Source organism: Cajanus cajan, chromosome 1 (assembly GCF_000230855.2).
Source record: "Cajanus cajan strain Asha chromosome 1, NIPB_CcT2T_4, whole genome shotgun sequence".
In the NCBI taxonomy this organism is placed as follows: Eukaryota; Viridiplantae; Streptophyta; class Magnoliopsida; order Fabales; family Fabaceae; genus Cajanus; species Cajanus cajan.
This window is the reverse complement of record NC_138517.1, coordinates 11,550,698-11,694,876: the sequence shown is the minus strand read 5'-3', so window position 1 is coordinate 11,694,876 and position 144,179 is coordinate 11,550,698. Positions and strand designations below refer to the sequence as shown.

General features: G+C 35.0%; 7 protein-coding genes and 2 long non-coding RNA genes across 12 annotated transcripts; 6 read left to right on the top strand and 3 right to left on the bottom strand.

The window, feature by feature from the left end:
• Positions 1-12,976: 12,976 nt before the first annotated feature.
• Positions 12,977-13,948, bottom strand: LOC109792284 (uncharacterized). Its single transcript, XM_020351679.2, has one exon. It carries the CDS (start codon positions 13,946-13,948, stop codon positions 12,977-12,979), a length of 972 nt encoding a protein of 323 aa, XP_020207268.2.
• A 39,237-nt stretch (positions 13,949-53,185) lies between these two features.
• On the bottom strand, positions 53,186-56,808 carry LOC109789249 (calcium-dependent protein kinase 26). Of its 2 annotated transcripts, none has more exons than XM_020348160.3 (5): positions 56,583-56,808; positions 55,195-56,125; positions 54,779-54,979; positions 53,880-54,287; positions 53,186-53,789 (listed from the first exon to the last, which is right to left on the bottom strand). In XM_020348160.3, the coding sequence occupies exons 2-5, from the start codon at positions 55,778-55,780 to the stop codon at positions 53,524-53,526; spliced, it is 1,461 nt and encodes a 486-aa protein (XP_020203749.1). In that variant the 5' UTR covers positions 55,781-56,125; positions 56,583-56,808; the 3' UTR covers positions 53,186-53,523. The 2 variants fall into 2 exon arrangements, with proteins under 2 accessions (XP_020203749.1, XP_020203748.1); XM_020348159.3 differs by having other exon boundaries at positions 54,779-55,075; positions 56,583-56,807.
• A 10,718-nt stretch (positions 56,809-67,526) lies between these two features.
• LOC145958253 (uncharacterized) lies at positions 67,527-69,335 on the top strand. Its single transcript, XR_014433944.1, has 2 exons — positions 67,527-68,073; positions 69,054-69,335. It is a non-coding gene; the product is annotated as an uncharacterized LOC145958253 (long non-coding RNA).
• A 210-nt stretch (positions 69,336-69,545) lies between these two features.
• LOC145958436 (uncharacterized) lies at positions 69,546-70,518 on the top strand. Its single transcript, XM_083075792.1, has 2 exons — positions 69,546-70,406; positions 70,489-70,518. Exons 1-2 carry the CDS (start codon positions 69,546-69,548, stop codon positions 70,516-70,518), a joined length of 891 nt encoding a protein of 296 aa, XP_082931918.1.
• A 3,603-nt stretch (positions 70,519-74,121) lies between these two features.
• Positions 74,122-75,767, top strand: LOC145958252 (uncharacterized). The gene is made up of 2 exons (XR_014433941.1): positions 74,122-74,505; positions 75,486-75,767. It is a non-coding gene; the product is annotated as an uncharacterized LOC145958252 (long non-coding RNA).
• Positions 75,768-92,077: 16,310 nt separating this feature from the next.
• On the bottom strand, positions 92,078-101,273 carry LOC145958434 (uncharacterized). Its single transcript, XM_083075764.1, has 3 exons — positions 101,021-101,273; positions 98,599-99,608; positions 92,078-92,171 (listed from the first exon to the last, which is right to left on the bottom strand). The coding sequence occupies exons 2-3, from the start codon at positions 99,555-99,557 to the stop codon at positions 92,078-92,080; spliced, it is 1,053 nt and encodes a 350-aa protein (XP_082931890.1). The 5' UTR covers positions 99,558-99,608; positions 101,021-101,273.
• A 6,583-nt stretch (positions 101,274-107,856) lies between these two features.
• LOC109789248 (zinc finger CCCH domain-containing protein 48) lies at positions 107,857-114,268 on the top strand. The gene is made up of 9 exons (XM_020348155.3): positions 107,857-108,606; positions 109,364-109,459; positions 110,304-110,393; positions 110,561-110,662; positions 111,752-111,898; positions 112,022-112,141; positions 112,242-112,301; positions 113,432-113,529; positions 113,788-114,268. Exons 1-9 carry the CDS (start codon positions 108,202-108,204, stop codon positions 113,930-113,932), a joined length of 1,263 nt encoding a protein of 420 aa, XP_020203744.2. The 5' UTR covers positions 107,857-108,201; the 3' UTR covers positions 113,933-114,268.
• Positions 114,269-132,088: 17,820 nt separating this feature from the next.
• On the top strand, positions 132,089-136,252 carry LOC145958245 (uncharacterized). 3 transcript variants are annotated; one of them, XR_014433922.1, is made up of 3 exons: positions 132,089-134,497; positions 134,974-135,034; positions 135,210-136,240. XR_014433922.1 is itself a non-coding variant. In XM_083074987.1 (3 exons), exon 2 carries the CDS (start codon positions 133,208-133,210, stop codon positions 134,483-134,485), a length of 1,278 nt encoding a protein of 425 aa, XP_082931113.1. In that variant the 5' UTR covers positions 132,988-133,106; positions 133,199-133,207; the 3' UTR covers positions 134,486-134,497; positions 134,974-136,252. The 3 variants fall into 3 exon arrangements, 2 of the variants coding, with proteins under 2 accessions (XP_082931109.1, XP_082931113.1); XM_083074987.1 differs by having other exon boundaries at positions 132,988-133,106; positions 133,199-134,497; positions 134,974-136,252; XM_083074983.1 differs by having other exon boundaries at positions 134,974-136,241.
• A 1,252-nt stretch (positions 136,253-137,504) lies between these two features.
• LOC114915147 (zinc finger CCCH domain-containing protein 48-like) lies at positions 137,505-139,803 on the top strand. The gene is made up of 4 exons (XM_083075703.1): positions 137,505-137,570; positions 138,660-138,806; positions 138,937-139,056; positions 139,157-139,803. The coding sequence occupies exons 1-4, from the start codon at positions 137,505-137,507 to the stop codon at positions 139,481-139,483; spliced, it is 660 nt and encodes a 219-aa protein (XP_082931829.1). The 3' UTR covers positions 139,484-139,803.
• Positions 139,804-144,179: the final 4,376 nt, after the last annotated feature.

Sequence of the window (144,179 nt, the reverse complement as noted above, 5' to 3'; positions counted from 1 at the left end):
TTCGGATTATTACTTCATAGCTCTTGTAGACCCCTAAAATTGTCCGGGTCGGAAATAAGACTCGAAGACTCTCGAAGACCAAAGGAAAGTCAGCCGGAAGGACTCCTGGAAGACCCTAGGATGACAATCTGTAGGTTTAGAGGTCTTAGAGTAGCAAAAAATAAGAAAGTGGAGGGAATGAAGCCCAATACGGCCTCCCAAAAGTTCAGTACGGCCGTATTGAACATTTTAAACTACAATACGGCCGCACTGAACTCAATACGGCCGTATTGAAGTTTCTGAACTTCAATACGGCTGCATTGAATTCAATACGGCTGCACTGAACTTCAATACGGCTGCACTGAACTTCGATACGGCCGTATTGAGGTTTTTTGAACTTCAATACGGCCGTATTGAATTCAATACGGCCGTATTGTAGTTCAAAACTTCAATACGGACCGTATTGACCCCCAGAGGCCGTATTGCGCCTCATCCCTATAAATATGACGTCAATTGGACGTCATTCTACACTTTTGGACTGAGTTTTAACCCTCTTCTTGAGTATTCTGGGTTTTTTTGAGCAGTGCTCTGCCTAGAAATCACTCGGAGAGTTGATCCGACGAAGTTTTTGAGTCACGAGCCATTTGCTTGAGTCTCGAACCTAGTCGAAGGGAAATCCTCCGGATTTCCATAGTTAAAATTTTATAGGAGGGAGCGAGCGGTCTTGTAGAGGGAGGGAACGCCAAAACGCTTCCCAATTTCTGTCAAGATATATAAGAAAGCACGCTTCAAAGGTTTATCTCTTTAAAGTCCCTTCTTTTACCGCTTTCTGTGTGTACATATTTAAACTGTCATCATGTAGATAGTTAATTTATAATAGCTTAGAATAAATAGGGGTAATTTAGTAATTTCGCACTATTATTTTTAAATAATCTGTCATAGGGAACCCGAAAGAGGCGCTGTGGGGTGCTAACACCTTCCCCACGCGTAACCGACTCCCTTACCCGACTCTGGTTGTAATGGCCGAAGTCGATTTTTGAATCGATTGCCTTAAACCTCTTTTTCCAATGTTTTGAGTAAAACATTGGTGGCGACTCCATGAACCCTTCCTTTTTATGAAAACCGCTAATCCATGGAGGGTCCCGCTTGGGATTAACATGGATTGGTGAGCCTTTTAATAAAATTGCTCGTTTGACGAGGTCTCAGTTTGAGAATAAGTCATTCTAGCAATCCATATTTTTAAACAAATAAAAGAGTCCAACCATCCTTCGCGAATGCCGAAAGCCCGTTTCGGGCCGGTGGCGACAGATGGCGACTCCACTGGGGAAGCCTCGAGAGTCAGTCCCATTTAGTGACAGATTATTTTTAACAAATAATAGTTAAAATTACTTCATTACCCCTTGCTTGTATGATAACACGTTTTACCTATTTGGCTTTAAATAACTGTTGTATGTTTAAATTTTTGCAATTGTTTGAAATAAAAACTGCACACAAACCTTTGCACACAACAGTTCCCTCTATACCCGGGGGCATGAGTGGTAAGCCATAGGGAGTGGATGTTAGTACGGCCGGTTGTCGAATGGGTCTATAGGTGCCCGTAGACCGTTGTCGGAAAGCATCACTCAAGGTGATAACCATGAACTCGAGTCCGACAGTGCGTTGGAGCTTTCCATCGACTTACGACGAGAGGAATTGGGTCCCTATAATGGGGGCACCTTGGGGGCCTCAGACCGGTGAGAACAGTTAGAACCACCTTGAATATGCACCTTTCTGCAGGAAACCCCTACCTCGTGATTCACTCGTGACTGTTCGTGGATGAGTGAATTGTTTGTGTAAATGCTTATGTGCAATTGTTTGTGCATTAATAAATATCCTCGTGATAAGGTCTAAAGAATAATCCCCATGCATGAAAATGTCATGACATGAGAGGAAAAACCAATGTGTGAAAATAATAAAAGTAAGGAGCATAGGCATCATTATCAATAATACCTCATGCATCCTCATCATCATTTATAGGCTCACTAATACCCTCTCGATGTGAGTGAAAGAGACCAGTGACTATTGAGATTCTCCGTTGTGGAGAGATCATAGGCTAGGGAGGGTGATAAACTTTTATCTTAAAAAGGCAGCGCCTTAAAGATGAAAGATTATCAAGCTCACATCAAGAGTGTATTCATATCATAAATAATCTAATTAGAATAAACATTCATTTTAGAAAGTGGCTGGTCATCTCTCTGTCCTCACACGCGCGCAGAAAATCAAGAAGATGGAAGCGCTGGAGGACCAAAATAAGAAGCTTACAGCCGAGCTCTCACAGCTTAAAGAACAAATGGCGCAAATGATGGAACTCATGCGTCATCATAATGTACATGGGGCTCACCACAGTGACCATGAGTCCCATCATCATGAGGAGGAAGAGCACGAGGAAGAGCCTCCACACGCTATACCTATAGGGGCTGGAATTGTAATTAAAGAGCCCGAAGTTTCAAAGGAACAATTCCACGCCCTAGAGGATCGGCTAAGGGCTATGGAGGGGCATGACTTCAATATTAAAGATGCCGCCGACATGTGTTTAGTGAGAGACATCCAATTCCCTCCTAAATTTAAAGTGCCGGATTTCCCAAAGTACGTGGGATCGACTTGCCCTAAGAGTCATCTCACCATGTACTGTCGCAAAATGGCTGCATATGCCACAAACGAAAAGCTCTTGATCCACTGCTTCCAAGAGAGCTTGGCTGATACCGCGCTCAACTGGTATATGCAGCTAGATGGAAATCTAGTACACACATGGAGGCAGTTGGCCGACGCCTTTCTCAAGCGCTACAAATACAACATCGACCTAACACCCGATAGGTCAGATCTTCAAGCCTTGAGTAAAAAGAACGATGAATCCTTCAAGGCGTACGCCCAACGTTGGAGGGAGTTGGCGGCACAGATAGAGCCCCCGCTGTCGGATAAGGAGACGGTGTCCTTGTTCATCAATTCGTTGACTGGTCCCTATTATGACAAGATGATAGGGAACATGACAACACTCTTCTCGGACATCATCACCATTGGAGAAAGGGTGGAACAAGGACTCAAAAGTGGGAAGCTGGCTAAGCCTTCCCAACCATATGAAGCTAAGAAGGCCTTCGGGAAGAAGAAAGAAGGAGGAGTCAACGCTATAACCATTTCTTCATCTTCTTCCACTTCGAAGTCAGGAAAGTCGCAGTATAACCCTGTGAGGAAGCTTGATAAACTTCCGACCACATATAGCGACCTCCTACCGAAGTTAGTGGAAGCTCATCTTCTAGCTTACATTCCACCAAGGAAGATGGATCCACCTTATCCCGAGTGGTACAAACCACAAGATAAATGCCTATACCACTCGGGGGCACCAGGACATTCAACGGAGAACTGTAGGGCTCTCAAACACAAGGTCCAAGACCTTATTGATGCCGAGTGGGTCACCTTCGATTCGACAGCACCCGACGTGAGCAAGAATCCTCTACCAAAGCAGGAGTAGAGAATGACAAGCCACAATAGGGCCCCTCCATATTTTTCTTTTCTTTTAGGGACTCGTGATCAGTACCCGAGATCATGAGAACCTTTTCATGTAAATAAGGGTCTTTGTACAAATTTTAATACATATCAATAAAGAGGCATTTTTCACACATTATTCTCTCATTTGTTCTTTCCTCTCTTTCTCTCATTAATATTAATAAATTCTAAACCTAAACAGAACCAATAAAACAATTATGTCTGTGATTGTTCGCTCCGACCGGGATCCGAAAGTTGAGGATGAATGGGTTGAGTTGGACAGTGATGAGGAGACCATTTCTCCGGACTTGCAAAGACTGCTAGATCAAGAGGCTCGTCTACTCCAACCGCATCAAGAAAAATTGGAGACCGTGAATTTGGGGCAAGGCCAAGAAATAAAAGAGGTCAATATTGGAACCCATATCAGTGATGAAATAAGGGAGCAATTGATCCAGTTGTTAAAGGAATACAAAGATGTATTTGCATGGTCGTACCATGATATGCCCGGTTTGGACTCTAATATCGTCGAGCACAAATTACCACTGAAAGAAGGGTTTCGACCCGTCAAACAAAAGCTCCGACGAGTCAAGCCCGAATGGTCTTTAAAGATCAAGGAGGAGGTAGAAAAACAATTAGACGCGGGGTTCCTGATTGTATCCCAGTATCCCGAATGGCTGGCTAACATAGTGCCGGTCATTAAAAAGAATGGAAAGGTTAGAGTTTGTGTTGACTACAGGGATCTTAATCGTGCTAGTCCAAAGGACGATTTTCCCTTACCACACATCGATACATTGGTGGATCATACAGCCACAAACACACTTTATTCCTTCATGGATGGGTACTCTGGGTACAACCAAATCAAGATGAATGTGGAAGACCGCGAGAAGACTTCCTTCATTAAACCCTGGGGTACTTTTTGCTACAGGGTAATGCCTTTTGGACTCAAGAATGCGGGTGCCACCTATCAACGAGCGATGGTGACGTTATTCCATGATATGATCCACAAAGAAATTGAAGTATATGTGGATGACATGATCGCAAAGTCAAAAGATGAGATGGACCATGTCCAATATTTGAGAAAATTATTCAATCGGCTTCGCAAGTATCAGCTTAAGCTAAATCCGGCTAAGTGTACTTTCGGAGTCCGGTCGGGTAAGCTTCTCGGGTTCATCGTCAGTGAAAAAGGCATAGAGGTGGACCCCGATAAAGTAAAGGCAATAATGGAAATGCCTACTCCTAAAACTGAGAAAGAAATTAGAGGATTCCTCGGCAGGGTGAACTACGTCGCAAGGTTCATCGCACAGTTGACTGACACGTGCAAGCCAATATTCAAGCTGTTGCGCAAGAATCATTCCGAAGTTTGGGATGAAAATTGTCAACAAGCTTTTGATAAGATCAAACAGTGCTTGGCCAATCCACCGGTATTGGTGCCACATGTCGAGGGAAGACCATTGATCCTCTATCTAACTGTGCTCGATGAGTCCATGGGAGTTGTGCTAGGACAACAAGACGAAACTGGAAAGAAAGAACGAGCCATCTACTACTTGAGCAAGAAATTTCTCGATTATGAAACCCGCTACACGCCATTAGAAAAGACATGCTGCGCGTTAGCGTGGGCAACACAACGGCTCAGGCAGTATATGATAAGGCATACTACTTGGTTGGTTTCCAAAATGGATCCAATCAAGTACGTGTTCGACAAACCAATAATCACTGGGAAGATTGCCCGATGGCAAGTACAGTTATCAGAATTTGACATAATACATGTCACACAAAAGGCCATCAAGGGCAGCACCCTAGCTGATTACCTAGCACATGGGCCGACCAACGACTACCAATCCCTTCAGGATGATTTCCCCAATGAGCATATAATGCATCTACAACATGAAGAGCTTAAAGATGATGCATGGACCATGTATTTTGATGGAGCCTCCAACATGCTTGGACGAGGGATTGGCACAGTGCTAATCTCTCCACAAGGAAAACACATTCCCATAACGGCAAGACTCAACTTCGATTGTACAAACAATATGGCAGAATACGAGGCTTGCGCGTTGGGAATCCAAGCAGCCATCAACAATGGTATCTTAAAGCTCAAAGTGTTTGGTGATTCGGCCCTAGTCATCTACCAATTACGAGGTGAATGGGAAGTCCGAAATCCCAAATTGATACCATATGTTGAGCACATCAAAGATTTGACACAACTCTTCCAAAGTGTCGTCTTTGAATACATTCCAAGGGAGGAAAATCAGTTTGCCGACGCTCTTGCTACACTATCATCAATGTTCGCCTTGGATAATGAGCATGAAATGCCCATCATCAATATCCGGAGACATGATAAGCAAGCGTTTTGCCTTCTGATAGATGAAGTAGTTGATGATCATCCATGGTTCCATGACATCAAGCAATATTTGACAAAAGGGGAATATCTTGATATGGCCAGTGATAATGACAAGAAGCATATCCAAAGAAGGGCCATGGGATTTTTGCTAGTCGGCGAAACCCTCTACAAGAAAAATTATGACTCGGTCTTGTTGAGATGTGTAGACCAAGTCGAAGCTCAAAACATGATCAAAGAAGTTCATGAGGGGGTTTTTGGTACCCACATTCCCGGGCCCGCAATGGCTAAAAAGATCCTCAGGGCGGGATATTATTGGTCGACCATGGAAAAGGATTGTTACCAATATGTGCGAAAATGCCATAAATGTCAAGCATACGCCGACAATATTCATATCCCACCAACCCCACTCAACGTATTGGCTTCGCCTTGGCCATTCTCAATGTGGGGCATGGATGTTATTGGACCCATTGAGCCGAAAGCATCCAATGGGCACAGATTCATTCTTGTGGCCATTGACTATTTCACCAAATGGGTAGAAGCGGCATCGTATGCTCATGTGACCCGAAAGGTGGTAACATCCTTCATCAAAAAGAATATGATATGCAGATACGGTATTCCTGATAAGATCATCACTGATAATGGATCCAATTTGAATAAAAAAATGGTGGGAGAACTGTGCCAAGAATTCAAGATCCAACACCACAACTCTTCCCCATATCGGCCAAAGATGAATGGGGCAGTCGAGGCAGCCAATAAAAACATCAAGAAAATAGTGCAAAAAATGGTTGTCTCATTTAAAGATTGGCACGAGATGTTACCCTTCGCTCTCCATGGTTATAGGACTTCCGTACGCACATCTACCGGAGCTACTCCATTCTCCCTTGTCTATGGGATGGAGGCAGTTCTACCCGTCGAAGTCGAAATACCCTCTCTGAGGGTAATCATGGAAGCAAAACTTTCCGAAGCAGAATGGGTTCAAAGCCGGTATGACCAGTTAAACCTTATTGAAGAAAAACGGCTGAACGCCATATGCCATGGTCAAGCCTATCAGAGAAAGATCAAAAAGGCTTTTGACAAGAAAGTCCACCCTCGAGTCTATCATGAGGGAGAACTGGTAATGAAAAAGTTGCTACCAGCTCAAAAGGACAAAATCGGAAAGTGGGCCCCAAATTACGAAGGACCATATGTGGTGAGGCGAGCCTTCTCAGGAGGAGCACTGATCCTCACGGACATGGATGGAGAAGAACTTCGATACCCAGTCAACGCTGACGTGGTAAAGAAGTATTACACTTGAAGACGTTGCTTGCACAGGCCCGCTAGGACGAAAACCCGAAAAGGGCGTCCTAGGCAAAAGTTAGGGCAAAATAAAAGCCCGCCAGTACAAGGGTACTAGGCAAAACAAAGGCAAAATCACCCCCGCTAGGATACGTCCTAGGCAAAAGTTAGGGGCAAAAGAATAAGACATAAAAATAAAGCAAGCAACGATCACTTGAATCGAAAACCGAAAGGCGATTCATGTGATTATCTTCTAGAAGCAAGCGTCTTGCAGTGTCTACACTCCTGACTCAGGCATATCACCCGAAACAACTAGGAGAACGTACGGAGCAACAATTACAGATATAATTGTTAAGCCCAATGTAAATAGCCTACCCAGGCCAGCCATTCTTCAGAAATTTCCTTCTGTATATCTTTCTGTAAAAACACTTGTGAATATTAATAAAATATCTATTCATTTCTTTTCTCTCTTGACCATGTGATTATGCCTCTAAATTGGTATTTCTAAAAAATTGTATGAAATTCCTTAATAATCGGTCAATAAAAGAAAATGGGAGGGGTTCCTATAAAATCCGTAATCTCCTGCGTAAAAAGGCTCACAAAAATATTCCCTCACGTCAATGACAGAAGTTCCTCCAAGAAAAGGAGGATAGGGAGAGCCATTCATTTTTCTAAAAACATTAAATAATAAAACTTGCATTTGTGCATCACACACATTAGTTGCACATTCAAAGACCTTATCATAAGGCAATTGCATAAAATAGAAAATAGGAAAAATTGCTTGTGTATGGCAGCGGTCAACAGAAAGGGCCGCAAATCAACAGAAAAGGCAAAAATACAGAAAAAGCCAAAAAAAAATGACAAAAAAGGCAAAAAAAAATACAGAAAAAGCCAAAAACGACAAAAAAGGCAAAATACAGAAAATCCAGCAAAATTGTACAGAATAACTAAGCCTGGAGAGGCTTGCAGAAACAATACTCTCTCATCATACAGAATAATTGAGCCTGGAGAGGCTTGCCGAAATAATACTCTCTCAGAATAATTGAGCCTGGAGAGGCTTGCCGAAATAATACTCCCACAGAATAACTGAGCCTGGAGAGGCTCGCCGAAATAATACTCCCCAGAGATATCTCAGCTTCCACCCTTGGACCAAATTTCCCAGTGAAAGCTATCAAGGCCAGATCATCGAAATTCCCCAACGGAAGCATGATCTAAACAGAATATCCAAGTCGAAAGGACTTAAACTTCTTCAGTGGAAGATAGCTTTCCAACTCAAAACAAAGAGTGAAGCTAAGCCTGAAGAGGCTTTCTAAATAATACTCTGGGATACATAAAATCCCCAAATCCCCAGTCGCCTACTCAAGAGGCACCCTTACAAAAGGAGAAAAATAAAAAAAAATAAATATTCCCCAAGCGGAATTCGGCATCTAGCCAAACCACTAAACATCAAGATGATTTGCCTAACAGAAGAGGTCAATCAAAAATCAACATCCAGAATCCCCAGCGGATAACAGCCTACACAGAGGCAGCAAAAATCAGAAAATCCAAAAGAGTCACCCGAATAAGGATAACCGGGATACTCCACCACCGTCAAAAGGACGTTAGCCAACCATAAGGCACCGCTCACATCAGAAAGAGCATCTTCGTGTCTACACCCCAAGGAAACAGAAATTCCTCAATGGGCACCAACTACGCAAAGGAAAGTTGGGACACAAGAACCTATGAGTAACTGCACATCCCCTAGACGGATCCCTGCGTTATCCAGCCCTCAGTGGCACAAAAATAAAAAACAATCGTCAAAGCAGCATCGTGGACTGTGGAGACAAAATCATCACAAATCCCTGGAGAGGGCAAACTCACGCTACCCGGTTGTCAGGAACACGGAGGTATGCAACTACCCCGAGGTTGTCAAGAACACGGAGGTAAAGCCTGGAGAGGCGGTACTCACAACTTCCAGCTCGGGCGTCGAGTGAAGTTGAGCCTGGAGAGGCGGTACTCACAGCTTCCAGCTTGGGCGGCAAGCGAAGCTAACCCTGGAGAGGGCAAACTCAACTGCCTAGGATGTCAGAAGCACCGAAGCAGAGCCTGGAGAGGCAGTACTCACAGCTTCCAGCTTGGGCGGCAAGCGAAGCTAACCCTGGAGAGGGCAAACTCAACTGCCTAGGATGTCAGAAGCACCGAAGCAGAGCCTGGAGAGGCGGTACTCACAGCTTCCAGCTTGGGCGGCAAGCGAAGCTAACCCTGGAGAGGGCAAACTCAGCTGCCTAGGATGTCAGAAGCACCGAAGCAGACCCTGGAGAGGCGGTACTCACAGCTTCCAGCTTGGGCGGCAAGCGAAGCTAACCCTGGAGAGGGCAAACTCAACTGCCTAGAATGTCAGAAGCACCGAAGCAGAGCCTGGAGAGGCGGTACTCACAGCTTCCAGCTTGGGCGGCAAGCGAAGCTAAGCCTGGAGAGGCGGTATTCACAACTTCCAGCTCGGGCGTCGAGTGAAGTTGAGCCTGGAGAGGCGGTACTCACGCTACCAGAGTGCTCAGAAGCACGGAGGTATGCAGCTTCCGGCTCGGGCGACGAGCGAAGCAAAACCTGGAGAGGCTACTCAGCAATTTTCCACCGGAAGACACTACAAGTCGGAAGGATGGCCTTATTCCCCGGACAATTGGGTCAACTCCTTTACTTATCAACCGGTACACTAAAAGGCCGTTTGACTAAGTAAAGGGGGGGGCAGCTGTAGACCCCTAAAATTGTCCGGGTCGGAAATAAGACTCGAAGACTCTCGAAGACCAAAGGAAAGTCAGCCGGAAGGACTCCTGGAAGACCCTAGGATGACAATCTGTAGGTTTAGAGGTCTTAGAGTAGCAAAAAATAAGAAAGTGGAGGGAATGAAGCCCAATACGGCCTCCCAAAAGTTCAGTACGGCCGTATTGAACATTTTAAACTACAATACGGCCGCACTGAACTCAATACGGCCGTATTGAAGTTTCTGAACTTCAATACGGCTGCATTGAATTCAATACGGCTGCACTGAACTTCAATACGGCTGCACTGAACTTCGATACGGCCGTATTGAGGTTTTTTGAATTCAAAACTTCAATACGGACCGTATTGACCCCCAGAGGCCGTATTGCGCCTCATCCCTATAAATATGACGTCAATTGGACGTCATTCTACACTTTTGGACTGAGTTTTAACCCTCTTCTTGAGTATTCTGGGTTTTTTTGAGCAGTGCTCTGCCTAGAAATCACTCGGAGAGTTGATCCGACGAAGTTTTTGAGTCACGAGCCATTTGCTTGAGTCTCGAACCTAGTCGAAGGGAAATCCTCCGGATTTCCATAGTTAAAATTTTATAGGAGGGAGCGAGCGGTCTTGTAGAGGGAGGGAACGCCAAAACGCTTCCCAATTTCTGTCAAGATATATAAGAAAGCACGCTTCAAAGGTTTATCTCTTTAAAGTCCCTTCTTTTACCGCTTTCTGTGTGTACATATTTAAACTGTCATCATGTAGATAGTTAATTTATAATAGCTTAGAATAAATAGGGGTAATTTAGTAATTTCGCACTATTATTTTTAAATAATCTGTCATAGGGAACCCGAAAGGGGCGCTGTGGGGTGCTAACACCTTCCCCACGCGTAACCGACTCCCTTACCCGACTCTGGTTGTAATGGCCGAAGTCGATTTTTGAATCGATTGCCTTAAACCTCTTTTTCCAATGTTTTGAGTAAAACATTGGTGGCGACTCCATGAACCCTTCCTTTTTATGAAAACCGCTAATCCATGGAGGGTCCCGCTTGGGATTAACATGGATTGGTGAGCCTTTTAATAAAATTGCTCGTTTGACGAGGTCTCAGTTTGAGAATAAGTCATTCTAGCAATCCATATTTTTAAACAAATAAAAGAGTCCAACCATCCTTCGCGAATGCCGAAAGCCCGTTTCGGGCCGGTGGCGACAGCTCTGAAAATAGAGCCTAAGCTTTCTCGTTGTTACCAATATGGTGAATGCTAACTTCTCGATCTTCTGGTAGCGAACCTTTGCTCCTTGCAACATCCTGTTGACAAAATAAACAGGCATTTGAGAGTTACCTTTCTCTTGAACCAAAACCGCGCTGACGGCACTATCCAACGTCGACAGGTACACCAACAAGGGGGAATTAGTTTGCGCTTGGTGAGGATCGGCGGTGAGGTGAGAGACTTCTTGAGTTCGCCAAATGCCCTTTCACACTCGTTTGTCCATGAAAAGCGATCATTCTTCCTTAAACATTGGAATAAGGGTAATGATTTATATGCCACTTTCGAAAGAAAATGAGAAAGGGAAGCCATCCTTCCCGCCAACTGTTGGACCTCCTTTACTGTCACCAGGCTTCTCATATTTATTATCGCGGACCACTTATCAAGGTTTGCTTCAATACCACGATGAGTCAATAAGAAATCGAAAAACTTACCTGCTTGGACGCTGAAAGAGCACTTTGCAGGATTTAACTTGAGCTGGTATCGTGCCAGAGTGTCGAATGATTCTTGCAGGTCAAAGAAATGCCAAACAACACTAGCCGATTTTACCACCATGTCATCCATGTATGCCTCCACATTTCTACCTAAATGATCTGCCAAAACCTTGTCCATAAGCCTCTGGTACGTCACTCGCGCGTTCTTCAACCCAAAAGGCATGACCTTGTAACAGTAGGTGGCCTGATCGGCTATGAACGTCATTTTGTCCTCATCACCGGGATGCATCCTGATCTGGTTGTAACCCGAGTATCCATCCATAAAGCTTAGCAACTCATATCCCGACGCATTGTCGACTAGGCAATCTATGTTGGGCAGCGGATACGAGTCTTTCGGACAAGCTTTATTTAGGTCAGTGAAGTCTGTGCACATTCTCGAATTTCCGTTGGTTTTTCATACCATTACCATGTTTGCTAGCCACGTCGGGTATTGGATTTCCCGAATGTGGCCAGCTGCCATCAACTTCCTCGTCTCCTCAGCTATAGCTCTCCTTTTGTCCTCTCTGAATTTTTGCCTTTTTTGAATCACAGGCTTCACCTTAGGATCAACCATGAGGTGGTGACATAGGAAATCCGGATCAATACCTGGCATGTCACGAGCACTCCACGCAAAGGCTGATATGTTGTTTTTCAACACGGTCACCAACCCCTCTTCATCTTCTTTAGCCAAAGACACACCGATCTTGACTATTTTTCCTTCAGCCAAGCTAACTTCCTTCACGTACTCTGCCGGGGCTGGTCGGGAATCGAAGTGAGTCATCCTCGGATCTAACTCAATGGATTGGACTCCCCGATCAACCTGTGTCACATATAGGTGTCTTCTCGCCCTCAGGCTGTCCTCGCAATATTTCCTCACGACTTCTTGGTCCATGCTGAGGACTCCGACCTTTCCACTGGGCAAGGGATACTTCAACTTCAAGTGGGGCGTTGAAACTACGGCACCCAATTTATTCAATGTGGGTCGTCCGACTAGACTGTTGTAGGATGATTGGGCGTTTACAACCAAGTATCAGATAGTGACAGTCTTCATATGGTTGCCTTGCCCAAAGGTGGTTTCTAGGTCGGCGTACCCCCTGGCCGTCACCTGGTCACCTACAAAACCTACCAAAGTTCCTGCATATGGCATAAGGCGATCAGTCAGAATTTTCATCCTGACGAAAGCCTCCCAGAACATGATGTCTGCCGAGCTTCCCTGATCTACCAACACGCGTTTCACATTATATCCCATGACGATCGCGAAAATGACTATAGGGTCGTCCTCAAGGGGAGACACCCCTTCGTAGTCAGCGTCCGAGAACGTGATGGCTGGCCGATTTGGTCACGCCCACTCCGAGACAGATAACACCGATCAGGAATATCTCTTCTAGACCACCGACATCAGGCCTCCTCCAGCGAAATCCCCCGCTATGGTGTTAAAATCTCCATGGACAGCCTGTTGGTGGGTCTCCGAGCTTTTCCCCGGACGGGCACTGGGGGGAGACACTCCTTTATGCCTACCTCCTTTTATGTCCTCTTCTTTACGTCTACGTCTTCTGTCGAATGAGCCTTCGTCTTGCTTTCCTGCCACGAACTTCTTCAAACGTCTCTCCTTGATAAGACGTTCAATTTGCCTCTTGAGAACAAAATAGTTATGGGTAGTTTGCCCATGTGTCCTATGAAACTCGCACCAATCGATCTTGAAAGGACCCAACTGGCGATCAGTCGCTGCCAGGAACTCAAAGAGTGATGGATTGTTGACGTCATGGAGTATTTGCCTCCTAGGGACATTGAGTGGGGTGAACTTTTCCTGCTCGTTGTTTCGTGTCCACTCGCCCCTTGTCCGACCACCATAGTCTGCCTGCTTGCGATTTCCTTCCTTTGAATTGTAGTGGTCACGTCGTTTACTCCAATCTGAGCATACCCGGAGATGCTTATTGTCCTCCTTGTTGTTGCCCCCTGCTTCTCGGCTTTCAGCCGCCCTCTTATTGATTTGTCCTTCCTCCGTCTTGATGTGACTCAGGGTGAAAGCTCTCACCTCTGACATTGTTTGACAATTCGCTTTCTCCAGCGCAATGTTGAAAGCTCTAGATCTTAGGCCATTCTGGAATGCGATGACCGTCATCCTTTCATCCAAAGATGCTATACTCAAGGTGACCTCATTGAACCTTTGTAGAAAGTCCTTCAACGACTCCTCGTGTTGCTGTTTGAGATCAAACAAGTCCGACGTGATCGGTAGTTTCTTCTTGTTAGCTGCAAACTGCGCCATGAAGAGCCGACTAAAGACATCAAAGTCAGTGATTGATCGGTCAGGGAGACCACTAAACCAATTAAGGGCTGCCTTTTTTAGCGTGCCCATGAATAGCTTGTAGCAGATTTCCATACTCCCTCCATAAATCAGCATTTGAGCTCAGAAATTCGTCAAATGCTGACTCAGATCCTGAGTTCCGTCAAAAGGTTCAAGTTGGGGGACCCGATGATCCCTCGGGATGGTCTCGGCCTCTATGGCTTCCGAGAAAGGTCAGTAATCCCTAGGGACTTCCATCATGACATCTTCCTCTGCCATCCTGGTGTTGGCCGTTATCATAGCCTACATCTCATCCGCTCGTCTCCTGATCTCCTCGTTTTCTCGTTGAATAGCCTCCTCTCTCTCCCTAGATTGCACATTCTCCTCACTCAGGCCATTGATCAATGCCATCATCTCCTCCATGGTAGGGTGTTGTGAGTTGTTGTTTGAAGTTCCGCCTCTCGCCATAGTAAAGTGTGGGCCCTTCTGTATTGCTTGGGGCGAAGGAAAAGTTTCACCATAGCCCCACGGTGGGCGCCAAAATGTTCCGCCCAAGGGGGCGTCTAGGAGTCTTCTCGTAGGTCAACCTTCCCAAGCCAGAGCATTCAAGTGTGTAATGTGTCCTCCCAAACCCTATGGTTTTCGGTTTTATAGTTTCTTGTTAATGGGCCTCATGGACCCTAAGAATGTGGGGATTTCCTTAACTGGAAAATATTAGGTAAATAAAGGTGGGATTTTTCCCTTGCCATCGGATAGCTTCTATATGGGGAGGCCGGATCGCCCCCTTACCGAATAGACCCCTATAGGGGGGCCAGTCGGGTCCTGGCCGAGTAGGATCTCTCTAGATGAGTAGGATCGTTTTATGATTGACCTGATTTATGCAGAGAAACCAGGTCAGATATTGACCGAGTGAAACCTTAGAGAGGGGTCGACTCGGGTTATAGCTGAGATAACACTCGTGGGAACTGCTACGTAGGATGTCGGCCGAACCTCCCCCTACAGGGGCCGAGATCGGCATCTAATCGAGTCAAAACCCTACCAGGGAAAGTGGGATCGGAATATTACCGAGTTTTCCCAACTAAGGTTCCAAATCGACTAACACTGAGTCCCTCCATGCCAGAGTCAGATCGGTCTATACCCGGGACGGTACAGGTAGCATGTAAGTTTTATTGTCTAAGTTGAAGTTTAGTGAAAAACACATAGAAGGGGGGATAAATATGTATGTGTGAACAAAGGAATTTTAAAAACATTTTCGCAATAAGGCTCTCTTTTGTCTAGTAAAATAATATTAGTGAATGCTAAATAGAAACTACCCAGGATTGGTTTAACAAAATCATTTTTCGTCTGGGAGTTTCATCGTCTGCTCAGAGAAACCGTTCTTTTAGGATAATTAGTTGAACAAGTATGGTTCTCGTCTGAAGATAGTTTTAATAGACGATAAGCGTTAGATGAAGTTCTCAATATATTAAATCAATCAAATAAAGTGCGTCTGAAACGTTAAAATAGTGCAAATATTTTATACTGATTCGCTCAAATTGAGTTACGTCCAGTCTCCTTCAAACGAAGGGTTCCACTAGATATTTAACGAAATACAAGTATTATTTGTTCAGCCTCTTTAGGCTCGCAGTGAGTTTTATAGACCACCCAAGTCACGACTGTAACAACCCGCCATGGTCTCTACACTTAGTGGAATCGCACTACTACTAGTGAACTAAGAGAAATATTAAGTTGGATAACTCATAGATACAGGTATAGATAAGAAAGAAAAAAAAATAACTAAGTTTCTTAAATACAAAATAGAACTCCATATATGTACAGTCATCCCAAAATTAATTTTCCCTAGTGCCGGTCAAGCACAGACAAAACCGTTACCCAAAATGGTAACTCTAACACGAGGATCAATCTCCCCGTCTCGCAACGGTCACCTCAACTCCAAGCTATCCCTGACCTACTCCCATACCAAGTATGATTATCGCAGTCCCACCACATGGAAACAGAAGGGTAAGCTAGAGTTCAAAACCAATCATACAAGTACAAAATAAAATCTATACCACACATCATACAACTATCAATCATGTTCATAGAGTCACACCATACACTCTATCCAATACTACTCATTCGTAAAATACAATCCACCAATCATGAAGTCAAACACCACACTTAATCATAGTAATAATCATGCAATAAATGCATCTCATGACAAATATCAATGCATATTAATCATCTAATGCGTCGTCACACATACACGTAAGAGATCTCCCTAACAATAGAGCTGTATAAGTGACATTCCGTCCTACCGAAACTACCCCAACCGTTTTCACGCCCAATGCGCCCGCTCGATCACAGCTAAACAGGATATAATCCTCACTCAGGTTTACTCGGATGATGTCACTTACACAATTGGAAGTCCAGATCCACCGTCAAGTATAGAACAGTTGGGTACGGGCTTACCACGACCTTGGCATGCATAACCAAGTCATTTGTGGAGTTCGCCCACCGACTATCCACAAGGATCCACGCACCTTCCTGAGCACTTGGTTAAGGCAATAACCCTCGACCTCATACCCCGCTCCAACACTAGCTAAGGACTTAGAGGAGACTCACCCAACCTAGTGGCCTACCTGAGCACCACTCTCCCAAATTCAGTGGCCTACCTGAGCACCACTCTCATATATCAGTGGCCTATCCAAGCACCACTCTCAAGAGACTTTATGTGAGCTCTTCCAATTCGAAAACATTTTTCCTCTCCTCAAGTCCTAGGCTAGACTCATGCCATAAGGCATCACATGCAATTATGCATCATACATCAACATGGTCTGCCCACCATCTTGATCAACAATCATACACATGTCATAAGACATCACATGCAATAATGCATCATACATCATACATCATACATGGTCTACCCACCATTATGATCAATAATCATACACATATGAACATATAATCATGCCATATCATATTTAAACATTCATATATATCATCAGTATGCATACATATGAATCACACCTCACCATACATCATATATCATACATACATGATCCAAAACTTCAACTTAACATGCATTAGCATTATTTCATTCATAAACATATTCATTCCTAGCCCAGCCTGAGCTCACCCAACCTAATCCCAACCTGAAAGTTCTAAAACTCATCCACGCCTGGTACATTTAACTCACGCCCGGTGTCGTTGAGACTGAGACTACTAAGACTCTCCACGCTTGACGCAACCAAATCATGCCTGGCCCAACATCCAACCCGAGAGCCCTAAGCTCTCATCCAAACTAACAAATCCAACCATATGCAAACACAAAAAAACACAATGCATAGGCTCCATACAACATAAAACAAACTCAAAATCAACATGCGCCCATTTGATGCATCAAATTCACCAAAAACCCCATTTTTCCCAAAACCCTGAAAAATGAGCGAATTCTCCGATCCAGCCATGGATCCTCAACTTTCATGTACCAATTGAGTTTCTAAACTCACATGCAACTTAAACAACAAACATTCTAGCTTTCCTCACCTGAAGATTGGCTCAAAATAGCCAATAACTGAGAAAAAGTAGAATTCTCTTCCGAAGCTTAACCCGAAACTTCAATCCTCCCAAAGCAAGCTTCTTAATCTGAATTTCAAGAAAAGACAGAAGGAATTAGTGATCTAAAGGAGAAAAGGAATCATACAGAGAAATTTGGGAAAGCAAGGAGCTCACAGACCTAGAGTCCTTCTCTCTAAAACTTCTCTCTAAAAACTTCACTTTCTCCTCAACCACACAACCCCTATTTATAGAAGTTTAGGAGTGACCAGAATGGCCTGTTCCGAATCCGGAATGGCCCGTTCTACACCCTTTCATCATGTGCAAGAATCACATGCAGAACGGCCAGTTCTGAAATCAGAACGGCCCATTCTGGGACTCATCTAGAACGGTCTGTTCTCCATCCAGAACGGCCCGTACTCCATCTAGAACAGCCCGTTCTTAACTATGATTTACAGGTCAATTTAGTAGTTTGGAACGGCCCGTTCCAGATTGGGAACGACCCGTTCTGGGCTACTAAATCACCCATATTGGGCTTTTGGGCCGTCTTAAATAACTTACTACGTTAAAATACCCCCAACAAATAGGAATTTTTGTCCCTGAAAATGGGCTTACATGAAAAGAGGAATGGATATTGTTCCTTGAACTGACTCTCCACCTCCCAGGTAGCCTCACTAGTAGCTGTATCCCAAAGAATCTTCACCAAGCTGATGGACTTGCCACGAAGCTCCTTCAACTTGTGATCAACCACAACTACCAGTCTCTTCTAATAGGTCAACTTCTCTCTAACTCGCACCTCATCCATCTCTACCACTTGACTCGAGTCTCTTATGTACTTCCTCAACTGTGAAACGTGAAACACATGCTCTCCCTCTTCAAATTCTAGAGGTCTTCTCCTCCTATCAGCATAGGACTTTTATCGACTCTAGGTAGCCCTCAACATTTCTTAAATCTATCTCACCATCTCAGTAGCCTGAAGAACTAACTCTGGACCAACCACTACTGACTCACCCTCCTGATACCAACATAATGGAGTCCTACACCCCGTGCCATACAAAGCCTCAAAGGGCACCATGCCAATACTCGAGTGATAATTGTTGTTGTAGGTAAACTCTACCAATGGTAACACCTCCTCCCAGCTACTCAGATGATCCAACACACAAGCTCTTAAGAGATCCTCCAGTGACTGAATTGTCCTCTCCGACTGACCATCTATCTATGGATGATAAGCAGAGCTCAACCTCAACCTCGTCCCCAAAGCCTGATGTAGAGTCTGTCAACCTGGAAGTAAACCTTGGATCTCTTTCAGAAATAATACTAGAAGGCACTCCATGTAATCGTACTATCTCTCTGATATAGAACTGTGCAAGCCTCTCCAAGGACCACCTCTTGACAGGAAGAAAGTGCGCACACTTAGTCAACCTATCAACAATCACCAGATAGAGTCACTGTTCCTAGCTGTCCTAGGCAACCCAACCACAAAGTCCTTAATGACACTATCACACTTCCACTTGAGAATCTCCATCAGCACTAAGCTCAAAACCAGCTGCCCTCTCGGTACCAAGCAATCCCAAAATCCTTAACAACTCTGGATCCTGTAATTGTTTAGTTCCCACCTGTCTCAGGAACTCATTAGTTATGGTGATCATACCACAACTAATGTGATCTCGAACAACTTCCACCTCTAGTCTCAAATCTCTGAACTGCTCAATCAGCTCCAACTCCTTAATCATCATAGCCGACATATGAATGAATTTCCTAATCAATACATCTACTACCACACTCGCCTTCCCAGGATGATACATCAACTGGAAATCAAAGTCCTGATAGACCATGGGCCAAGGGCCCAGTGACCAGAGCTATGTCTAGAAGAATACAGGAAGAGTTGGACCTTGTGAAGACTAGTGGGCTTGTCAAGCCCAAGGTAATCTTCACTTGGAATGCTCTATCATGAAGAGAAGGCCTAGTTCTACTTGTTTATATTGTACAGTTTATACATAGTCTTTTGTATAGGTTATTTTTGCCTTTGTATTTGTGAGGCACTTTACTTACTTTACCTAGTGTTTGAATATTGATTTTGAGGAAGGTTACTTGGAGAGTTTAACTCCATTTAATCTCCCTAGTTGATACATTCATTTTTTATTTATTCAGTAGGGAAAAGGGGGTAACAATTAGCAAAGCTAGGGTGTGTGTTTAGAAATTGGGCCTGAGTTGGGCCTAGGCAAAATTTTGCATATTGGACTCATTTTGCTCCTAATTTTTCATAGATTTGATTTAGCTAGGTCTCATCATCATAAGATGAACCTAACTAAACCAAATCAAGATTTTTCAAATTAAATCAAGGAGAGAAATGATCCGAAGGCCGCCTAGCTCTCTTTCTCCTCCTTGGCCGAATTTTTGAACTAGCACCTCTAGGTTTTGAAGCTTGCCTTGCAAGCTTCTAAACCTTAGTAGGTTAAGCTTACTTTACCATGGTTCTTAAGTGAACCATGGTCAAAGTTAGCTTCTCCTACAAGCTTGCTTAACCGTGGGAGTTAAGTTTACCTTACCATGGTTCCTAGTGAACCATGGTTAAGGTTAGCTTCTCCTACAAGCTACCTCTCCCTATATATTTGTAAATACTACTCTTGTACTCACTTTTGACAAATTTGAGAAATATAATCTGAATTTCTCTCCCACTCAAGAGTCATAAAATCGTAGAGAATTTCTCTCCTAGGTTTTCTATCCAAGGTTTTCAACCTTCACTTTGGTTCCTCAAGCTTCTACAACAAGCTAAGGAGAACCGAATCAACTTCAAGGCTTCTCCTCCATGGAAGCTTCTTTCATGGAGATTCAAGCTTCACTTAAGGATTAACCTCAAGAACATTCGGTCCAAGCATGGAGCTATTGAAGATTGTCAATCATCTTCAACCTAGTTCCATCATTTTTGGTATCTAGAGCCTAGTGCTCTTGAGGTTTTTGTTTCTAACTTTCCTACTTGAATCCGTGTTGTCTAATCTTCCTTTTCTATGTCTTAATGTGTGTTTGCTGTATGGATCTAATTTTGTTCATATCTTGATGGATCCTAATTGTCACATGAGAAATAATTGATTCATATTGTTGCTTGCTCCTAATTCTTGAATCAATTTGTTTTGGTGTGCCTAGGTTCATGTACTTGTGCTTTTGATTTTTGCTTGAGTCTCTCTATTCCTATAACATGAGTCTGTGATTGGACATTGATAATGCTTAGTGTATGTTTTTGTTTTTGAATCATATGTTTTGTCTAGAGTCATGTGTAGTCCTTTGAATGTCATTGAATCCTAAACTAGCTTGTTTGACCTAATTTTGTTTTGTGTTTTTGAATCCGAAAATTGTTGTGTCTTTTCTTATTAAATCTGTACCTTACTATATGTGCTTTTGTTTTACATGATTGAGTTCCTAATTTGTTATTAGTTCTAGCAAATTTCCTAGAGTTAGGTTTCTATTATGTCTTGTTAAAAGTTTTGTCAAATAAAATTGTTAAACACTTTCCTATTAGGTTTTTCCTTGAGTCTTGTGGTGGCTGAAACCTAATACACTTTTATAAGCATTAAAACAGAGACAAAACAGAGGTGTGAGTGTCCTAATTGCATGAGAAAAACAAAGGAAAAAGTGCTTAAAACCGAGACCTATAAGTGTTTAAAAGGCATTGAAACTCCTAAACATCAAAAGAAAAATAAGTGAAAAATATTTTGCCAAAAATAAAAGAAAGAAAAAGCAAAAGAAAAAGCCAAAAAGGAGTGAAATCTTGTTTGTGTTGCTCTCGGTTTTGGTACTAGTTTGACACCTAATTTTTGTGAACAGCCACATCATTTGAGTCTTAATTTCATTTCTAATCTTAGCTTTTAATTTTGTAATCCATTCTAGTTCCTTTCCTGGGTTATTCTTTGTGTGCTAGCTTTCTAAATTTGCCTTAATTTTTTGCTTGTCAATTTTGTGGAATTCTTTCTAGTCTTGTCTCATCTTCTTCTACCATTTGGTGTAGCCTTTCTAAATTGTTCTTTTTCAGTTTTAGCACTAATATTCAGTTTTGAAGGTGGTTGAGTGCTTCTTAAAAGGTGTAGGAGGCCAAGGTAAGGGACATCCACTTGAAGGCTTTGGTGGTTGCTTAGGGAATTGATTCTCTTGGTGGCTAGGCTCTTGAAAACACCTAGAAGTGACCAAAGCCAAGGTTACTTCTAAAAGGAGGAGTGAAACACCTTGTGAGGCTGCAGTTGGTGGCTGAATTGCAGCAAGAAGGAGTAAAGCTAATTGTGAAAATTTTTGTGAAAATTTAGAACTAAATTTAGTGACGGAATTTTTGGTTTCTAAAACTAGTTTTTCCTTACAAAATCCGTCTCTAAATTTGTTTCTAAATTAGTGGCTAATTTGTTTTCTTTGAAATTAAGTGCAGCCACTAAATTCATTTGAAAGTGAATTTACATTTCATTTGGAGTGTGAATTTACATTTCATTTGAAGAAAATTTTAATTTTAATTTTCTTGTAATTTTTGTTTTCCAAATTTTTGTACAAGACCTTTATTAAGGAGTGTCTTGGAGTGCCTTTGGTGTATCTCCATCTCTCCTTAAGAATTCTTTTAGTAAAACTGTGTAGCACTTGTGAGAGTGGTCCTTGAAGGTCTTTGGTGCCTCTCAAGCTCTCACTTAGGTTTAATTGCTTTCAACGCCTAGTTTATGTTTTCTTGTCTTTAAGTTTTCAAGCAATTTATGTTTTAAGCAATTTATGTTTTCAGTCATTTAAGTTTTCAAGCAATTTATGTTTTCATGCTCTTTATGTTTTCAAGCATCATATAAATTGTACACATAGGCACTTGTTTGTTATTTTTCTTTAAGAAAAGATCTTTGTGAAAATTGCTTTGTGCAAAGCAAAAGTACAAGGGGGTTTAGAGATTTTTACTTGAAGAGGCTTGGTTATTAAGTGGCTCTTTAGTAGCTCACCTCCCTCCAAAGTTCAATTTGTACTCTTAGACCTCCAAGTGCCAAGTCTAAAGCACTTCAAAAACATTATATTTCATAAAAACTATTTTTGAGTGAAAATATTTTCTTGAATTAAAATGTCTCAATATTCTTCACATAGTGAAAGTGATGGCTCTCCAAAAAGTCTTTCATATATCACCAAAGAGCTTAAATCACTTAAACTATGGAAAAAGCAAGAGTCCATTCAAAGAGAGAAGGAAAAGATTGAAAGAGAAGGACAACTTGCTTATTTAGAGGAAGAATTGAGAATTTTAAGGCAAGAAGAGGAAAAATTAAAAGGAGATATGAAGAAACATAGGAAAAAGAGTAGGAGCTCACATTCCCAATACACATCCCCTAATGAAAGCATGAATCAAGGGGATCACTATCATCATACTCCTAGAAGGTCCATAAGACCTAGGGAAATCAAAGTTGACCTTCCACATTTCTTTGGTAAAGATGATGTGGAAGTATACTTAGATTGGGAAACGAAGGTTGAGCAACTCTTTGCTTGCCACAAGGTAAGTGAAGAGAGAAAGGTCCCTCTGGCTACCCTTAGCTTCCAAGGGCATGCCATGTATTGGTGGACTGCTCTAGAGAGAGAGAGACGCCTCCACAATGATCCTCCAATTCAGTATTGGAATGATCTCAAAAGTGCTATGAGAAGGAGGCATATTCCCACCTACTATGGAAGGGAGCTTATGAATAAGCTCCAAAGGCTCCAACAAAGAGATATGTCTGTAGAACTCTATAGGCAACAAATGGAGCTTTTAATGATGAGGGAAAGCATAAGGGAAGACGAAGCTACAACTGTAGCTAGATTCTTAAGTGGTCTTAATTTAGAAATAAGAGACCAAGTGGAGCTACTACCCTACAGGGACCTAAATGACTTGGTCTAACTTTGTGTAAGGGTAGAACAACAAAGAATGAGAAAATCTTACAAAAAAGATAGCTCTCACTCTTTATTTCTAAAGAAATATTCCAAGAAGGAGGGGAAAACTTTTGAGAAAAAGAAAACTTATGAACCCTCCAAGAATCTAGCAACAGAAAAAGATAAGGGAAAGGGGAAGGACACTACACACACTAGTTCTAGGACTAGTGACATAAAGTGCTTTAAATGTTTAGGGAGAGGCCACATTGCCTCCCAATGCCCCACAAAGAAGGTCATGATCATGAGGGGGCAAGGCATTTATAGTAGCCAAGATGAGGCTACTACTTCCTCTAGTAATAGTGAGGAAGAAGCAAGTGAGCAAGAAGAAGGTGTAGAGTCTACTTTTCCTTATGAAGGCGAGCTCTTAATGCTTAGGAGACTCCTGAACAACCAACCTAGTGATACTCTATCACAAAGGAAGAACATATTTCATACTAGATGCAAAGTTTTAAACAGTACATGTTCTCTCATTGTTGATAGTGGCTCATGGTGCAACTGTTGTAGCACTAGGCTGGTTGAGAAGTTGAGTTTAACTACTAGTCCCCATCCTAAACCTTATCAACTCCATTGGATTGATGAGGATGGTGACTTGGCAGTTGACCAACAAGTAAAGGTCAAGCTTTCCATTGGGAACTATGAAGATGAGGTGTTATGTGATGTAGTACCAATGGAAGCTTGTCATATCTTATTAGGAAGGCCATGGCAATTTGATAAGAAAACTATGCATAATGGCCTTACTAAAGAGATTACCTTTACTCATAGGGAAAAGAAATTTGTGTTTCATCCTCTTTCTCCTGAACAGGTGGCTGAGGATCAAGCACAAATGAAACTCAAAAGAGATAGTGAGAAAAGATTTTTAAAAAAAAAGGAAAAAGGTGAAAAAAAAGTCTGTGAAAACTAAGGATAGAGAGGAATCTAAGGAGAAAGGAGTTCCCTCCTTAGAAGTTGTTGCTCAAGAGAATAACTCTTAAAAAAAAAAGCTCTCTTGATTCAACAACCCTCTTATATCCTTCTCTGTAAAGGAACTCTGTCTTGCACTGCCACATCTAGTGGACATGAGACTTTACCTAAGGGGGTAAAAGCAATTTTAAAGGAATATGATTATCTATTTCCTCCCGAGGGTCCAATGGGCCTTCCTCCTTCTAGAGGAATAGAACATCAAATTGATTTAGTGCCTGGGGCTAGCCTACCTAATAGGCCTGCCTATAGGACCAACCCCCAAGAAACAAAAGAAATTGAGTCTCAAGTCCAAGAGTTGTTGGAGAAGGGCTGGGTTCGAAAGAGCTGTTCCAGTGTTGTTGGTTCCAAAGAAAGATGGCAAATGGAGAATGTGTTGTGATAGTAGAGCCATCAACAACATCACTGTGAAATATAGGCATCCTATCCCTAGACTTGATGACATGTTAGATGAGCTTCATGGAGCCATCATATTTTCTAAAGTTGATCTTAAAAGTGGTTATAATCAAATAAGAATTAAAGAGGGTGATGAATGGAAAACCACTTTTAAGACCAAGTTTGGATTGTATGAATGGTTGGTGATGCCTTTTGGGCTCACCAATGCTCCCAGTACCTTTATGCGTCTCATGAATCATGTTCTAAGGGATTGTATAGGTAGATTTGTTGTAGTTTATTTTGATGATATTCTCATATATAGTAGGAGCCTAAGTGATCACATAGGACACTTAAGGCAAGTTTTTGTTATTCTTAGGAAAAATCAACTTTTTGGAAACTTAGAAAAATGTACCTTTTGTGTAGATAGTGTTGTTTTCTTAGGGTTTATCATTAGTAAAAAAAAGGGTTCATGTGGACCCCGAGAAAATCAAGGCCATCCAAGAATGGCCCACTGCTAAGAGTGTTGGAGATATTAGGAGCTTCCATGGGTTGGCAAGCTTCTATAGAAGGTTTGTTCCTAATTTCTCCACACTAGCCTCCCCATTAAATGACTTAGTCAAGAAAAATGTGGAATTTATATGGGGAGAGAAACAAGAAAATGCCTTCACAACCTTAAAGCATAAGCTTACTCATGCACCACTTCTAGCTCTACCTGATTTTTCAAAAACTTTTGAGTTAGAATGTGATGCCTTTGGAGTTGGCATAGGGGCAGTTTTGTTACAGGGTGGGCATCCCATTGCATATTTCAGTGAAAAACTCAAGGGTGCCTCTCTTAACTATCCTACCTATGACAAAGAGCTCTATGCTTTGGTTAGGGCCCTTCAAACTTGGGAACACTACCTTATTCCCAAAGAGTTTGTCATTCATAGTGACCATGAGTCACTTAAATATTTGAAGGGTCAAGGCAAACTAAATAAAAGGCATGCTAAGTGGGTAGAGTTCTTAGAACAATTCCCATATGTGATTAAATACAAGAAAGGGAAAAATAATGTTGTGGCTGATGCCCTTTCTAGGAGACACACTTTGTTAGTCTCCCTTGGATCTCAAATCTTGGGATTTAATCACATTAAGGAATTGTATACTAATGATCTCGAATTCAAGGAAAATTATAACCAATGCTTAGCAAAGCCTCAAGGAGGTTTCTATATTTCTGAGGGGTATTTGTATAAAGAAGGAAGAATTTGCATACCCCAAGGATCTATAAGGAAACTCCTTGTTAAAGAAAGTTATGAGGGTGGTCTCATGGGGCACTTTGGAGTTGAAAAGAGTCTAAGTTTTCTAAAAGAAAAATTCTTTTGGCCCCATATGAGAAGGGATGTTGAGAAGTTTTGCTCTAGATGTATAGCTTGTTTACAAGTAAAGTCTAAAGTAATGCCTCATGGCATCTATACACCCTTTCCTGTTGCTAACTCTCCATGGGTTGATATCAGTATGGACTTCATTTTGGGCTTACCCAAGACCCAGAGAGGCATGGATTCAATTTTTGTGGTAGTGGACAGATTTAGTAAAATGGCCCACTTTATACCCTGCCACAAAATAGATGATGCAAGCAACAAAGCAAGACTCTTCTTCAAGGAAGTAGTTAGACTTCATGGTCTACCCAAAACCATTGTTTCAGATAGGGATACTAAGTTCCTTAGCCATTTCTGGAAAACTCTTTGGAGTAGGCTAGGAACTAAATTGCTTTTCTCTACTACTTGTCACCCACAAACTGATGGGCAAACAGAAGTAGTCAATAGATCCCTATCTACAATGTTAAGGGCATTCCTTAAGGGTAACCATAAATCTTGGGATGAATACTTGCCCCACATTGAATTTGCTTACAACAGGGTAGTCCATAAGACTACCAAAATCTCACCTTTTGAGGTTGTGTATGGTTTTAACCCTCTTACTCCTTTGGACCTAATACCCCTACCAGATTCTTCTCATTACTTTCATAAAGAAGGGGTATCTAGGGCTGAATTTGTTAAAAAATTACATGAAAAGGTTAAAACTCATATACAACAATAAAATGAGAGAACTGTTTTAGATAGAAGCAAGGGAAAGAAAACCCTCATTTTTGAGGAAGGAGATTGGGTTTGGCTTCATTTGAGAAAGGAAAGGTTTCCTTCTCAAAGGAAGTCTAAACTCAACCCAAGAGGAGATGGTCCCTTCAAAAAAGTCCTCCAAAGAATCAATGATAATGCTTACAGGTTAGATCTTCCTAGTGATTATGGAGTAAGCAACACTTTTAATGTGAGTGATCTTATTCCTTTTGCAGGTTATGATGAAGAAGATGAACCTACAGATTTGAGGACAAATCCTTCTCAAGAAGGAGGGGATGATAGACTATGGGCCAAGGGCCTAGTGACCAGAGCTATGGCTAGAAGAATACAGGAAGAGTTGGACCTTGTGAAGACTAGTGGGCTTGTCAAGCCCAAGGTAATCTTCACTTGGAATGCTCTATCATGAAGAGAAGGCCTAGTTCTACTTGTTTATATTGTACAGTTTATACATAGTCTTTTGTATAGGTTATTTTTACCTTTGTATTTGTGAGGCACTTTACTTACTTTTCCTAGTGTTTGTATATTGATTTTGAGGAAGGTTACTTGGAGAGTTTAACTCCATTTAACCTCCCTAGTTGATACATTCATTTTGTATTTTTTCAGTAGGGAAAAGGGGGTGACAATTAGCAAAGCTAGGGTGTGTGTTTAGAAATTGGGCCTGAGTTGGGCCTAGGCAAAATTTTGCATATTGGACTCATTTTGCTCCTAATTTTTCATAGATTTGATTTAGCTAGGTCTCATCATCATAAGATGAAACTAACTAAACCAAATCAAGATTTTTCAAATTAAATCAAGGAGCAAAATGATCCAAAGGCCGCCTATTGAAGATTGTCAATCATCTTCAACCTAGTTCCATCAAGTCCTTTAGGAATTCCATCCACCTCCTCTGCCTCATATTCAACTCCTTTTGATTAAACAGGTACTTTAAACTCTTGTGATCACTAAATACACTAAATCTCGCACCATACAGATAGTGCCTCCACGACTTCAAGGCAAACACCACAGCTACAAGCTCCAAATCATGAGTAGGATAATTCCTTTCATAAGTCTTAAGTTTCCTTGAGACATATGTCACTACTCTCCCTCCTTGCATCAACACATTCCCCCAACCCCCTGGTGAGAAGCATCACAGAACACTTCAAAATACTCACTAGTATCAGGTAACACCAAAACCGAAGAAGCAGTCAATCACCCCTTCAATTCTTGAAAACTCTGCTCGCAAGCGTCCATCCAAACAAAAAGTTGATCCTTCCAAGTCAGTTAAGTCAAAGGCATTATTATTCGAGAGAAACCCTCTATGAATCTCTGATAGTAACTCTTTAACCCAACGAAACTCCTAATCTCCGTAGCAGTCCTCGGACGGTCCCACTGAATCACAACCTCCACCTTGGTTAGATCCACTGCAATCCCCTCTGCCAATATCACATGCCCCAAAACAAATCTCACATCGGACAACCAAAACTCACACTTGGACAGTTTGACATACAACTATCTCTCCCTCAGCACCTCCAAAACCAACCTCAGATGCTCACGATAATCCTCCAAGGATCTAAAATACACCAAAATATCATCAATAAAGACCACCACAAATCTGTCCAAGAATGACCTGAAAATCCTGTTCATGTAATCCATGAACACTGTTGGAGAATTATTGACACCAAAGCGCATCACTATGTACTCACAGTGACCATACCTAGTCCTAACAGCAGTCTTCGATATGTCACTCTCCTTTACCCTGATCTGATGGTATCCGGATCTCAAATTAATCTTCAAAAATATTGAAGCTCCCCTCAGCTGATCTATCAAATCATCAATCCTCGAAAGTGGATACTTATTCTTTATCATCAACTTATTCAATTGCCAATAATCAACACACAAACGGGCCCCACCATCCTTCTTCTTCACTAACAATACTGAAACACCCCAAGGAGAAACACTGGGCCTCACCATCTATTTCTCCAACAAATCCTCAATCTGTTTCTTCAGCTCTACCAACTCAGCTGGAGCCATCCTATAAGGAGCCACTAATACTGGCCTTGCACCTGGTACCATATCAACGCTAAACTCAACATCATGCATAGGTGGCAATCCCAGCACATCATCTGGGAAACCTCAGGAAACTCACTAATAATCTTAATCCCAATGATGACCCTCTCCGTCTGAACACTTAAGGCGGCAAACAACATGAAGCACTTAGCTCCATCTCTTATCAACTACTCAGCCTGATCTGCTAATAAAAACACCTCATCCTCCAACTGAGGAAATATCAACTCTCTTCGAGCATAATCTATAAGGATGTGATGGGCAGATAACCAATCCATCCCCAAGATTATGTCAATATCTACCATGAGCAACACAATCAGGTTCACTTGGAACCTCCTACCAAACACCTCTATCGGGCATCTCACACAACTCTCCGATGTCACCAAAGAAATTGAAGCCGGAGTAGATACATACAAATTAACGTGCAATGCAGACACCGACAACCCAATCTCCCCACACAATCAACATAAATAAATGAATGTGTGGCACCAAAATCAAACAGGAACAAAACATCCTCACCTGTTGCCTTCCCCTTCCTCTTCACCCAATCTAATAAAGTGGAAGTCTCTACACTTGATAAAGCAAACACTCTCCCCGCAATCGTAGGTCTGACTGGCCTCAAGGCACTCCAGATGGAGTCGGTGGCATATGATAATCTCTAGAAATGTGGCCTAGCTTGCCACATCAAAAAAAAATATTCCCCAAATGGGAACAATCTCTAACCATGTGGGCTTCTCCACATCTGTAACACTGCACTGAATGTGCTCCACCTTGAGGAGTAGCAGGACGAGGTCCCCTACTAATAGCTTCTCTTTGAGACTGAACAGGTCTGTCATAGGGTCCCCTCTGCTGGTCTCCTCTCCTAGATCCAGATGATCCCTCCTGAACTCTAACAGCCTTGCCACTGCTACCACCACCCTTCAATCTCTCAACAGACTTTGCCTTCTCAACCAAGGAAGGAAACTCCTCTATGGACATAGGGACTATGACCCTCTTCAACTCATGCCTCAACCCCTCTGCAAACTTCCTACATCTCCAAGCCTCAGATATAGCCTGAGAGTAGAAACGAGCCAGATGCTCAAACCTCATAGAATACTCAGAAACAGACAAGCTCCCCTGATGTAATATCATAAACTCAACCTCCTTAGCATATCTAACGCTGTCCGGGAAATACTTCTCCAAGAAAACCCTCTTGAAGCAATCCCAATCTACAACCACACCTCTACTCTCCATCATCTGCCTGGTGTCTCTCCACTAGTACTCAGCCTCATCTGCCAGCATGTAAACTGCATAGGCCAACTTTCTCTCCTCTGAAGACCCCAAAACACTAAAGATCTTCTCCATCTCGCTCAACCATTGATCTACTATATCAAGATCTGAATCCCCCTTAAACTGAGGAGGCTGACATCCCCTAAACTCTGCTAAATCTCTCCCATCTTGAGAGACCACCGGTCTAGCTGCCTCAACCGCAGCTCTACCTGCCTCCATCTGAGCAAAGTGAGCACATTACTGCTGCATCACCATGGCCATCATCTCCATAGCCCTAGCGATCTGATCAAACTGAGGCCTCACCATACTAAAAGAATTCAAACATTCTTTTACTAACACTTCACCACTACAACTCACCAAAATTAACACATATCAGAGATATGACACAACAGAAATCTAGAAGGATCACTCCCCACAGAGTATCCCGAAAGACTAAACCTGGCTCTAATACTATAAAAGTGTAATAACCCGCCATGGTCTCTACACTTAGTGGAATCGCACTACTAGTGAACTAAGAGAAATATTAAGTTGGATAACTCATACCTACAAGTATAGATAAGAAAGAAAAAAATAACTAGTTTCTTAAATACAAAATAGAACTCCATATATGTACAGTCATCCCAAAAATAATATTCCCTAGTGTCGATCAAGCACAGACAAAATCGTTACCTAAAATGGTAACTCTAACACGAGGATCAAACTCTCCGTCTCGCAGCGGTCACCTCAACTCCAAGCTATCCCTGACCTGCTCCCATACCGAGTATGATCATCGCAGTCCCACCACATGGAAACAGAAGGGTAAGCTAGAGTTCAAAACCAATCATACAAGTACAGAATAAAATCTATACCACACATCATCCAACTATCAATCATGTTCATAGAGTCACACCATACACTTTATCCAATACTACTCATGCATAAAATACAATCCACCAATCATGAAGTCAAACAGCACACTTCATCATATTAATTATCATGCAATAAATGCATCTCATGATAGATATCAATGCATATCAATCATCTAATGCGTCGTCACGCATACACCTAGGAGATTTCTCTAACAATAGAGCTGTATAAGTGACATTCCATCCTACCGAAACCACCCCAACCGTTTTCACGCCCAATATGCCCCCTCAGTCATAGCTAACCAGGATATAATCCTCACTCGGGTTTACTCGGATGATGTCACTTACACAATTGGAAGTCCAGATCCACCGTCAGGTATAGCACAGCTGGGTACGGGCTTACCACGACCTTGGCATGCATAACCAAGTCAATTATGGAGTTCGCCCACTGACTATCTGTAAGGATCCACGCACCTTCCCGAGTACTTGGTTAATGGAATAACCTTCGACCTCATACCCCGCTCCAACACTAGCTAAGGACTTAGAGCAGACTCACCCAACCCAGGGGCCTACCTGAGCACCACTCTCCCAAATCCAGTGGCCTACCTGAGCACCACTCTCATATATTAGTGGCCTATCTAAGCACCACTCTCAAGAGACTCTATGTGAGCTCTTCTAGTTCAAAAACATTTTTCCTCTCCTCAAGTCCTAGGCTAGACTCATGCCATAAGGCATCACATGCAATTATGCATCATACATCATACATGGTCTGCCCACCATCATGATCAACAATTATACACATGTCATAAGACATCACATGCAATAATGCATCATACATCATACATGGTCTACCCACTATTATGATCAATAATCATACACATATGAACATATACTCATGCCATATCATATTTAAACATTCATATATATCATCACTATGCATACATATGAATCACACCTCACCATACATCATGTATCATACATACATGATCAAAAACTTCAACTTAACCTGCATTACCATCATTTCATTCATAAACATATTCACGTTCGGCGCAGCCTGAGCTCGCCCAGCCTAATCCCAACCTGAGAGTTCTAAAACTCATCCACGCCTGGCACGTTCAACTCACGCTCGGTGTCCTTGAGACAAAGACTACTAAGAGTCTCCATGCCTGACGCAACCAAATCACGCCTGGTCCAACATCCAACCCGAGAGCCCTAAGCTCTTCCACGCCTAACGCGCTCAACCTGCGCCTAGCCTAATCCCAGTCAGAGAGTTCAAAACTCTCATCCAAACTAACAAATCCAACCATATGCAAACACAAAAAAACATAATGCATAGGCTCCATACAACACAAAACAAACTCAAAATCAACATCCAGCCATCTGATGCATCAAATTCACCAAAAACCCCATTTTTCCCAAAACCCCAAAAAATGAGTGAATTCTCCGATCCAGCCATGGATCCTCAACTTCCATGCACCAATTGAATTACTAAACTCACATGCAACTTAAACAAAAAACATTCTAGCTTCCCTCACCTGAAGATTGGCTCAAAATAGCCAACAACTGAGAAGAAGTACAATTTCCTTCCGAAGCTCAACCCGAAACTTCAATCCTCCCAAAGCAAGCTTCCTAATCTGAATTTCAAGAAAAGACAGAAGGCATTAGTTATCTAGAGGAGAAAATGAATAATACAAAGAAATTTGGGAGAGAAAGGAGCTCACAGACCTAGAGTCCTTCTCTCTAAAACTTCTCTCTAAAAACTTCACTTTCTCCTCAACCACACAACCCCTATTTATAGAAGTTCAGGAGTGGCCAGAACGACTTGTTTCGAATTCGGAATGGATCGTTCTGCACCCTTTCATCATGTGCAAAAATCACATGCAGAACAGCCCGTTCTATATTAGAACGGTTCGTACTCCATCTAGAAGGGCCCATACTCCATCCATAGCGACCCTTTCTCAATTATGATTTACTGGTCAATTTATTAGTTTGGAACGGCCCGTTCCAGATTGGGAACAGCCCGTTATGGGCTACTAAATCACCCATATTAGGCTTTTGAGCCTTCTGAAATAACTTACTACGTTACAACGACCACTCCTTGTCCCAAGTATTATCAACTACTTCTGGCTTGTCAGCTTCACTCGTTGACGCTATAGTATTCTTTACTCAGCCACTTCTAGCTCCTTGTGAGTATTATCGACAAACTCTTGGCCCACTAACTTCACCATTAGCACTAATATTTTTTATCAGCCACTTCTCGCTCTCAATGAGTATTCTCGCCCAACTCCTGGCCCATCAACTTCACTCACTAGCACTAGTATTCTTTAATCAGCCACTTCTGGCTCGTAGTGAGTATTCTTTGACAAGCCTCTCCAAGCTTTACAAGTATTCTTTCCGTAGCCTCTTCAGACTTTACAAATGATAATTGAATTGGTTTGGTTTGAGTGTTTGAGTTACTCTCATAGAGAGGATACATAAGATTATACACTCATTAAGGTATGCAACCTTAGTCATTACAATGATTGAGTATTGGGTTTACTCGCACAGAGAGGATACTTAAGTTGGTACATTCACTAAGACTTTTGTTCCTAAGATGCACACGCTTGGAACTCCTTAGTCTACAAAGATGAATACACTATGATACATTTGACTCTATATGCACTATCTCTGGTTTCATTGCTTTTGTGGGCTTGATATCACTCTTGTTAAAATTGCAAACGCCAAAAGACTACCTTTCAAGGTTTGAGATAGTGATATATATATATATATATATATATATATATATATTATCTTGTAGAATTTGCCCGTTGCAAGTGTTCGTTGAAGCAGTAATAATCGTTCATGACTAGTTTGATCTTTCATTTAGTGCTCAAGATCTTGCATTAAATGTTGCTTCCCGTTTATAGACCTTGCGTGAAGTCTTTTTTGCCTTGTTAGTAGTTGTGTCTGAATTTAGTAAAGACCTAGGAACCTTTTTGTCCTTTTCTAGTCACATAGCTATAGAGTGTTGTCCTTATCTAAAAAAGTGATGTACTTTTTCTGACACATGCATGCTTTTGCTTTTGCGTGCTTTTCTTCTTCTTCTTCTCTTCCTTTGATCACACGTTTACATTGAGATTTGAGTGATTATAGACGATACCTTGATTTATCTTTTGAGACTTGATTCTTTAATTGGTTGCATGGCAGTTTCTGTTTGTGTCTGTTATATCTGTGTATCAATCTTGATTTCCGTCTGAGCATCTGAGTTTAATGCTTTGAATTTTCTTCAGATCTAGTCAACAATGTGAATGGACAGACTTTATTTTTGTCTAAAATATCTTTCAGTCTGTGTTGTCCTTTGTCTTATATGTTGTTGACTTTCTTCCGATCTTTGACTCATGCTTCATCTATTTTCTTATGTTGCACTAGGGGTTGTTCTTGACATACCTTCATCTGATGTTGAACTTATAGTTGTCTGACACACGCATTATACTTTGTCTATTTAGTTAGCTTGATTTGACTGATTCTCATGATGTGCGTTGACTTAACTGTTCTTTTATTAAAGTTGGCCATCTGGCTTCATTTGATGTTTAACCCATCTTTCTTTTGTTCCAGATTTATCCATGTTTTGGCTTTTCATCTGACACTTCAATGTTTCATCTTGTAGTTGGCCTCGTCTTAGTGTTTGTTGAATGTTCTTATATTTTTTATCAGACCTAATCTTGATGTTTGATTAGCCATCATCTGATTCTCTTTTTTAGTTTGTCCAAGCTTCGTAGATCTTGCATTTAATGCATTTGATCTTGCATTAAATGTTTTCCTACCTAATCTATGTTGCGTGAAGTCTTTTGTACTGTTTGCTTACTTTTATGTCTGACTTCAATCATAACCTAGGCATGCTTGTACTTTCCTAGCATTGTAGTTGCAGAGGCGTTGTCTTTTACTGACTGGTAGGTGTATTTGTTCTGACACATGCAACCTTCACTTGTGGATAAATGCTAGTATTTTTCTCTTCTCTCTTCTTCTATTTTGATGACTTCATGTGTTTTTCTGAGAGTGTGGGTGCTAGGTAGTTCTTCTTGTTGTGACTTAGTAGACTTCAAATGTAATTCAACAATTGTCGTTTTCATCTGGAAATTTGAGTCTCCATCTAAGAGATAGACTTTGACTTTGATTGTCCATCGTTTTTGGTCTTGTATCATATGAGGCTTTATTATTTTCTTTCTTGTGTTGGACTTGATTTCGTCTGATCTCCTCATCTAATGTCTTGTTAGCTTTTACCCTTTATCTTGGTTGCTCGTGCTCTGTTCTTAAATTTATGTTATGTCTGTGTTGGGAAGGGGTCATTGTATTTGTGAGTAGCTTTGTCTGGTGTATTTCCTTCTTTGATCAACCTTCATCCGGTGCTTAACTCATTTTGTCTTGGTTCTGGTGTAGAAGGCGGTACATGCATATTCTATATTCTTCAACTTGCCTGTCCTTATGTTTTTATCTAAAACACTAACACATTTGTTAGAGATAACAATATGCATTATATTTGTCTCATTCAAAACCTTACTAGGAATTGCTTCGTCTGACTTAACATTCTCCCCCTTTTTGATGATGACAAATATAATTGATCAAATGGTTTCAGATAAACTAAATGAGAGCTATTTGTATGTTATAGCAAGTTTATTGTATTTCTCCCCCTTAGTATGTGCTATCCCCTTTACTAGATTGTCTCTTAGCCATGTCTGATTTGTTATTTGATTTAGGTAACATATTTGATTAATTCTTTTTTATTTTTCCCCCTTTGTAATCATCAAAAAGAAATTGATACCAGGGTAAATATCAAAGGAGAGCGATAGTCTTTAAGAAACCTTTATTCCAGGATAAGTAATATAACAATTGAGATTCCATGCAAGATTATTCATCATAGCATAGATATCAAAACACTGATCGGAGCATTCCATTTAATCCCAAATATCTCAGACAAGACACTGAAAAGGATTATTATGCACAAACTGCTCTACACCAATACTATCACACTCAAAATCGTATCAACAACATACTTGCATATGACAACTAGTTATCAACATTAATTATACAATGATTACATATGTTTGTAGTTCAAACACAACAATTATACAACATCATTCAATACATCTTAAGATAAAATGTTTATCAAATTTTCTAATCATAAGTTAAGACATTAACCATAATTACTAAGAGATCAACATCACTAAACATTTAAATCAATAACTTAATTAGTCTCGTAGCCTCGTCAATATCACACATTAAGTTTTTAGACATCGTTATCACCAAAATATCTCAAGTCGTTAACAATTAACTCATATCATAACTTATTTACACTTGTTTTCTCCCATGATTTGTATTTCCTAAAAATTGATATAGATACCAAAAACCATTTGTAAGATCAATCAAAGGTAAAGTCATTCCTCATTACCATTCACAAACTACATTTTCATTCACAATACATTTTCACAACTTAATTTTCTACGACCTCGTGTAACATCCTGTTTTTATAAAACATAATATATGTATTTTATTAATAATTTTGATACTTTATTTTTTATTAATAAGATTTGTTTGATATTTATTTTATTATTATTTACTATATTTATGATAATTAAATGCTTTGAATTTAGTAACTATTGGTAATTATTTTATATGAATATATATTGTGAGGTTTTATAATTAAAGATTATATTATTTAATTATTTATAATAAGGGAAGGGAAATTATTTTTGATAACCATGGTTCACATTTTTACTAAAGGGTTAAAGGGAGGTTAAGTTTTAAAAAGAAAAAAAAACAAAAAAATAAAAAGAGAAAGCTGGTCAGTTTTACATTTTACATTTTTTCTCACGTATGCGTTTACACTCTAGAGCTTGGAGAACCAGAAGGAGGGAAACCACCCCAGATTTAACCATTCATCTTTTTCTGCTCAAAAAGGTAGGGGGAGAGTGAGAAACCTCCCTCTGAGTGTGGGAATGTATGTTGGTTAGTGGGATTAACCTTCAATCCTATGTTTGTTGTATGTTCATGTATAAGGGGTTTTTCTCAATTGTGTCTGTTTCACTTGTTGTTCTTCTTGTGTGTAATTAATTGTATGAATTGATTGAATGAATGATTAATTTCAGTTATAGAATTGTAATAGTATGATTTGAGATCTCTATGGGTTCCTATGAGGAACCCTAAGGGAATGCATTGATAGTTGTAAGAGATGATGGTTGAAAGATGTAATTTTATGAGTAAATTGTATTGCTTTGAATGTTTATTGCATGATTTATAATGTTTTTACCGATCATATGAAGAGATTAATAATTTGGATACAGAATGCAAAAAATCGCAGATCTACAGAGTTCTGATCGCAGAAACTACGCTAAGCGTCGTTTTTGGTGCTAAGCGTCAAGGTGACAAAAAGATGATAATGTTGTTTGTGATCCTCAGGCTAAGCGTGAGCTTGAGGCTTAGTGTGGCCTACGCTGAGCGTGAGATTCCACACTTAGCATGGCTCAACCAGAGAGTTAAGATTACCCTCTAGAAGCCTTGCGCTAATGCCCAATCTGGCGTTAAGCATCAGTTATCATGTTATGTTTTTTTCCTTCTTTGTTTGATGAATTCTATTGGTGTAATATGAATCATGTGTTACTTCCCTTTTGTGATCTATGATATGCAATGATGTGAAACTCTTGTGTTATTCAATGTTATCATTTAATGAATATAATTGATGAGTATGTGATGTGAGAAAATTTGATACGGTGGAATGACATGATAATGTTATGTGATAATGAGACATGATAATGTGATATGAGAATGCATAGAGTCTTGATTTACATGCATCATTTGCATAAATGTTTTTAAGTGTACGATATGGAATACACTGTCAGGGAAGGCCCCCTTGTGAAAAAACTTGGGGATTAGTCCTTAGGGATAGCTCGATTTGTAAGTCTCAGTCTCGCCCATTGTGTGCATGGGATGTATCTTGCACGGCTTAGCTATCTCGACTATCCCCTAGTAGTATGTCCTTCTAGTGAGAGTGCGCAAAGAGTGTGATATTGTTGTTAATTTATCTATGCTATGTATATATATGTAGTCCATGTCCATTACATGTGCATTTTAATATTATGTTAGTTGATTTACATCATGGATGAGTGGGGTGTGATACTGTTGTTAATTTATCTATGTTATGTATATATAAACGTCTTGTTTGTGTTTGGCTATCCGGTGTGTATTCCTATACCGTGAGCTAGAGTGAGATGTTTCTCACTCCCTTTTCTTTTGTGTTATTCTCCTTCTCCTCCTGTTGCTATTGTTCCTCCTTGTCGTGTGCTCAATCTCAGGATTGCTCAACAATGGCTCAGAAGGATTGGTCAATCTAATTCAAATAGTACCTTGCATACAAGAGAAAGCAGAAGACTAGAGTACACAGGTTAGCTATAAGAATTCATTGCTAACATAAAAATAACAATAACAATAAAGGAACAAGTCACAAATAGCTATAAATACTAAATTGCCTTGCTAATCCCCAGCAACGGCGCCAAAAACTTGTTGAGATTTTCGTTGAACTACTTTTGTTATCACTTTAAATCACTTTTGTTCTATCAACGATCTCAAACACGGCAAGTATACCGGCCGTTCAAGTAGTAAAATTATCGTATCCACAGGGATTAGTAGGTAAAATAAACATTTATTGACTATTCGTGACTAAAGAATAATTCCAATTTTGTAGTTTGTCATGTAAATGTGAATTGAAGAATATGACTACTAGAATGTTTAAACTATAAAATATTGGTTTGTGTGTGGAAAAGGGATAGAAATGGTATTATGGTTTTGTGAGATTGTGGGGTCAGATATCACCGAGCGTTACACTAATGAATCCTTAATCCCTTGTTACATACATTGCTTAGTCAACCCATAATTTTACTTAAACCTAATCCCTTAGAGCAAGAGTTTAGGTGCGGATATTGAATATCAATTCCTTGAGTATCCAATACCTACACCCACATTACGGGCTAGGGTTTAAGACTACTAATGGGCCAAGCTCCATTCCTAGATACATTTCCCACTAGGCATTTGTTTCAGAGCTAGTTTTAATGGTTATTTTCCAACACCCAATGGAACCTATATCCTGCAAAGGAGGATCAATCCAAAGCAAGCATTAAGAATAGAAACATACACAATAATGAGTAAAACATGTATATATCATTAAAATGTAAGGATTACAATAGAGTTTGTTGGTTACATCTAACCCCACAAAACAATGGGTAGAACCACTCAAAACAAGGAGGGTAAAACAAAAATAGAGATGGAAGAGAGAATGAAGAACCGAAGGAAAGACCCGCACACGAACGGTCCCAAGCTCCGGGAATCCCTTCCTCAGCTCCTAAAACGCGTCCAATGTGCAAATGAGGAGAAAATTAAACCCTCAAAAGTTTCTTCAAATACGAGCTTAGGGAGTCAGATTAAGGTTACACGCTCGGCACATAAGTCTTTGCGTCCAACGCAGGGCCTTCCAGGAAGGTCAAGTACACTCTGCCTCAGGACACGCCCAGCGTAATTCCTTTTACCCGACGCAATGCCTTCTAGAGAGTTTGAGATACTCTGTCTCGATCACGCCCGGTGAGGGTAGTCTCGCGCCCGGCACAGCTATAACTTACAGAGGTGAGACACTCTGTTTTGCTCAAGCCCGGCGCGGGTAATCTTGCGCCCGGCGTAGTAACTCTTCCCTGCTCCTTAGCTCCTTAATTTTTCAATCCTATGGATCTTCTATACTCAATTCTCTAGCTTAATACTTGCACAAAAATGAGGTGTATTAGGGTATTGTTAGCTAAATTTTGGGTTAGCTATATCTGCACAAAAAATGAATCAAAAAGAGAACAATTATCTTGCAATGGTGCAAAGGATGAGTGGAATTGTTCAATAAGTCTTGTCCAAAAAGAAGTATAATTGAGACTTAACAACTCCCCCGAACTTAGAACCTTGCTTGCCCTCAAGCAATAGGTAATTAATCTATCTGATAACAAGCAATGCATGTGTGTCAAATTCCTACATCCTAGTTCACTTGTATTTTCTTTTCGCAAGCATGAACCTTAGATGAACTTTCAGTCACAATTATTGCAATGGAACATGACAAGGTGCAAACAAAGGTTTCAAAAGAGATCAAAGAGCTGAGAAAAGTTAATGATCATCTATGAATGCATCCTCACTAGGAAAGTGTTTCTCTTTATGCACACTAGTGTATCAGGGTGAGTATTTCTCTCAAATCTACTACTCACGCAACATAATTCAATTTTGCTCTTCGTTTCCAAAAAGAACAAATGGTAAAACGAATGCAGGCACTCATCACAAGGTCTTTATTAGGGAAAATCTGGGTTAAGTAGTAGCAATCTCATGATTTTTCAAGGATTGAAGGTGCTATGGCTTAAGAGAGCAATTGAGATTTCTACAATGATATCCCTCTTCATACCCCAATACAACATTTTGGCACATGCCCTTAATCGAATCCAAGCCATCAACCTTTATGTGATGCATATTTACATTTTTGCATCTTAATATTTTTTTATTTTTTTTTTGTTTTGTTTTTTTTATTTTTTTCATTTTGTAATGGCGGACCACATACTTTCCTCTTCCCAGAGTTCCTCACTCTTCAACTCCCCCAAACTTGTTTGGTGTCATCAATTACTCTCTTAACCACAGCAAAGGTTATGGTTAATTTTCACAATTTGGGTTAAGTGGAAGGTGTGGTGTTTAGGCTTAGGAAGCTATGGGTCAAGTGAAAAGTGGAGATGGCTTTCTGGCTTAGACGATTAGCAAAATATGGAAATATGAATGCCTTGATCATATAAATGCACAACATTAGCAAACTACCAGGGAAACTCAAGCAAAGTCTATCATGCAGCTTAAGCGTAGTTCACTCATCAGTATTTAGGCTCAAACCTCACCTGGCTATGCATCCACAGATTATCACACTTGGCTCAGTTCTATGATCAACATTGAAACCCGTATGCAACTAGTCATGAACTAAAACTCTAACATGACTTGAAAATGTCTAAGGTACACGCACCACAAACATCAAGCAAACCACAATCCAGAATCGACCACAAGCAAAGCAAGTATCAACAAGATTAAAAACCGTGCTAAAGCAGAATATTCACAAAAAGGAACCAATAGAGTAATCACCAAAAAGACACTGAATATAATAGAGTTCTGAAATAAGAACAGTTAAATAACTGAAAATAAAAGACAGGAAAATAAATGGCAAGAAACAATAAAAGTAGGCTAAGGTAGGCTCCATCTGCATCCATCTATGGAGCCTGGTCATCATCATCAGCATTTGTTCCATCATCATCAGCAGCATCAGCAGCAGCTCCACCCCCCCCCCCAAAGAAAGGAGCCTGGTCCCCAGGCCAACCAGTGTAAGCATGATAATCGGCAGTGGAAGGGAACTGGTAGCTGGGAGTGGAGTGTAAGGAGAAACTCCTGAAGGCATCCAAAATGAACATTTGGCCGCGGTGGAGGTACTCCTACTGCTGCATGAAAGCGTCCATCCAGCCCTCCTAACGCTGCATAAAGGTCTCTAGGTGGCCTTCTAGAGTGTCAAAATACTGATGGATAGTGAGTGGAGGGCCTGGGGCAGGAGCATCATCCATGGGCACGTCCTTCTGAGGCCTAGTAGCATGAATGGGCTCTAGTGCAGGAACGGCCGGTGGTGGGCAGTCCTAGCAATAGGCCGAGATGTACCTGCTATCAATCCACCAGCCAGGACCCTCAAACGGTGGCGAGTGGACATCCACACCAGGCAGCTGGCATAATTGCGTGATGAGAGAGGGATGTTCAAGGGCGACGGAGGGAGGAGAGTTGGCGCAGCCAGAGATCTCGACGCAGATGAGCCTGCCCAAGTCCACGGTCCTCCCTGTCATGATACAGTACATCAGCATGGCCCTGGTCTAGTGTAGGTCAGAAACATGTGAGCACGGGAGGATGTTGGCATGCACCAATGCAGGCCAAATCTTGACCATCGATAGAAGATCCCGGTGCTTCACGTGGAGAGGCTGTTGAGAGTGGTTCCTGTGGAAGCCAAATCCAGGCATGCATATGGCAGCCTCTACCACCGCAGGGTCCATCGTCGTAGTCGAGTAGTTGCCATACTCGCATTTCTCCTCAGGTGTCAGTTCAGTCCCCTAAACGTTATTAATCGTCTGGGCATCAAAGGGGACTCGCACACCCCTCACATAGCTGGAATATGGCACAATGCCCTCCTCTGGTCTCAGGGCATTGGCATAGAACTCCTTGACGATAGCTATGTTGGCCGGAAGGGGATAGGAGCCTAGCTTGTCCCACCGGCGCCTATGCAGCTTAGTTTGGAACTCTTGTGCCTCGTCGTCATCCAACTCAACCCGCCTCTCTAAAATGAATTTACTGCCACTGATGGACTCAAAATGTGTCTCGTTACGTTTCGTGAAGAACTGGCGGGAGTAAGGTCGGCTAGGCTTGCATGGAGGTTAGCCCGGTTGGTCAGAGCGGAGGCGTTTGCTTGAGGAGGCCATCTGTAGAAAATAACACAAGAAATCCCAGCCAGACAGATGAGCATCATAAGACATACAATGATGACCAAATCAAATAAGGCAGAATAAAGACTATCCTTAGACCAAAATTAAAACAGAATATGAAAGATCAAATTAACTATACAATCTAGCCATAGAAAGCACAAAAACATAAAAAGAAAATAAAACATAACAAAAACAAAGGAGCCAGAGGTGTTATGCGCCAGGCTTAAGACTCATGCGCCGGGCGCGGAGAGTGCAGTGAACTCTCTGGAATCAATAGCGTTGGGCGCAAAAGGAATTATGTCGAGCGCAATACGCATAAGAAGCTCTCTGGAGCTCGTCGCGCTGGGCGCAAAACAGAATTGCGCCGGGCGTGAGCAACTGAAGGGTTTTTACACATTAAGCACGTCGGGCGCAGTTCTTTGCGCCCGGCTTAGGTTTAACCTTTAGCTTCTTGAAATCACGTTTGGGTCGGGCACAGCTCGTAGCGCCCGGCGTGGGGTAGCCATATTTATACTTTTTGGTCCCAAAACCCCAATGTGGGTTAGCTGAACCCCCATGGCAACCCAAAAACAAGAAAAAATGAAGAACAGGGTAAAACAGAAAAGAAAAAAAAAAGTAAGAAAACCTACTTGAGTATGGAGCTGTTGGAGGGAAGGAAGACAAACGCGAGAGCTTGACCTTCAGAAGGAGAACGTGGGCAGAGAGTGAGAGGAGATGAAGGGTGTTTACAGTTTTGGGGAGAGGAGAGGAAAAAGAGAGTTGAAGGAGAGAAGGTTTGAGAGATGAAGGGAGTTGAGGTTGAGAGAATGATGGGTTTTGGAAGAGAAAGAGTGAGTGGGAAGACGGAGAGTGATGGGAGGTTGAGAGAATGGGAGAGAAACGTGAGAGTGAGAGAGGGAAGAGTGGGAAAGTGGGAGAGTGGGCGTGAGAGGTTAAGGGGGCATCTAAAGGGTCGCGCCGGGCGCGCAATTCGTGCGCCGAGCGCCATATCAGAAGAAGTCCAAAAGTTGCCCTAATCTGGTGTCACGTCGGGCCCTGCCGCATCGCACCGGGCGTGTTTAGGGTAAACTCGAGCAAGCATTCAATGCGTCAGGCTTGGCAGATACGAGCTCGGCGTATTTAAGGCACAGGCCTTCTAGTGATTAATATGTCGGGCACATTCATTAGCGCGCCGGGTTTGCTACCCCCTGGAGCCTCTAGCTTTTAATGCGCCCAGTGTGCCAGTAAACGCGCCGGGCGTGGTCAACTCTATGAAGATTTCACCTGAATTTTCCACTCCTCACACTCCTAACAGGATCTAATCTATATCAACCCACTCAAGCATGATTCACATAATTAACATATAACACAAAGCACATAAAGCACAATAAAACACATATAGCACAGAACAACATATAACACAAAACAACGGAGCATCATAAACAAAGTTCAGAAATACATAAAACAAGAATCTAAAATTGGTACTAGAATCTAAAACACGAATGAGATAAGAAACACATAAACAAAGTTCATATCTCTGGGTTGCCTCCCAAGAAGCGCTTGTTTACTGTCCCGAGCCTGACTGTCCCCAACTTGAATTGCTCTAATTCTCCTTCTCCTCCTGTTGCTATTGTTCCTCCTTGTCGTGTGCTCAATCTCAAGATTGCTCAACAATGGCTCAAAAGGATTGGTCGATCTAATTCAAATAGTACCTTGCATACAAGAGAAAGTGGAAGACTAGAGTACACAGGTTAGCTCTAAGAATTCATTGCTAACATAAAAATAACAATAACAATAAAGGAACAAGTCACAAATATCTATAAATACTAAATTTCCTTGCTAATCCCCGGCAACGGCGCCAAAAACTTGTTGAGATTTTCGTTGAACTACTTTTGTTATCACTTTAAACACTTTTGTTCTATTAACGGTCTCAAATACGGCAAGTATACCGGCCGTTCAAGTAGTAAAATTATCGTATCCACAGAGATTAGTGGGTAAAATAAGCATTTATTGACTATTCGTGACTAAAGAATAATTCCAATTTTGTAGTTTGTCATGTAAATGTGAATTGAAGAATATGACTACTGGAATGTTTAAACTATAAAATATTGGTTTGTGTGTGGAAAAGGGATAGAAATGGTATTATGGTTTTGTGAGATTGTGGGGTCAGATATCACCGAGCATCACACTAATGAATCCTTAATCCCTTGTTACATACATTGCTTAGTCAACCCATAAGTTTACTCAATCCTAATCCCTTAGAGCAAGAGCCTAGGTGCGGATATTGAATATCAATTCCTTGAGTATCCAATACCTACACCCGCATTACGGGCTAGGGTTCAAGACTACTAATGGGCCAAGCTCCATTCCTAGATACATTTCCCACTAGGCATTTGTTTCAAAGCTAGTTTCAATGGTTATTTTCCAACACCCAATGGAACCTATATCATGCAAAGGAGGATCAATCCAAAGCAAGCATTAAGAATAGAAACATACACAATAATGAGTAAAAGAACATGAATATATATCATTAAAACGTAAGGATTACAATAGAGTTCGTTGGTTAAATCTAACCCCACAAAACAATGGGTAGAACCACTCAAAACAATGAGGGTAAAACAAAAATAGAGATGGAAGAGAGAATGAAGAACCGAAGGAAAGACCCACAGACGAACGGTCCCAAGCTCCGGGAATCCCTTCCTCAGCTCCTAAAACGCGTCCAATGTGCGAATGAGGAGAAAATTAAACCCTCGAAAGTTTCTTCAAATATGAGCTTAGGGAGTCAGATTAGGGTTACAGGCTCGGCGCATAAGTCTTTGCGCCCGGCGTAGGGCCTTCCAGGAAGGTCAAGTACACTCTGCCTGAGGACACGCCCGGCGTAATTCCTTTTACGCCCGACGCAATGCCTTCCAGAGAGTTTGAGATACTCTCTGTCTCGATCACGCCCGGTGAGGGTAGTCTCGCGCCCGGCGCAACTATAACTTGCAGAGGTGAGACACTTTGTTTTGCTCAAGCCCGGCGCGGGTAATCTTACGCCCGGCGCAATAACTCTTCCCTGCTCCTTAGCTCCTTATTTTTCCAATCCTATGGATCTTCTATCCTCAATTCTCTAGCTCAATACTTGCACAAAAATGAGGTATATTAGGTTATTGTTAGCTAAATTCTGGGTTAGCTATATCTGCACAAAAAATGAATCAAAAAGAGAACAATTATCTTGCAATGGTGCAAAGGATGAGTGGAATTGTTCAATAAGTCTTGTCCAAAAAGAAGTATAATTGAGACTTAACAATCATCAGCATGAGACTAAGGATGTTGGTGATGAAACTTAGACTTCAATGTTGGGTTTTGCTCTGATAGGACATATGATATCGGGGTGTAGATAGAATTAGATTACGACATTATTTATATTAAATTATTTTGAAAACCTTAGCCTTATTTCTTTTGTAATTTTCGCTGATTATGTTATTTGTTTAAGTTATGGATGTGGTGTTCTCTATCTGAACACGTTTAGTATTTTAATAATGAAAGATTAAGTTACTCAGATTTTATTAATTATGTGTTTATGGTATGCGGGGTAGAGGGTGTCACACCTCATGTAGTCCAAACATCATATTTAGAGCTATATATATGTTTTAACAAGTTGATATTCATTTTCTTAGAAATTTGAGACAATTATCTATAATTTCTATATTGACCTCAAGAATTAACTATGTCATCTACTATTTTTAAAAAATACAAAACACCAACCTTCCAACCTAACTAAATCTGATAGTTTGACATTTGCTCACTAATTTGATTATAACATTAGTTCTAAGTATCCATTTTAGGTGACTTCAAGGACATTTGAAAGTTAACATTCAGGACTACAATTTTTATGAAGATCACAAAACCTGATTTTAACAATATCATGCCCAACATGAAGAGGGCTGCAACTTCTCTATCACAAATATGCCCGACATGACTGAGGTCACGCTCAACTTGTAGGAATATTGTCAAATGGTGTCCAACGTGACCCATTTGATGCCCAACATGATATCAATTCGTGAAAGACTTGTTGAATGTATGAAAATCACACATTACAAACCCCAAACTTTAAAACTCCAATCCAATGGATAAAAATCAAGATTAAAGCTTACTACTACTTTATTGTATCATCAATTACTCAAATTCAACATTAGTTTCACATTGTAATTACATATCCCTATTAACTACTCACAAAATAATCATTTAGGGTTCTCATTGGAATCTACCGTCAATCCAAACTTCACAATTACATGTTTAATCACAAAATTGGAGACATAAACAACTACACAATATCAAATAGGACAATAAAGAATCATATAGAAGACAAAAAAAACACATAATGCTATCAATTGGAAAAATTCACTTTATACAATACAAGCAACAAAGAAGGAATTGGGGGTCAATCTCTCTACCCAACTTACATGTCATGTCTAGAGCAAGACTAGGCATGGCAATCTAACCCATCCCCGTGGGTACCCGCTCGAACCCGCCCCGATTTGGATGGGAAAAACCCGTGTTTATCGGGTTCGGGTTTTCCCCGATTAACCCGCTCCCGTCCTGCTTAATAATATAATTAAAAAAATTATTTATATATATAAACCAAAATTAGAAATATTTATATGTAAAAATTTATATTATTTTACTTTTCTTTTATTTTTTAAATTTGTTCATATTTATTTAAAAGAAAAAGAGAAAGAAAAAAAAAAGAAGAAGAAAAATAGGAGCGGGGGCGGGGGCGGGGCAGGGAAACCTGAAACCCGCAGGGGGCGGGGATGAATACCCAGATTTTACCACGTCAGGTATCGGGGGCAGGAGCGGGGGCAGTTTAAATTTGTGAGGGAGAGGGCAGGGAACATAAAATTCGCCCATGCCCCGCCCCGTTGCCATGCCTAAGCAAGACTACTCACTTTTCTTTATTGATGAATGCTTGATGAAGGATGTAGATCTTTGGGATATTCTCCTGCCAGCTTTAGTTCTTCTTTCAGTTTTTCAAAGTGTATGCGTAATATAGAAAATAAGAAATATAAAAATAAAATAAAAAAATTGTCGTAATTTCCTTTCCAAAAAAACACGACTTACACTTAACATTTGAGTAAAAATACTTTAACCATAATCTTTTTCTCCTTTCTCTCAAATATTAAAACTTATAAATAAATAATATATGAAATAAACATATTTTTTCAATCCAAATAATTATAACAAAATATAATAATTAATAATTAACAAATATATAACATATAAAATAAATATATTTCTCTCAACATCATTATGATTACAATAAAATATATAAACAATAAACAATAATAATAATAACACATATTTCTCTCTAAATACTTATTATAACAAAATATCACAAAAATACATATTTTTAATAAATATTATATAAAAAAAATTATAAATATTTAATATTTAATTAAAATACTCATAATTATTAAAAATCTCTAAAATATTCTATAAAACTCTTTAATTAATCAAAAATAATTTTTTAATAATTTTAAAAATTCGTAGTGTTCCTGTACCCACAACCTAAAAGTTCTTTTTGAAAAGTAAATGTTATAGTCATGCCATCCACACGTCTGTCCCAAAGTCTTGGCATTAAATTCATCATAGTGTTGAAGAATATGAGAAGCAATTATAGCGCAGCATTCCTTTAAAATTTGAAATTTTCACATCATTGGGCAAAGTGGTAGGCACTAGGGCCATTGCTTAACTTATTTGTTCATGCTATAGGATGTCACCAAAAGCGGTGAGTCACGAATTTGGGGTATTTTTTAAAATTATTTATATAAATGGGGCTGTTTTGAAACTATTTACACTTTTGGGGTATTTTATAACGGTATCGCTATGACCCATAGCGACACCAGTAACACGTGTATTATTTTTTTTTGTAATTACGGACGGCTAAAATTTAGCCAATAAAAATCGTTATAGACTATAGCGACTTTTGCAAAGTAGTTATAGACTACATCACCATTTAAAAAATTTAATTAATATATATTTTTTATTATTAAAATAATATTTTATTTAAAGGCGTTATGGGCCATAGCGACACAATGTTGCTATGAGCCATAACAACACTACTTTTTTTATTTTAATATTTTTATTTTATTTTAAATATTCTTTTTTGTATTTTTAATAAAAACTACGCAAATAAATAAATTTAATTAAATTTATATTTTCAGTTTTTTGTTTAATTTAATTAAATTTATATTTTCAGTTTTTATTTATAAATTTAATTAAAAATAATTATTTGTATAGTTTTAATTAAATTTTGTAGTTTAAGTTTATTAAGATTTTTTTATATGTTAATTTAAAAAATAACTGACAAAAAAATATTTAAAATAAAATAAAAATATGAAAATAAGTATTTAAAATAAAATGAAAATAAATGCTGATAGATTTGCTGGATAAAAAAATTTAACGTTTCAATTCATTCTAATTAAACTATTTGAATTTAATTACGAGTGGATGTGCTTGTTAAGATGTTGGTCATCACTTATCTTGTGGCAGTTTTAATAACATAAGCTGTTGTTAACCTGGTAGATAAATAAATGTTGTTAACATGCTGAATAATGAAAATAAATATTATTAACATGCTGGATAATGAAAATAAATGTTGTTAACCTGCTGGATAAATCACACATCATTATTGTTCAGGTTCCTCACCAGGCGCTATGGCCTATAGCGCCAAAATTTCGCTATAAGTCATAGCGACTTGATTTTTTTTTTTCTTTTCTTTTTAAATTTATATTATCAATTTATTTCAAATATTAATTTTATATTTCTGTTATTATAAAAATTTATTTAACTTCAATAAATTATTTATTTTATTTTCTTTTATTCTTATTTATATTATTAACTTTTTTCAAATTCTATTTTTAAATTTCTGTTTTATATATTTATATTTTCTATTATTTCTATATATTTTATATATTTTATTTTTTTATTTATGTTTTTTAATTTTTAAATGGGTGACACTATTAACTATATTATTTTTTTTCTATTATTATATAAATTTTAATTATTATTTATAAACTTATTTTTTTATTATTTTCTTTATTTAATATATTTTTTCGTTTTTATTTTTTTAAGTTTAAAATATGAGGCGCTATGGGCTATAGCGACTTCATTCAAGTTGTTTAGTGTCGTTATAGGCTGCACCAACTTTGTGAATATGGCTTTCATAACTTCTCTGGAGTTAAAAAATGTCACGTGTCATTGGTGTCGCTATGGGTCATAGCGACACCGTTATAAACAGCCCTTAAGGCGTAAATACTTTCAAAACAGCCTCATTTAGTAATAAACTTTTCAAACAACCCCACTTTGATCAAAAAGCCTACCAAAAAGATTGGACAATAATTCTAAGAATATTTGAGACACTTGCATCAAATTATACCTCAAAAAATTAATTATAAACCAAAGAATATTTTTATAATAAATAGATAAAAAGTTTAGAATTTAGGATTTATAAAAAAAAAATTGTACAATAATTCTAAGTATATTTGAGACAGTTGCACCGAATTATACCTCAAAAGAATTAATTATAAATTAAAGAATATCTCAATTTTTTTTAATAAAGAAGTATAAAATCTTCTCACCAACTTATAAAAATTATTTTCTTTTTGGTCTCATTTCACTGTGTCATACCAAAAGATGTGACGGTAGAGTTCCAGGGACAGAATCATGTGTGAAGTTTAGACAAAGCAGACATTAACTTTGAGGTGTTTCCCTGTCTGGCCAGAAACGAGGGTATCATAGTTAACATTATTAATGGTTGTGTAGTGTTATGGTATTGGCTAGTGGAGTAACATCTTTCACATCACCAAATCGATTAGGCCCTCACTCTCAAAGAGTTGATTTTGTACTTTACACTCGTGGTGCAAGACCCTTTTGCTCTTTCATTTTTTTTTCTTTTTTTTTTCTTTCATAATTTATAGAATTTTGCAACCCATGATGTGATATGATACGAAGTAATAAATGTGCCTACGTTAATTTTACTTTTCAAAAATTATTAATAAAAAATGGTTGTTTCTCCAAAGTTGTTAAAATCGTAGAATTATAGATAGAACAGATAAGTGATCATTTGTAGTGTGATATATATTCCCGTATAACAATTTGTAAAATATATTTTTTATCTATTTCTTTTATTATTAAATTTATTTTACAGAAATATATTATTAATGATAGAGAGAAATAGACACAAAAATAATATTATATGGATTATTATATAATTTTTTTTTTCTTAGTGTAACATTATTTTATATACATCAACATATTCAAATTTTAAAAATCATCCATATCTTATGTGAAGAAGTAATTGTGATTTTATATCTAATAAGTATTTATTATTATTTCTATCATTTTAATTAAATAAAATATTGTCATATCCTTTTATAAACTAATAAAACAAAATTTTCATTTTAATATTCAAATTAACTTTAAAATTAATATAAAAAACATTAATTAAACGTGTGATATATAATTTAATTAAAATTTTAAAGTTTTTCTTCTTCTTCAAATAACATTGATACAGCATACATGGGAAACCAAATATTACACACACTCATTTGGCACTCCTTATTTATCTTTCTCTCTTTTCTTTTATACCATATATCTATTACATTTATCGCTTATCTTTCTTCTATTACTTTCTGGTGGGCATTACTCTATTTTGAATTTTTTATACCAGCACACACCTTTTTTCTTTAGTTAATATATTTTAAATCAAATTGACAAAATTCAAATACATACTTAAAGCTTTCAAAATAAACATATATTCTATTTATCCAACTAGTCATATAAATTTAACATTATATATCATATTTAAATGCTTATAGATAACGATGGTAAGTTAGAATTAAATTTACTAAGAGATTGTTTATATTATCACTCATACACGTTTTAATTCTTTCAAACAGAGAAGCATGCATTCAAATAAACGTATATTTGTCTACTGCAAATGCCAAAACAAACATAAACTAAAATAGTCTGATTTAATTGATTGAATAGAGTATATGGTCTAACTTAATCAAATTGTCTAAAGTTTAAATTTTGATATTTGGGTATGAAATAAATTTTTTTAGAAGGAGAATACTCATCATGTGTACATTCACAATTCTTTACTTTTAATATACTCGTTACCAATACTATGCTTATAAAAAAATAAATAAAAATAAATAAAAACAAAGGGTATGAGTATTATAATCTTTGTTATATCAAGTTTGATTCCCACCAACAAAAAATAAATTAAAATTAAATTTTAATGTTCAAATTCTATATGATTATTCCATCATTTTTTTCAATTTTTTTTACAAATACTTAAGTCCAAATTCAAACTCATTCGATGACTAAATACTTCACTCATCAGTAATAAATTTAATAAAATATTCATAAAATTCCTCATGTTGTGATCTCTTATACTCGTAATGTCGTAGTTTTATATTTTGGATGTAAAAATTCTTGCAATACATCGAGAAGATTCTTTCTTTAATTCGTTAAAAATCACCAAGCTACCATACCATTTGCCTTATACGGATCCATATGGATTTATCTTGAAATGTACGTAACATTGGTAACAACCATAACTTGTGCATACATGTCACGTTCAATAAAAACAGTAGTGAAGTACTAGATCAAATGAAAACATGACCACTAAAATAATATTCTAAAAAAGTGTTGGAATCGCCATGTCTTCAAGGTTGCCATAATCATTCCATCCATACTTTAATACATATAGTATCATTTATAATAATATAAGAGTTAATCACCTATATACTGTCAATATAATATTCTTTTACACTGATAACCAATTATATTTTTTAATTGTATCATGTCACTATAAACACATTTATTTTTAATAGTGACATGACATAATTAAAATATATAATTAGTTATCCGTATAAAAAAACTTTACACCTATAATATATAGGTGATTAACTCATAATATAATATATAAAAAATGGCATTGACTTTTGGCCTAATAAATGATGACAAACCAACCCACCCACCCTCCTTATATGGCTATGTACAACGATTAATCATTGTTGAGTTGAGATGTCACGGACAATTCATTACAACCATCACCAGCTGGCTTAGTGGTTCAACACATTCAATTCTACTAGGGCTGCTTCTGGTCCATAAACTATTTCGACACAACACAGTGTACAATAAATAAATAAATAATGTATAAAATTTAAAGGCAAGGTGCAACCCAACACTTGTCACACTCAGGACATGGAAATGAATTAATTGAACTAGAGTTCATTAATAGTCATGAAAATTATCAACATTTACTTGGTACAGCTTAGTTTATAAGAGTGTCTATCTTGCTACTATCTTGTTCTTGTGTTTAAGCAACTTTGTTTTATTTTTTTTATTTTTTTCCATTGGAACCAGCTTATGTGACACAAAAGGTATCTTAAATTTAAGATTTGTATCTTATTATATAAGATACGATAGCTTATAAAGAAAAAATTATTTTTACACCATCAAAATTAATAAGAGGAGGAAAAACCAGTAAATCATTCAGAAAAAGTTTGAGTAAGAATTACTAAACTTATCATTGAAATAAAAGTATAGTAAGTTGCTTATGGATTGTTTAAATGTAATGTGATAATGTGTGATTCAGTAAAGTAAAATAAGATATTTGCTTAATCAACCTACATCCATTGTACATCAAGATTAAACTCATAAACTAAACCAAACACAATAATACTAATATCTTGGCACGCTAGAAAAGAAGTGCAACAGAAACATCAGGTTAAGATAACAGCAGCAAACATCAAGATCAACTTCATTTACAAACCAGGCAGAATGAGTGCCTTTACTCACTCAAGGCACGTAACATGAGAAGGAAAAACAAGAAAGTGAGCAATTAGTATAGCAGAACTTCTCTATCAGACACACACCATTAAACCACTACCAAAACTAAACAAAATCTTGCACCAGCCAGAAGACAGTTATCATCAACACCAATGCAAATGAGGAAAACATATACAACGTGTTAGCTGAGCAAAATTTGCACAAGAATGCTGAAATTTGGACATATCATGAAGCAATCTGAGTCTTCTTTCCGCTTAGCAGACAAGAGATGATCTCAAAGATGTAGGTAGCTGAGTGCACGATGACCAACGGATGACTGATTCAGTCACCACAAGGTCAAGTTGCTCACATTCACCAAGTCCAATTGTCCTGTTTCTCTTGCTGTGGATTCCCAGCATCCTATGTCCATTCATTCCACTTGCCCTTTTAGCATCTACAGGCTTGCGATCCGTTTCATTAACTTCGCGTCCAATGCAAAGGGGAGAATCTTGTAGCACTAGCAACTTTCCCAAGTTTGCTTCTGTGAAAAATTGCAAACTAGATCAGACCAAGGAGTAAAGAGATTATAAAGATGATTAGAATTAGAATAGAAAAAGTTTAATGCATATACCTCCAGCAATTGCATTTACATCTGACATGTTAGCTGAGCACTCTAATTTACAACTCTTTTGCTCAACAACAGAAGTGGGGCTGAGGAATGAAAAGCTAAGCACCGAGGGAACAGGAGAAGAAAATTCCAAACAAGTGGAATCGCCCACACTCTTGAATGAAAACCCACCAGAAACTAGAAATGGAGTGACTGGTTCCACCAAAAAAGATGAAAATGATGATCTGCATGTGAACGTAGGTGATTGAGCATCACAAGTTGGTGAGCCAGCGCCAAAGCTGATGTCCTGATTCCTGGACATAAAAGAGGCAGAGAATGAGCTGCTGCCAATATTGCCTTCTTCACAACTTTGGATTTTATGTTCACTTAGTTGTTCGGGATTTGTTTGGTTGTCCTCCATCCAGCAATGATCTAGAAAGGGAAAGTTCAGATGAAGATTAGGAATACATATTCATTAGATTCTTTTTATTTCTTTCTTTTCTTATTGATTTAGATAATAGTTTTGAACACACGCGCCATAAATGACATAGTATGATGGATTTCATACCTTAAATAACCCCTTAATTGTAATAGCTTTTGGTTTTAGGGAGTGTATTGTCTTATTTCTCTTTGGGGTGTTATGGCATAACTTTATTGCTGAGCCATTTGCCATGATCTAAATGTTTAAAACTGTCAGACTATTGGTTCAATAGGCAGAATTTGCATGTTCTTAATGCATCACTTAAGTTATGCATTCAATAGATAGCAATGATCTTTTTATGTTCAATTTTTTCATATTAATCTATATCTCAGTTGAACTGTCATTATCCTGCTTGGCTAAAAAAGCTCTCATGACCCCAATATTGAATCTACATAAAATAGCTTCAGCTCATAGACATAGCTACATAAAGAAGTAAACTTACCTAAAACCTCTCGTGCAGTGAGCCTTCGAGAAGGATCAGTGCACAACATTCCCTTGATCAAATCCTTAGCTGATTCAGAAACGCGATCCCAAGGTTCCAAAGGAAACTTCAGGGAAGCAGCTTTAACAGCTTCAAAAATGTGTGATTTGGTCTTCCCCCAAAACGGAGGCATTCCGCTCAACAGAATGTAAAGAATAACACCTGCACTCCACACATCAGCAGCCTGGTTATATGCACCAGCCAGTACCTCTGGAGCTATATAAAATGGACTCCCAACTAACCCGTGCAAACTCTGACCTGCTTAAACAAACCCCAATACTTAAAGATGAACACCACACACATTCATAGCAGTAACCAAAATTGAAAGGATTAAAGAAAGCCACCAAGTGCAAAGGAAGCAAAGAAAGTATAAGTACCAGGCTTGATGTATGTTGCAAGTCCAAAATCTGCCAATTTAATAGGAGATGAGGAGGATCTTGTTGCTAAGAGAATGTTCTCAGGCTTCAAATCTCTATGAACAACCCCATTCTCATGACAATACAAAACCACCTGCATTAGGTGCCTAAAGAGAACCCTGGCTTCAGATTCTAAAAACCACCCGTTCTTCTCTAATCTGTGAAACAGCTCCCCTCCAGCACAAAGCTCCATCACCAAGTGAACAAAACCTTCCTCTTCATAAACTGCTTTGAGATCCACAACATTGGGGTGCCCAGATAGCCTAGCCATTATCTCTATCTCAAGCTTCACACTCCTCAAATCATCCAAAGTAACCAACCTATCTTTCGCAATTGATTTGCAGGCCAAAACCTCTCCTGTCAACTTGTCGGAACATGCTCTTATGACACCAAACTGCCCCCAACCCAATTGCTCGCCGAGAATGTACCGATCTTTTAAATTATATACATGATTTGTGTCTAATATGGTCTCAGTCAAACCTGCTACTTTGTAACAATTGTATGAAGTACAAGGTTCATTGCTGCTGTTGCTATTGGCAACAGCCATACCAATTCCGTCCCTCCTCAACAAACCTAGAAATATAAGTAACTATCCGATTCACTCACCCCAACAAAACTCTAGTTGAATCGTTGAAACTTGTGGTTCAGGAGACAACACCACCCTCTTTGGGAAAACAAAACACAAATATCAAACTTTGATTTTTTTTATTTGTATTTTTCTCACTTACACACCAAAACCCTCCATTTGAGAGTCAAAGTCTTTGAAGAAGCTTAACGTGGTTGGAATTTGGCAAAGAAAAAACACAACGTACGGCACACGATACCTTAAATCCGAACCAGTCAGAACTCAGGACCACTTCTCTACCTTCTCCCAAGTCCCAAATCACCTGATCTGCAAAACAGTAACAATGAGACTCACATCAACCACTTCACAATAAAAAAAAAATTAAATAAAAAACTAAACATGTTCATAGCAAACAACCCCCTCTAACAGTAATCACACGACTCAGATCACAATTCACAATAATTTGAAGAGTCAACCTTCCCCAGCTTCAAATTCCACAAAAACAAGTGGTGAAATATTCTTCTAGAACCAGCACATACCCACCACAAACCCAACTGAAAAAGCAAATAAAAAAAACATTTTTTATGCTACCAGCAGAAAATTCCAACCCGTATCACCTCATAACAGACACAAACGATCCTCAATAAACTCCAAAACGACAAAAGAGCGACCCCAGAAGGCAAAACAACTCGGAAACAACAGAACAAGAGAAAACAACACAAACCCATCAGAGTCCACACAAAACCAGACAACCCCAGATCCAAGCACAGCAAAGAGGACTCACCGGTTGCAAAGAGAAACCTTAAAATCCGGAAAAGGGTGGGTCTGAGGAGAGAGAAGGAGGCCGTTGGAGCAGTGGTTGAACTCCACGGAAGAGAGAGCAACCATGGGCTCCAAAGAGGGACCTCTTTGAGACTCAGCACAAACACTAACAACAATAACAGTAACACCAACTTTGTCCTTTATGTTGCTGCTTTGTTCGGTCGTGCCTTTTTGAAATTGAAGGCTCCTCGGACTCCAACATCGACTTCTAATATAGTTAAATGAATCCTACCTCCACAATCATTATTACTAGATTCTTATCTATTTTTATACATTTTATTTATCGCCATAATTATAAAAGGATATCATAATTTAGTGTTTATAATTTTTTATTTTTATTTCATAATTTATTTATTTATTTATATTTATATTTTTAATTATTTCTCTATTCAAAAATTAATTGTATATTTTTATTTTATCATTTCTATTTTTTTATTTTTATGATGAGTCACAAACTACCTCATTTTTCTTAATATAATTAAATTTATAATGAATAAATATTTTAATTTTATATATATATATATATATATATATATATATTATGTAAACATAACCAGATCTACAAAGATTAGTATAGTAATTAAAAGGAAAAGGTTGGAATAGTAAAAAGATGAACTTAAGTTTGGTATTATTACAACCATCTTTACAGTTTTTTCTAAAAACGTACAAGTAACCAATGAGACTTTTTATTAATATTGTTTCCTATTAATTGTATTCTTCTTTCTTTTTGAAGGTACTATTAATTGTATTTTTAATTTAGGATTATATAATGTAATTTAACAATCCCTTTTCTACATTCTTTTTTACCAGATTCTTATTTATTTTATAGATTTCATCATAATGATCATTTATTTTTTATTATTAAAATTTATACGATTTTTTTCTATATATTAACTTAATTACTCAATTCACTTCAATTAAGTAAATTAGTTAATTTATTTTATAACAACAAATTTATCATATTTACATATATTTTTTTTAAAATTATCTCCTCTTTCCTAATTAATATTCCTATGTTTTCTATTATAAAAAAATATTTTTTTACAAATTAAAGAAATTAATTATGCATTAAATTTTAGTAATTTTATAATATTATTTTTGAATTGTTCTTGCTATAAATGTAAAAAATAAAAGTATAACTAAGAAGTTATGCATTAACTATGAAGGATATTTTAAGAGTTGAATGAGATAAAATATTTAAAAATAAAAAAAATGTATTTTTATTTTCTTATAATAGATATTGAATGGGTATTCTTATATGTTCTAACTAAATATAGTAGATGTCTTATATTATTTCTCTTTTTTAATTAATATTTATTTTTCTCTTAAATATTTAGAATACATGTTTATCAAATAATTTAATAATTAATATATTTTTCTAAATTAAGAAACATATTTTAATTTGGAATGTTTTGATATATATAAGAAAATATGAATTAGATCTTATATAAAGGAATAAACAATTATTTTAAGTAGGTCTTATAAATAAGAATGAAGGTACTAAATATATAAATACACATATATAAGAAGGGATTCACTTACTTTGATAAATCATGTTCTACTAGGATCAGACATAATATTGTCGGTCATTCGTCTAATTTTTTTTTGTCGGCTAAGCCGTCAGTAACAATTTTATTTATTTTAATTTTTTATTGTCGATTAAGTCGACACTACGTCAACACAAAATTTATTTTATTTTTTTATTCATCTTCTTTTTCTAATTTATCATTTATTTGTTCGTAATTTTAGCATTACCGAGACTCGATCCTAGAACTTTAACGTGTTAAGGGAACTTGATAACCAACTGCACCATCATACATTATGCGTATATAAGATTCAAATAATCATATTTATCTCTCTCAAAGCACGTATAGTGTCGAAAAAATCAACATTATTCTTTAGAAATAGTGTCGGCTTTTCTGACTCTAAATTTAAATTGAGTTTAGCGTCGAAAAAGCCGACACTATTCTTTAAATACAGCGTCGGCTTTAGGGATGACAAAAATATCCGCACCCGCGAGTATTTGCGGGTAAAATCCGCTATAGATAATAAATGGATAGGCTAATTGGGTGCCCGCGGATAATGGGATGGATAATTTTTTACCCGTTTATAAACGGGGCGGGGGCGTGTATGATGATATCCATACCCGCGGATACCCGTTTAACAATATTTCTTAAATATCCTAATTATCATTGTACCACATAACCCTAAAGCTACACTCTCTCATCTTATTTTCTTACAAAAGTGAGGTTAATGAAGTTACCAACATGTGTTAAGCATGTTATAGAATTATGTAGCTATGTAACATGAGACTTTCACTTACTTATGAGATTGATGTATTTTAAGTTATTGATTATCTTGCATTTTTATTATTATTTTAACAAAATTAACGTTAAAAATAGAAGTTCAAAATTAACATTGATTTTTTTTTAATATTTCAATGACATTAAATATAAACTTAGAATTATTTGTAATATAATTTTTTTTTATTTCTTAAAAAAATTATAAATATCCATGGATATCCGTGGGTATTCAAGAAATTCATGGATACTCGCTTAATGGATACCCGCGCGGATATGGGGTGGGTATGGGGCCAATTTTCATCTAGCGGGGCGGGGACGAGTTTACTATTACCCACCCCCATGGGACCCCATTGCCATCCCTAGTCGGCTTTGTCGACACTAACTTAATTTAAGTTTAGTGTCGGAAAAGCCGATGTTATTCTTTAAATATAGCGTCGACTTTGTCGACACTAACTTAATAACACTACAAGAAAATTCGCTATTACAGACTGCCAGAATCCGTGGGAAATCCCAAAAATCCGTGGGTAATAGTGCATTTCTGACGGATTACCGACAGACACCAATCCGTCGATAAATTGCTCATCTAAAATATTTATCGATGGATTTATCCGTAGGTAACTTTCCGATTGATTTTCCCATGGATTTATCTGTGGGTAAATCTGTGGGAAATTACCCACGGATAAGTCCGTGGGAAATTACCCACAAATAAATCCGTGGGAAATTTTCGTGGGAAATTCTGTGGAAAATCATATTTTTTTTAAAAATTCAAAATTATATTAAATAATTATCCTATTTAAAGATATTAAATCAATCATAATTATGTAAATCAAAACAAGTTCATTCATACAAAATAAAATGTCATACATAACAAATAAAGTTTAGGAGTTCAAATTTAAAATAACATATAGTACGATCTGTAGAATTATAACATAATGTCTAATAATCAGAATATCCAGGTGAATTTTGTTGATGTTGGTCATTAGCTTGTTGATCCTCTGTTGGTTGTCGATTGTCTTGTTGTTGGTCTTGTTGGTGTCTATTTGGTTGTTGAGGTTGATGTTGTTGTTGTTGTTGCTGTTGAAAAGTAGTTTGCATAGTAGGTGGTAGGAATGGGAGTACAACATTGAGAAATGTGTTGAACTGAGTCTGATATTGGGAGGTCAAGGATTGAATCTCAGTCTGATACTGGGAGCGCATCTGACGCATCTCTTCCTCATTAGTTAAAACTCATTGTGTCAACTGAGAAATCTCTTGTGTATTTTGAGACTGACTTAAAGATGTCCCCACAAAGTTGCTATCCTCATTCTCATAAAGATCTCCTGTACCATAACGACGTCCCTTGTATTTTCTACCAATAACTGCATTTCAACATTGACTCCTAAGTCTATCCTCCTCAATAGGGTCTAAAGGGGTGCATTCTGAGGTGCCAACAGTGGACCAAACCTCAGATATAGCTTGAGAAAATCTAGCTTCAAACTCTTCCTATTATCATCATAAACAGTACGTTAAAATAGTGTAAACATTAATTGTATTAAAGACAAATAAAATAAGTAACATAATAGACTCACATATGTCCGCCTAGATCTATCATCAACAAACTGACCAGTATCTTTTCGTAGATGAGTTTGCTGAAAGAGTTCATCATGGTGTACAGGTTGACCAAGCTCCTTTTCCTACAAATAAAAACATTATATAAATAAAAATTTAACATATAAAACTAAGCATTAAAAAAATGAAGAGTAAAATATAATACCATGTGAATGGCATGTTCATTCATGCTAATGGAGCCACATGTGTGCATACTTCCGCCTTTTTCAGATGCTCTATTTTTTTGTGTTTGTGTACACTTTGTACGATATGTAGGTGCATTCCAAGATTCTAATAAAGAATTCCACACACGATCTCCAATCCAATCTGGTTTCTTATTTTTCTTTCGGGCATCCATAAACATCTCAGAAAGTCTATGAGAAGCTTTTGCATTGAATTTTTTTTTTATATTACTTTCGTGGTCAGAACTCCATTTCACCATCCTCTATTAACAACCATATATATTAATTAATAAACAAAGAAACATCTCAAAAAGTCTGTGAGAACAAGCAAGTATTTAACAATAATATATATATTTAATTAATAACCAAATCAATCTATGAAAAATACACTTATATGGGTTTAATACAATTCAATACAATATAATTCAATATAATATAATTCATTGATTAACACTATTAATTACACAAAACTAAACTGGAATAAAATTGAGAATCAAGAAGTATTTACTATACTAACTTTATATTATAACTAGAAGGTAATTGTTATCTTTGAATATAAAGAATTGGAATATCAACACCTAAATCAACAAACAGACCCACATCCATATCAACAAACTAATACCCAATATTTAAATAAACATATAAGTGTATATTTCATAATTCTTTAATTTACCTTAAAACGTTGAAAGAAAATATCTTTATCAGCCTGGGAAATTTCTCCCCATGTGACCCAGGGTGAATGATATTGCTACTTATTAGTCATTGCCTCTGTATCATGCATGTATACTAATAGTTTTTTCTCTATCTATAAACACAAAAAACAAAATTAACAAGCATACCTTGAAAGTACGGTGAAACAATTTGTTTCCTCTAAGTTAGAATACAACGTCCACTAGAAGAATTTAATAGCAAAAATCTCGACCTGTTAATAAAAAAATTGAAATATAATTTATATAAAATCAGGGAACAAATTCAAAACATTTAATCATAATCATATTTGCATCCGGAACGGCCCGTTCTTCATCTGGAATGGCCCATTCTTCATCTGAAACGGGCTGTTTTGGATGAAGAACGGGTCATTCCGGATGAATAACGGGCCGTTCTGGATGAAGAACAGGCTGTTCCGGATGAATAATTAACATAGGATGAGCAGAACAACCCGTTCTGCTTGCAGAACGGGCCGTTCCAGAAACAAAAAATGGGCGAAACACAGCTTAAACGAAACCCTAACATGTGATGTAAGAAATAAAGAAAGAAAAGGAGAAGTTGCATCAATAATGGGACCAAAAACTTCCTATCTTTCAACAAAGAAATCACCTGCAATGAGATGAGACCACAAGGAGCCACAAGGAGCCACAAGGAGGGAGGAGGAAAAACTTCCTTTGCCACGTAAATGAGACCACCTGCAACAGCTAAGGGCCTTTGGGCATATAAAACATAAGAAACACCTTTTTTTTTTGTCAAAATATTTATTAAATATATTAGTATTATATTACATTTTTAAATCGATTTTAAATTTGATCTATAACTATTATAAAAAATATATTAAGGTTATGTAATTATTTTTTGTCTCCATTTTTTAGTGGACCATTATATTTTTTGGATATAAAAAAAATTAGGAAATTGCTACAGTACCCTCAAAGATTGAGGGGTTTCAATACATTCTTAGAATGTAAACTCATAAAAAATTTAAAAAAATTAATTTAATTATAAAATGAATAATCCAAATTATATTTATAAAATAAAAAGTAAGATAAAATTATAGAGATTAAAATTATAAAATTTCAATAATGTTATAAAACATTAAAAAAGAAAAGAATTAATAAATAATAGAAATAAAAATTATTAAAATTACAATATAGAAATTCAAAAATTTAAGACAAAAAGACAAAAATATACTTAAAAAATAATTCAAATTAAAATATAGAAATTCAAATATTTTAAGTGAAAAGACAAAAATATACTTAAAAAATAATTAAAATTAAACTATTTAAATATATAATCATATTATTACAAATAAAATCAGAATATATAAAATAAAAATAAAAATAAAATGAATAAATAATTTAAAAATTAAAAGAATAAAATATCATAAATATTATTTAAATAAATTATTAAAAATATAAAATATAAAATAAAATTATAATTACAACTATACCGATACCCTCTCAAACAATATGAGTACCATAGAATTTCTCAAAAAATTATATTCTCTTTAAATAACTACATACAATCTTCTAATATTCTATCTACATATCATTATTAGAAGCACAAAGTGATTCAACTCTCCTAGTATTTATAAAAATATTTAATTTTTAATATTATTTTTATTTTTAACAAAATTTATAAAATCATTTAATATATATGTATATATATATGGTGTATATATTAAAGAGAATGGATTTTTTTACTCTAAGAGTAAGTCTAACTAGACTTATTATGTTCAATAACTCATGTTCTATATCAAATTTTAACGATCTAACCGTTCAATTTAAAGTTCTTAATGCATAGATCAAATATGTAAATTGTTAGAAAATTTGAAAATTATTTGATACTTCGTTTTATTAATTTGAATTAATGTATAAAATGATTCTATGATTATCCGTCAATTTGAATTAATGAAATGAAGTATCAAATGATTTTCAAATTTTCTAAAAATTTGCAGATTTGATCTATGCATTAAGAATTTTAAATTGAATAGTTGGATCATTAAAATTTAATGTTGAACATGAGTTATTGAATGGAGTAAGTCTAGGTAAACTTACTCTTTGAGTAAAAAGATCCATCTTCGTATATATATATATATTAAATTAGTTTATCACGTACCATTATATATATATATATACTAGGAGAAAGAGGAAACAGACACTTGGTGTCTTTAAATCTTTTTAAAAGTAAAATAATTAAAATTTATTTATTTATTTCTTAAGAATTAAGGGTATAATTATCCATGATTTTTTAGACAAAAATCAGTTACAAGATGACGTATATTTCCCTTTATCTATTACTATAGATAATCAAACAACTATATATTTAACTATTTTTCTTCCATTTATTTTCTCTGTCTTTATCTCTACTTTCTATATATAGATTCATTGAAGTTTTAAATACTCATATTTATACTCGTTACTTTGTATTTTATTGATTTGCTTAAATATAAAATTCAGAAATCAATAAAATGAAAATTTAAGAAATTGCTACAACTTGAAGAGATATTTTTAAATCAATTAGTTATTAGGAAAAAAAATAATTATTTAGTGTAATTATTTTAAATATAATGTTTTAAGTTTTAAATAAAGAAGATTTAATCTAGAAAAATTCCATTAACCCCTACTTGAAGTTTTTCTCAATGACGTCGTACGTATATCTCTTCTCAAATTTTTAAGTGAGTATTAATTTTCTTATTTATTTATTTAAGTGGCACATACAACTACTTATATAAGATAATAATATTTATACACTATTAAGAGAAAATAATTTATTAATACAAATATCAATAATTAAATGAGATTTGATCTCTTATTTCATTATTTCAACCTTTTTTAAATATATTTTAAATATCATGCACACTGTAATTTAAAAAATATATTAAATTTAAGTAATAATTTTAAAAATGAATTGAAAAAAATCTTATTTTCAAAATTGAAGATCAATGAAAGTTTTCATCAAAATGACATAGTATTGGATGTAACTTAGAAATAAATGATAGACACATATATATGATTTGCAGAACATAATTTAACTTTTTTCCCCTTATTTAATTAATAATGTTATTTTGAAAGAGATGAGTAATTTTTAAAAATTAAAGAAAATATATGTTATTCTTAAATTTGGACGTCATGTGTTGGTATTTTTCAAGATAAGTAAAAAAAATCACATTTATGCTAATTAGTTTATAATTTATAATAACCTAAAGATATAATTATATATAGGTAAGCCATACCTCACTCACTTTGATTTATATTTATCTTATTCATTACAATATATTTATATTTTGAAAACACCCATATAATAATGAAAATATTATATAGTGCGTTGTTGTGTGTATCGACGGGATCAGGATTGCTTGCATTTGAAAAAAAATTGGCTTATATTTTATTTAATAATTTCAGACAGATCTATATCCGTCGGAAATTTCAGACGAATTTAAATTCGTCGAAAATTTCGTCAGAAATTTCAGATGGATTTAAATCTGTTGGAAATTCTGTCGAAAATTCCATCAGTTAAAAATCTGTCATAAATTCTGTCAGAAATTTTTGACGAATTTTTGTCCGTGAGAAATTATTCGTTGGAAATTTAACTTTTTCTTGTAGTGTAACTTAATTTAAATTTAGTGTCGAAAAAGCCGACACTACATCTTAAAATAACGTCGGGAAAGGGTGGATGGCAACGGGAAAGGGTGGATTTACGTTTCAATATCTTCGTCTCTGTCCTCGAGTTTGTACCTCATACTCATTCTCATCCTTAATACTTGATGAGTATGGAATTTGTGTTCCATCTTCATCCTCTTTATATCAAGTATACTTGTATATGTTCAAGAATTAATTAAATATTTTCTTGCAAAAAAAATGTATTAAAAAAAGAATTCCAACATAGAGTAGTAATTACAAAATTACACTAATCAAGTTTTATCTTACATAAATTTAAAATAAAGTAAGAATTACATAAGTCTTGAATAAATTCTAAAAAAAAAGTAAATTAAGTTTATAAAATTTAAAGCTAGAATGAGGATAGGGATACACATGAGGCTGATAAGTATATATATCCATCTTGTACCCATACTTGTACCTGGTCAAACTAGGTATTTCCTATAAAAATTTATTTGTCATTCATATATTTTACATCTAATTTTAACGATCCAATTGTTAAAATAAAAAATAATAAAGATTATAACATGTAAATTAAGTGAGATAATGTATAACTATAAGATTTTAAAATAATTTTAAACAAAAATAGGGACTAAAGGAGGTTACAAAATAAGTGGATAGTTATTATTGATAGAAAGGTTAAATTTTTTGTATACATATTTTATTTCTTCTAAGCTAGCCTTATGAGATATGATGGTGGAAAAAACATTAGTATACAATAAAGGGATATAAATGTCCAAAAAAATGTGAAAACCAAATGGAGGTATCTCTTTTATATATATATATATATATATATATATATATATATATATATATATATATATATTCTAATTTACCCTTATGAAATATGATGGTGGAAAAAATATTAGTATAAAATAAAGGGATATAAATGTCTAAAAAAATGTGAAAACCAAATGGAGGTATCTCCTTTATATATAGTATAGAAGTATATGCTAACGGGGTTGAAAGACTAAAAACACTTGGCATCTTTATGTATTTTGTTTTAAAATAATTTAAATAAAAATAAAGTAGAGGTTAAAGAATGTTAATCAAGTGAGATAATATGCAATTAGAAAAGAATAAAATAATCTTAAATAAAATTGGAGACTAAAAGTAGTTACAAAATAATAAGATAATATTATTTATAAAATGGTTATTAAAGATAATGGTAGTTACTAAAAAAATTCTTCAGTTTTTTAATTTTTTCTTAATAACTAAAGTGTATAATGGTTCAACATAGAGACCAAAGGTAGTTCCTATAGGAGGTGTCTGCTTTTTATATTACGTTAGAATATATTAGATAAAAAAAAAAGATACTTTGTGCATCTTAATATTTATTTAGATAAAAGGAAATAAAAAAAAGTAGAGTGAGTAGTTATTAAAAAAAATAGTAGTTACTAAAAAATTTATTGAATTTTAATTTTTTTTAATAACAAAAGGATATAATAGTCTACTTGTTGGGGTTTCATTAGATGAATTTTCAAAAAAATAATTTTCATTAAAAGATCTCATAAGCGAAATAACTCATTTTTCATATATCACACACTACCAAGAATCACACTAAGAATTTTGGATTTTTAGCTTTCGAAGTGTGCTTTAAGAATTTTCATTAGAAATTTTGTTTGGATGATGAAGTAACAATCTTTTGATAATCAAGCACTAATAGTATGATGTCTCTACTTAATCTACATGAGCAACACTAGACCAAAGTTTGGTGCTAACTATAGAGAATAGGAGTAGTTTCTTGAGATGACATAAAATCTTAGATTTTATGTTATTAGCAAAGTTAAATTAACACATCCTTTTATAGACTATTGTTAAACCTAATTTGCATCCTTATTGAGTTTGTACTATACAAGCTCAATTTTCTATCTAATTTAATTAAATCATATTTAGTCAAATCTTTGGTAATTAATTAAATCTTATTTAATTAATCAACCATTAGACTAAATCTCATTTAATTTAATGACTTTCTCTAAGTTTTTACTCAATGTGTGTGACCTAGTAGGTTCTTACTTAATTGGCAATAATATTTAAATATCATGTTGAATACAATATTAAATATTATAGACAAATATTGATATCTAGCAATGCATTATTGTATAATATTTTTTCCCTTTGTCTATATGTCTTTGATTTGAACATAAGACATAAAAGTGTCATTCTCATTAAGTTTAATCATATGTTTTTGATATCAAGGTAGATGTTAAACATGAATAGGTCCAATATCTTTTATTGGCTCATTTTGTATGGTCACACACATTTCATGGCTCACTTTATCGAGAGATCTAAGGCATAACTCTCATTATGATGGAGGGACAAATCCTTTCTACATCAATCACATCCTTCCACATAATTCATTGTAGGCTTAATTAACTACTTGTATAATTACCTTGTTATGGATAATGTTTGATAAAATCAAAGCCTACAACTTCTACATGTAGGAATCATATTGATTTCTGTAACATCCCAAAATTTTATTTTTATGTATTGAGATTCTTAGTAGATATATCATATTTTTATATACATATTTTACTATTTATATACGTATTTTACTATTCATGTATACGTATTTTACTATTTATATATACGTATTTTATTAATTACGTATACGTATGTATGAATAGTATTTTACTATGCAATTGCACAGTGAAGGGGCGGCTGAAACGTGGGCTGCGGATTCTTTCCGTTTCAAAATTTTAATTAATTTGAATATAATAATGAATAGTGCATAGTGCATAGTAATTTATAATATTATTTTAATGAATAGTGCATAGTGCATAGTAACTTCAAAATTTCTATAAATAGGGGCTTAAGGTTTTGGAAATTCAGAATTCTAGAGAGAAAGAAATTCTGGAGAAATAGAGAGAGAAAGTAAGAGAGAGAGAAGGAAAAAGAAAATAAGGTTCTGCCTAGGTTTTGAAAGAGGAGGAGAATAGAGAAGGTTCTGCCCTTGTTTCGATAATCATCTAAGAAGAAAAAGAGGAGATTCTGCCGAATTCTTTTTTATCCAGGTAAGGGGGGGAGTGGGAAACCTCGCTTGGGGGTGTTGGAGTAATCGTTAAATAGTTGTTTGTTAGATTGGCTCCCGATCTTATGCCTGTTGTTTGTTTATATGAAATATTGTTATTAATGTGCTTTGCTTTTTGCATTACTTGATTTCTTGTCCGTAGTAAATAATAACTATACTATTTTTATAAAAGAAAAAAAATGAATAAATTGTTTATTAATAAAGATATGGAAGGCTAAGCCTCCTATTAATTAATAAATATGTAATTGATGTTAAAAAAAGAATAAGTTTTAGAATAAAAATACCTATGCGAACTTATGAAGATCTTATTATGACTTGAGTATATGAAGTAAATATGAGACCTATGCGGACCTATGAGGATATGACTGTATGAAATATGTACTCATGACTTGTGACCTACGATCCATGAATGGACCGTTGAACTGTTGAACTATTGGACCGTTGGACTATTGGACTGTTGGACTATTGGACTGTTGGACTATTGGACTATTAAAGTTGGATTAATAAAATAAATCATAATTATGAAATATGAATCTTATATGTGTAATATGCTAAATGTTGAGTCTATGAATGTATGACATGCATCATATGCATATATTATTCCAGGTGTGCCGCTGAGGCCGCATACCAGTGATGCTAACAAGGTGTATGATCACCAGTGATAGGTGTGCCTTCGGGACACCAGTGATGTAACATGCTAACGAGGTGTATGAACACCAGTGATAGGTGTACCTTTGGGTCACCAGTGATAAATTCTGAAACTTTCGTATGGCGCCACATGCATACATTAGTGAGTCAAGTCAAGAAAATCATTATACATAAGCATATATGTGAGATTGATTATATATGTGAATTATATTGCGTGTGTGTGTGCTATTTAACTTTTATTTCTATACCTGCAACTAAGTGAGAAGATTCTCACTCCTCTTGTTATTCTTGTATATGTTTAAATTTATGTTGCAGGTAATCTTAATCATGAGGATGTTGGTAATGAAGTCTAGAGGCTTAAGTGGGCATGCTCTGATAGGATGTGACATCGGGCTTAGCTAGGCTTCTTTCTGGGATAATAATGTTTTATTTTCCTTCTTTTGAAATTTAAATATATTTGTATGATATCAAAAAAAATTATAAATTGATTCCTAACTAGGAGGCACTGCCACCTTTACTGGGATTAATTTATAATCTTTGTTTTATTATGACTTCTTGAGTTTGGTATAAATGTTAATTACGAATGTGCATCTTCTACCTTATGATATTTATTATCACTCTAATATATTTTTTTAATATAGTTAATGCTTATTAAGTAATTATGTTGGGGTAGAGGGTGTCACATTTAGTGGTATCAGAGCAGGTCGATTCTATCGGCCGTGAGTTATGTGTCTACTATGTTTATTGATTGTAAATATATTATGTTATAGTTGTCTGTGTTTATTAAAAGTTCTATATATCCAGATTATGGCTGGTAGAAATGATCGTGCGATTGCTGATGCTCTCCAAGCATTAGCCCAAGCTATGAACAACAACAATATGGCTGGAGTTGTTCCTAACTGGTTGGAGCAATTTCAGAAGAATAACCCGCCGACCTTTAAAGGAGGATATGACCCAGATGTTGCAATAAATTGGCTAATGGAAATCGAAAAGATCTTCAATGCTATGGAATGTCCTTTTCCTCAGAAAGTGAGGTTGGCTACCTTTATGTTTACTGCTGATGCCCATTTTTGGTGGGAAGGAGCACTTCAAAGGATAATAGATGGAGGAATGCAATTAAATTGGGAAAACTTCAAAAGAGTTTTTCTTGAGAAGTATTTCCCGGATGATGTGAGAAGCCAGAAGGAAGCTGAATTTCTCGAGTTAAAGCAAGGAAATGATACGGTGGCACACTATGCTGAAAAATTTGATGCCTTGGTCCGTTATTGTACCCATTATCATGGTGAGGGTGGCAAACGGGCTAAATGTATTAAGTTTGTGAATGGCCTTCGTCCTGAGATAAAAACCGCAATTAATTATCAAGAGATTTATCACTACCCAACGCTTGTCAACAAGAGTAGAATCTATGACCGTGATAATCGTGCACGTTCTGTCTTTTACAAGGGAGCTGGAGGTCCTATTCGTGCAGTGAATTCAAATACTTCTGGTAAGAGTAAGCCTTATTCTGCTTCTACCAGATCTCAGGGAAATATGGCTGCTGCCAATAGAACTAAATCGTCCACTGTGAACACTACTGGTAGTGTTGGAGGGTCTGTGTCTATTTCTTCAGGAAGATGTGGAAAGTGTGGACGGATCGGTCATATTAAATCAGAGTGTCGTGACAAGGAGGTTACTTGCTTCAACTGCAATGGTAAAGGACACATCAGTACTCAATGTCCTGAACCACCAAGAACACGTGTTATTGGATCAGGATCGCAAACCGAACGACCAAAGACTATAGGGAGAGTATTTGCTCTTAGTGGTGTTGAAGCTGCTCGATCAGAAAATTTGATACAAGGTACTTGTTTCATAGCTGAGACTCCTTTTGTTGTACTATTTGATTCTGGTGCAACTCATTCCTTTATTTCCATCTCTTGTGTCCAAAAACTGAAATTGCCTGTGTCTTTGTTAAATTTTGATTTAGTTGTTGAAACTCCTACTAATGGTCCTGTAACTACATCCCTAGTGTGTTTAAAATGCCCTTTGACAATTTCTGATAAACAGTTTCTAGTTGACTTAATCTGTTTGCCTCTTAGTCAATTAGATGTAATCCTTGGTATGGATTGGCTATCTTCTCACCATGTTCTTTTGAATTGCTTTGATAAATCCATTTCATTTGGTGAATGTAAGAGTGCGGAATTTCTTAGTGCTTCTGAGATTAAAACTTGTTTAAAGGAAAATGAAAGGGTATACATGATCTTATCTTCATTGACAGTTGAGACTGAGAGTAAGCTAGATGAGATTCCCTTAGTGAGAGAATTTCCTGAAGTATTTCCTAAGGATGTGTCTAGTTTACCACCCGAGAGAGAGATTGAGTTCAGTATAGACTTAGTGCCAGGTACCGCACCCATATCTATAGCACCCTATAGGATGTCTCCTAAAGAGTTAGTTGAGCTTAAGAAACAAATAGAGGAACTACAAGAGAAACAATTCATTAGGCCTAGTGTTTCACCTTGGGGAGCGCCTGTTTTATTGGTCAAAAAGAAAGATGGAAGTATGAGATTGTGTGTAGATTATAGACAATTGAATAAGGTGACCATTAAGAATAAGTATCCCTTGCCTAGAATAGATGATCTTATGGATCAACTAGTTGGAGCTTGTGTGTTTAGTAAAATAGATTTGAGATCAGGTTACCATCAAATCCGAGTGAAATCCGAGGATATCCCAAAGACTGCTTTTAGGACTCGTTATGGGCACTATGAGTATTTAGTTATGCCTTTTGGTGTAACTAATGCACCTGGAGTATTCATGGATTATATGAATAGGATCTTTCATCCTTACTTGGATAAATTTGTAGTAGTCTTCATAGATGATATCCTAGTGTATTCCAAGACCAGGGAGGAGCATGCTGAGCACCTTAGGATTGTCCTTCAAACCCTTAAGGAGAAACAGTTGTATGCTAAATTGGCAAAATGTGAATTTTGGTTGGAGAGTGTAAATTTTCTAGGGCATGTGATATCCAAGGATGGAATAGCTGTAGATCCCTCTAAGGTAGAAGCGGTTCTTGAATGGAAAGCACCTAAGTCAGTTTTTGAGATTAGAAGTTTTCTAGGATTAGCTGGGTATTATAGGAGGTTTATAGAGGGTTTTTCTAGATTAGCTTTACCTTTAACCAAGTTAACTAGGAAGAACCAACCTTTTGTGTGGAACTCTAAGTGTGAAGAGAGTTTTCAAGAACTTAAGAAGAGACTAACTAGTGCACCTGTGTTAGTATTACCTGACCCTAGCAAGACTTTTGAGGTATTTTGTGATGCTTCCAAAATGGGATTAGGTGGAGTACTTATGCAGGAAGGTAGGGTAGTAGCTTATGCGTCTAGACAACTTAAGATCCATGAACAAAACTATCCTACCCATGACCTTGAGTTAGCTGCAATAGTATTCGTGCTTAAGTTGTGGAGGCACTACTTGTTTGGATCTAGATTTGAGGTGTTTAGTGATCACAAAAGCCTTAAGTACTTGTTTGACCAAAAAGAATTAAATATGAGACAGAGAAGATGGTTAGAATTTCTTAAGGACTATGACTTTCAATTGAACTATCACCCTGGCAAAGCTAATGTTGTGGCTGACGCTTTGAGTAGGAAATCTCTGAGAGTGTCTTCCTTGATGATTATGGAATTGCGTATGATTGAAGAATTTAGGGATATGAGTTTAGGGTGTGAACTAACCCCTAAGAGTATTAGGTTGGGAACCTTGAAGGTGACTAATAACTTGATAGATGAAATTAAAAAAGGTCAGAAGATTGACCCTTTCCTATTGAGTCAAGTTGAGAAATTGAATCAAGGTGTGGAAAATGAATTTAGAATTGGAATAGATGGAGTATTGAGATTTAGGGATAGGTTGTGTATTCCTAGGGTGCCTGAACTTAAGAAAGCAATACTTGAAGAAGGACATAGGAGTAGCCTTAGTATTCATCCAGGAGCCACTAAGATGTACCAAGACCTTAAGAAGATGTTCTGGTGGCCTAAGATGAAAAAGGAAGTGGAGGAATTTGTGTATGCCTGCCTGGTATGTCAGAAAGCTAAGGTAGAACACCAAAAACCTTCAGGTTTCCTGCAACCTTTGGATGTGCCTGTGTGGAAATGGGATAGTATCTCTATGGATTTCGTAGTGGGGTTACCTAAAGCTGCGAAAAACTTAGATGCTATATGGGTCATTGTGGATAGATTGACTAAGTCTGCCCATTTTATTCCAATTAACATTAAATATTCTTTGGAAAGACTAACCAAGTTGTACATAAGTGAGATTGTAAGATTACATGGGGTTCCTACTAGTATAATGTCTGATAGAGATCCTAGATTTACTTCTAGATTTTGGGAGAGTTTGCATAAGGCTTTAGGCACTAAGCTTAGATTGAGTTCAGCCTACCATCCCCAAACAGATGGTCAAACCGAAAGAACTATTCAATCTTTGGAAGACTTGTTGAGAGCTTGCATCTTAGAACATGGGGGTAGTTGGGATAGTTTCCTACCTTTGATAGAGTTTACCTACAACAATAGCTACCATTCCAGTATTGGGATGGCACCTTATGAAGCTCTATATGGTAGGAGATGTAGAACACCTTTGTGTTGGGTAGAACCTGGAGAGAATGCTATCTTAGGACCTGAGATAGTTCAACAAACTACTGAACAAGTTAAGATGATCCAGGAGAGAATGAGAGCAACTCAGAGTAGGCAGAAAAGTTACAGTGATAAGAGGAGAAAGGACCTTGAGTTTAATGAAGGTGATCATGTATTCCTTAAAGTTACTCCTTGGACAGGAGTGGGCAGAGCACTGAAGTCCCGTAAACTTACTCCACGTTTTATTGGTCCTTATCAAATCCTTAAAAGAATTGGTGAAGTAGCCTATCAAATTGCCTTACCCCCATCTCTTTCAAATCTTCATAATGTCTTTCATGTTTCCCAACTCAGAAAGTATGTCCATGATCCTTCCCATATCATTGAGTCTGACAACATTCAGTTGAAAGATAATCTTACCTATGAAACAGTTCCTCTAAGAATTGATGATACGAGGGTAAAACAACTAAGAGGAAAGGAAATTCCTTTGGTTAAGGTCGTTTGGGGAGGAAATTTTGAAGAAAGTGCTACTTGGGAATTAGAAAGCAAGATGCGTGAAGCATATCCATTCCTATTTTCAGGTAAATTTCGAGGACGAAATTTCTAAAAGGAGGGGAGAAATGTAACATCCCAAAATTTTATTTTTATGTATTGAGATTCTTAGTAGATATATCATATTTTTATATACATATTTTACTATTTATATACGTATTTTACTATTCATGTATACGTATTTTACTATTTATATATACGTATTTTATTAATTACGTATACGTAAGTATGAATAGTATTTTACTATGCAATTGCACAGTGAAGGGGCGGCTGAAACGTGGGCTGCGGATTCTTTCCGTTTCAAAATTTTAATTAATTTGAATATAATAATGAATAGTGCATAGTGCATAGTAATTTATAATATTATTTTAATGAATAGTGCATAGTGCATAGTAACTTCAAAATTTCTATAAATAGGGGCTTAAGGTTTTGGAAATTCAGAATTCTAGAGAGAAAGAAATTCTGGAGAAATAGAGAGAGAAAGTAAGAGAGAGAGAAGGAAAAAGAAAATAAGGTTCTGCCTAGGTTTTGAAAGAGGAGGAGAATAGAGAAGGTTCTGCCCTTGTTTCGATAATCATCTAAGAAGAAAAAGAGGAGATTCTGCCGAATTCTTTTTTATCCAGGTAAGGGGGGGAGTGGGAAACCTCGCTTGGGGGTGTTGGAGTAATCGTTAAATAGTTGTTTGTTAGATTGGCTCCCGATCTTATGCCTGTTGTTTGTTTATATGAAATATTGTTATTAATGTGCTTTGCTTTTTGCATTACTTGATTTCTTGTCCGTAGTAAATAATAACTATACTATTTTTATAAAAGAAAAAAAATGAATAAATTGTTTATTAATAAAGATATGGAAGGCTAAGCCTCCTATTAATTAATAAATATGTAATTGATGTTAAAAAAAGAATAAGTTTTAGAATAAAAATACCTATGCGAACTTATGAAGATCTTATTATGACTTGAGTATATGAAGTAAATATGAGACCTATGCGGACCTATGAGGATATGACTGTATGAAATATGTACTCATGACTTGTGACCTACGATCCATGAATGGACCGTTGAACTGTTGAACTATTGGACCGTTGGACTATTGGACTGTTGGACTATTGGACTGTTGGACTATTGGACTATTAAAGTTGGATTAATAAAATAAATCATAATTATGAAATATGAATCTTATATGTGTAATATGCTAAATGTTGAGTCTATGAATGTATGACATGCATCATATGCATATATTATTCCAGGTGTGCCGCTGAGGCCGCATACCAGTGATGCTAACAAGGTGTATGATCACCAGTGATAGGTGTGCCTTCGGGACACCAGTGATGTAACATGCTAACGAGGTGTATGAACACCAGTGATAGGTGTACCTTTGGGTCACCAGTGATAAATTCTGAAACTTTCGTATGGCGCCACATGCATACATTAGTGAGTCAAGTCAAGAAAATCATTATACATAAGCATATATGTGAGATTGATTATATATGTGAATTATATTGCGTGTGTGTGTGCTATTTAACTTTTATTTCTATACCTGCAACTAAGTGAGAAGATTCTCACTCCTCTTGTTATTCTTGTATATGTTTAAATTTATGTTGCAGGTAATCTTAATCATGAGGATGTTGGTAATGAAGTCTAGAGGCTTAAGTGGGCATGCTCTGATAGGATGTGACATCGGGCTTAGCTAGGCTTCTTTCTGGGATAATAATGTTTTATTTTCCTTCTTTTGAAATTTAAATATATTTGTATGATATCAAAAAAAATTATAAATTGATTCCTAACTAGGAGGCACTGCCACCTTTACTGGGATTAATTTATAATCTTTGTTTTATTATGACTTCTTGAGTTTGGTATAAATGTTAATTACGAATGTGCATCTTCTACCTTATGATATTTATTATCACTCTAATATATTTTTTTAATATAGTTAATGCTTATTAAGTAATTATGTTGGGGTAGAGGGTGTCACAATTTCAAGTTGAAGGACTACTCTACTATAGTCGCCATGAGAAACACTTATGACACTTGCATAATTATTATGAAGTCTTCTCATAGTGAGCCCATTCAATATAAATATTACTCCTAATATTTATACATGTGTATCTGACTTAATATCTCATGTCTATGACCTGTAAGATGCGGTCATCGATCAACTCATACAACAGTTTCAATGTATTATTACCGTTCTAGTTAACAATAATACTTGATTATGAATAATTTATAAATGGTGTTCTTTATTTAAAGAATCTCTAAATCAAGTCACACTTTGATATATCTTAGAACAATAGTTTATTCTAAGGACATTACAATGTTATAGTAATACAATAACTAAAATGATTAAAATATATTTACATCAAAGTCATGATAAATATAAAGGATTAGCTATTAGGACTAACTATAACACTACCAAATGTGAATACCAAAAACGATTATTAAAAGAAGTATCTCTTATATATATTAGTATATACTAGTTAGATCTTAATGTATTTTTATTTAAATAAAATTAAAATGTAAAAAAAGAAAAAGAACGAGTTCAATTTAAAACACATATTTTAACGGTTACAATACAAACAAAGTTGGTTTAGTTTAAAATTTTTGTGTTTACACATTATTGGCGGTTTTATTTAAAGGAAATTTTTTGTTATTAAATAAGAGATTGTAGGAACAAATAAAGGAAAGTTAATATAGTTAAAGGGTAAATATGTCTTAAAAAATGTTTAACAAAATAGTATTTTCTTTATTTTTGTTATATATATAGAGAGAGTCAAAATTTGTTGGGTGTAAGTCTAAACACTTACACCAAATTTTATATATTTAATAACTTTTTGTATAATACAAATTTATTCAATCAATTGTTGAATTATGTGATATTATATTCAAAATCATGATATCAAATTTCACATAATTTGAATTTTCAATGTATGTTATCAAAATATGGATATTTACATATATTTTCAAAGTATCATAATATAAGTTAAAATAAAATAATGTGATGAACAACTAAATAATTTTAGAATTATGTGAAGTTTGATATCTATGATCTTAAATATAATATTACATAATTCAATGATTTGATTAACTAAATTTGCATCCAAAAAATTATTAAAAATATAATATTTGTTGTAAGCGTTTAAACTTGCACTTAGTGTCATTACGACATATATATATATATATATATATATATATATATATATATATATATATATATATATATATCATAATATTTTGACATCATGTGTTAATCTATAAACATTAACATATTTTATATTTTTAATAATTTTTTTATAATATAAATTTAATTATTAAATTATATGATATTATATTGATAATCATATGCATCAAATTTGACATAATTTAAAATTTTCATATAATATTTTTTCGATAATAAACATTTAAATATATTTTAAATATTATATTACACATATTCATTGTTGAGATATTATGTTACATAAGGAACTGATTGGTGAAACAAGTTCTACATTAAATCAAAAGTTATATATAAAATCCATTACGTATTGTAAATATAATTAAACTCAAAGACTACTCTAAACTTAATCACCACTATAATCAAATTTACATTTACTTATAACATGCACTTTGCATTAGAGAATTGGACACCTTGATAGGCTTATTTCAAACCATTATTTGTTGATAGTGAAAATCTGTTTTGTATATATTATTATTGAAAATCTTATGAATAATTATAAATATTTATAGATTTTTTTATTCAATCATAGCCTCAAATTTAGTATTTATACCGAAATTGTAATCTAGCGAACATATGATAAATGGCTTTCACACATTCAAAATGCCTACAGTTAAAATTATTTCTCAAATAGTACATAATCATTTTCAACTTATCCATCTTGTGTAAAAAAAATACTTTAAAAAAATCAAAATTTTCTTATTTATTCAAAGTTTTATCTCTCTCTCTTTTTAATATATTATCTTGTTTTAACTATTTTTATTTTTAAATAAATGATAGACTAGATAGTTTTACAATATCTTTCTATCTGACAATATGATTAGATATAACAATTTTACACATTTGTCCTCTTTAAATTTAACGGTGTAAATATTGTTTTCTAAGATAACAAGCTATATATATATATATATATATATATATATATATATATATTTTACATGATTTAATTAGAATGCTTTGTGTACTAGTAAGTCCATTCGGCCACCTGATTCGGCCGTTCGGCCACCTGTTGGCCGACACCCAATCAGCACCTGAATGGCCGAACCAGGTGGCTGATTGCCATTCGGCCACTAAATGGTCCATAGGCTCAGATTTCTATTAATAAGAATCAAGGATTGACTCATAATCAAGGATTAAGAGCTAATCACGCCAGCAAGCCGATTAGAGGCGTATTACCTAATCTGGTAATCTTGTTGCAGGGCCCATGGGAATCCGGACCCATAAATGTCAGTATAAATAGCGCATGTCACAAGGTAACATCACTGTTCATTAATTACTATCGATACTCGTGCTTATCCTGATTTGAGCATCGGAGTGCCTTTTGTAGGTACCCTCCACGCATTGGAATATTCGCTTGGAGCTCCCGTTCAGCCCTCAGAATACAAGAAGATTACTAGTGTGCCCTTCAGATAAGTACACTTTGGTATTATAAATTTTATATTTCTCGTAATTATTTATCCTCATGTAATTTAAATTTATTAATTTTTATAATAATTATTTTAAAGACTGCATTCAATTTGGTAGTATAAAATAAGTCAAAGTAAGTCAAAACATGCTAGACAATAAGAATCATGATATATTGGAATAAAAATGTGTAACGCAGTTGGTAGATTGGAACAGGGCGTTCCAAAGTTGGAACGGACCGTTCCAAACTACTAGAACAAGGTTGATTTAATAGCCTAGAACGGGTTGTTCCCAAACTGGAACAGGCCGTTCTAGACTACTAAATATTCCTGTAAATCCTAGTTGAGAACGGGTCGTTCCAAATATAGTTGTTGTGAGTTAAATTAAACTCCAGAATGGGTCATTCTGGTTTAAGAACGAGTCGTTCTGGACGTGCCAGAACGGGCCTTCTGGTTTCAGAACGGGCCGTTTTGCATGTGAATTTTACACATGACGAAGGAGCTCAAAACGAGCCGTTCTGGATTCAAAACGGGTCGTTCTAATCACTCCTGACCTCTATAAATAGGGGTTGAGGAGGGGGAGAAAAGGGGAACATAGAGAGAAGTTTTAGTGAGAAGGACTATGGGCCAGGAAGCTTGCTTTTGGAAGATGGAGGTTCCCGGGTTGAGTTTCGGAAGGAAATTTCACTTCTTCTCAACTCTTGGCAATGCTGAGCCAATCTTCAGGTTAGGGAAGCTTCATGCATTATTTTCCTTGAAAATGGTTAAGTTGTTGGGTGCGGATTGAGTTAAAAAGTCGGGTTTTGTTATTTGAAAGAAAAGAGATGATTGATTTGAATTAGTGGTTCACTACTAGAATTTCTCTTATTACATGCGACTTTTCCTGCGAGTTTTTCATAAAAATTTGCAGGAAACGTTGTTCTTGCAAATTTTCCTGCAAAATTTTATCTGCAGGTAATACCTTCATGGATAATATTTTTTTGCGAATTTTAAAATTCGCAAGAAATTTTCCAGCAAAATTTCTTGCGGAAAAAATTCGCAGGAAAGTTTCTTACAAAAAAAAATTCGTAGGAAAGTTTCCTGCGAATTTTTCGGAAGAAATTTTGCAGGAATATTATTTACGAAAAAAATTAAAGAAATTACTATAAATTCTATCAATAATTTTTCAACTTTCAAATGCTCACAATGAATTCGTCCGAAACATTTGTTTCCATTCCTCCAACATGTGATTTATAATCTTTTAAATTCTAAGATTGTAGATTATAAGCCTAACACAACCATATAAATCAACTTGTAAGGTAAATGTTACCCCAACTTATATACTCTTTAATTACTTTATTTTTAATCGATGTGGGGCTTGAAGTTTTTTTTAAAATATTGAACTTATAAATTTAAATATATATTTTTTATTTTTCTTGCGGATTAAAATTTGCAGGAGAATCTGCAGGAAAAGTTACTTGCAAAATTTTTCTACCATTTAGTAAACATTACTTGCGAATTTATTTTTGCAAGAAAATCTGCAAGAAACAAAATAAAATTCTTACAATACTTTCTGCAAATTTTTACCATGGAAAAAAAATCTGATTATTAAAATTGTAGCAAAATTTGTAAGAAATATTTGTAAATTATTTTTTTCTACCATTTAGTAAACATTACTTGTGAATTTATTTTTGCAAGAAAATTTGCAAGAAACAAAATAAAATTCTTACAATACTTTCTGCAAATTTTTACCATGGAAAAAAAATTCTATGATTATTAAAATTGTAGCAAAATTTGTAAGAAATATTTGTAAATTATTTTTCGCAAATAAATTCGCAAAAAATTTCTGCGAATATTTTTTTTCAGGAAAATTCACAAAATATTTTTGCAAATATTTTTTTGCAAGAAAATTCGTAAAAAATTTCTGCAAATATTTTTTTGCAGGAAAATTTGCAAGAAAATGACATTTTTCTAGTAGTGGTTGCATGTAGTTGTTCTTGTGTTTCAGAAGTTGTTTATAACGTGGTTAAGTTGCTAAGTTGCTTGATGAAGATGAGTTGAATAGTTGTTGACTTACGTTGTTTATATGTTGTGTATTTGGTGAAACTAAGTGGTTTTTATGTTGTTTACTATTGAATTATTAATAAGTTGAGATGTATAAGTTGAAGTAATTCATTTTTGTAAAGTTGATATTGTGTTAACTGTAGTTGTTTAATTAAGTAGTATAAAGATGTCTATTGCTATAAAGTTGAAAGTTGCCTATTGTTGTAAGATACCTATTGTTGTATTGCTGTAAGTTGCCTATTATTGTATTGCTATAAGTTGCCTATTGTTGTATTGCTGTAAGTTGCCTATTATTGTATTGCTGCAAGTTGCCTATGGTTATAAGATGTCTATTATTGTATTGTTGTAAGTTGCCTATTATTCTAAGATGCCTATTGTTGTATTGTTGTAAGTTGCTCATTGTTGTAAGATGCCTATTGTTGTATTGTTGTAAGTTGCCTATTGTTGTAAGATGCCTATTGTTGCATTATTGTAAAGTTGTAAAGTTGTTTATTGCCGTAAAGTTGTAAAGCTGTCTATTGTTGTAAAGCTGAAAAGTTGGGGACATATGGTGAAGATATATGTCCTATGTTGAGATACATAGTACTAAGGAGATAAGTTGAAAGTTATTTTAAAGTTGAATTCCTTAGTACTGTGTGGGCGACATGGAAGTAGTCGATCAATGTCATGGTTGAATGACCAATTTGAGTAAGGTATCTAGTTAGAGATGTAGTCTTTGACTAGGTACTGGAGGGTGCGTGGTACTTGGAGGACAGTGGGTGGGCTAACTCCATATGTGGATTGGTGATGCTAGCCAAGGCCGTGGTAGGCTCATACCCAAACCCTTTTTGTCCTGACAGTAGTACTGGACCTCCGAGTCTAAGTGGCACACCTGAGTAATCACCTATTGTTGTCTATACCTAGTTCTCTTTGGAGTTCCTAACAATGTCCTATACCTAACCTGGTTGAGATAGGTCAAATGCTGGATTCGGTAGGGTTTATGCCACCTAGACTGCTCAACCTCAGTTGTTGGAGATCTCCTAGTTATATATGCGTGACGACGCATTAGTTGATGTTGCATGGGTTGTTGTATTCAAGTTGTATATAATGTTGTATGAATGAGTTGATAGTTGAGCTATTGTGATAAATACTATGTAATTGTGTTGTGATTAGTTGTTGATCACTAGGACTAGGAGAGATGTTTTCGAAGTTACTCATCCCATTGTGTGGATTGACATAGTTGTGGTGCTCTGAGAGCCCAATTTGTTGAAAAACCCTGATGAGTCATTATTTTCCCCTATTTTCTTACCTTTCTGTACTTATTTTAATCTCTGATTTGCGCTTAACTGTTGATTATCTCCACTGTTTTCTATTTGGGCTTTAATTGGACCGGTAATTCATATTTTAACTAATTTGAATTTTCAGAATCTAATTATTCCAAAATTTTATTTTCAGGGCAGTTTAATAATTATTCGGGCTTGGAATTAATTTCTGGACTTCAAGTGGAGCTGTCACGTCATCTGCCATGTCATCGCTGCACCATTTTCCACCTCAACATTCATTTTTAGTTGTAGGCTATTTTATTCTCTCTTGGGTCAGACTTGTATTTTTGTTTGGGCCCAATTTCGTTTTAGGTCTAGGTTAGGGTTAGGGATGACTTGGCAGCCACTAACATGAGAGGTTGATGTAGCCTACGTGAACAGTAGCCACCACCCTCATTCTTTACGTTTATTTTCTCTGGAGCTACAATGTTCTTACGTTTTGGTTCTCTGTTGCTTTCTTTTACTTTTGGCTCTCTTTAGCTGCCATTTTCGTTTTACTTTCTTCTTCTCTTCTTATTATGTATGCATTTTTGTATCTGAACTGAACCTGAACCATTTGCATTGAAGAAATACTTTCGTTTCCATTTCCGTTTTCATTTCCATTTTCGGTTTCTGTTCCATTTTCGTTTCTGTCTGTATTATTTTTGTTTCTGTTCCATCTTAATGGAAGGCTAAAACCCCAGGGGTTGAGCAGATTGCAATCTCTTATTGAGGTTTTATTTATATTTCCACTCTAATCTGTGTTCTGCTTAGTTCTTCTTCAATGAACCTTTGAAACGTTTTTGACACCTGTTCATGCTTAATGAATCAGGTTGGTCACAAGTTGCTTAATCTTGTGGAGAGGTTTAATGTTGTATACGTTTGCTTAATTCGTGTAGGGAAATCTTGAGTTAATCTTCGCTTAGTTGGTTAACTCGGATGGAACAAGGATTAAGTTATGAACAGAGAAATCTTTTGAGAACCAGGGATAAAACAGTTGCAATTCAAACAGGGAGCCAATCTGTTTTACTAGTTGTGTTTTATTTCGTTTTATTGTGTTATAAACTAAAAATCTGAACCAAACCCCCCACTTCGTGTGTTTAAGCCTTTAGCAGTAAAAGAAGGTCCTTGGGAGACGACCTAGGAGTCACTTCCTAGTACTACATTTAATTGTAATTATTTGACCGGATACGGCTCCGATCAAATTTGGCCTCCTTGGGAAGTTGTCCCTTGGAGTAGATGTTGTGTTGTTCTCCTCTAGGACTTAGTTGATCCCGTGTGTGGGCAAGGTCGAGGCACACGTATATGAAGCGACCACGGTATAGGGGCCAGGCCGAGCTATACCGATTACGAGCGGCCAATTTGAATTAAGTGTGATATGTTGAAAATGTTGTTGCTAGTAGATGACATTGTATATCTATTGTTGTAGATGTTGTGTTGCTTTAAGTTGCAAGTTGAAAGTAGAATTAATTCTATTGCTGTTTTTTATATGTTGATGCTATTTTTTTTGTTTATTGTTGTGAGCTTACCCTAGTGTGTTTTCCCTATGTGGTTGGGACTGCGATGACCATACCTTGGTATGCGAGCAGATCAAGATAGGTGCTCTACTGGATTGGGTGAGCTTCGAGACTTAGGAGGAGGGCTAACGTTGTAGTTAGTTGATTGGTAGCTTTTGACTACCTAGTTATTGTATAGGGTATTATTTCCCTACTTTCAGTTATATATATCTTACGAGGCATTTTAGTTGTGTATTCTCATTATATATATAATTGTTTAGTAGTGAGATTTTATTTTTATACTTATATTTAGATGCTATAGACAGTGTGAGACCTAGCGGGTCGTTACAAAATACAATTTTATTGTTTAAATATTATATTAAAATGAAAAATATTCTATTTTGTTTTAAAAAGAAGACAAAACAAAATAAGTTATAACTTTCAATGCTCCTATTATTCTCACTTCGAAAATATTTTGTGTTTTACTTTAATTTTATGTCTTACTTTAAATTTTTTATAGAAAAATATTTCGTTGTGTAAAATATAAATTAAAAAATGTTTTGCTTGATTGTTTCCTTTCCAAGTTAATTACTTCTTTTATATATATATATATATATATATATATATATATATATATATATATATTTTGAATTCATGTTTTTATTCATATGCAAAATTTTATATAATTATAAAACTATTTGATAATTCATCACATCACTTTAATGATATTTAAATTATATATAAATATTTATTGTTACATAATATACATATAAAATGTGTAAAACAAAGCATATATATATAAATTTAAATCATATGAAATTTGATATTCATGATCACGAGTGTAATGTCACATAGATCAACATTTGGTTTGATTAAATTTCTATTCTATAAAAAATTATTGAGGATGTTTGATGAAGTTGTCTTGAGAAGATGAAGCTTCGATTATCCTCTTGACTTCTCCTTGCTTCACAATGTTTCTAGGGGTCTTCAAATGCATGGAAGCACAAAATATAGAGGTTATTCTCTATTTTGGTGCACCACTCTCCAAGGAGGAGAAGAAAGGAATAGATGTCACATAACCGCATTAGTATTAGTGGTATGCTAACTTGAGAGACATATAAATTAACATGGTCATCAAGGTTAAAGGTCACATCATACTTGTCTAAGCCCAAGTTCTTCCATCCTTTAGGGAGGGGTACTCCCATGATTTCATTAGTGAAGGGATGCTTGTGAAACTCCTCAAGAATGACAACAAAATGGGGTATCAATGTCCCAACTTGATGAGACACCCAAGTGATTTGGATCCCTCAAGTGATCGACACTACATTAGAAGGAAAACTAGAGTTACACAAAGAGTTACATAAGTTTAGCCACCAAGTGGGATCATTCTTAGTGGTGATAATCTTGGTACCTGCTTGTGACTGCTTAATTAGTCATTACATTTCAAAGTTTGTTGAATTTATGTCATTTTTATTGTTGTTCACTTTGTTCACGTAACTGTTGTAGCTCCTTTTGCAATTATTCCAACATGTGAGTTTTATTCGGTATCTCTTGGTGTTGGCATGGTGATTTGCTTGTGTCCTACCATCTGCTAATTAATAAAGACCATAGGAATAATTTTTCTACAACCCCATGATGGGTGCCAAATGTACTTGATGGAAAAAATACTTGTCTTCGTCCAAAGTCTTCAATCTTCAGTCTTTAGTTCTTAGATTGGTAGTTGTTATCGTTAATGAGCATACCTTTTGAAGGTGAAATGCAAGTATATATATAGGAGAAAAGATGTTACTATTAATCGATAGGACATTTAAGTGCATTCGAGATCGTTTATTGTCATGTAATGGTTGGACGTTACCATTGGCCAGACAACCATAAAGCTAGAGTCTTCAGTCTACTAAGGACTATTCAAGTTACTGTGACACCCTTACTACCCCAACATATATATTGTAATAATAAAAGCTTATAAATAAAATTTTTTATTTCGGTAAAAGGGTTCACATGAGAATCTTCAAAATTATCCTTCAATAACCACAATAACAAAAATGAAACGCAAGAGTTTTCAAATTGTTTTCAAAAATAACATTTACAATAAAAACCTATGTTCTAAAAATCCTTTGCCCCGATGTCACAATATCAGAGCATCTCGACAATTTAACCACTCGTAGCCAGATCTTCCTCACCTAAAATATCCACAAATCGCACGGTGAGAAAAGAAAACATCTATATATATAGCACATAAGAAAACACAACATATTATCTCATTAAAATTTAATATTTATAAATATTTCAGCATATCGTATTTTAATCAATTATGCATTGTCATCACGTCATAATTCTCAATCACACCAATCATCACAAATCTTGCACTTCACACTATGCCAAGGTCACGCTACCCATTTAACAATCTTGGGTCGTGCTCACCCCTGATATAACATTGTGCCAAGGTCACGTTATCCCTATCCTAGGGCCGTGCTCACCCCTAACATGTTAACCAAGGTCACGATACCCACGTAACAATCCAGAGCCGTGCTCACCCCTGATATAACACTGTGCCAAGGTCACATTACCCCTAACCTAAGGCCATGCTCACCCCTGACATGTTAACCAAGGTCACGATACTCATGTAACAATCTCGGGCCGTGCTCACCCTTGGTCATAGGTGTGAAGAACCACAACCACATCTCATTCACATTCCACACAACATCTCATAGTTTAATTCCATAAACATATCAGATAAGTCCAAAATAATGGGTTTCATACATATCAAGCAATTCACATTTAAATCGTCAATTTTTATCAAATAATATAACAATGATATTCATAAATTAATATAATAATCAATAGAATTAGTAATTTAATATAATTGCAGCATAAATAGTAAAACCCCCTGTAGACACCCAATTTCGTCCGGGGTATACAAATAACAAGATAGGACATCAGAGGGCCCAAAGGCCCAAATCAATTTTTAGTGGCCCGGAACGGGCCGTTCTCAATCAGAACGGGCCGTTCTGGGCTTCCAAAAAAGCCTAAAAATTTAGGTTGGAACGGACCGTTCTAGACCAGAACGGGCCGTTCCAAACTAATCAAGGAGGCTAAAATGTGTACCTTAGAACAGCCGTTCTGAAATCAGAACGGCCCGTTCTGGGGAACCAGAACGGCCCGTTCTGATTTCAGAACGGGCCGTTCCAGGGTACATGTATACTGCACAACGTTCGGATCCGGAACGGGCCGTTCCGGCCCACAGCTGATGCCTATAAATAGAGAATCTCGGCCAACAGTAAAGGGGACTCCAAAATTTTGTCTAGAGCTCGAAATTTCTCTCTTCTTCTCTCTTTTTCTCACTCTTTCTCTCTCTTGTATTTCTTGAGAGTTTGTGAGGTATTGTAGTGTGAAAAGGTCGCCACAAAGCACCTAGAATCACCATTAACAAAGCTTGATACGAGGTATTTCAGTCAATCTTCTTCTCTCTCTTTTATTTTGCATCTTTATCTCTTTTTTTTTGTTATAACAAACTTCATAATGTAGATATTTTAGGGTTAATCGTTTAATTTATATTTTAAATATGTAAATAAATATTAATAAAGGGGATTCAATATTTAATTTATTAATTTTTATCATATTAACTTCATCATAGGGTACCGATTGAGGGCGTTGTAGGGGTGCTTAATACCTTCCCTACACGTAACCGACCCCCGAACCCAATTCTGGTTATCAAGGCCATTATTGGATCTTTAAAAACCTTTTCTTTTTTTCAATGTTTTGAGTAAAATGTTGGTAGCGACTCCATGAACCTATTTTCAAAACCATTAATTAAGGATTAGTCTGGTATCCGGGCATTCCTTAATTAATGAGACTTTTAAAAGGATGTCTAAACCATACGTCGCAAGATCGGAAATTTTCGGGTTGCGACACCCCCAATTGTTCCAAAACCTAGCTCACAGGCACTTTTCTATAATTTCGTTCTCTCTCCCAGATCATTATTCTTACAATTTAAATATATATTTTTAATCCTCAACACATACGGAATCTAATGGTATAATTAATTCCTCAAACAGAAATAATCCAATTTTTCCAAAACCTAACCTACAGGCACTTTTCTACAATTTCGTTCTCTCTCCCAGCTCATCATTCTTACAATTTAAATATATATTTTTAATCCTCAACACATACGGAATCTAATGGTATAATTAATTTCTCAAACAGAAATAATCCAATTTTTCCAAAACCTACTACACTTTTCTATAATTTCGTTCTCTCTCCTAGAGCATCATTCTTACAAACAAATCATATATTTATTGTCCTAAATATATACAGAATCAAATAATGTCAATAATTCTTCAAACATAAATAATTATAAAATTACTCATAATCTTAAGGGATTCTTCCTCTACCCAATTCCCTCATGTAACTCTATACATAAATAATTCCCTTTTCCCCCGTACCTGGATATGTAGAAGCTGAATCTAGATATGTAGAAGCTGAATCTAGATATGTAGAAGCTGAATCTACACTAGATCTGGTTGATCTCCCTCGCTGGGTTCCCCTCGGTCTGAAGCAGAAAGTAGAGGAAAGAAGAGAGAGAGAGTAGAAGAAAAGAAATTAGAAATGAGAGGTGTGCTTTTTGGGAGTGGCAAACAACTTTATTTATAGGCATTCTACGCCGGGACGGCCTGTTCCAAATCCGGAACGACCCGTTCCGGACCCTTAAAACGTGGCTAAAAATCACATCCAGAACGACCGTTCTAAAACCAGAACGGCCCGTTCTGGTGTGCATTAATTACTCCCAACGGCCATAATTTTAAGAACGCCCCGTTCCAAGCCCGTTCCTATTTAGGGTTAAAGGCAAAATTAATAGTCCAGAATGGCCCGTTCCATCTTGAGAACGGCCCGTTCCAATTCTGGAAAGGCCCGTTCCGAGCTACTAAATCACATATCTTTTGGTAGTTTGGAATGGCCCGTTCCAATTCCGGAACAGCCCGTTCCAAGCTACTAAATCACCCCAATCACCTTTATAAAATTACAAAAATACCCTTAAAATAAAATAAAATTAAAATAAGAAAAATGGGGTGTTACAATTCTCCCATCCTTTAAGAAATTTCGTCCTCGAAATTACCTGAAGCAAATAAAAATGGATATGAAGCTTTCATCTTCTCCTCTAACTCCCAAGTAGCACTTTCAGGTGTAGCTCCTCCCCAAATAACTTTCACCAAAGGAATTTCCTTACCCCTAAGTTGCTTCATCATTCGATCCTCGACTCTCACCGGGGTAGCTTCCACAGTTAGATTCTCCTTAACCTCAAGATGATCTGACTCAATCACATGCGAAGGATCATGGATGTATTTCCGAAGTTGGGAAATGTGGAAAACATCATGGAGATTTGACAGATTAGGAGGCAAAGCAATTTGGTAGGCAACACTACCGACTCTTTTTAGAATTTGAAAAGGACCAATAAATCGAGGAGTAAGTTTTCTGGATTTCAATGCCCTGCCAACCCCAGTCCACGGAGTGACTTTCAAGAACACATGGTCACCTTCTTGAAATTCCAAGTTCTTCCTTCTTCTGTCAGCATAACTTTTCTGTCTACTCTGAGCTGTCCTCATCCTTTCTTGTATCAATCTAACCTTATCAGTGGTTTTTTGCACAATCTCAGGTCCTAAGATAACATTATCACCAGGCTCGCACCAACATAAAGGGGTCCTACATCTCCTACCATACAAGGCTTCATAAGGTGCCATACCTATACTAGAGTGGTAACTATTATTATAGGTAAACTCTATCAAAGATAAAAGACTATCCCAACTAACCCCTTGGTCCAACACACAGGCTCTAAGCAAATCCTCTAAAGATTGAATAGTCCTCTCAGTCTGACCATTAGTTTGAGGGTGGTAAGCTGAACTAAGTCTAAGTTGGGTCCCCAAAGCTCGTTGTAGGCTCCCCCAAAACCTAGAGGTGAATCTAGGGTCTTTGTCCGACACTATACTAGATGGTATCCCATGCAATCTCACAATCTCATCAATATACAGTCCAACCAATCTCTCTAGAGAATACCTAAGGTAAGAAATGTGCACTCTTAGTCAACCTATCAACTATAACCCAAATGGAATCATGCCCTCTCCTAGTCTTAGGCAAAGCAACTACAAAATCCATAGAAATGTTATCCCATTTCCACTCGGGTATACTCAAAAGCTGAAGTAGTCCTGAAGGTTTCTAATGTTCTATCTTAGTCTTCTGACACACTAAACAGGCACTCACAAATTCAGCTATATCTTTCTTCATCCAAGGCCACCAAAATATCTTCCTAAGGTCTTGATACATCTTAGTTGCTCCTGGGTGAAAACTAAGCTTGCTCCTATGACCTTCCTCTAAGATCAAACGTCTAAGTGTAGGGTCACTAGGCACGCACACTCGGTCTTTAAATCTTAACATTCCATCTACACCCAAGGTAAATTCTCCTCCAACACCTTGTCCTATAGCATCACGTCTAGCCATTAGAAATGAATCCACTAACTGTGCTTCTCCAATTTCCCTCAACAACTCACTAGTCACCCGAGTCATACCTAATCTCACACTTCTAGGGGTCACCTCACAAGTCAAACTCAAGTCTCTAAATTGAGCCAAAAGGTCCATCTCCCTAATCATAAGAGAAGACAAATGCAAAGATTTCCTACTTAAAGCATCAGCCACCACATTGGCTTTGCCCGGATGATAACTAAGATTAAAATCATAATCCTTAAGGAACTCTAACCATCTCCTTTGCCTCATATTTAATTCCTTTTGGTCAAATAAATACCTAAGACTCTTATGATCACTAAACACCTCAAATTTTGAACCATACAAATAATGTCTCCAAATCTTAAGTGTGAATACCACAGCTGCTAATTCAAGATCATGGGTAGGGTAATTCTTCTCATGTATTTTCAATTGCCTAGATGCATAAGATACAACCTTTCCGTCTTTCATTAACACTCCACCCAAACCCATCTTAGAAGCGTCACAATAAACCACAAAAGTCTTACTAAGGTCAGGCAACACTAAAACAGGTGCACTAGTCAACTTCTCCTTAAGGGTTCGGAAACTATTCTCACATTTACTATCCCATACAAACACAACTCCTTTCCTAGTTAAACTTGTCAAGGGTAATACTAACTTAGAGAATCCCTCTATGAATCTTCTATAGTATCCAGCCAATCCAAGGAAACTCCTAATCTCACTAATTGACTTAGGTGTCTCCCATTTAAGCACCGCCTCAACTTTAGATGGATCTACTGCTATACCTCCACTTGAAATCACATGTCCTAAGAAACTCACCTCCTCTAGCCAAAAGTCACACTTAGACAACTTGGCATAAAGTTGTCTCTCCCTGATAGTTTGAAGTACTACCTTTAAGTGTTCCTTATGCTCCTTTTTAGTCTTGGAATAAACTAGTATGTCATCTATGAAGACAACTACAAATTTATCCAAATACGGATGAAAAATTTGGTTCATGTAATCCATAAAAATTGCAGGAGCATTTGTCACACCAAAAGGCATTACTAGATACTCATAGTGTCCATAACGAGTCCTAAATGTTGTCTTAGGTACATCCTCACTCTTAACTCTAATCTGATGGTACCCCGATCTAAGATCAATTTTACTAAATATACAAGCACCCACCAACTGGTCCATAAGATCATCTATCCTAGGTAATGGATATTTATTCTTAATGGTCACCTTGTTCAACTGGTGATAATCTACACAATCTCATACTACCATCATTCTTCTTAACTAAAAGTACGGGTGATCCCCAAGGTGATACACTAGGCCTCACAAACCCCTTCTCCAACAAGTCTTCTATTTGTTTCTTAAGCTCCATTAACTCTACGGGTGACATCCTATAAGGTGCAATAGAAATAGGTCCTGTACCTGGTACTAAGTCTATGGAAAATTATACTTCTCTTGTAGGTGGTAAACTAGACATATCATCAGAGAAGACATCCGAAAAGTCACACACAACAGGCAGTTCATTCACCAAAATATTACTCTCAGAATTCAAAGAAGCTAACAACATGTACACTTGGGCATCCTCTTGTAAAGATACCTTAACTTGGTTGGCAGTCAAATAATCCTTACTCACTTTTTCAACAGGCTCACCAAAGACAATAGATTTATCAGCACAATTCAAAAGGACATGATTGGAAGATAACCAGTCCATACCCAGAATAACGTCTAGCTGACTTAGAGGCAAACAAATTAAGTCAACCATGAAATCTCTACCATCAATAATCAAAGGACATTTTAAATAGACATCAGAAGTAGACATTGAACCACTAGTTGGTGTCTCTACTATTAATTCAAAAGACAAGGAAGAAACAGGTAATTTTAATTTGGACACACATGCATGTGATATATAGGGCAGAATCTAACCAAGTCTTCAAACTTAGTCACATAATCAGCCACAGAATCTTCTTCTTGCTTCAATTCAAGGAATTCCACCTGTTTCTTATGTCTTACATCTCGGGGAAAGTATTTCTCCAAGAATAGCTGCTTGAAATTCTCCCAGTTCACTTGGGTACCTGCAGCTATCATTCTTTGCAGAGCACCTTGCCACCAGATGCCAGCCTCTCCAGAAAGCATGAAGGCAGCCAAAGTCACCTTCTGTATCAAAGGACATCCCATAGCTTGGAATATCTTTTCAACTTCGAAAATCCAGTCAGTAGCTCCATCAGGATTATAACCCCCACGGAAGCTTGGCGGATTTTTTCGCTGGAATCTCTCCAACCAATCTATCTATGGTTGTTGGTTCATATTACCAAGAGCCTGAGCCATCGCTTGTAAAGCATCAGCGATTACACGATCGTTCCTACCTCCTGCCATTACTTTTCTGATCTCCAGAAAAGTTAACAATTATACTATAAGTAAACAACAAACTTAATCAATCATATCAACAAATTCCACAATCAATCATTCCATCGATCATCTACCAAACAAGCATAGTAGACTCATAACTCACGGCCGATTGGATCGACCTGCTCTAATACTACTAAATATGACACCCTTACTACCCCAACATATATATTGTAATAATAAAAACTTATAAATAAAATTTCATTTCGGTAAAAGGGTTCACATGAGAATCTTAAAAATTATCCTTCAATAACCACAATAACAAAAATGAAACGCAAGAGTTTTCAAATTGTTTTCAAAAATAACATTTACAATAAAAACCTATGTTCTAAAAATCCTTTGCCCCGATGTCACAATATCAGAGCATCCCGACAATTTAACCACTCGTAGCCAGATCTTCCTCACCTAAATATCCACAAATCGCACGGTGAGAAAAGAAAACATCTATATATATAACACATAAGAAAACACATCATATTATCTCATTATAATTTAATATTCATGAATGTCGCCACCGGCCCGAAACGGGCTTTCGGCGGTCGCGAAGACGGTCGGACTCGTTTATTTGTTTAAAAATAGTGGATTGCTAGAATGACTTATTCTCAAACTGAGACCTCGTCAAACGAGCAATTTTATTAAAAGGCTCACTAATCCATATTAATCCCAAGCGGGACCCTCCATGGATTAGTGGTTTTCATAAAAGGAGGGTTCGTGGAGTCGCCACCAATGTTTTACTCAAAACATTGGAAAAAGGGATAAGGCAATTGATTTAAAAATCAACTTTGGCCACTACAACCAGAGTTGGGTAAGGGAGTCGGTTACGCGTGGGGAAGGTGTTAGCACCCCACAGCGCCCCTTTCGGGTTCCCTATGACAGATTATTTTTAACAGAACAGTATAAAATTACTAAATTACCCCTATTTATTCTAAACAATTATGAATTGACTATCTACATGATGACAGTTTAAATATACACACAGAAAGCAGTAAAAGGAAGGATTGAAAGGAAACCTCTTGAAGCGTGCTTTTATATATTGTAAAGAACTGGGAAGCGTTTTGGCGTTCCCACGCTCTACAAGCCCGCTCCTCGCTCTCCTAGAACAAAATTTTAACTAAGGGAATCAAAAAGATTTCCCCTCGACTAGGTTCGATCCTCAAGCAAAATGGCTCGGGGCTCAAGAACTTCGTCGGATCAACTCTCCGAGTGATTTCTAGGGCAGAACACTGCTCAAAAACCCCAGAATACTCAAGGAGAGGGTTCAAACTATGTTGAAAAAGTGTGGTAGGACGTCCAAATGGCCTCCTATTTATAGGAATGGGCCTCAATACGGCCTACAGGGGCAATACGGCCGTATTGAAATTTTTGAACTTCAATACGGTCGTATTGAAGTTCAATACGGCCGTATTGAAGTTCAGAAATTTCAATACGGCGTATTGAGTTCACTGTGGCCATATTGAAGCTTCAATACGGCCGTATTGGGGTTCAGTACGGCCGTATTGGGCTTTTTCCCTCCACTTCTTTATTTTGAGCTATTCTAAGACCTCTAGACCTACAGAGAACCCTCCTAGGGCCTTCGAGGAGTCCTTCTGGCTGATTATCCTTCAGTCTTCGAGAGTCTTCAAGCTTTATTTCCGACCCGGACAATTTTAGGGGTCTACAGCTGCCCCCCCTTTACTTAGTCAAACGGTCTTTTGGTGTACCGGCTGACAAGTAAAGGAGTTGACCCAATTGTCCGGGTGATGTGCCGACCTTCTGACTTGTAATGTCTTCCGGTGGAAAATTGTTGAGTAGCCTCTCCAGGTTGTTGCATACCTTGGCGCTTCTGACAACCTCGGTAGCTAAGTTTAACACCAACGTGCCTCTGACGACGCTGATGGCTGAGTATTGTCTCTCCAGACCTTGAGTATTGTCTCTCCAGACCTCGAGTACTGTCTCTCCAGACTTTGTTTGAGTATTGTCTCTCCAGACTTTATTTGAGTATCGTCTCTCCAGACTCTGAGTACTGTCTCTCCAGACTTCGAGTACTGTCTCTCCAGACTTCGAGTACTGTCTCTCCAGACTTTGTTTGAGTATTGTCTCTCCAGACCTTGTTTGAGTATTGTCTCTCCAGACTTTGTTTGAGTATTGTCTCTCCAGACCTTGTTTGAGTATTGTCTCTCCAGACCTTGTTTGAGTATTGTCTCTCCAGACCTTGTTTGAGTACCGTCTCTCCAGACTTCGTTTGAGTATCGTCTCTCCAGACTTTGCCTCTCAAAGATGAGGTAGTTGAGTATAGTTTGTCTCCACAGTCCACAATGCTGCTTCGACGGTTTGTTTTTCTGATTTTGTGCCGCTGAGGGCTGGATAACGCAGGGATCCGTCTAGGGGATGTGCAGTCATTCATAGGTTCTTGTGTCCCAACTTGCATTGCTTAGTTGGTACCCATGGGAATTTTTGACTCCTTGGGGTGTAGACACAGATGCTCTCTGAGTTGAGCGATGCCTTATGTTTGGCTGACGTCCTTTTGACGTGAGTGGAGTATCCCGGTTATCCTTATTCGGGTGTCTCTCTTTGATTTTCTGATTGTGTTGCCTCTGTGTAGGCTGTTATCCACTGGGGGATTTTGTCGTTGATTTTGATTAGCCTCTTCTGTTAGGCGTATCGGCTTGACGTTCGATGTTTGGCTAAGAGCCGGATTCCACTTGGGGAATACTTATTGATATTTTTGATTTTCTTCTCCTTTTTGCAGGGATGCCTCTTGAGTAGGCGATTGGGGATTTGGGGATCTTATTGTGTCCCAGAGTATTATTTAGGAAGCCTCTACAGGCTTAGCCTCGCTCAGTGCTTTGAGTCGGAGAGCTATCTTCCACCGAGGAAGTGTTAAGTCCTTTGACTTGTATATACTGTTTGGATGATCGCACTTCCATTGGGGATTGCGTCGATTTTGCTTTGATAGCTCTCGCTGGGGATTTTTCCGTGAGCTTGAGCTGAGGTTCCCTCTGGGGAGTATCATTTCTGCGAGCCTCTCCAGGCTCAGTTATTCTGCATACTGTGGAGGATATGGAGTATTATTTTGGTAAGCCTCTCCAGGCTTAGTTATTTGGTACAGATTGTTTGTTGGATTTTCTATATCCTTGCCTTTTTTATTTTCGGCTTTTTCTGTATTTTGTCTTTTCTTCTGATTTTGGCTTTTTCTGTATTTTGCCTTTTTCATGTTTTTGGCTTTTGCTGTACAGAAATTAAAAGTGTTAAAGAAATTAGATTTATGAGAGAGTATTATTTCGGCAAGCCTCTCCAGGCTCAGTTATTTTGTAGGAGTATTATTTCGGCAAGCCTCTCCAGGCTCAATTATTCTGTGGGAGTATTGTTTCGGCAAGCCTCTCCAGGCTCAATTATTCTGTACGAGTATTATTTCGGCAAGCCTCTCCAGGCTCAATTATTCTGAGAGTATTATTTCGGCGAGCCTCTCCAGGCTCAGTTATTTTGAGAGAGTATTATTTCGGCGAGCCTCTCCAGGCTCAGTTATTTTGAGAGTATTCTTTCGGCAAGCCTCTCCAGGCTCAGTTATTCTGTATGATGCTGTTGATTTTCTGAATCTTTGTATTTTGCTTGCTGCTGTCATACACAAGCAATTTTCTATTTTTCTATTTTATGCGGTTGCCTCATGATAAGGTCTTTGAATGTGCAACTAATGTGTGTGTGATGCACAAATGCAATACAATTTTTTACTTTTGTTCATTTATTTAGAAAAGTGAGTGGCTCTCCCTATCCTCTTCTTCTTGGAGGACTTTCTGTCATTGACGCGAGGGAGTATTTTTGTGAGCCTTTATGCAGGAGATTATGGATTTTACAGGAACCCCTCCAATTTTCTTTTATTGACCGATTATTAATGGAATTTCGTACAATTTTATGAAAAACCAATTCAGAGGCATAATCACATGGTCAAGAAAGAAAAGAAACAAATGGATATTTTTATTGATATTCACAAGTGTTTTTACAGAAAGATATACAGAAGGAAATTTCTGAAGAATGGCTGGCCAGGGTAGGCTATATACATTGGGCTTAACAATTATATCTGTAATTGTTGCTCTTTACGTTCCCCTAATTGCTTCGGCCTGAGCCAGGAGTGTAGATGCTGCAAGATGCTTGCTTCTAGAAGATAATCACTTGAACCGCCTTTCGGTTTTCGGTTTAAGCGATCGTTGCTTGCTTTGCTTTTACATCTTATTCTTTTGCCCCTAACTTTTGCTTAGGACGTATCCTAACGGGGTAAATTTGCCTTTGTTTTGCCTAGTACCCTTGTACTGGCAGGCTTTTTATTTTGCCCTAACTTTTGCCTAGGACGCCCTTTTTGGGTTTTCATCCTAGCGGGCCTATGCAAGCAACGTCTTCAAGCATAGTACTTCTTTACCACGTCAGTGTTGACTAAGTATCGAAGTTCTTCTCCATCCATGTTTGTGAGGATCAATGCTCCTCCTGAGAAGGCTCGTTTTCCCACGTATGGTCCTCCGTGATTTGGGGCATACTTTCCGATTTTGTCCTTTTGAGTTGGTAGTAATTTCTTCATTACCAACTCTCCCTCATGGTAGACTCGAGGGTGGACTTTCTTGTCAAAAGCCTTTTTGATCTTCCTCTGATAGGCTTGACCATGGCATATGGCGTTCAGCCGTTTCTTTTTGATAGGGTTCAACTGGTCATATTGGCTTTGAACCCATTCTGCCTCGGAAAGTTTTGTTTCCATGATTACCCTTAGATAGAATATCTCGACTTCGATGGGTAGAACTGCCTCCACCCCATAAACGAGTGAGAATGGAGTAGCTCCTGTAAATGGACGTACTGAAGTCCTATAGCCATGAGGAGCGAAGGGTAACATCTCGTGTCAGTCTTTAAATGAGACAACCGTCTTTTGCACTATTTTTTTGATGTTCTTATTGGTTGCCTCGACTGCCCCATTCATCTTTGGCCGATATGGGGAAGAGTTGTGGTGTTGGATCTTGAATTCTTGGCACAGTTCTTCCACCATTTTGTTGTTCAGATTAGATCCATTATCAGTGATGATTTATTTCTCCATGCTTCCACTAGATTATTCTAAAATCTTTTGGGACAAGAGAGAAAAGAAGGGAAAGATATTTTTGTTTTGAAGTTTGTATTTTAGAGGGGATTATTTTTCAAAAATGGTTTTTGTAAGAATGGATGGCCAAGGTAGGCTTATGTGTTTAGGCTTGCTTGATTAAACACTTATGAAGTTAAGAAAATCTTTGTTTATTGACGTTGTGATTTTGACAACTTGGATAGCTGCTCTTGAACCTTTCTTTTTGAATTCGGTTCATGTTACCATCATGGATTTCTTTTGTTTTTTGATTGTCCTTATTTTTGCCTAAAACACCCTTTTGTGGCGTTTTAGCGGACCTTTGTTTTTGTTTATTATTGTAACCCTAACTTTTGCCTAGGTCACCCTTTTGTGGGATTCCTAGCGGGTCTTTTTATCTTTAGGATTTCTTTATCCATGATGGCACTTATTGAGGCCAAGAAAAGGTGCTCCAAGTTGACACACACACTTCCACATAAAAATGATGTGGGTTTATTATTATTAAGATGATTTTAACCTCATTCATGTTTATTCAAACAGGGTTAAAAAAAAATGTGGTTTAGAATTTTATTATAAGCAAGAAAAGAAGCAATGAGAAAGAATGATTTTATTATAATCATAGTGGAAGCATGTGTCCTTATTTCATCACTGATATGGGTCCCAATGTTGACCTCTTTTATCTTTCGGCCATGCCCCAAATTCACGGTTTCGAATTTCTCTTGACGAGCTTCTTGATCTAGCAATCTTTGCAGATCCGGAGAAATGGTCTCCTCATCACTGTCCAACTCAACCCTTTCACCTTCGGATCCCGGTTAGAGCGAACAATTACAGACACAATTATTTTATTGGTTCTGTTTAGGTTTAGAATTTATTAATATTGATGAGGAAAGAGAGAAAAGAACAAAAGAGAGTGATGTGTGAAATGCCTCTTTATTGATATATGTAAAATGTACAAAAACCCTTATTTACATGAAAAGGTTCTCATGATCTCGGGTACTGATCATGAGTCCCTAAAAGAGAAGAAAAATATGAAGGGGCCCTATTGTGGCTTGCCATTCTCTACTCCTGCTTTGGTAGAGGATTCTTGCTCACGTCGGGCGCTGTCGAATCGAAGGTGACCCACCCAGCATCAATAAGGTTTTGGACCTTGTATTTGAGAGCTAGGCATCTCTCTGTTGAATGCCCTGGTGCCCCCGAATGGTATAAACATTTGTCTTGTGGCTTGTACCAATCGGGGTAAGGTGGGTCGATCTTCCTTGGTGGAACATGAGCTAGAAGTTTGGCTTCTACTAGCTTCGGAAGGAGATCGCTATAAGTGGTCGGAAGTTTATCAAACTTCTTCACAGGGATGAATTGCGATCTTCCTGACTTCGAAGTGGAAGAAGCCGAGGATATGGTTATAGCATTGACTCCTCCCTCATTCTTCTTCCTGAAGGTCTTCTTAGCCTCGAATGATTGGGAAGGCTTAGCTAGCTTCCCACTTTTCAATCCTTGTTCCACTCTCTCCCCAATAGTGATGATGTCCGAGAAGAGTGTCGTTGTGTTCCCTATCATTTTATCGTAATAGGGACCAGTCAACGAGTTGATGAATAAGGACACCATCTCCTTATCTGACAGCGGGGGCTCTATCTGTGCCGCCAACTCCCTCCATCGTTGGGCGTACGCCTTGAAGGATTCATCATTTGTCTTACTCAAGGCTTGAAGATCTGACCTATCAGGTGTTAGGTCGATGTTGTATTTGTAGCGCTTGAGAAAGGCGTCGGCCAACTGCCTCCATGTACATACTTGATTTCCATCTAGCTGCATATACCAGTTGAGTGCAGTTTCAGCCAAGCTCTCTTGAAAGCAATGAATCAAGAGCTTTTCGTTTGTGGCATATGCAGCCATCTTTCGGCAGTACATGGTGAGATGACTCTTGGGGCAAGTCGATCCCACGTATCTCGGGAAATCTGGCACTTTAAATTTGGGAGGGAATTGAATATCCCTCACTAAGCACATGTCGGCGGCATCTTTGATATCAAAATCATGCCCCTCCATAGCCCTTAGCCGATCCTCTAGGGCGTGGAATTGTTCTTTTGAAACCTCGGGCTCTTTGATCATAATTCCAGCCCCAAGAGGTATGGCATGTGGAGGATCTTCTTCATGCTCCTCCTCCTCATGATGGGACCCATGGTCATTGTGATGAGATCCATGAATGTTATGGTGACGCATGAGTTCCAACATTTGCGCCATCTGCTCTTTGAGCTGTGAAAGCTCGGTTGTGAGCTTTTTGTTTTGCTCCTCCAATGCTTCCATTTTCTTGATTTTCCGTGCGCGCGTAAGGACAGAGAGATGACCAGCCACTTTCTAAAATGAATGTTTAGTTAGTTTATTTTATGGAATGAATACACTTTTTAACATGAGCTTGATAAACCTCCATCTTTAAGGCGCTGCCTTTTTAAGACGGAAGTTTACCACCCTTCTTTATCTATGATTTCTCCCCAACGGAGAATCTCTATAGTCATGGGTCTCTTTCACTCATGTCAAGAGGTATTGGTGATCCTAAAATGTATGTTTTTATGAGGATGCATGATGTCTTATTGGTAATGATGTACATGCTTCTCACTTTTATTATATTTTCACACATGGTCTTTCCTCTCATGTCATGGTTTTTTATGCATGGGGAATTTTTTAGACCTTATCACGAGGTTATTTATTAATGCACAAACAATTGCACGTAAACATTTACACAAACAATTCACTCATCCACGAACAGTCACGAGCGAATCACGAGGTAGGGGTCTCCTGCAGAAATGGTGCATATTCAAGGTAGGTTCTAACTGTTCTCACCAGTCCAAGGCCCCCAAGGTGCCCCCATTATAGGGACCCAATTCCTCTCGTCGTAGGTCGATGGAAAGTTCCAACGCACCGTCGGACTCAAGTTCATGGTTATCACCTTGAGTGATGTTTTCCGACAACGGTCTACGGGCACCTATAGACCCATTCGACAACCGGCCGTACTAACATCCACTCCCTATGGTTAATCACTCATGCCCCCGGGTATAGAGGGAACTGTTGTGTGCAAAGGTTTGTGTGCAGTTTTTTATTTCAAACAATTGCGGAATTTAAACATACAACAGTTATTTAAAGCCATATAATAAAACATATTATAATACAAGCAAGGGGTAATGAAGTAATTTTAACTATTATTTGTTAAAAATAATCTGTCACTAAATGGGACTGACTCTCGAGGCTTCCCCAGTGAAGTCGCCATCTGTCGCCACCGGCCCGAAACGGGCTTTCGGCGGTCGCGAAGACGGTCGGACTCGTTTATTTGTTTAAAAATAGTGGATTGCTAGAATGACTTATTCTCAAACTGAGACCTCGTCAAACGAGCAATTTTATTAAAAGGCTCACTAATCCATATTAATCCCAAGCGGGACCCTCCATGGATTAGTGGTTTTCATAAAAGGAGGGTTCGTGGAGTCGCCACCAATGTTTTACTCAAAACATTGGAAAAAGGGATAAGGCAATTGATTTAAAAATCAACTTTGGCCACTACAACCAGAGTTGGGTAAGGGAGTCGGTTACGCGTGGGGAAGGTGTTAGCACCCCACAGCGCCCCTTTCGGGTTCCCTATGACAGATTATTTTTAACAGAACAGTATAAAATTACTAAATTACCCCTATTTATTCTAAACAATTATGAATTGACTATCTACATGATGACAGTTTAAATATACACACAGAAAGCAGTAAAAGGAAGGATTGAAAGGAAACCTCTTGAAGCGTGCTTTTATATATTGTAAAGAACTGGGAAGCGTTTTGGCGTTCCCACGCTCTACAAGCCCGCTCCTCGCTCTCCTAGAACAAAATTTTAACTAAGGGAATCAAAAAGATTTCCCCTCGACTAGGTTCGATCCTCAAGCAAAATGGCTCGGGGCTCAAGAACTTCGTCGGATCAACTCTCCGAGTGATTTCTAGGGCAGAACACTGCTCAAAAACCCCAGAATACTCAAGGAGAGGGTTCAAACTATGTTGAAAAAGTGTGGTAGGACGTCCAAATGGCCTCCTATTTATAGGAATGGGCCTCAATACGGCCTACAGGGGCAATACGGCCGTATTGAAATTTTTGAACTTCAATACGGTCGTATTGAAGTTCAATACGGCCGTATTGAAGTTCAGAAATTTCAATACGGCGTATTGAGTTCACTGTGGCCATATTGAAGCTTCAATACGGCCGTATTGGGGTTCAGTACGGCCGTATTGGGCTTTTTCCCTCCACTTCTTTATTTTGAGCTATTCTAAGACCTCTAGACCTACAGAGAACCCTCCTAGGGCCTTCGAGGAGTCCTTCTGGCTGATTATCCTTCAGTCTTCGAGAGTCTTCAAGCTTTATTTCCGACCCGGACAATTTTAGGGGTCTACAATGAATATTTCAACATATCGTATTTTAATCAATCATGCATTGTCATCACGTCATAATTCTCAATCACACCAATCATCACAAATCTTACACTTCACACTATGCCAAGGTCATGCTACCCATTTAACAATCTCGGGCCATGCTCACCCCTGATATAACACTGTGCCAAGGTCACGTTATCCCTATCCTAGGGCCATGCTCACCCCTGACATGTTAACCAAGGTCACGATACCCACGTAACAATCCAGAGCTGTGCTCACCCCTGATATAACATTGTGCCAAGGTCACGTTACCCCTAACCTAAGGTCGTGCTCACCCCTGACATGTTAACCAAGGTCACGATACTCATGTAACAATCTCGGGCCGTGCTCACCCTTGGTCATAGGTGTGAAGAACCACAACCACATCTCATTCACATTCCACACAACATCTCATAGTTTAATTCCATACACATATCAGATAAGTCCAAAATAATGGGTTTCATACATATCAAGCAATTCACATTTAAATCGTCAATTTTTATCAAATAATATAATAATGATATTCATAAATTAAGATAATAATCAATAGAATTAGCAATTTAATATAATTGTAACATAAATAGTAAAACCCCCAATTGTTCCAAAACCTAGCTCACAGGCACTTTTCTACAATTTTATTCTCTCTCCCAGATCATCATTCTTACAATTTAAATATATATTTTTAATCCTCAACACATACGGAATCTAATGGTATAATTAATTCCTCAAACAGAAATAATCCAATTTTTCCAAAACCTAACCTACAGACACTTTTCTACAATTTTGTTCTCTCTTCCAGCTCATCATTCTTACAATATAAATATATATTTTTAATCCTCAACACATACGGAATCTAATGGTATAATTAATTCCTCAAACAAAAATAATCCAATTTTTCCAAAACCTACCCTACAGGCACTTTTCTATAATTTCATTCTCTCTCCTAGAGCATCATTCTTACAAACAAATCATATATTTATTGTCTTAATATATACATAATCAAATAATGTCAATAATTCTTCAAATAGAAATAATTATAAAATTACTCATAATCCTAAGGGATTCTTCCTCTACCCAATTCCCTTATGTAACTCTATACATAAATAATTCCCTTTTTCCCCGTACCTGGATATGTAGAAGCTGAATCTAGATATGTACAAGCTGAATCTACACTAGATCTGGTTGATCTCCCTCGCTGGGTTTCCCTCAGTCTGAAGCAGAAAGTAGAGGAAAGAAGAGAGAGAGCAGAAGAAAAGAAATAAAAAATGAGAGGTGTGCTTTTTGGGAGTGGAAAACAGCTTTATTTATAGGCATTCTACACCGGAAGGACCCGTTTCAAATCCGGAACGGCCCGTTCCGGACCCTTAAAACGTGGCTAAAAATCACATCCAGAACGGCCCGTTCCAAAACCAGAACGGCCTGTTCTGGTGTGCATTAATTACTCCCAACGGCCATAATTTTAAGAAGGCCCCGTTCCAAGCCCGTTCCCATTTAGGGTTAAAGGCAAAATTAATAGTCCGGAACGGCCCGTTCCATCTTGAGAACGACCTGTTCTAGGCTATTAACTCACGTACAACTTGGTAGTTTGGAACGACCCATTCCGAGCTACTAAATCACATACCTTTTGGTAGTTTGGAACGGCCCGTTCCAATTTCGGAACAGCCCGTTCCAAGCTACTAAATCACCCCTATCACCTTTATAAAATTACCAAAATACCCTTAAAATAAAATAAAATAAAAATAAGAAAAATGGGGTGTTACAGTTACACTACAAGAAAAAGCAAATTTTCGACGGATATCAATCCGTAAGAAAATATAAATTTTTTGACGGATATTTCTGTCAGAAATTTCTGACAAATTTATACTTTCGTCGGAATATCCGTCAGAAATTTCCAATAGAAAATTTCTGACGGAAAATTTCGTCGGAAATATAAATCTGTCAGAAATTTCCAACGGATTTTTGTTTCTGTCAGAAATTTTAAGACCATAGCACACTTCCTAATGTCCATTGTTTGAACTCTTCGGGAATCCGATGATCGTTTTTTTTGAAATTTATAAATATTATTTTTAATATTATAAAATGAATAGATTTTAATTTTAATTTTTAAAAAATATGTTTCTTTAATTTTATCTTTTTAAAATGACTTAAATTTGTCTTTAATCCTTATAAAATTAATAAGTTTTGATTTTAGTTTCTGTAAAAAAAATTGTTTTTCATTTTCTAAAATTGAAATTTTATTTTTAATTCTTATTTTTTATGTAATCATTTTTAACTACTTTTTATTTTTTATAAAAAATGATAAATAATTATCTTAGGTATCACCTACAACAATTACGTACTATTATCATATTGATATTTAACGCCTCTAATTTTTTTTTTAGTTTTTTAAAATAAATATTATTTATCTACCTTAGAATAATCAAACTAGTAAATTTATATTTTAGAGGGATGAAAATCAAATAAAAGTATTTTACTCATTTTACAAGTACGAAACAATCTTTATAAATCTTACAAGGATGAAAAATAAAGAAAAAAATTTACAAAGACCAAAATCAAAATCACCCATGTTATAGGGACTAAAATATATTTAAACCTTCCAAAATTAATATTTTTTATCTTAACAATTATTTTAAATAAATAATATTTATTTTTAAATATTTATAAAATACTTAGAGATGTTAGTATATTGTCTTTAAAATTATAGTAAGCTAGTTCAAGTGTGAATATTTTCATATTTGTGTGTTTCATGAGTTTTCTATTAAATAATTAGTGCATATATTAGTTTATTTAACACAAATAGTAGTTTTATATTTTAGAAGAAAAAACATACATTTTTTATTTTCTAGAAGTAATAAGCTTAAAATTACATATATATATATATAATGTATATATATAGGGGGTTATAATTATATCGGTGTAATTTTTACTAAGTATTACCAAATATGAGGGCTGTTACATTAATAAATTTATTAAAATTAAAAAAATTATAATTTGTGACGGAATTTTCTAACGAATTAAATTATTTCTGACAAATTTTTTTTTCCGACGCCACTTTTTCTTACGGATTTAAATCTGTCGGAAAAAAAATCCGTCAAAAATTAATCCTTTTCCGTCAGAAATTTGCTTTTTTCTTGTAGTGTTAGGAGCGATCTTTATCGAGTAGTTTGACTAGTGTTTGCACTTTTCTAGTATGTAATCAAGATACCAACCTTGTGTAACTGAGTTTAACTTGCATGTATTCGAAAAGAAGATGCGAGACCTATTTGGTACATTATGCACTTTTAATTTAATGGTTGAATTACGAAATTATACATAGACTATGAGTCATTGAGTAGATTAATTTTAGCAAGAGTTATTTTTGGAATAATTTGATCCCTCTTCATTTATACATTGATTTGAATCTATACAAAATATTATATGATTTTCAATTTTTTTTAAAATTTGTCAACTTGTTCTATGTATAACTTTTAATTTAATGATTGGATTGTTGAAATTCAATATACATTATAAGTTATTGATTAAAGTAACTTTACCAAGAGTTACTCTTATAGTAATTTGATCTCTCTTCATTTGTACATTGATTTGAACCTATATAATGTATTATATAGTTTTTAAATTTTTAAAATTTGTAGACTTGATCTATATATATTAAGAATTTTTAATTTAACAATAAAATTATAGAAATTCAACATACACTATAAGTTATTGAGTGAAGTAAATTTATCTAGAGTTACTCTTTAAGTAGTTTGATCCCTCCTCACTTATATGTTAATTTGAATTTATATAACAAAGTATTGCATGGTTTTCAATTTTTTTAAAAATTTATAGACTTAATTTATGCATTAAAAAACTTTTGATTTAATGGTTGGATTATTGAAATCCAATATACATTATGAGTTATTGAGTGAAGTAACTTAACCAAGAGTTGCTCCTAAAGTTATTTACTCCTTGTTTAGTTATATGTTGATTTGAATCTATATAACAAAGTATTGCATGATTTTCAATTTTTTAAAAAATTTATAGACTTAATTTATGCATTAAAAACTTTTGATTTAATGGTTGGATTGTTAAAATTCAATATACATTATGAGTTATTGAGTAAAGTAACTTTACCAAAAGTTGTTCTTGGAGTAATTTACTCCCTCTTCAGTTATACATTGAGTTGAATCTATATAACAAAATATTATATGATTTTTAATTTATTTTTTTTAAGTTTTTTTATAGATTTAATCTATACATTAAGAATTTTTAATTTAATGGTTGGATTGTTGAAATTCAATATACACTATTACTAATTGAGTGGAGTAACTTTACCAAAAGTTACTCTTGGAGTAATTTGATCCCTTCTCATATGACTCAAATTACTTTAAGAGTAACTCTTGATAAAGTTACTCTACTCAATAACTCATAGTGTATGTTGAATTTCAATCCAACCGTAAACTTAAAAAGAAAATTGCACCCATTTACCCTAGGATTTACTTAAATAACACACACCTACCCTTTAGACTTTAAAAATCATTCATCTCCCTTAGAATAATGTCATTAATTAAAGTGAGAGAAGGAGAAAATAGTTTTGATAAATAGTTTATATTGTAACAAAATATTATTTTAATTATTAATAATTTATTTTAAAAATATCAAAATTTAATTTGATAAATAAAACTCAAGTTTGATAAAAAGTTAATTTTTTTAAAAAAATTCTCTTATTTAAAAGAAATCCTCAAAAATTCTATCGCGCAAGATAAATATTCATATTTAATATATAAATATTAATTAATTTTATTATTATCATATTTTTTGTGTCAAATATTTATATATTTTATTGGTGACTAATTTTTACTAAATAATTTAGTTAATTGTTTTAATGAGAACTTTATTTTTTAAAGTATTTATTTTTCATTCTAAAATTCAAATATGAAATTTTACTTAAAAAATCTAAACCTAATACAAAAATTATTAGTTAAAAGTTTCGATCGGAGAAAAAAGAAAAGGAAAAGAAAAAGGAAAAAGAAAAGGAAAAGGAAAGAGACATAAAAAAGTAAAGAAAACACATGAATAACAATAAAGACACAACAAAATCACATTTAGGACAACATTAATAAGATAACAAAAAATAATTTTACAATTTATTATTAAATTATATTTTTAATCTTTTATCTTACTTTTTATGTTTATTTTAGTTCTTTGTTTATTAAAATGTTCATTAGTCCTTAATCTATTATTTTTGGGATCAGTTTAATTCTTTTAAAAAATTGATTATTTTTAATTTTGCGACATAATTTTAAATTAATTTTTAATTTATTTAAGATGTAAAATGTATAACAATATGAAAATAATCACATTCAATTATCATTTGAATCTAAAGGAGTTATAAATATAGTGAAAATCAAGTGTAAAATATATCTTACAAACAATTAAAAATAATATGAAATTAGTTTTTTTTTAAAATTTTCAATTATTTTTTAAACTTATGTTATTGGATTTTCACCATATTTATAAGTTTTTTTTTTAAATTTTAGTTGTATTCAACAATTTTCATACAAGTGAATTTAATGAAATAAATTTCAAAACTTGAACTAGTTAAAAAAATTTAAAATTATCTCTAATTTATAAATAACCATTATTTTGAAAAGATTATATCAATTCAAATTTATGAGATAAAGAATCAAAGTGAATATTAAAAAAAATAAAAGATCAAATTAAATTAAAAAATTAAGATAAAGGCCAAAATTTCTTTTTAATCCAATTTATCCTTTTCTTTAAAATCTTTCCACCAAATAAAGAAAAAATTATAATATTTACATCTTCACATATTATCTATCTAAACCTATTATAAAAAGATATATGATATATAACCGTTTTTTATCTTATTTTTTTAATATATCATTATCTACATGAAATTTTTAACAATAAGAATGCTTTATCATAATTTCTAAATAAATCATCCATAATTATTTTTTTTTTCCTGGAGTATCCAGGACAGATAGCTGGTCCCAAAATTTAACACAATTGCATACTTAAAGCATGATTCGAATCTCTAACCTTGTTTAAGTGTGGATCAACCCTACCGCTAAACTACACACTTGGGGTTTAATAATTATCTATTTATTTATTTATTTATTTTTAAATTTTCTTTTAAAAAATAAGAGGTTTTCCTAGAGACCTCACGGCTTACGTGTAGTTAGTTCCTTTCCTAAACTCTTTCCCGATTCACCAATCACCACCCCAGGCCCCGAGAGAAGAGTGTGATCTCCGAATCCCGAACCCTAATTTCACGAACTTGGGTTTCCCTTTCCCACGAACTTCACTTCACTCATTCATTTATTCATTCATGATCACGCTATACATCAACATTCCCCTCCCTCCCTCGCGCATCGAACAACCCTCCATCCATCCTTTCACGAATTCCACTCGATTATAGACTCCCTCTCTCTTTCACTTTCACTTTCACTTTCAATTTCAATTTCAATTTATCTTTCTCTGTTCCTTTGTCCCAATTCGCTCTCTCTCGATCAATGGACGTGGACGGGGGCAGCAAGCGCGTGTACAATCGCCTCGGTGCGGACGCGAAGCACCAGAAAGTGTGCTTCCACTGGCAAGCGGGCAAGTGCAACCGCTACCCCTGCCCCTTCCTGCACAGCGAGTTGCCCCCTTCCAACGGCGCCTCCTCCAAACGGGCCCACGAAGCTTCGGGCCTGTCTGGGCCGCGCCGCGGCCTGAATTTCAACAACACGTGGGGTCGCGGCGGGGGACGGGGCGGAGGAGGAGGCGGTAGAGGGGCGGCGGTTGTGAAGGCCGACAAAGTTTGTAATTATTGGATTCAGGGGAATTGTAGTTATGGAGAGAGGTGTAAGTTCCTACACTCTTGGAGTGTGGGGGATGGGTTCTCGATGCTCACCCAGCTTGAAGGGCATCAAAAGGTACAAAAAAAGAATCATTTTTTAGTGAATGTTTATGTTGCTAACTTGCTGTGTGGTTATATGGGATTTGGGGTAGCTAAATTTAGTAGTGGTGAATAAGTAATCTTTGTTTGTTGTTAATTAGGAAATCAATGGTTGATGTGGATTTCTTGTGAATTTGCACGTAATGTTGACTGTTGATGTACTTGTCAAGGACCGAAATTATGTACTTTACTGATATTGATAATATTGGTAGTTAATTTTCTCATCCATGACTGAAATTATGTACTTTGGTAGAATTTCTTACGATCGACAACTGGAGTTATTTAATTTACTCTCTAAAGTGAGCTGCTCGCTTTAGAAGAGCTATGGTGTATACTCTGCTTGATAGTGCAAGGTTTTGAATTACGTGGTCGCAGTTGCAGTTTAGTTGTGATTCTTGATTTCGAGGGGAAATTGTACAGAAAGGCGGCTGCCATTGTTGTTGTGGGGAAATGTTAAAATTTTTGATGTTGTGGCTGAAATCGTTGTTGCGGGCTGTTTCTTTCAAACCTGTGCATGGCAACGTATTTATCATTGGATTTTATGATGTACATGTGTTTATAATTCTCATTTTGATTTAAATGGTGGATGTGCTGCTGTGTATATGGTTTAAGTGTGAAGTGTGAACTGGGTTTATGTTGACATTACACTTTGTGAAAATTGATATTTGATACAAGTGTGCGTGTTTTGGTGATTGGGATTGATGGGATGAGTTGTGGTTTTGTTGAATGAACAGGCTGTGAGTGCGATTGCCTTTCCCTCGGGTTCGGATAAGCTTTATACTGGAAGCACTGATGAGACTGTAAGGATTTGGGACTGCCAGTCTGGAAAGGTTGTTATTTTTTCTTTTTTTGTGTTTTGTTTCAATTTTATAGTTACAGACAACTGTGCTTTTTTCCTTCAATGTTAAGCTTCATGATTTTGTTTGTATCCTTGGAATAGGAGATTTTTTTTTTCTTACTTTAGTTTTAATTTTGTTTGTCTGTACCAGGTGTCTGTCACAAAATTCCTGTGTAAATGCTGGGTCAAATCATATATTTGTGCAACTTGTTTTTGCAATTTTTTTTATTGAGTTTCCTGATGCATTTATCATCACAACTGATTTGTTTATTTATTTTACATCAAATTGTTTGGTTGCAGTATTTTTATGAAACTAATGTTTGTTGTTTCCTAGATATTTTAGTTTTCTTATGTATTTGATCGCTTTCGAACTCCATAAATTGCCTTGGGGAAATATTTTTGGGTCTGGGTGCATTTCCCATTTTCTTAAAGTTGAACAGCAACGTATGTGATTCTCTCAAATACGTAGTTATTTTGCTGAGAAGAAGCGCTAGATGATCAATTTCCATTACAATTTTGCTTCAACACCTCCCACGTTACAATATTATTGTTTACTCTCCAATACTTTATGTTGATATTAAACTATCCAATATTGTTGCTTTCCCCATCATTTTTAATGTGAAACAAGGATATTTTTAGTGTAACACGGGATTGCACGGTTCTTCATTTTTTAAACTATTGTTATTGGCTTCATTTTTGTCTTCTCTCTATTTTGTTTTCAAATTTCAAAGTCAGCATTGAACATTGTATTTTTCTGTAATTTTTCATAGTTTCTTTTTGAGCTTGTTGAAAAGGTGAGATTGATATTGATTTTGTTTGTTTATGCTCCTTTGCAGTGTATAGGGGTGGTCAATCTTGGTGGTGATGTAGGTTGTATGATCAGTGAAGGCCCCTGGGTTTTTGTTGGGATACCCAATTTTGTTAAGGTAAGAAAGAACACAAATAGGCATCTCCTTTGTTTTTCTCTAATTTTGTACTCTGTAATTTTTTAAATAAAGTATATCTTAGTGAAATGTTTTTTCTAAGGTATGTTCTTCCACTGTCCATAACATCATAACTGATGTCCTTTTGGTTGATGGCATTGGTGCTGCAGGCCTGGAACACACAAAATTTAATGGAGCTAAGTCTTAACGGCCCTGTTGGACAAGTTTATGCACTTGTTGTGAATAATGACATGCTCTTTGCCGGTACACAGGTAAATATTTTCTTTTCCCTTTGACATTGTTTTTGTTTTATTTAGAGTCCTGCTTTATTTTTTGATGCTGTAGTCCTGATCTCAATGTAGATTATCTTCACGGTGCTTAGGACCTATTGTCTGGAAATTACTTGAGGATGATAATACCGAGGTTAATTTTGTAGCTGATAATTAATGCTGAGATAGGGAAATGAAGACATCAAAGGAAAAACATTTAAGATTATTTGCCTTTGCCCAAATTACGGATACAGATTTGCACTTAGATATTGCACACTTTTTTGACATTTAAGCTTGAGAATGGGGCTTTAGAGGGAAATGGGAGGAAGAGGAAACTTTTTATTTTTAAATTAAGTGTTAAATTTATAAAAACAATCCAAAGATTATATCATTAAGTTTTTTGCTAATCTATCATCTTATATCTTTCATTTTAAAAAATTACCTAATTAGAGAATATTTATTAAAAATGTAAGATTTGTCGTCCGTTTTCTTTCCCTCCTAAGTCCTATTCCCAAACATACCCTAAGGGAAATGAATGGGAGACGAAGTATGATATGATTGTAAATAATTATGTCATATCACAAATCTCAAGTTGGAATACTGTAAAATTTAGGGCTTTTACGTCACGTGATTGGCCAAGAAGATTTTTCTTACTTTTAGCCTGGCTTGAGGTGCAACAAAATGATATTGAAGCAATTGTCAGCTGGATATGTGGGATATTTCAAATCACTGGTGGGTGTCTTGGCTTGGGCCATAGGCCATTGATTGTGTCTAAGGACTTGTTGGGGATTTGTTTGGGGGAGATGTGATATCTTGAATCACATATTGGATATGTGAAGGATTGCACGATGTTCTGTATAATAAGTATTAACTATTAAGGCAGCTGGATGCCTTTTAACTCCTAAATTCATAATGAATTTATGCTTCAATGATCTTGGGAAATACTTTTGTTAAACTCGATCAAACATGTTTCAAAGCCTGTTGTAGTTTTTATTATTGAAAATGAGAACAATACATGAGAAAAAGTTCTAACTTGTCTACACATTTGGAATACCATCTTAATTTTTAATCTCGAATGAAATACTTCTGCAGGATGGATCTATATTGGCATGGAAGTTTAATGTAGTTACCAACTGCTTTGAGCCGGCTGCATCACTTAAAGGTCATTCTCGTGGTGTTGTTTCATTAGTTGTTGGTGCTAATAGACTCTACTCTGGTTCAATGGACAATACAATAAGAGTAAGTTTACAGAAGCTCTTTGCCATAAGTGTCTGATTCATTTTCCTTTAGACTCTACAAGTAATGTAATAATAGGTTTTGGTTTGTTAATTTGCAACATTCCAACTATTTATTGTCTTTCAGGTATGGAACCTTGAAACCTTGCAGTGCTTACAAACACTAACAGAGCACACATCTGTTGTGATGTCTGTTCTCTGCTGGGACCAATTCCTTTTATCTTGTTCATTGGACAAAACAGTGAAGGTTGTTTTCACATTATTTACTAGTTGTACATCAGTACATGTATAGACTGTATGTAAGTTCTGGATTTTTTGTTTGTTTGATATTTATTTGATTCCTGCAGGTCTGGTATGCTACAGAAAGTGGAAACTTGGAAGTGACATATACTCACAATGAAGAGCATGTATGTATTGAATTATTTATTATTTTCCCCTTGTATACTTGGTTTTATTATAATATAATATTGCTTGTCCAGTTTGAAATGACGATGTCTAATAATTGTGTGGATTCAATTTTTAGCTTTGGTATCAATGATCCGGCTACTACTCTTTTTGAACTATACTCATATCCTCTCACATGCATGTGGTTTAGAAAATATAAGAAATGCGGTCAAGTTTCTGATGATGAAAATGGATCAGTGGCTCTGTTTTGCATACAACCAGATAGGGACTTGACCAGAAAGGGACATATATATGTTGTACTTTAGTGTTTAAATTCGTTCCTTGGTGATAATACTAATCAAAATATTTCAATCTTCCAAAATAACGAGGCATGGGAATAGGATACAAGGTAAAAATGACTCAAATCTGGATATAGCTGCTCTTTTAAATCACCCTTTTATAGAGTAGAACTAATAAGTTATAAGCCAAAAGGAAAGAAGTTCTGGAGTTGGAGCTTCATTAGTATTTGAAGTATAGAGAGAACAACAAATCACTATTGCTTTTAGTTTTTTTCCCCTCGATTGGCTTTTCAATTTCTCAGACAACATTTCCCACTTCACTTACTTCTTCAAGAAGCTATACAGCTGGAATGAACTGTTCTATTACTTGAACACTTCTGATAAGTCCGGGCTTTGTAAAAGAAGCACGTGTGTTTTTTAGTCGAATTTATTACTTAAAGAGAAGAAGGGGACAAAAATGAAATAACGGGGGCAAGTTCAATATTTGCAAATATTTTACATATAGTTATTAGAAAAATCTAGGAGGGTGGGGGCATAGTGCATGCCTGCCCCCCTCTGTACCTGTAACTGTTACTATATCCTGTACATCAATGAGCTATTTGACACATTTTCTATTTTTATGTGAACTCATTTGCTTGATTATCATTTTAAGCGATATTATCCTTTTATTCTTGTATAACCTTTCTTTTCACTAAATAGTATTGAAAACTCGAGGAAAAATTGTTTTTTGCAATGTTGTATATTATTTAGATATTCTTAACAGTAATTACTAGCACATGAAATGTGGCTAGGGGGATTTGTGAAGTGTGTGAGGTGGCTTTCATGATGTTTCTAATTTTGTTATTTGTGTACAGGGTATACTTACCCTATGTGGAATGCATGATTCACAAGGCAAGCCTGTTTTGCTGTGCTCTTGCAATGATAATACTGTGCGCCTCTATGATCTGCCATCGTAAGCATTTGACTTCCTATTCATGCTCTCATTTGGTTCTCTTATTCTCTCTACAATGTACAAACCACTAGAGTATTTTGGAATTTATTCAATGCATTGTGTCTTAGCGCACGAGAGCTCATGTTTTATGACAGAAAATCCGGCTTTCATTTGTATCTTTAGATATCGAGCTTGATTATTATGCGAGATGATTTTTTTATATCACTGATAACTAACAAAGGGACTAATTTTTCATTGCTTGCCCACTTTCTTGTTCAGATTTGCAGAGAGAGGTAAGATAATGACAAAACAAGAGGTACGAGCAATTCAGATAGGGCCTAACGGCATTTTCTTCACCGGTGACGGTACTGGTCAAGTAAGAGTGTGGAATTGGGTAGCGGAGGCAACCAGTACCATCCAATAAAGTGACACTAACAGTGTGTTCCATTTAATTGTAATAGTACTTTTTTCTGGTCATCCTTTTTGTAATTTTTTATCTGCAAGAAGGGAATTCAGGCTGAGGCTGGGATTGGGAAGAGGCAGAAAAAGAGAGGCAAAGGGAGGAGTGTGTAATTTTATGTTTGCGGAAGTAGTCTTGCTTTAGAGTCTGAGCTGTGGTTTAGTCCTTGGCGCAAAGCTGTGCTCAAGTATTAATATTTGTAACATTTTGTGAAATCACAACATTATTTAGCGTTTATTACTTAACACCCTCCAATGCGTATATATACACGAAATAAATGTTTGTTACATGTCATTACAATTAACCGGCAGGTCTTGTATTTTCGTCTGTTGTATTTTTTTCCCTGGTGATCAAAGCTTGACGAATATTGATGATTTGCTTGTTTTCTTTTGCTGCAGCAATCAAAAGTACAATTATCCAAATTACTCACTAGTTACATCTCATGTTCTGCATTTTGTATTTTTAAGAATATTTTTCTCAGGTTTTGTTTCCTACCTGATTGACTTGGTAATAACTGGCCTTCTCATTGTTTATACAAGAGTTTATCGGAGTTGTGGTCCTTTCAATATACACACATGAAGTACCTGACACTATTTACTATTATGTCATTTTGGGTTGTATATAATGTTATTTTACTATTTGTTTAGTAAGGGTTTATTATTTGTTCATGGTCAAATATTCTTTTTCGAAAATGAAAGATGTTATTAAAACTTTTCACTTATCGCTTAACAAATAACACTTGATCTCAAGTATTAATGTATGTCACACAAAGTTAATAGAGGACTAAGAGTTGACAAAAATTTAAGGACTAAAATAGAATTCTTAAAAAGTTAATGGACTAAGAACTTATTTAACTCTTTAAAAAGGGCATCTTGATATCATGCTCATGGATGAGAATAAATGAAGACTTAAATAGAAGTTTATGATCTTAAAGTAAATAGAAGGTAGGCCTAGACTTTAAGATGATTATATCTTTCTGAGATCTTGCAATTGCAAGTTTCAATAAGTGAAGTGACAAACAAAGTTGTACAAAGTCTATAACTTATAGCCTTGGACGCGTTACGAGACTCTGATTCCTTTGAACAAGATTACTTAGAGTGATTTGATTTTCTTCCTATCTATTTATAAGATAATATCATTTAAAGAGTCTAATATAGGTTTTTTTTTTTTTTTTTTCTGGACATATTCTCAAGGATGAGGTAGACTTCCCAATCCATAAGGATAAACTCAAATCTATTGCTTTGCCCACAAGTCCTACTAGCATAGCAAGTTTGATCACAATAGCAAGTTTGATCACAAGTGTATTGGTTGTTCTAGTGATAAGCTCTAAATAATTCTGATTTTAAATTCGGTTTTTTGATTGGAGTGAAATCGGTCTATGGGACAAAGTTGAATACCGATTGACCCATCAATAAATACAAGACTAGACTTGTTTATTAAATAACTTGGAATTGATTATAAAAAAAAAACTTTTGCTCTGGTAGTAAGAATGAGTACTATTCATATTCTTGTAGCTTTGGAAGCTCAAATGAAATGGGAATTTTGGCATTTAGATATCAAATGTGATTCTTAAATGGAAACCTAGTTGAAAAAATTTATGTAAATCCGAAAGTTTTATTGTGAAAAGGGGTAAAGATAAGGTGTATAAGTTTTATAATGCCTTATATAGGCTAAAAGAGGTTCCTAGAACATGGTATAATAGAATTGATAACTATTTCTACAATAGAGGTTTCAAAAGGAGTGAAAATGATGCAAATCTTTATATGTAAAGGTTGTTGGATAATGGCTCTTTGATTATTTCCTTGTATGTCGATGGTTTGCTAGTGACTAGCAATAATCAACAAGAAATGCAATACATATAGAGGAGATGCAAAATCAATTTCAAATGTCTAGTTTAGGAAAAATGGACTATTTTCTAAGCTTGGAAGTGCATCAAACTAAGAATGGTATTTGTAAGAATCAAGAAAAGTATGTTAGAAAAATAAATAAGTAAATTAAATAATATGACTCATGTGAAATATAATTATGGGCTTAAATATGATTTATAAAAGGAGCTATTGGTTTATATGAAAAGTTATTGTTTTTAAATTTTAAAAACCGATGGTAACCAACTTGATGGAAGTTGGCAAAAGAAAGGAAATAAGGGTTCTATCTCTACTTTGAAAAATCACTCACTATTAACCATCAATAAAGAACGTGAGAACAAAAAGAGAAGGAAAGAGACAGATTGGGAAAGGAAAATGAAGAACTAATTTCATTATGAATCAAAGTAAGTCTTTCTTACTATTATAAATATACGTGAGAATCATAGATTTTAAAATCCTTACAGTATGCAGTAGTTTTCTTGAATCATGAATGATATATGAAAGCTACAACTTACATGTGGTATCAAAGTTTTAGGTTGTTGAATTTATGATCCTCCATAAATGATGTTTTCCCAATTTGTATGAACTGTAATTTTTTTATTTATTAAGATGTCAATGTTATAATTTTTTGGTAATTCAATTATAATGAAAATTTTATTAGAATTTATGAATCTCATCACAGGATCATTATCTTTTCCATTGCGTACAGATTGATATGAAATCATAAAAGTTTTAAATTGATATAAAGAATGTAATGCTTCTTGAATTTGAAATGCTTTTCTCGTAACAGGGAGATTTTCTATTTCAAATGAAAAATAAATATTAAATTGAAATCAAATGCTAAATGTTTTTCCAATTTTTCTATCACGTCATTTTTAATTTGAAATTATAGCTTATATGTACGAAATGCCGAAATCATTTTTGGAATTGCAATTTACATTTACAATTTTGGCATGATTAGAAATTTAAAAGTCCGTGATTGTATTTTATATCTAATTGAATTTTTAATTGAAAGTTTTAACTACCTTTTGAATGGCTGCATTAAACCCTTATGAAACAACATATTTTACAATTGAAAGTAATTTTTAATTGTTGTGATTTATTTTAAAATTAAATGTATGACAAATTTATAATAACCAAAAGTGGTCAAATCTTTGTCTTATTTAATTTCAAATTAGTAATAATTTTATTTCAATTACCCATAACATGGATGCTAAATTATGAATTATTGGTTTATGGATTAATTGAAATTCATTATTGTAAGGCATTTATGGATCACCCAAAGGTTGATTAGTTTTTATAATTAATGGATATGACTGTTGGCGGTGAGTATGCATTATTAGCTTTATTTACATATCAAAAAATAATAAGTATTTCTAATTAATGCACATGTCTTATCAAATAATGTTAATATTATTATATTTTGTGCATTAATGTATCACCCAAAGGAGAAAATTAGCATGCGTAGAATGTTTGTTTATTGTTTGAATTTGTATCGTATGTTTAATTCATGACTCAAAGTAATATATTTTTAAAATCAATTTTACTATGATAGAATCAAATTATCATATTCAACCTAATAATTTAAAATTTAAGAAATTTGAATTGACTCATCCAAATAAAATATTTTAAGAATGATAGAAATTGAAATCAAAGTAATTCAAATACCAAGAATTTAAAATTTCTTAAATTTATAAAATTTCTCATTCAAACACACTATAAAGCAATCATTTACATTATCAGTGTTGTGAGTTGTGAAATCATGTGATGTGAAAATCATCTTATGGCACAAAAACTGAAATCTGGTTATACTAATGCAGCAGCATGACTTATAGATAATTTTTAACTTCGGATTAAATACTTTACTAATTATAATTTTTTTGACGCCTATTAGTCATTTGAGACTTTCAAGCAGACAGTATATTTCATCCCTGAAAATTATAAGAGATGCAGCTCTTGGTCTACACAGAAACATTTCCATGGATTTTATAGGCCACAGCTTGATTTCATAAAAGCATACTCTTCAACCTACTTTGTGCATATATAGCAATGTGGGATCAAGTGTAAAAGTGCACACTGATTGTTACCATTTGGTTAATGTGAAAGAAAATCTGAAAAGAATAAAAAGGACTTTCTATATAAAATTAAAGGAAAAAATCAGTGAATAAGATCTAAGATGTCAAAATAATATGATGATTTTTCTCTGTCTCTTATTGATCCGAATGCACAAATATATATACAAGAGATATAATATTGCAGCCCCTCAATTATTCCTGAATTACCTCATAACTTTCTTAATTCAGTTCCTATTTTATCGGATCAAATATACACACATTCTTTCCGAAATTATATCATATATACAAACAGAGTGTCCTATGATATCATGCTATCAAATATTTCTGCAATAATAAGATATAATGCTGTCAAATCTGCAATAATAAGAGATATACTCTTATCATAAGATAAAATGGAATCTTATATTATCATTTTCTCCTTTTAAATACTGAATATAATCAATGGCAGGGAAGAGAATTGACACAGGTGTTTCCCACTTGTTAGTTGTGTTACCAAGAGTCATTGACATGAAACCAGTGTGTCATCGGCTTCATTTCATAATTTTACTCGTTTATTAAAACAATACAACAATTTTTTTTTTAATTACCTATTCTTAATTCGTCCAAATGTTAACCAAGCTTCTAGGTCCAATGGTTGTAAGATCTGTCGTGGGACATGAGAGGTCAACCTGGTACTACCAGGTTTGATTCTTATTTGTGTTAAAAACATGTTTAGCTAGTAGAAGTCACGTCTTGCAAGCGTTTTAATTGTCAGCTTTGGGACACTGCGCGAACCATGCCCATGGTGAAAAATAAATCTGTCCCAACATTGAAGGATGCACCATTCTCTCAAAGAAGGCATAAAAAATAGTTTCATCGATATGATATAGGGCCTGTTTGTATTTTTCACAAGCACTTCAGGAAAGGTACTAAGAAAAAATGTAATAAGTTTCTTTATAAGTTAAAATTAGTTTATGTATAAGTTAATTTGTAGAAACTTTCTCATATAGTTTCAAAAAAAAAAAACAAATTAGCTTATGCATGGTTAGTTTTAGTCTATGAAGAAATTTATTTCATTTTTCTCTTTTTATTTTTATTTTTTCCGAAAGTTAAAGTTTATTCAAATTGGCTCATAATGTACTATGTTCCCTTGTGCGCATCTAACCATCCAATATGTATTCTTAAATTGTCTGAATTTGCACACTTGTAAAATGAAAATCATTTGTGAAATTATACTGATAATTGGTACAAATATTTAGAGAAAGAGATTACAACAGATAACATTAAATATTCCTATACAATTACTGAAGTCACGAACAATTTGTACTTATTATTTTAAAAATAATTTGTAAATTTTTATGTTTTATTTTCTAAGTTTTATTTTTAATTATTTTAGATATTGAAGAACAGTTATGAAAATTTTATTTGAATCCTTTTTACCAACGTTAAAAAATTAATTTCCTTAGTATATTTATATTATTACAAGATATGTCTTGGAGTAGTAAGGGTATCACATAATTAATTTATCATATTTTATTAATAATTTTAATTTTTTATAAACTAAAATTAGGTAATGGTGACTAATAATTTTTTATTATTTTAATATTATTATGATGTATAACGCAATTTTTAAAAATTATTTAGATACTTTTAATATTTTTATTTGACTTAAATATGCTTTTAGTTTATAAAAAATAAAGAGTAATATTTTTTTTTTGTTTTCATCCTTCTAAAATTTTTAAACATTATTTTTGGGTCCTCATAAAATAAATAAAATTTAGTTTGATCCCTTAAAGTATTTCTCTTTCATTTTCATCCATCTAAATTTAAAGTCATTATTTTTTTTTTATCTTAATAGTTATTTTGAGATAGATGAATAACACCCTCTCAAAAAAAGATAGATGAATAACATTTTTTTAAAAATCTATTTGAATTTTTAAAGGTATCAAGTACTGACATAATATCACTATCAGTTGTATATAATTTCTAGGATTAGGAATGTCAAAAAAAAAAAAATTTGTAATCACATATATTCGCGATAAAATCTATTATGGTTAAAAAACTGAATATTGTTAATGGGTACCCTCGAATAACGAGTACATGTATATAAATATATTCTATACTAACATATTAACAAGGCTAAAATGGGTATCATAATATATGTACCTACAATACCCACTAATATTCAATTACATAACTACATATTAAATTCATTTAAACTTATGAAAATAAAATACTTTAACAATTAACTCTAGTTTTTAAATTGAAGGATCTTAATAATAAAATTATATATAATATTTGAATAGTTTAAATTTTGACTTTTAAGCTATTATTTTTAATGAAATTATTAGAATAAATAAAAATTATTATTAAAATATTTTAAAATTTATTTATTTATTTTAAATGAATATCAATAGATATTCATAATTACATGATTTACGGATACTTACATGAATATGAAGATGCGTGTGGGATGGCTATTTTCCTAGAGGTGGGGTGAGAGTAGCGAGAAGCTACTGCATGTAGTTGGCTTATCCTGTTGACATCCTTATCTATGATATTCACTTAATCTTTTAACAAACACAGACTAAACACAATAATTTCAATTTTAGAAGGATAAGAAGTAAAGAATAAATTTTACATGGACTAAAATCAAAACAAACTAATTTTACAATAATTTTTTTAAAAGTAAAAGTCTTACTTTTATTAACTATTTTTTTTACACAATTTTGCTTTTCATTCTAATGGTTAAAATTATCAAAAATATTGTGTGCGTGAAAAAAATACCTATATATATATATAAGTATAGATATAATTTAAAGTTTATATAATAAATTTTTATGAATAAATATTTTTATAAATTATTTTTAATTTATAAATAATAATAATAATAATAATAATTATTATTATTATTATTATATATTATTTTCATACTTGCCTTTTGGAGGATAAATATTTTTTTATATAACTAAAAAATTTATAACTAGTAAATATTTTTATTATATAATTAAAATTTATGATAAACGAAAATTTTTCATATATAAATTATATTTAAAATATATAATAAATCATTTAAATTTTCACATAATTTTTTTAATCGTTGATAATACATTTTATACAAATTTATTAAAATTTAATATAAAGATAAAGATAAAAGATACTATATTGAAAGGGATAAACAATTAGAAAAAATTAGGCTAAAATAGTATTTTAGTCCCTTATAATAATTGTTTTCTTTAATTTAGTCCCACTTTTATTTTTTTGTCTCAATTTGGTCTCTAATAAATTAATTGGTTTTAATTTAGGACTTCCGTCCAAATTATTTAAACGAAGTTAACTGTTGGCCACGTGAATGCCACGTAGATGCATAGGTGGATGCCAATTTTTTCTGAAAACACCTGAAACCAGAACGGCCCGTTCTAAAACCAGAACGGGCCGTTCTGGGTGCACTCTTGGTGTGTTAATTTTGCATCCGGAACGGTCCGTTCCAGGTGCAAAATTAACACACGAAAAGTGCAACCAGAATGGGTTGTTCTGGTTTCAGAACGGACCGTTTTGGTTTCAGACTGCTAAACATAAACGATCAGTGATTATAGTTCACAATTGTGAATCATGGAAGGAAAAAGACCCAAGGTACAAGACATTTCAAACACTGAATTTGGTAATATTATCAATGGAAATTGATAATTTCAATTGCTAAACAGTTAAGCTATACAGTATATCATTAAGGACAATGCAGTGTATCACTAAAGACAATGGTAGAAAATTTTATTTCATTTCAAACTGGAGTGAACCACTTACTACCAAATTGACACTATACAGTAAAGGATGAAATGATATAGTATTTTTTCTTGAAGTCATTAACGATGTACCCCAACAACAACAACATGTTCTTAAGGAGGTAGAACCTGAAGTAAAGGAAGATGATACACAGGACTATCATTTCACCACACAACCACATGCAAGGACAGATCTAAGTTAATCATAGTGCCCCCACTAAAATTTTTTTCATTCTTTTTTTTATATATAAAATATTAATAATTTTTATAAAATATATATTATTAATTATATTTTAATTATGTTGTTATATCTAATATAATAAATACATTAATATTTTTTATATTTTATTTTATTGTTTAATTGTTTTTTATTTTTTGGTAAAATTATTTTCATTTTTAATGAAGAAAATTTTTTTACTTACTTCAAGAGTAAGTCCTGATAGATTTATTTTATTTAATAATTAATGTTCTATATCAAATTTTTAAAACTTTAATTGTTAAATTAAAAGGTTTTTCATGTATAGATCAAATTTATAAAAATTTTAAAAAAATTAAAAATCATATGATACTTCGTTAAATTAATTCAAATTAACATATAAAATATTTTTATTTTAAATGAAAGTAAAAATTTAGAGGACACTAAAAGAAAATAAATTAATAATTTTATTATGTTTATCCTATTAAATTTTATCATTTTATTCCTCTAATTTTAAATAAGTTGCAAAAAATTATAAAGTGACACTTAAATATTTCTTCAAACAGAAAGAGAAAAAGGAAAAGTTATTACTCTATTTATAAGACAATTGTATTTTATAAAAATAAGTAATTTTAAAATTTTTACCATAAAAAATATTTTTTAAAATTATTATATTTTTTAATAAAATTAATAAAGAATATTTTATTGTCTTCACTGAGTTCTGGAACGGGCCGTTCTGAATCCAGAACAGCCCGTTCTGATGTACTGGTGGTGGTGTGTTAATTTTGCATCTGGAACGGCCTGTTTCAGATGCAAAATTAACACACTAAGAGTGCACCCAGAACGACTCGCTCTGGTTCTAGATATTTTCACAAAATTTGGCATTCACGTGGCATTCATCTATGCATCTACGTGGCATCCATGTGACCAACAGTTAACTCCGTTTAAATAATTTGGACGGAAGTCCGAAATTGAAACTAATTAACTTATTAAGGACCAAATTGAAACCAAAAATAAAAGTGGGACTAAATTAAAAAAAAATTATTATAAAGGATCAAAATAAGTTTTTAGAAAAAAAAAATTAATTATATCGATAAACGTGAGAATTGAGATTATTAAGAATTTTTTATCAGTTATTGTAGTATTGTCTGGAATCTACATCCAAAACAGATTCGGGTGTTCCACAGCATAACAAAATCATGTAATTCCCCATATTTTCTTAATTGATAAGAAACTTCTGTTTCTTTATATTTCCATTGGTGATCAACAAATTTCTCAAATTGGAGTTGTGGACTATAAAAGGATTATGTGTCAATTCTTTGAATAAAAGTGAAATAAAATAAATAAAATTAATGTCACGGTGAAAATGAAATAACAAAAAATAGTTTTTATTTAATGACCCTAAATGTTTTCATCTTACAAAGTAAATGTTGAAATTGAGTACCAGTGAATTTTTCACTTTGACTTTTGTTGTCAGGTGGTGAATCCAGCCAATTCATGCGTTAAGCTTCCCTACAATGTGAACTTGGAGGAAGAATCTATTATTCTACCACTTTGTGTTGGGCTACATGATTGTTACTGGGCCAATATCAGTGGAAGGCAAATGTATTGATCATGGGAGCTGGACCTATAGGCCTTGTTCTAACACTTGTAGCCATTGCATTTGGATCACCCAAAATTGTCATTGTTGGTGTTGGTAACATCATTTATCAATTGCAATGGATCTTGGTGAAGGTGAGATTATTCAAGTTTCAACTTATATCTAGTTTTGAGTCTATTCTCTCCACATTTCTTAGTTATTTTCATTTCCAGTCCTATTTGTGTTTGTGACTTAGTTATAGAATTACTGAAGAGTAACGCACCCCCTATTTGATGAAGTAGGGTGAGACTAATACATTGATTAGCATTGAGAATCTGATATAATAAACATCCTTTTTAAGTTTATTTCTCTCTTGTTCTTTAATCTTAATTGCAAAGCTCCTTCATTTGCTTAACAATTTTAATTTCACGTCACCCTTGCAATGTTATGCTAATCAAAGAAGAATAACGTTGAGGCAACAAGCACAACCACGAGTCTATGCTAATAAGCGATTGCTGCTTCCTCAAAAGACTTTTCTGGGAGTTGTACTCTTATGATCAATGAAACGGGTTTCTTTGATGAAGCATTGGCCTTGCTGTCAAGAATGGAAGACAATGGTTGCAATTATAACACCCTATTTTCAAAAATAATAATATTATTATATTATCATATTTTAGTCCGAATTATTTTGAATTATTTTAGGGGAAAAATATTTTATATTATTTACTTATCTATTTATTTATTTATTTTAGGGAAGAGAAGTGGGTCGGGTTGGTCTGACCCAAGAAAATTTTAAAGTAAGAAGTCAGACAGAGTTCGGGTTGGTCTGACCCAAGGAAATTTTAAAGTAAGAAGTCAAACAGAGTTAACTCTATCTACTTCATTTTGTATTTTGAAAGGTTAGGAGAAAAAGAGAAGAAAAGAAGGGAGCTTTGAGGAGGAGTGTTTAGGATCAATCCTGAACTACATCATAATTGTTGATTAACATAACAAAGTACAGGAGAAAAGGGAGTGATTCATATGTGGGGTCACAAGAGAGAACGGGTAGTGGGAGAAGTCCCTAAAATTTTTAAGATTTTTTATTCCCTTTCTGGAGACGAAATTGGTGATCTAATTGGTTCTGCATTGATTTATAATTGTATCTATTGTGCTTTTTGTTAAAATTAATGATCTAGACTAAGATTAAATTCTTTTAAAAGGAAGAAATGTATGACTGATCTTGATTGGTTTGAATTGTTCTATTCGTTTCTCATTTTTTGGAAATCGTGTTGGTGTCGGGCTTGGACCCTTTGTGCCGGGCTCATATTCATGCAAATGAATATAAGACCTAGAAGGTGTTGCATTGAGCGAGGAGTATTTCACGCCGAGCATGACTATCTAAGGGTGGTTTAGGTCAGGCCTTAATGCTAGGCGTGACTTCCTGATGCCGGGGGCAAGAGAAACTTGGGTTCTATTTTCTTTTAGGTAATAACAATCATGACAAGGGTAGCACTCAAGGTGCCAAGAGTTAAAATTATGAGTTACTTTGATTGTGTGACATCGGGACAATGAGATTAGATTAGGAGCACATATTTTGTTTGGATTTACTATTTCTGCCTGGTTTAGATACGTTTGTAAACCCTACACTTAATGATTTGTTTTAATTTTGATTGGATGTTAGAGACGGTTTCCATGTAAACTTGTTTTACTCAACTATGTTTAGATTTCTTTATTAATTTAATTATGTTATATGTTGGAGTAGAACAAGTACCACATTAATACTATACTTTTTTAAATAATTATTTGTTCTCTCTTTGAAAAACATGAAAATGTCTAATAATGGTCTTTATTTTTGTGTTTAAAATTCCAATTATGGCTAATTTGCACTGCATGTGAGTTTTGGGTGAAAATTGTCAATCAATTTTATTTTATTTTCTCATTTTATTCTTTTGTACGTGTTTAGCCATTAGTTCAACAAAAATTGTTAAAGTCTTGCAATAGACCACTTCAAAAAAAAAATTCTCACCTTACCACTGATAGCAAGAAAACTTTATGTTGTATTACTTTGACTTTATCTTATACAACTACCATGTTAGGAGTAACAATATACATTTTTTTTTATTTCAAGGCATGGTGGGAATCTGGTGCAGCTGGGCTTAGTCAATTTTCAATTTTGGAACTAGGTTTTATTCTCCTTGCTAGACCAAGCTTCATGACTAGTTCAAACTTCTTATACTAATTTATACATCTTCTATTTATAATATAAAAGTTGAGTTACAAAATAATAATTGTCACATTGTTATATTATCTATTATCACTTCAACAAAATTATTTATGTTAATTTCTATGTTACGGGATATAACGCAATGAAACATATTGATGAATAAATAAACTAGGGGTGAGCATAAAAATAATACTCGAACCAAAGCAAAAAAATCCGATAAAAAATATTACTTTTGGGTGAGTTCAGGTGAGTTTTATGGGTAAATCGGGTTAAAATTTTGATTTTATATGAGTTATATTGGGCGAGTTCGGTTTTGAATTTTTAAACCTGCTAAAAACTGAACCCAACCGAAAATAAGATAAGTTTAGATTTTTATTACTTTTGTATAATTAAACAATAATGGTCCAAACTCAAAAGTTTTTATTTCAAGTATAATATAATCATCAATTTGTAACTTATTTTTTTTCTTTTTGTCATAACCTAGATGTTCCTTTTGTCTTCTACTTCCTCATTCAACTTCTCAAGTCTCAACACACTAGTCCATTTTTAGAGTTTTCTTTTTGTTTCTTTCTGTGTCTTTCTTTTCCATCTTCCTATCTTTATTTTGAGTACAACTTGTGCAACTGTAATTTCTTATGGGTTTTGTAATCTAACTTTAGATTTCTTTTGCATGTAATAACTATGAATTTTGTTATTTTTTGTTTTTGCTTCTTTAGTTTGTGAATGTTTCATTTACGAATCTACTTACATCATCTATTGTCACCTTCATTCTATTTTTGTACACTATTCTAAAAATATTTTTTTTTACCATTTTAAGCTACAACTTCGTTAAGATAACTTGGTCTACAAAAAACCTTAAACCCAATTGAACCCACCCGCTCAAATTCGAATTCATTTCAACCCGAACCGCCTCAAACCGAAAGCTCAATCGATCGAATATGGGTCACATTTTTTCAAAGTCGGTTTACAACGGGTTTGAACATTTTTCACCCAAATCCGAGCGAACCCACCCCGTTGCCCACCCCTAAAATAAACCAAGTTACAAAAATGAAAAATAAAGAACGTGGATCACATTTTCTTAATCACAATTAGGATAATTTTTAATTAAATTATTAACGTAATTGGATATTCATTTATTAAATATATTTAATAATTTATAACTATTAATTAAATATAATTCATAATCATCTGTTAGATTATCAATTATAATAATTAAATGTAATTTATAACTATCAATTATAATAATTAAGTGTAATTTATAATTATCAATTACTAATTATATGTACGTTTTAAAATTTTATTAAGATAATTTATTATATTAATTTTTTTATTAAAATATTAATACAAATTTTAATTTTATTATTATACTCTTTATGTTTGTATTTCTTTAAATTAATTTAAATCAATTTAAATTAAAGAGACAAATTTATACTTATATAAAACTTTTAAACCTAAATCTATACTTCAATTTCAATAAAAAGAAAAAAGTATTAGAAACATTTATTTATAAATGTATATTACTACTAAATTTATTTTCATATCATGTGTCGTAATATCATTTTTAATAGATTCAATATTTAATAAATTTATACTTTAAACTACTTTATATATATATATATATATATATATTACTCATCTAATATATATCTATTTTTTATTTATCATATTCACATGTTAAATTTTATAATATATAAATTAGATATTTTCAAATAATATCATTTAATTTTTTCTTTTGATTTATTAATTAACGTGATTATTTTATCTTAAATATAACATACATAATAATTCAATATACATTTAAATAATTTATTACCCTATGATATTAACTAAATTTATTATTCTAAAAATTGAAATTTTACACTAGGTGTTTTGTTATTATAAACTCAACCTATTTCATTTTCTTTGATTTTTAAAAAATAATTCAAAAAATTAAAATAAAATATTAAAATTTTCAAGATCTAGACACAAATCATAGTGATTGATTTTTTTTAAAGTTTTATTTGTTTGATTATAAAATAGTTTTACAACATAATTTTTTGTCAATTTTTTTTTTAAGATTATAATCATATTTTCTATAAATTTGACAACTTTCTTGATTCATAAATGTGAGACCCCCTTCCTTCTTTTCTCTCCCCGACTTGCTTTCACTCTCTTCTCTCACTCACTTCTCACTTCACTCTCTTTTTCCCCATTTTCCTTTTTCTCTGATCTTGGGTGGCTGTGGTGAATCTTAGGAGCTGAGTAGTGGTGTTGGGTTTCTTGCTGAGCCATGCAGAGCTTCCTTAAGCTTCTCCTTCTTCCCCTTTTCTTCTCCGTTCAAGCTCGTCTTCTTCCCGGAGCTCGGATTCTCGCACCGAGGTAAGGGAAGCTAGGATTCTTGCTGGTTGTTTGATTTTAGTGAGTTAGAAACTCACGATTTTGCTGCTTTTCAAAGATTTTGAGCTGTTTTGAGGAAAACTCATTTTCGGGGTTTGGGTGAAATCCTTGGGGATTTTCCTTGTTTGTGGATGCATGTTGAAAAAGATGAAATTTTTGAGCTGCTGGTTGAAAATGTGGGTTATTGGATGGTTTGCATGTGGATTTCCTGGCTGTCTTTGCAGGTTTTGAAGAGATTTTCGAACTTTAGAAGTTGCTGCTGAGTTTCGCGTTGGGCATTGTTCTTCGCGCCAGGCGCGTGACCGCCAGGGGGCTCTGTTTAGGCAAGCCCGTCGGGCGCAAGGGTATGTGCGCCAGGCGAGCTTGAGAATGGGAGCCTCTGGTTGGCCCACGTCAGGCGTGACTTGAGCTACGCTGGGCGCGATATCAGCTGTGGCACATTTTTGGATTTCTGGCATGGCGCTAGGCGCGAGCTGGTCTCGCTGGGCGCGGAGGCTCCCTGGGAGTCTCTGCCATGGGGGACGCCGGGCGCAATTCGAATTGCGTCAGGCATGATACCTTGGGAGGTCTCTGCCTTCCCTGCCCTGGGCGCGGGAAAGGCCACGTCGGGCGTATGAGATTCCTTGGAGTCTCTGCCTGGGCATGCACTAGGCGTGAAGCTGAATTGCGCCAGGCACGTGAGAGCCTTGGGCTCTCTGGCTGGGTCACGCCGGGCACGAGTACTCTTGCGCTAGGCGCGCTAGCCCCTAGTGCTCTCTGGTTGTGCCACGCTGGGTGCGACTATGAGTGCGCCGGGCACGTATGATGATGATGACTTATATGCTGATAGTTGTTAAATTTTGCTGAAATTTGCTGATAGATGCTGTTTTAGGCTGTACTAAACTAAAATCAATGAATATGCTATGTGGACTAGGTGATAATGATGAATAATGATGTTAAGCTGTAATAAGATGTATTGCCGTGCTGAGCTGGGCTTTTAGTGATGATCTTTAAATGCTGAATTATAATATTGTTGTACTATGAACTGTTGAGCTGAGTCGTGAGTAGTAAGTTGTATTGTATACTACTTAGTTGTACTGTATGCTGATTTGTTGTGCTACGTTGTGAAATGTGTTAGTTGGGCTGTGAGCTGTTTGGCTGTGCTGTATATTGCTGTGCTGTAAGTTGATTAGCTGAGCTGTAAGCCGCTATTGCTGTATGCTGATATTGTTGTGTTGTAAGTTGTTTAGCTGAGCTGTAAGCCGCTAATTGCTGTATGCTGACATTGCTATGCTGTAAGTTGTTTAGTTGTGCTGGATGTTGATATTGTTGTGTTGTGCTGAGCTGTATGTTGTTATTGCTGCTAAGTCGGTGTTGTTATTAGCCGTTATGTTGGTGTTGTTATTAGCCACTATTGTGGTGCTGTTATTAGCCGCTATGTCGGTGCTGTTATTAGCCACTATTGTGGTGTTGTTATTAGCCGCTATGTCGGTGCTGTTATTAGCTACTATTGTGGTGTTGTTATAGCTGCTAAGTCGGTGCTGTTATAGCCGCTAAGTCGGTGTTGTGCTCCGTGCTGATAGGAGCTGTTGTAGGCCGTAAGATTGAGTTGCTGATATGCGTGACGACGCATTGTGTGTTTACTGTTGTTTACCGCTGTGTACTGCTATTTATTGTTATTATTAATGAATGATGTGAGATGTGTGCTGTTATAAATATTAAGCTGATGTTGTTAAGATGATTGACGTGCTGATAGCTGTAGCTGTTTATTATTCATATATTTATATATGTATGTTGTCTCTTTTCACTAGCTTACCTTTTGTTGTTTCCATGTGGTTTGGACTGCGATGATCATACTATGTATGGGAGCAGAGCAGGGATAGGTTGGTGGCTAGTGGTGAGTCTGCAGTTGGCAGGCGGATCTGATTCTTGTTGATGTTTTGTTGTATCAGCTACTTGGTGTAGTAGCTTTGGATGTATTTTGTACATTTTGAATCTAGTCAGACTTGGACCATGTATATATGTATATTCTAGATACTATATGTATACATTTGTTCCTTTCTGTCCGGTTTTTAGGTGTACTGTGTAGTGTGTAGTGACCAGCCGGGTTGTTACAATAAATAGAGATATTTTGTACCTATAACAAATTTCAGATATTTTTTTTTCTCTTAGTTGATGTTTGTAAATTTCTAAGATATTGTAAATGAATAAATGTGTATGAAAGACAAACTTTCACTCAAATACCAATATAAAATGCAAGGACATATTTAGCTATAAGAGAGTAAGGTAGTTGTCCCACTATTTTTTAATCATTTATAAATTTATAAATAAAATATATTAAATTTAAAATTATAAAAAATTTGAAATCTTGTTTATAATAATTTTTAGCATGTGTAGAACTACATAATTTTCTTCGTAAAGAATGTCATTCGAATGAATTTTCAATTGGAGTGGTGGGCAAACCTTCATCTTCAACATTATCGGTTAATAAAAATCATAATTTTGAGTCTATTATTAAAATCCAAGAGCAAAAACGAAAAGATGTTAATGTTTGGAGGACTAGTATAGCTACGAATATGTAGGTAAATGTTATTTAGGACATAATACTATGGAGAATTATTATTATTATTATTATTATTATTATTATTATTATTATTTATCTAAACATTGTTATTTTTCTTATTATTTTTGTTTTTGACTCCTTTTAAATTTAAATGTATGAAAAAAAAATCTTGAACTTTTCTCATATGTCAAAAATCTATTAAATTCTGCAAAGTTCACAAAGTCCCACAAAATTTATTAAAATCATAACTTAAAAGTCTTATAGAATTCATTAAAATCCTGATTTAAAGTCTCGTGAAATCCTACAAAGTCTTAAAAGTCATGAAAATCTTTCAAAGTCTTTTAAAATCCACAAGACTTTTTTCAACTAAAAAAGTCCTTTAAAATCCTAATCCAATATACCTCTATGTGTTTTGTTATTATAAACTCAACCTATTTCATTTTCTTTGATTTTAAAAAATAGTTCAACAAATTAAAATAAAATATTAATTTTTTCAAGATCTAGACATAAATCACAGTGATTGATTATTTTTTTTAAGTTTTATTTGTTTGATTATAAAATATTTTTACAACATATTTTTTTGTCAATTTTATTTTAAGATTATAATCATATTTTCTATAAATTTGACAACTTTCTTGATTCATAAATAGAGATATTAATATGAGATTTTGTTCTTTTCATTAAATTGACATTTACTAATAGTTAAATTTTAACGTTTACTTATATTTAAGTGATATTATTTAGTAACATGACATTTAAAAATAAAAAATAAAAAATATATGTATATAATATTTTTATTAATAAAATAAATATCAATCATTCATAAAAAATATAAAAAATTTATATATTATTTTTTAATTTTTTATCCACATATATCATATCGTTAAATATCATGTTACTTAAGTATTGACAAGTTACTAAATAATATTAAAATTTAACGATCAACAAACATTAAATTAGAAATAGATAAAAGATTTCATGATTTTAAAAATAAGAGACTAAATATTTATATTTTAAAATAAAGTCAAAATTACAAAATAACAAAAATAGATAAATCAATAATATAATTTAGCCTATTTTACAATTATTTTGTTATATAACTTAATAAAATAATTTTTCATTAATTTCAATTTCTTCAAAATATATTGTGTCCATTTATTTATAGACTGGACATCGCAGATCAATATCTAATTATAACTTTATATTGTACTTATTCTATAGTTTAAGTTGTTATTATTATTTAATTATAGCATGGAATAAATTCCAGTGAAATTAATTAATTAATTATTGTAATATATTATTTTAATTAACTAACTTAAATTATTTAAATGAATATTATCAATTTACATTATTTCTTATTATACCAAAAAAGGGTTAAATTATGATGTCCTGAATTTTTTTTCTTTAATCATATAATTTATTTTAAGAAAATTGAAATATTTCTAATTTAATTTTTTAAATTAGAATAATTTTAATTTTATTAAAATATTTTTTATTAATTTAAAATATAAAATTTATCTTGTTAAATTTACTTACGCAAAAAATATAAAACTCAAGCATTATACAGTAAAAATTGTGTAAAAATGAATTAAATGTACCATTAAAAAACTTTAAAATTAATATCATATTATTTTATGGTATCTAGTTAGACTCATTTTTACATGAGTTATTTCATATGTTTCTGCCTTTTTTTAATTTTTTTATATTTAATAAATAACTATATAACTCTATTTTAGGAGATCGATTTTTATAAAGATAAATTAGCACTTTTAACAATTATTGTTGACATTTAATTGTTGGTTCCGACGTGAGTTAAATTCAATAAATTTTATGTAAGTTTAATTAAACAAATTTTATCTCTCAAGTCGATCAATACAAAATGTGTTTCAAAATAGAAAATGATAATTGATATGTAAGGATCAAATTTATTAAATTTGAAAAATAAATATTTTAAAAAATAAGATCTTAAAAATAAAATAAAAAAGAAGAAAAGAAAACTAATTTTAAGTACTTCTTTATTCTGTATCCATATTTTGACATAGTGACCCAACACAGCAATTCCTTTTTTCTTTATTTTTATTCTCAAATTTCATTCATAATTAGCGGCTATTTTTTCTTTCTTAAAAAGTTGTTGAATAAAAATATCATTGTTCTGTTTTCATTCATAAATTAGCGGTTTTTTTTTTTTTTCTTTCATAGAAGTTGTTGAATAAAAATATCATTGTTAAATAGCTCTTACAGTTTCTGTACGAGTTCACTGCAAACCCTTCCTGGCTTCCTTCAAGTCCTACATCTTCCCAAATAGGACTTCAATGTCTTTGTCAGTATTAAGGTTTAGGTTTCCAAAGTTTCTTCCTTTTTATGCAAATGCAAGCTTCCACTCTCAATCTCTCAATCACGACGATGCCGTTGCCTCATTCAATCGCATGCTCCATATGCATCCTTCCCCACCCATCTTCCATTTTGGCCACATTTTGGGATCCCTTGTCAAGATGAATCATTACCCAACTGCTATTTCCCTTTCCAAACAATTGGAATTCAAAGGTATTACACCAGACCTTGTTACTTTGAGAATCCTCATCAATTGCTTCTGCCACCTCGGTCACATCAATTTTGCCTTTTCTGTGTTCGCCAAGATTCTCAAAATGGGATATAAGCCAGATGCAATAACCCTCACAACACTCATCAGAGGTTTATGTCTTTGTGGTCAGCTTAGGAAAGCACTGCACTTTCATGATGACCTTAAAGCTCAAGGATTTCAGTTGGACCATGTTAGTTATGGGACTTTGATCAATGGTCTTTGTAAATCAGGAGAAACAAAGGCTGGCATAGAGTTACTCAAAAGGATTGAAGGGCATTCAATTAAGCCTAATGTGGTAATGTATAACACAATCATTGACGGCTTATGCAAAAATAAACTTGTTGCTGATGCCTGTAATTTGTATTCTGAAATGCTTGTCAAAAAGATTTCTCCAAATGTTGTCACTTTCAGTAGTTTAATGTATGGCTTTTGTGTTATGGATCATTTCAAAGAAGCAATTGCTTTGTTAAATGATATGAAATTGAAAAACATCAACCCAAATATTTATACCTTTAACATATTGGTTGATGCATTATGTAAGGAAGGAAAGATTAAAGAAGCTAAAATTGTGATAGCTTCCATGGTAAAATCAGATGTGGAACTTGATGTTATTACTTATAATACATTAATGGACGGATACTGCCTAGTTAATGAAGTGAAAAAAGCAAAGCATGTATTCAACTCTATGTCCCAAATAGGAGTGGTGGCACCTAATGTTTACAGCTATACTATCATGATTGATGGATTATGTAAGAAGAAAATGATAGATGAAGCCATCAATCTTTTTGAAGACATGCAACGCAAAAATATGATTCCTGGTGTCGTAACATATAATTCACTTATTGATGGTCTGGGCAAATCGGGGAGGATAGCTGATGTTTGGAATCTTGTTGATGAGATGCATGATAGAGGTCAACCTGCCAATATAATTACCTACAATTCCTTATTGGATGCTTTATGCAAAAATGGTTATCTAGACAGAGCAATTGCATTATTCATGAAAATGAATAGTCGTAGAATTCAGCCAGATAAGTATACATACACAATACTTATTAACGGACTGTGCAAAGGTGGAAGACTTGAGAAAGCGCAAGAAGTTTTTCGGTATCTTTTGATTAAGGGCCATCATCTGAATGTCTGGACATATAATGTTATGATCAATGGACTCTGTAAAGTGGGGTTGTTTGATGAAGCATTGGCCTTGCAGTCAAAAATGGAAGAGAAAGGTTGCATCCCTGATGCTATAACTTTTGAAATAATTATTTCTGCTCTATTTGAAAAAGATGAGAATGACAAGGCTGAGAAACTGCTCCGAGAAATGATTGCTAGAGGCTTATTGTAAGAGTTAAACTTGGTGAGATGCTTTCTTGTTACTAATAAATAACTCATTGAAAGCAAAAAGTAGTCAATCATTCATTCTCTTTATTCATATTTACTATTCCTAACCTACTTTCAATTGTTTATATATGCAATTGTGTTCCAATGAATCAGCTTCTTTAATCTACTGATGGTCATTATGTTAACTATTTTCAATCCAATTCTGACTAATCTGTGTTTTAGGGTGAAATTTTTCAGTCAGTTTAGTTTCGTGTCTTATTTTACTAGGATATTTTTCTATCATTCTGTTGTGTTTTACATTTTTCTCACGAAATTGTTAAAGCTTTTTAGAGGACCAATTCATTTTTTTTCCACACTACCACTGATAGGATGAAAACTAAAGACTGTATTATTTTGACAATATCTTATAGAACTACCATTACATTCTTCACAGGGTAGTTAATTAGTCCATGTTAACAATGTGGGGTAAATAATTTATTTCTGTTTATGCAGGAGATAGTTGGATTCTAAGGAGCAGCTGCACTAAGGCAATATCTATAGTAGATGCGGACAGGTTAATTAGCAAAAATCACTAGTGTTTGTTCTTGTCAATAAAAGACAAGAGCCTAACATTGAAGATTTGATGGTTAGATTTGGCGTATATTCAATAACCAGTATATTTTTTAATTTTTTTCATCTAACAATCAAAATGATCGTATTGAATTTCAGTAAATTTTCCATTTTGCAAGTGATTTTTCATTTCAATTACCATGGAATGCATCATGCCAATTTGTGCTTTAAGCTACCTGGCTTTGTGAATTTGGAGGAAAGGGCTATGATTGTACTACTTGTTGGAGACAAGCTTGTTGTGGCCATGCAAATATCAATCTAGACAGAAACCAGAAGGCTGTGCTTCACTCTGTTCTTCTGTGTGGGTAGTGCTTATGACTTATTAGCTCTTTGGTTTTTGACTTTTTGTTATTTTCCTAGTTTGTGTAAGCTACCTTTGTTGTTAGGCAATGAAAGGTGCTGATTGCATTTTCAAAACCCATGGTCTAGGATCATGAGTCTGCTGGAATTGTAGATGACATAGCATTCAAGTTAAATCTCTTAAGTAGGGACAGGGTGGCTCTTGAGTAATCTTTAGTAGTGGTGAATAAGTAATCTTTGTTTGTTGTTAATTAGGAAATCAATGGTTGATGTGGATTTCTTGTGAATTTGCACGTAATGTTGACTGTTGATGTACTTGTCAAAGACCGAAATTATGTACTTTACTGATATTGATAATATTGGTAGTTAATTTTCTCATTGATGACTGAAATTATGTACTTTGGTAGAATTTCTTACAATCGACAACTGGAGTTATTTAATTTACTCTCTAAAGTGAGCTGCTCGCTTTAGAGGAGCTATGGTGTATACCCTGCTTGATAGTGCAAGGTTTTGAATTACGTGGTCGCAGTTGCAGTTTAGTTGTGATTCTTGATTTCGAGGGGAAATTGCAGAGAAAGGCGGATGCCATTGTTGTTGTGGGGAAATGTTAAAATTTTTTATGTTGTGGCTGAAATCGTTGTTGCGGGCTGTTTCTTTCAAACCTGTGCATGGCAACCTATTTATCATTATGATGTACATGTGTTTATAATTCTCATTTTGATTTAAATGGTGGATGTGCTGCTGTGTATATGGTTTAAGTGTGAAGTGTGAACTGGGTTTATGTTGACATTACTCTTTGTGAAAATTGATATTTGATACAAGTGTGCGTGTTTTGGTGATTGGGATTGATGGGATGAGTTGTGGTTTTGTTGAATGAACAGGCTGTGAGTGCGATTGCCTTTCCCTCTGGTTCGGATAAGCTTTATACTGGAAGCACTGACGAGACTGTAAGGATTTGGGACTGCCAGTCTGGAAAGGTTGTTATTTTTTCTTTTTTTGTGTTTTGTTTCAATTTTATAGTTACAGACAACTGTGCTTTTTCCTTCAATGTTAAGCTTCATGATTTTGTTTGTATCCTTGGAATAGGAGAATTTTTTTTTTCTTACTTTAGTTTTAATTTTGTTTGTCTGTACCAGGTGTTTGTCACAAAATTCCTGTGTAAATGCTGGGTCAAATCATATATTTGTGCAACTTGTTTTTGCAATTTTTTTTATTGAGTTTCCTGATGCATTTATCATCACAACTGATTTGTTTATTTATTTTACATCAAATTGTTTGGTTGCTGTATTTTTATGAAACTAATGTTTGTTGTTTCCTAGATATTTTAGTTTTCTTATGTATTTGATCATTTTCGAACTCCATAAATTACCTTGGGGGAATATTTTTGGGTGTGGGAGCATTTCCCATTTTCTTAAAGTTGAACAGCAATGTATGTGATTCTCTCAAATACATAGTTATTTTGCTGAGAAGAAGCGCTAGATGATCAATTTCCATCACAATTTTGCTTCAACCCCTCCCACGATACAATATTGTTGTTTACTCTCCAATACTTTATGTTGATATTAAACTATCCAATATTGTTGCTTTCCCCATCATTTTTAATGTGAAACAAGGATATTTTTAGTGTAACAGGGGATTGTACGGTTCTTCATTTTTTAAACTATTGTTTTTGGCTTCATTTTTGTCTTCTCTCTATTTTGTTTTCAAATTTCAAAGTCAGCAGTGAACATTGTATTTTTCTTTAATTTTTCATAGTTTCTTTTTGAGCTTGTTGAAAAGGTGAGATTGATATTGATTTTGTTTGTTTATGCTCCTTTGCAGTGTATAGGTGTGATCAATCTTGGTGGTGATGTAGGTTGTATGATCAGTGAAGGCCCCTGGGTTTTTGTTGGGATACCCAATTTTGTTAAGGTAAGAAAGAACACAAATAGGCATCGCCTTTGTTTTTCTCTAATTTTGTACTCTGTATTTTTTAAATAAAGTATATCTTAGTGAAATGTTTTTGCTAAGGTATGTTCTTCCACTGTTCATAACATCATAACTGATGTCCGTTTGGTTGATGGCATTGGTGCTGCAGGCCTGGAACACACAAAATTTAATGGAGCTAAGTCTTAATGGCCCTGTTGGGACAAGTTTATGCACTTGTTGTGAATAATGACATGCTCTTTGCCGGTACACAGGTAAATATTTTCTTTTCCCTTTGACATTGTTTTTGTTTTATTTAGAGTCCTGCTTTATTTTTTGATGCTGTAGTCCTGATCTCAATGTAGATTATCTTCACGGTGCTTAGGACCTATTGTCTGGAAATTACTTAGGGATGATAATACCGAGGTTAATTTTGTAGCTGATAAGTAATGCTGAGATAGGGAAATGAAGACATCAAAGGAAAAACATTTAAGATTATTTGCCTTTGCCCAAATTACAGATACAGATTTGCACATAGATATTGCACACTTTTTCGACATTTAAGCTTGAGAATGGGGCTTTAGAGGGAAATGGGAGGAAGAGGAACTTTTTTTATTTTTAAATCAAGTGTTAAATTTATAAAAACAATCAAAAGATTAGATCATTAAGTTTTTTGCTATTCTATCATCTTATATCTTTCATTTTAAAAAATTATCTAAGTAGAGAATATTTATTAGAAATGTAAAATTTGTCCTCCGTTTTCTTTCCCTCCTAAGTCTTATTCCCAAACATACCCTAAGGGAAATGAATGGGAGACGAAGGATGATATGATTGTAAATAATTATGTCATATCACAAATCTCAAGTTGGAATACTGTAAAATTTAGGGCTTTTACACCACGTGATTGGCCAAAAAGATTTGTCTTACTTTTAGTCTGGCTTGAGGTGCAACAAAATGATATTGAAGCAATCGTCAGCTTGATATGTGGGATATTTCAAATCACTGGTGGATGTCTTGGCTTGGACCATAGGCCATTGATTGTGTCTAAGGACTTGTTGGGGATCTTTTTGGGGAGATGTGATATCTTGAATCACATATTGGATATGTGAAGGATTGCACGATGTTCTGTATAATAAGTATTAACTATTAAGGCAGCTGGATGCCTTTTAACTCCTAAATTCATAATGAATTTATGCTTCAATGATTTTGGGAAATACTTTTGTTAAACTCGATCAAACATGTTTCAAAGCTTGTTGTATTTTTTATTATTGAAAATGTGAACAATACATGAGAAAAAGTTCTAACTTGTCTGCACATTTGGAATACCATCTTAATTTTTAATCTCGAATGAAATACTTCTGCAGGATGGATCTATATTGGCATGGAAGTTTAATGTAGTTACCGACTGCTTTGAGCCGGCTGCATCATTTAAAGGTCATTCTCGTGGTGTTGTTTCATTAGTTGTTGGTGCTAATAGACTGTACTCTGATTCAATGGACAATACAATAAGAGTAAGTTTACAGAAGCTCTTTGCCAATTGCCATAAGTGTCTGATTCATTTTCCTTTAGACTCTATAAGTAATGTAATAATAGGTTTTGGTTTGTTAATTTGCTACATTCCAACTATTTGTTGTCTTTCAGGTATGGAACCTTGAAACCTTGCAGTGCTTACAAACACTAACAGAGCACACATCTGTTGTGATGTCTGTTCTCTGCTGGGACCAATTCCTTTTATCTTGTTCATTGGACAAAACAGTGAAGGTTGGTTTCACATTATTTAATAGTTGTACATCAGTACATGTATAGACTGTATGTAAGTTCTGGATTTTTTGTTTGTTTGATATTTATTTGATTCCTGCAGGTCTGGTATGCTACAGAAAGTGGAAACTTGGAAGTGACATATACTCACAATGAAGAGCATGTATGTATTAAATTATTTATTATTTTCCCCTTGTATACTTGGTTTTATTATAATATGATATTGCTTGTCCAGTTTGAAATGACGATGTCTAATAATTGTGTGGATTCAGTTTTTAGCTTTGGTATCAATGATCCAGCTACTACTCTTTTTGAACTATGCTCATATCCTCTCACATGTGGTTTGGAAAATATAAGAAATGTGGTCAAGTTTCTGATGATGAAAATGGATCAGTGGCTCTGTTTTGCATACAACCAGATCGGGACTTGACCAGAAAGGGACATATATATGTTGTACTTTAGTGTTTAAATTCATTCCTTGGTGATAATACTAATCAAAATATTTCAATCTTCCAAAATAACGAGGCATGGGAATAGGATACAAGGTAAAAATGACTCAAATCTGGATATAGCAGCTCTTTTAAATCACCCTTTTATAGAGTAGAACTAATAAGTTATGAGCCAAAAGGAAAGAGGTTCTGGAGTTGGAGCTTCATTAGTATTTGAAGTAGAGAGAGAACAATAAATCACTATTACTTTTAGTTTTTTTCCCCTCGATTGGCTTTTCAATTTCTCAGACAACATTTCCTTCCCACTTCACTAACTTCTTCAAGAAGCTATAGAACTGGAATTAACTGTTCTATTACTTGAACACTTTTGATAAGTCTGGGCTTTGTAAAGAAGCATGTGTGTTTTTTAGTCGAATTTATTACTTAAAGAGAAGAAGGGGACAAAAATGAAATAAAGGGGGCAAGTTCAATATTTGCAAATATTTTACATATAGTTATTAGAAAAATCTAGGAGGGTGGGGACATATTCCCGAGGGTGAGGTAGACTTCCCAATCCATAAGGATAAACTCAAATCTATTGCTTTGCCCACAAGTCCTACTGGCGTGGCAAGTTTGATCACAACTGTATTTTCCGTTCTAGTGATAGGCTCTAAGCGCAATTCTGATTCTAAATTAAGTTTTCTAATTGGAGTGAAATTGGTCTATGGGGCAAAGTTGAACCTCGATGGACCCATCAATAAATACAAGGCTAGACTTGTTTGTTAAAGCTTATGTTCAACAACTTGGAATTGATTACACAAAATCTTTTGCTCTGGTAGTAAGAATGGGCACTATTCATATTCTTGTAGCTTTGGAAGCTCAAATGAAATGGGAAATTTGGCATTTAGGTATCAAATATGCATTCTTAAATGGTAACCTTGCTGAAAAAAAAAATTATGTAGCTCAATCTGAAAGTTTTATTGTAAAAGGGGGTGAAGAGAAGGTGTATAAGTTTTATAATGCCTTGTATAAGCTAAAAGAGGTTCCTATAGCTTGGTATAATAGAATTGATAGCTATTTCTACAATAAAGGTTTCAAAAGGAGTGAAAATGATGCAAACCTTTATGTGAAAAGGTTGTAAGATAATGGTTATTTGATTATTTTCTTGTATGTTGATGGTTTACTAGTGACTAGCAATAACCAACAAGAAGTGCAACACATATGGAAGAGATGCAAAATCAATTTCAAATGTCCAGTTTAGGAAAAGTGGACTATTTTCTTAGCTTCGAAGTGCATCAAACTAAGGATGGTATTTGTAAGAATCAAGAAAAGTATGCTTATGATGTTTTAAAGAAGTATAAAATGGAAAGTTGCAAATCTATCCCTACTCCTTTGGTGCAAAATTTGAAACCCTCCAAGGAAGATAGAGCTCAAAAGGTTGGTGTTTATCTTTATAAAAGCCTTATTTATCTCACTTCATCTAGGCTTGATCTTACATATGCAAATAGTTCACTCTTAAGATTCATGTAGAGTCCAAGTGAGATACATTTTGCTAAAGCAAAGAGAGTGTTTAAGTACTTGAAAGACAATACTTAGTTTGGAATATGGTATAAACCAAGTGCAAATGTGAGTCTAATTGGCTAAGTTGATAGTGATTATGCAGAAAACCTTGATGACAAGAAGAACATTATAGGTTATGTTTTTTCCATAAGTTTTGGCATGTTCCCATGGAACTCAAAGAAACAAGAAGTTGTTCAATCCACTACTAAAGTGAAATATGCAGTTGGGGCTACAACAACAAACCAAGTTATTTGGTTGAGGAAAATTCTTCTTAATTTAGGAGCAAAGCAACTAGAAGCCATTGAGATTTATTGTGACAAGTTAGCAATTACTATTGTGGAAAATCCAATCCAACATGGAAAAACTAAGTGATAAGTGCCATATTTACTTTAATCTTATAGTATAATTTGAAGCACTTATCTTAATTTCCTTTGACTTTGAAACCTTAATTTGATCCAAATTTATCTTAATTTGTAGAAAGTTAACTTTAGTTTTATAATTTAACTTTTAGGAAATTTACAAGCTTTTTGATGTTATCTTGTAGATGAGAAGGAAAAGGAAGGAAAACATTGAAAGAAGCAAGTGGAAAACTTGGTGAAACATAAAGTGAAAATAAGAAAATTGGCTAAGAATTGGCACAAAGCATGGAATCCCATGCTTAATGCCAACCTTCTAGATAGTTTAAAAATTTGATTCAATTTGCCATGTAACGTATAGATTTTCACACATAGCGTCACAATTTCATAGGTTAATTTTTGTTTATTCTCCGTCTCACGCTAAGCGTGGAATTCAATGTTTAGTGTCAAAATATTGACATGTCATTAATGAGAATAGACATAAGGGTTTATGACCTAAAATCAAAGGATTTGAAGACACATCAGTGATGTCTTTGGAAGAACTCTCATGGATTCAATATCAAGTTTTTTCATTTCTTCATTTTTCTTGTGCTCTATGTTTATATGTAGTTAAGTTCACCCTTGTTGGAGTATGATGTAAACATATCTATTCTCTTGTTCACATTATAAGTTATTAAACCTAATTATTATTCAATATTATTGTTGTTTTCTTTGCTTAATATTTGTTATGATTTGATCTCCATTAACTTGATTTTGTTGGCTTAAAGTGATTAAAAAATACTTGTGAACCTTTGTACTGATGTAGAGTAACTAATGGTATTTATATTTAGGAATGAAATAAATGCTATTAGTCATTCATAAACTCTTGTTTTTAAAGTTGACTTCTTGATTAAGTTATGCAAGAAATTGATAACTTGGTTAAAAAAACTTAGACTCTAACATGTAAGGAATTAAGGTTTGAGTATATTTGTGAGTTGGATAATAATTTCAGAATTTTTAACTAGATTAAAAATAGCATGAGAAGATGGTTTGATGAGGTTAAACCCCAACGTTTTTTTATTTTTATTTTTTATTATTTTGTTCAAATCAGTTTTTGCACTTTGAGTGTTCATAAAAATACCCAAAAGCTTTCTTATCACATTTATCTTTGTTAAACACTTTATTTCTGCAAACAATCAAATGTTTCATTCTCAATAGTTTAATTTAGTATAATTAGTGACTTATGTCGAGTATTGCAAAAGTTCCTTAAAAGATGATACTCATTCATTATTGAATTACTTGTACTAATTAGTACATGTGTCATGGATATAACACTAAGCATATTCAAGTGAAATTTCATGTCACACTTGAGGCTGTCAAAAATCATGAGATCAAGTTAATTCATTGTTGTTCTAATCATCAACTTGCTAATATATATATTAACTAAAACTCTTTTGTAAATAATATTTGAAAGACTTAGAGAATTGCTTGGAGTCTCCATAAAAAATTTCAAGAAGTGTTGAAGACTTGAAGTTGCTAAAATTTTTAATGTAAACCTATATTTTATAATGTGTATTTTACTTTTATGTTTTATAATGTAGTTGATGTGTCTGTCAGGCTAGAGTACAAGACTCGTGCCTTTTGAAGTATGTTTAGCTTTTTAATGATATTGGGTAGGTTAGGCATACCTGTTAGGTAGCAGAAAAAGTATTACTGTGTTTATCTATTTCTATCATTAATAATATTTTTTTCACAATAAATAAAGTGATAGAATAAATAAATAAAATCAAATAAAAGTAATATTATCAACAATTTTTATTGTAATTAAATAAACCCAGTATAGTTATTAGTACTTAGTAGTGAACCAAAAAGGCTGCACTTATTATATATAACTAATTGAACTTCATGGATTGCAGTGTCACTTATTATATATAACATATTGATGATGATTAATTGCATGTACTACCCACTAAGATTATTTTTCATATCATTGGCTTACTTAATTCTGTGTTTTGGAAGGACCCCATGATGTCAGAATCAGAATGAAGGCTGTTGGTATCTGTGGGAGTGATGTTCACTACCTCAAGGTAAATATTAGTTATAGAATGACTTAAGAGATGTTCGATATTTTTTCAGTTATTTGTTATGATGTTTATTATATGTCTTACAATTTATTCAATTCTTAAGGTTGGGCCTCCTGAAATATGGAATCAAATCAAAATATGGGGAGGAGAGGAGGGAGTCATGTAAGCATCATCCATTGCCATGGAGCACTGGCTTGAAAATCTCACGTGTCGTTAACATGTTTTCACAAAATTGGATGGAGTTTGATGATTTCGCAAATGTTAACATTTGTAAACACAACGACTCATTTGTCACAATAAAGATAGCATACCAAATTGAAATCCAACAGTAACATGTGAGAAGTGAAGTTGAATAATTTTGGACTAATTACACCAAAATTGTTCCTAAATTTGAAAGACTCAATTATATTGGTTCTTGAAACTAAAAAAATGTAAAATACGTCTTTGAGAGTACATGTTCACAATTATATTAGTCCAAAACATGAAAAAATATGTAACCCCATAATGATAATATTTACAAATATTTAAGAATTAAAATGATAGTAAATAGTTAAATTTAAAAACTTATTGATGAGGTTCTACTTGAAGAATCCTCAAGAATGCCTTCAAATTCTTCTCGGATCCTTGAAAGAGTTGCAAGGAATAGGAGCTTCCAAGAAGAACAATGTGACCAAGCCTTGACTAAGCTAAGTCCGGATAGAAGTATGGCAACCTAGCTT

Coding starts and splice junctions, on each gene's coding strand:
- LOC145958436 (XM_083075792.1), top strand. CDS start 69,546: ATGGCTGGTAGAAATGATCGTGCGATTGCTGATGCTCTCCAAGCATTA. Junction 70,407..70,488: donor CAGAGTGTCGTGACAAGGAG/GTTACTTGCTTC, acceptor TTATTGGATCAG/GATCGCAAACCGAACGACCA.
- LOC109789249 (XM_020348159.3), bottom strand. CDS start 55,780: ATGGCTGTTGCCAATAGCAACAGCAGCAATGAACCTTGTACTTCATAC. Junction 54,288..54,778: donor CACTGCACGAGAGGTTTTAG/GTAAGTTTACTT, acceptor TTCCCTTTCTAG/ATCATTGCTGGATGGAGGAC. Junction 53,790..53,879: donor TGTAAATGCAATTGCTGGAG/GTATATGCATTA, acceptor AATTTTTCACAG/AAGCAAACTTGGGAAAGTTG.
- LOC145958434 (XM_083075764.1), bottom strand. CDS start 99,557: ATGGAAGCATTGGAGGAGCAAAACAAAAAGCTCACAACCGAGCTTTCA. Junction 92,172..98,598: donor CAATTCATCCCTGTGAAGAA/GTTTGATAAACT, acceptor TCTGGAGATCAG/AAAAGTAATGGCAGGAGGTA.
- LOC145958245 (XM_083074983.1), top strand. CDS start 132,875: ATGTCTTTGTCAGTATTAAGGTTTAGGTTTCCAAAGTTTCTTCCTTTT.
- LOC109789248 (XM_020348155.3), top strand. CDS start 108,202: ATGGACGTGGACGGGGGCAGCAAGCGCGTGTACAATCGCCTCGGTGCG. Junction 111,899..112,021: donor CAATGGACAATACAATAAGA/GTAAGTTTACAG, acceptor ATTGTCTTTCAG/GTATGGAACCTTGAAACCTT. Junction 112,302..113,431: donor ATACTCACAATGAAGAGCAT/GTATGTATTGAA, acceptor ATTTGTGTACAG/GGTATACTTACCCTATGTGG.
- LOC114915147 (XM_083075703.1), top strand. CDS start 137,505: ATGGCCCTGTTGGGACAAGTTTATGCACTTGTTGTGAATAATGACATG. Junction 137,571..138,659: donor TGCTCTTTGCCGGTACACAG/GTAAATATTTTC, acceptor ATACTTCTGCAG/GATGGATCTATATTGGCATG. Junction 139,057..139,156: donor CATTGGACAAAACAGTGAAG/GTTGGTTTCACA, acceptor TGATTCCTGCAG/GTCTGGTATGCTACAGAAAG.
- LOC109792284 (XM_020351679.2), bottom strand. CDS start 13,948: ATGGGCACGCTAAAAAAGGCAGCCCTTAATTGGTTTAGTGGTCTCCCT.